This window comes from Antechinus flavipes, chromosome 3 (assembly GCF_016432865.1).
Source record: "Antechinus flavipes isolate AdamAnt ecotype Samford, QLD, Australia chromosome 3, AdamAnt_v2, whole genome shotgun sequence".
Classification (NCBI taxonomy): domain Eukaryota; kingdom Metazoa; phylum Chordata; class Mammalia; order Dasyuromorphia; family Dasyuridae; genus Antechinus; species Antechinus flavipes.
In genome coordinates, this window is record NC_067400.1 from 600,092,536 (window position 1) to 600,200,035 (window position 107,500).

The 107,500-nt window shown below is 47.2% G+C and overlaps 6 protein-coding genes and 1 long non-coding RNA gene across 11 annotated transcripts in view; 3 read left to right on the forward strand and 4 right to left on the reverse strand.

The window, feature by feature from the left end:
- Positions 1–4,953: 4,953 nt before the first annotated feature.
- On the reverse strand, positions 4,954–14,841 carry PHF13 (PHD finger protein 13). Its single transcript, XM_051988672.1, has 4 exons — positions 11,880–14,841; positions 8,582–8,683; positions 6,564–7,098; positions 4,954–5,998 (listed from the first exon to the last, which is right to left on the reverse strand). Exons 1-4 carry the CDS (start codon positions 12,414–12,416, stop codon positions 5,772–5,774), a joined length of 1,401 nt encoding a protein of 466 aa, XP_051844632.1. The 5' UTR covers positions 12,417–14,841; the 3' UTR covers positions 4,954–5,771.
- Positions 14,842–17,182: 2,341 nt separating this feature from the next.
- On the reverse strand, positions 17,183–22,178 carry LOC127555930 (uncharacterized). Its single transcript, XR_007952310.1, has 2 exons — positions 22,040–22,178; positions 17,183–18,012 (listed from the first exon to the last, which is right to left on the reverse strand). It is a non-coding gene; the product is annotated as an uncharacterized LOC127555930 (long non-coding RNA).
- Positions 22,179–22,326: 148 nt separating this feature from the next.
- Positions 22,327–39,226, forward strand: KLHL21 (kelch like family member 21). Its single transcript, XM_051988671.1, has 5 exons — positions 22,327–22,824; positions 23,097–24,167; positions 28,085–28,490; positions 35,941–36,013; positions 36,769–39,226. The coding sequence occupies exons 1-5, from the start codon at positions 22,623–22,625 to the stop codon at positions 37,060–37,062; spliced, it is 2,046 nt and encodes a 681-aa protein (XP_051844631.1). The 5' UTR covers positions 22,327–22,622; the 3' UTR covers positions 37,063–39,226.
- A 9,692-nt stretch (positions 39,227–48,918) lies between these two features.
- On the reverse strand, positions 48,919–58,736 carry ZBTB48 (zinc finger and BTB domain containing 48). Of its 3 annotated transcripts, none has more exons than XM_051988673.1 (12): positions 58,626–58,732; positions 57,690–57,806; positions 54,567–55,238; positions 53,826–54,067; positions 52,500–52,611; positions 51,744–51,836; positions 51,446–51,532; positions 51,077–51,231; positions 49,940–50,076; positions 49,657–49,821; positions 49,341–49,429; positions 48,919–49,266 (listed from the first exon to the last, which is right to left on the reverse strand). In XM_051988673.1, exons 2-12 carry the CDS (start codon positions 57,732–57,734, stop codon positions 48,970–48,972), a joined length of 2,094 nt encoding a protein of 697 aa, XP_051844633.1. In that variant the 5' UTR covers positions 57,735–57,806; positions 58,626–58,732; the 3' UTR covers positions 48,919–48,969. The 3 variants fall into 3 exon arrangements, with proteins under 3 accessions (XP_051844633.1, XP_051844634.1, XP_051844635.1); XM_051988674.1 differs by having other exon boundaries at positions 57,690–57,746; positions 58,626–58,722; XM_051988675.1 differs by lacking the exon at positions 57,690–57,806 and having other exon boundaries at positions 58,626–58,736.
- A 1,120-nt stretch (positions 58,737–59,856) lies between these two features.
- On the reverse strand, positions 59,857–72,937 carry TAS1R1 (taste 1 receptor member 1). Its single transcript, XM_051990848.1, has 8 exons — positions 72,713–72,937; positions 72,317–72,654; positions 69,986–70,111; positions 68,261–68,567; positions 63,776–64,534; positions 63,082–63,294; positions 62,616–62,736; positions 59,857–61,501 (listed from the first exon to the last, which is right to left on the reverse strand). Exons 1-8 carry the CDS (start codon positions 72,935–72,937, stop codon positions 60,570–60,572), a joined length of 3,021 nt encoding a protein of 1,006 aa, XP_051846808.1. The 3' UTR covers positions 59,857–60,569.
- Positions 72,184–97,585, forward strand: NOL9 (nucleolar protein 9). Its single transcript, XM_051988677.1, has 12 exons — positions 72,184–73,499; positions 75,682–75,901; positions 76,523–76,650; positions 82,779–82,917; positions 83,048–83,144; positions 85,117–85,214; positions 87,417–87,578; positions 87,716–88,004; positions 90,823–90,934; positions 92,104–92,281; positions 95,641–95,774; positions 96,196–97,585. Exons 1-12 carry the CDS (start codon positions 72,936–72,938, stop codon positions 96,304–96,306), a joined length of 2,232 nt encoding a protein of 743 aa, XP_051844637.1. The 5' UTR covers positions 72,184–72,935; the 3' UTR covers positions 96,307–97,585.
- Positions 97,586–104,833: 7,248 nt separating this feature from the next.
- The window catches only part of PLEKHG5 (pleckstrin homology and RhoGEF domain containing G5), a 123,562-nt gene continuing 120,895 nt past the window's right edge, over positions 104,834–107,500 (forward strand). For 2 of the 3 annotated variants that reach the window (XM_051988678.1, XM_051988682.1), the window contains exon 1: positions 104,836–105,717. In XM_051988678.1, the coding sequence (XP_051844638.1) occupies positions 105,651–105,717 (67 nt within the window). In that variant the 5' untranslated portion in view covers positions 104,836–105,650. Of the gene's footprint in view, positions 105,718–107,500 lie in introns of all 3 variants that reach the window. The other variant, XM_051988679.1, reaches the window with a different exon arrangement.

The following is a 107,500-nucleotide window of genomic DNA, read 5'->3' on the forward strand; positions in this document are numbered from 1 at the left end:
TGTATAGACACACACATAGTATATATACACACATAATATATACACACACACACACACATACACACAGTATATGTATATGTACACACTTAAAGTATATATATACACACATACAGTATATATAAACACACATAGTATATACACACACATAGTATATGTATATGTACACACTTAAAAGTATGTATATACCCATATACATACATAGTATATATACACACAGTATAAATTTATGAGTATGTGTGTATGTACACACTTAAATTATATATATACATACACATACACACACACATATACATATATACTAGTGTAAATATACATATACATAGTGTGTATATATGAATACAAACACATATACAGTATGTGTGTATATATATACAGACACACAGACACACATATAGCATATGTATACACACCAGTATATATACACATATGTGTTTGTATATGTGTATGCATATATACATAGTACATATGTGTACATACATACAACATATATACACACAAACACATAGTATACATATATAGTATGTATGTACACATATATATGCACACAAATACACATACTACATATACACACAGTATAATTATATGTATGTGTGTATATATGTGTACAAAACATAGTAGATATATGGAAACACACCAGTATATATACACATAGTAGATATGTGTACACACACATACTACACACACACACATACACACACACACACAAACACATATGGTATATATACACACGTATAGTATTGTGTATATGTGTAAATATATATTTATATACACATATACATATATTAGTAAATATATACACACACATAGTGTGTATATACATACATAGTATATATATACACATATACATATATATACACAAACACATAGTATACATATACATACATATAATATGCTAGTATATATGTACACATATATAATATACATATACACACTTAGTATACACACACACACAAATATATATACACACGTAGTATAAATGTATGTGTATCTATGTGTGTGTGTATATGCATACACATATATACACATAGAGACATATAGCTATATACTTACACATAGTATATATGTACACAAATAGCATGTGTATATATACACACATTGTAGTATATATAAACAACACACACATATATATATACACACATAACCACACTATATATACACACACACAAACACATACCCACACATATAATGTATATACACACACACATATATTGTATATATAGTATAGTATATATATACACACTATATATAGTGTATGTGTGTATATATACACATACACACACATATATACACCCATATGCATGTAATATATATACACATACATATGCATATATACACATGGTTATATACACACACATGCATACATATACACACAATATATATATACACACACACATACATGGTAATATATTCAACACATACACATACATATAGTATACATACACTCACATAGTATATATACACACACATATAGAAAAATACACACATATATAATATACACGTTTGCAATATATATACATATATAATATATATCCACATATATAGTATATGCATACACATAGTGTATATACACATACCTACATACACATACACATATATATACACACATACATACACATGGTAATATACATACACACATATCCTATATACACATACATATAGTATATGTACACTCACATAGTACATATACATACGTAGATACATACATTCACACATACATAATGTACACATACACATGTATATAATATATACACACAGTAACAATACACATATATATCCACATAGTATATATCCACAGACATACAATATATATACACACATACATATATACACTCACATAGTATATATAAACACACATATACATGCACACATAGTAATACATAAACACATAGTAACACACACACACATATATACATATATGCAGATATACAATATATATACATATAGTATATATACTCACACAGTATGTAAACACACATATATACACACATAGTGTATACACAAACAGTAATATACACACAAGCATATAACATACACACACATAATATATATATCACACACACACACACACATACACACACACACACACACACACACACACACACACAGACATTCTAGGCTTTTTCATGAAGCTCGTTGCCAGGACTTGAATCAAAGCCTTTCCAGGTTGGTAGAATTAGTCAAAATTTATGGCCTTTGGGCAAAACACCTCCAAGAATCCAGGGGCCTTTCTATAAGAAGTTATCAAAGAAGGATTTTAAGGAGACGATTGAGTAGAGTGAAATTTTAACCAGAATAAGGAGGAGAAACCTGAAACTGTCTGCTTCTCTTGGGATTTGTTTCTGAGAATTTAACTGCGAGGATGCAAAGGATGCTATGGGCACTTTTTGTCCTGTTTAAGATGAAGCCAAAGCTCAATTTTCCATCAAAGAAAGTGAAGATTTAAATGTTTACTATGTACCAGGTACTGTGCTGGGCCCCACAGATAAAGACACAAAGTTTACAGGCTACCAGGGGAAACTTGTATACAATTACTTTCTAGATCAGATGTTCTTAACTTTGTGTGTGTGATGTGGACTTCTTTGGCAGCCTGGAAGAATCTACAACCTTCTCAGAATAAGGTTTTGAAATCATTTCAGAAAACGTTAAATTTCATTTAGAAGTTAGTAAAAATACAGATGTCATTGTTTTCCTCTACAAGTTGATGGACTGCAGAATTCTAGAACAGAGTGAAGTCTTTTGGGCTAGGAAAACCAGTTTTGTTTCCTAGCAATCACTTCCGAATTTTGTGACAAAGCCATTTCACCTCTTTCCATGGCTATAAAGTGAAATGGTTGAACTCGGATGATCTCGAACATTCTGTTCCAGCCAAAATAAATACAAATCTTTTGAAGGAAGAAGCACCAAGGGGTGTGTGTGTGCGTGAAGTCACTAGAGATATCCCAGAAGAGAAAGCATTCGCTTTGGGCCCTGAGAGGGGAGGAACAGGGAACGAGGGAGAGAAAGACAGGACACCCCAGGCGATGCAAGGCCAGGTACAGGACTGCTCATCATCCTAAAATTGTGACCCTGAGTGCGAGTTTTTTCTTCAGTAGGAAACACACACCTGAGACTTAATTTGAACTTCAAAGTATCAATATATTTATTTACAAAATATACAGTTTCACAGAAACAGCTTCTCTATACACATAAACTTTATAATTACACAGAACCATGTAAACGATGTTAAGTGTCTGGCCTGGCCAAAGCCCAAGAGGGGCCCCTAACTTCTGGAGACATCCTTCCCCTTCCCCTCAACTCCCATCAGCCACCTGCCAGGAGCCCCGAGAGGGGGCACACCTAATTTGCATAAAATAAGCCGATTGCAGCTGCCCCAGCTCAATCTAACACAGCAACAAACTCGCCTGGCTTTTCAGACGCCACCCACTGGGATAGGTCTGTGGAGGGAACAGACTCGGAACCCACTGGACAAAAATCACGAGATGAACATTGTAGGCCTTCCCAAGAGACACTTCCAGACAAGAAACCCCCACAAACCCCAGCCCCCAGGGCCGATGGCCGCGGCTCTCTAACTGGGGACCCCAACTTGAGCTACTCAAGGTTTGCTTTTGAGCACTCCTAACACTTTGTGGAATAAAAATGTCAAACAAACAAACGAAAAGAGGATTTTGAAACTTTGGTTATTTCTCTTGGTGCAGAAAGGGGGCAGATCTTTGGCAAATGCCTCTTGAGTGTCTGGTAGATGCCATGCCCTCGTGGAAGCTGGGCGGTTTCAAAATGCACTTTAAAAATCGTAACCTATGATTTAACTTCGCGCCCTTAGGATTCTTCATGTCGAACCAGGTTTCAGGAACTCAATTTCTTCTTTTTTCTGCTCAAATGGTAAAATGAACTTAAAAAAAAAAAAAAAAAAAAAAGCTGGCCGGGCAAGGGTGTGAAAGACACCAGACCTAAAAGGGGCTTGGATTCAACAAAATAGGACAGCTCTTCCTTGAGAAAAGAAAGCTTGATCTCAAGCCCCTACATTAAAAAAAAAAAAAAAAAAACCGCCACTATGAAAGCCCATAGCACCTCTGGGGGAGGTCGGCTGAGCCCATTTTGGGGGGGTGGAAGAAATAAAACTTCTAACTTCAATCCCACTTACCCCTTCCCGCGCTTTCCAAAGAACAACATTCATTCATTTACAAGGGATGAGGAGCTTTTTGCTATTTTTTTAAAAATTTTTTTAAATTTTTTTTTGTTTTTTTGTTGTTTTTTTTTTTTTAAACAAGGCCTTGAACAGCGGCTACATACAGTTATTTGTCAACTTAGTCATTAAGGAGAAAAAAAGTTCAGGTCCTTCTCTTGTTAACCAAGAAGCAGAATCAGCCAGTGGTTCTGCAGTGGGGGTGACCCTGGAGCAAAGCTCCACATCCCCCAGACCTCCCATAGCCAAACACAATCAGGATCTTCCTGCTGTGGATCACATCAGGAGTTTTAAAGCTACAGAGGCTGGGAAGTGGTTAACAACAGGACCTTGCACAAATGCCACAGAATACCTGAGTGCCAGTACTCAATCAACTCTCACCAACTGGAGAAGCCAAGGGCTTCTGAAGTTCTCCCCTTGCTCTGAGGCCGCCCAGAGGCAATCCACCCTGTGTAACAGGCAGACTCCTCAATCTGCCCTTCGGGAAACAGGGATCCCTGGCTTTGCTCAGGACACTTCTCACTAAAATAAGACCACTACTAATCTCCAGTGACAACTGCCTATATCATGGGGAGGGTTGGTACTCTTTGGGGAAGAAATGAGGAGGGGACCAGCCTGCTCCCACTCACTCTAAAGAGAACACCTCCGCTTTGCAGCCCAACATGTCCCAAAGACAAAGGGGAAACCAGGCAGGAAAAATGCCAAACTCAGTTTGGCTGGATCGTGCAAAAAAAAAAAAAAGAAAAGAAAGAAAAAAAAAAAAGAAAAAGAAAAGAAAAAGAAACAAATCTTTAAAAAGGAAAAAAAAAAAAAGAAAAAAAATCTTTTTTTTTTTTTTTTAAACATCGTGCAAAATGGGAACTTGTATCAAGAACTCAGGCCCCCTTCATCTAAAAGACCATCCTGGCTCTGCCCCAACAGAAGCAGCCCTATGCTATTCCTCTCAATCTACCAGGAGAGCAGCTGAGTCCTGCAGGGGGAGTCACTGGCCCGGTCTCCCCAAAGCAAGACAAGAGGAAGCCCCTTGCAACCGACCTAGGGTGACTGGCCCCCCTTCTCAGGCAGAGGCGGCAGGCTGGGGAACTGTTTGCTAAGGAAAGAGCAACGTTAGGCTACCTATACAGACACTTATGGTAAAGACTTATACTCGGGAAGCTTAACACGTATGGCTGTTCACTTATTGAATCCTTGGAAACCAGAGAGATGTCTTCCTCCCTCCGGGGAGGACTGTCCCCATCCCCACCCTCACCCCCCCAGCCCCACCCCTGCGGTCCAAAGTGGGGAAAAGACTCACAACCACCACACACCCTCATTTTGAGCTCAACACAGCGGTGCCGAGTCCGCTCTGGCTGTGGAGCCCGGGGCCCCGGCAGCAGCTTTGGCCAACAAAGATTCTACGTCATCACCGGCTATGTACAGTTTGTATGTACCTCGGACAACCCGTCCTTCTGCTTAGGCACCTCGATGTCAGAAGGGCGAGGATGGCTACATCACGCGCGCTAACAGTTCCGTGCTCGGATTCGGAAAAAGTGACCCCAAAGAACACCGGCCCTTCTAATCCTTGCTTTGAAGTCGTGCCCCGAACCAGTCAGTCCAGAAAGAGCTTCCGGGATCCCATTCGGGAGCGGTTGGAGCGGCGGATGTCAAACTTGGAGTCCCGGCACTTTTGGCAAACAAACACTTCGGGGACGTTGGATTTCCGGATTTTTGCACAGGACAGGTGAATCCAGGTGTGGCACTCGTTACATTCAATCATCGGCCGCCCGGCAAAAGGTTTCATGCAGAAACAGGTGACGAGGTCCCAGGAATCGTCGTCTAGTTAAAAACAGAAATTGGTAAGTAAGGGCGGGGGCAGGATGACAATCTCCCCACCTCCTTTGCTACGGAGACCGAATTCTGCCCCTTGAAGGGGCCCAGACAACTGCTCTTCCCAAGGGAACAAAGCTGTCTCCGGAGCCTGGCAGAGATGGTTCCCGCTTGGCTTAGGGCAGAACAGGACGTGACACCAGCTGTCCTGGCCGAGGTTCATTCTGTTTTCCTTAGAAGAAAGCTCTCTAATTCTCACTCCCCAAGTCTTTCTCTTCCTCACAGGGCATTTTCTTATCAGGCAACCCAGGCCCCGCCCCCTCATTAATAACAGATAGCATCCCCGCTAACATTCACCAAGAATGTTTACCTTTTCTCGCATTTTATCCTCACAACAGCCCTCGCAGGCCTCAGGGGGGAGGACCTTACAGGTCCTCATTTTACAGATAAGGAAACTGAGGCAGTCAGCAGGGAGAGCAGAACCCCCGGCCTGGAGCTCTCTGCCCTGCCTCATTATCTGGGGGCGCTGGTTTCCCCACATGGCCAGGAAGGGCCTTGCTTTGAGGGCACCTACCGGAGTCCACCATGATGTCCTCATCGTTCCCGGTGCTGTCTTCGTCCCGGAACACCACCTGCTTGCCCTGCCGTATGACAGTCCGTTTGCCTTCTGTCTGAATCTCCTTGACCTCCTCCGGGGTGGCCGCCGCACACGAGCCGCTGGAGCGGGTGTCGGAATCCCAGCCCGAGCAGGGGTCGCTGCTGGCCGCGGGGATGTCCTGCAGGTCGGGGCTGGCCGTCCTCGGGGCGTAGGTGTCGGCCGGCTCCAGCTTCAGCAGGCCGCCCATGTACTCCTCCTCCATGGGCACCTCCGCGTCCCTCCGCTTGCGCTTCTTCTTCTTCTTCAGCTTGTCCGTCTTCTTTCTGTCCATGAGGAAGTTGCTGGGCTTGGCTCGCTGCAGAAGGGAGGGCTGCAAGTGGCCAAAGCAGCGGTCGGCGACGGGCAGGGCCACCGAGGAGGGCAGATCCGCAAAGCTGGCGTCCCAGCTGTCGCTGTCGATGGTCCCGGCCGTGCTATTGGCAGGGCTGGGGCTGCTCCTCAGAGGAGGCTCCTGCAAGAGAAGAACCGAGCCTGGCTGAGCCAACCCCTTGCCGGGACCGGGCCGGACCGCTCCCCAAGGCAGGAACTGCTCCCGGGCCCTGAGCCACCCAAACCACCCACGTGTCTCCTTGACAGTGTGTATGTTATGACCCCTACTGATTACGGTCTCAGATGTAAACGGTCCAACCCAGCCTGAAGATGTCTGGGGAGAGGGGCCCCATCCTCAAGGCAGCCCTTGCCACATCCAGACAGCTAGTGTAGGACTTCAGAGCTCTCCTGTTTTCTGTCTTAAAATGGATTCCCTGAAATCTTCCTACTGAATGATTTTTAAGGCCCCCCAGCTCCCCTTATCTTTTTCACCTTATAATATACATAAAACCATTTCTTGTGAATTAAAGATTAATTTTAATTAATTCCATTTTGAAACTTTTCCATTGGCCCCTGAGAGAACTGGAAACATCCTAGAGTTTTATCAGAACCAAAGCTATTTACATAAATGATGACGTGCTAGGGTCAGGAAGACATGAGTTCAAATGTGACTAGCTGTGATTGTGAGCAAGTCACTTAACTCCGCATGCCCTGATTCACTGGAGATGGAAACGGCCAAAAGGAAATGCCATTTCCCCCCCATACGGGGTCACAGAGGAGTCAGAGGTGGCTAAACAACAAAAAGTATCGTCTCCTCGGTTCCCCATCAGTGGAAGCTCCTGGTAGGGAGGACATTTCGCTTTTGCATCTCTGTCCCCAAAGGTATCAATCCTGGGCCTGGAGCAAGCTCCTAACCAAAGTTCGTTAACTGACGAAAGCAGTGACCTGAGCTTTGTGGTTGCTCGAGACCATTCAGGACTGGTCTAAAGAGCAACATCTCAGTGGTACAAACACCTCACTTAGGCTACGGGGAGAAGAAAAGCAGAGAGATGGACTTGGCCCGAACTGTAATCAGACATTTCCAATTCCCTCCCCCCCACCCCACTCCACAGAGTTCTGCTTTTTTAAAGCTCAAGTGGAGAAAGAGTTTGCCCCAAACCCAAAAGGAGCAAGGGAGTGCTTGTGAGGCCATGGAAGAAGTCCCAGGCTGGAGGTATAGCCACTCCCCTCCCACTATGTTATGGTCTTGGACAAGGCCTTCACCTAACTTCCACCTCTGTAACAGGAGGTTGGATGAGACCACCTGAAAGGTGCCTCTAAACATCTGACACTAGGATTGCTTTTGCCAAATTTATAAGTTCCTAGAAACAAAGTGCTACATGTATGTGTACACATATAACGTTATCTATGTGTACAAGCACCTTAAATAGTATTATGTTCTGAAATCCAGCTTAAATAAAGTCCTTTAAATAAAACTTCCTCAGAAGTTTGGGTCCCAGATTTTTAATGGCTAGGACGCACCTTGAGACACTTAAGAGAGGAAAAGGAGAAACTATGGCTAAAAAAAAAACCAAACAACTTTTTTTAGGGAGATTTTTGCAGTAAGGGAAAGGGCTGGAAATTACCTCTGTTGGATAAGGGATGTAACCAGCATATGCCAAAACAAAGGTACAAAACTTGTTGAAATCCTCCACAGTTCGCCTCCTCTTGTAACTGGGGGAGTATTCCTGTTAAGATAAGAATGAAGCACAGTTAGAAACTGAAAACTTGAATTTGGAATAAGCAACTAACCCCTCCAGTCAGCAGAGTTAAGAGAAAAACTTTGATTTTCAAGCAGGCCATCTTTTACTAGTTTGTCAATTAACCCTTCCGCCTCTGATTCCTCATCTACAAAATGGGAATAATGAGCACCGAGGTCCCACTCAAGCCCTGCCTTTGACCCTGACTGACCAGATGGCCTCGGAAACATCTCTCCAGATTCTCCAAAGCTCTAATGTGCTGAGCAGGGGCTATCCTGAATTGGGAGAGGAGTTTCTTCACCTGAGAATTCTCTAACCTGAAGAAGCCAATCAACCTTTATTAAGCACCTACTCTATGCCAGGCACTGTACTAAGTGCTATTTGGTGACTATCCCTACTACATTATTACTTTGTAAAAATCTCATGATAACACAAAGTACATTGTACATCTTGGAAATGTAACACATTTCATATATGTTGTATGTGCATATATGTATGTTTACACTTACACACAGACACATACACACACACAGAATGGTTCCTATTACATTCTGAAATCTCGTCAAACAATCAGGAGAAACCAAGATGAGATCAAGAGAAAATCATGTTTTCAGAAAAAATATCCTACATCTACAATAATTGAAAAATTATCCCGTATCTACAATATACTAGGAGAAACTAGTCAAGATATATTATAGCACTTGCTGCTTGCAACTCTACCTAGAGCATTTAAAATGGGCTGGAGCTCCTGATTTAGTCATTTTCTACTTTAAATCCCTTTCTTTCACTCACTGCAGCAGCAGCTAATGCTCACATTGCTCTTTAGGGACTCAAAAAAGGCAATTTGTGTATCCTTTTGGTTTGTGGAGACTTTCCAGAGCCATCCCCACTTCTCCCGGTCTCCTTGCAGATTTTAAGCCGGGGAAGTAGACTTGTGAGCACAGAACCGTCACCCCTCAATGACTTCAGTGTGTTGGCCCAATGCTTTCCCATCTTGGAAAAGAGGCGTTATTTTTTACCAGGTAAAACCTGCCTTTAGAAGGGGTTCATGCCGCAAAATGCTCCAGGGGTTTGTCCCCCAGTCATCCTCCAAACATCCCCGATTCTGGAAGGGTCATTGCTCTTCCATTGCAAAAGTCGGGGGAGGCAGGGCTCCTGATGGGGGGGGGGGGGGGGCCCTGCCGCGGCTCCAGCTCCTGGGCGGACAGTCTCTGTCCCCAGGACACAAAGCTCCCCCAACCAGCTGGAAGTGCTCGGGCATTTGGGAGGTTTCCCCACAAGTCTCACTTCCCGTCCAATCCTCAGTTTTCCTAAGCATGGGGGGCAGCCCGGGCCATGACCTGCCGGGGGACCGGGGTGCCAGCACTGCCCTCCCCCGAGCGGCTAGAAAAACCAGCCCGGGGCCCGCCCTCAGAACTTGAAGGGGATGCAAAAGCGCTCTCAAGTCGGGGAAAAGGGAAGAAAGTAGGTCAATAAGCTGGGAAAAGTGAGAAGCGCAGGGCCCAAGAGAAGTCAGGCAAAGGTGAAGCTGCCCGGTCAATCAGCCCGGGGGCTCCGGCCCGCAGAAGGGGGCTCCCCCCAAAGGGATTCGCTCGGCAAGGCTCTCCTGCACCTCCCCAAGGTCCCCAGCCTGAGCCGAAGCCGCCCCTCCGCAGGATTTCCCCGCTTCTCCCCGGCTCGGGCTGCTTCCCCAAAGGACGCTAAACCGACTCCTCCCGACGCCCCCAACACGGACTCGAGCAAATTTCTGCCCCTTTTCGCAACCCCTCCCCCCAACGCCCGCAGGCCAAAGCTTGGGAAAGGGGGGGGCAGAAGGAGGGAAGGAGTCTCCAGGCGCGGCCGCGGACTCCGGGCAACTGGGCTTTCCCCCAGCAGCCAGGCTAAGCGCGGGGGTCAGGGAAGCTTCCATGCGGGAGAAGGGGCCACTGAAGCGGGGCGCCAAACAGCCCCAAAGGGGGAGAGCCCAGCGCGGCCTCGTTCCCCTCCCCCACCGCCCCGGCTGGCCCAAGGATCCCGGGACCCGCCCCCGGAGACCGAGGGGCGGGGAGCTGGGGGGGGGGACACCCGGGACTGGGGAGAGGGGGCTGGGAGAATGGGGTTCCGAGGGGCCATACCCGCGGAAGGTGCGGGAAGCCGGACGACGAGGGAACTGAAGACCCAGCGAGCGGGAGGGAGGGCGGGAGAGAAAAGGGATCGGGTCCAGAGAGGGGAGGGGAGCAAGCGATGGAGCCCCGGAGAAGGGGGAGCAAAGGCTGAAGGGAGGGGGCCGGGGCAGGTGATCGAACCTCACCAAGGGGGGAGGGGAGTCGAGAGGCAAAAAGGGATCCAATCCCACGAGTGGAGGGGGAGGGGAGCGGAGAGGAGCTGGAGGGGATCGAGGCCCCCTCCCTCCTTCGGGAGAGGCCCGCGAGTGGCAGGAGGGGATGGGGGGAGTCGCCCTGAGTGGCAGAAGACGATGGGGGGGGGGGGCGGGTTCGCCACGAGTGGCAGGAGGGAATGGGGGGGATTTCGGCATTAGAGACCGGAGAAGACTGAGCAAAGAAGGGAGGGGGGGCCACGAGAGGCAAGACGGAGGGTGGGGGGGGCGACCACGAGGGGGAGGGAAGGGGCCACGAGAGGGAGGAGGGGATCGGGGCGGGGGGGGGTGGGGGGGAGGACGGGGAGAACGCCACGAGATGCAGGAGGGGATCGAGCAGAGAGGAGGGGGCGGTTCGAGAGGCTGGAAGGGATCGAGTCCCGGGAGTGGGTGGGGGGCCCATGAGTGGGAGGTGGCGCAGGAGCCTCCGGAGTGCGGGGCGGGGACGCGATAGAAGCAGGCGATCGACTCCGGGGGTGGGGGAGGGGGGGTGGATCCAGACTCCAAGGGGAGCCCTGGGGTGGGGACCAGCGCGAAAGGTGGTCGCGGGGGATGGGGGGGCAGGAATGGCAGGGGACTGATCACCCCAGCAAAGATGCCGAGCCCTTAAGGGGGGCGGCGGACACCGAGAAGAGGAAGAAAAGAGGAAGGGGGTGGGGACGCGGAGGGCCGGGATGGGGGGGCGCCCGCAGGCAGGCCCCCCGGGTGGGGGCGCGGGTCAAAGGGGGTCGAGCTGAGAGGAAAGGCCGAAGGCAGGGAACGGGGTCCCGAAGGGGCACCGGGCGGGCGGGCCGGGGGCCCATTGCACCCAGCGGCCGCTGCACTCACCTCGGGGTGGAAGGCGGAGGCGCACGAGTCGGCGTCCATGTTCCTCGGGGGCCGGGGGCGGAGGAGGTCCTCGGCGCGACGACGGTAGTGGGGGCTCCGGTTCGGGCCCGGGGTCTCCGGGGTTGGGCTGGGGGGCGATCGGGGGTCCCGCCCTCGGCTGCCGGCGCCCGGCACCGCTGGGTGGGCTCTGGAGGCCGGCGAGGGGGGCGTTGCAGCCCCAGCCGAGACTCTCGGTCGGCGCGGCACGGCGGGCAGGGGCGCTGCGGGTGGGAGGCGGCGGCGGCGAAGAGCGAAGAGCGGAGAGCGGGGAGCGGGAACCGGACCGGCTCCCGACCTGACGCCCAGTTCGGCTCGTGTCTCGGGAGGGCGGGCGGGAGCGCCGCTTGACCTGTCGGGAAATGTAGTCTCGGGGGCGGTGGAGCGGCCGGGGACGGGGGGGAGGGGGGGCAAAAAAGGCCGCGAAGGACTCTGGGAATCGTAGTTCCCGGTCGCGTGGGATCGGCGCACAAAGTCCCGCCAGGAGACTCCAGCCCCCATGAAGCTATGCGGCGATCGGCAGCGGCGGAGGTGGAGGCGGAGGGTCTTGACGAAGGCAGGCGTCTGAGCTGGGGGAGGGGCACTCGGGAGCGGGGGAGGGGCGGGGGCTCGCGCCGCCGACTCGGCCTGTGGGGGAGGGGCGGCGCGCCGCGAGACCCCTCCTCAGAAGCCGGACTCGGGGCGCATTTGCCCCCGAGCGGCTGCGGGACGCCGAGCTTCCCACCTGTGCCTCGGAGGTCAGGGATGGAGGCGGGGTCCCTCCTTTCCCTTTTTCTTTTCTGGGCCCACCTTTTCTCTCCTAGTAGAGCGGAGGTCCCTCTCAGTGATGGGGGGACCGAGTCGCCAAAGGGGGTGTGGTGGGGTGACGGGGTTGTTTGTCCTGCACCTTCGATTTGGGGATAGGGGAGCTTTCTGGGGGGGCGTTCTCGCCTCTCTGTTTCTCCTGCCGATATGCTCCCCAACACACACACCCTTTTGGGGGGGAAGAGGCGGGTCACCCTCTCCTGTAGCCCCCCCTTCGCTTTCTCTCCCCCATCCCTCCTTTTCGAGGGGGACTGAAGCCGTCCTCCCTCTCTTTTCCCCCCACCCGCTTCCCTAGGGTGTGGGTGGGGCTCCGTGTCTCCTCCCCGGGCGGGAGGGCGGGGGTGAGGGGCCGGCGTGCGGGGTGTCGAGCGCCCCGTGGCCTCGCCCTGCCTTGGGTCCCAGTCCTGGTGGGTGCCGTCTGCAGGTTGCCTTCGTCTATCCCCGCATTTCCTGGTGAAGTTGTCTTGTTGTTCATTCCTTTGATTGGCTCTGCTCCTCCTCCTCCTCCTTCTCCTTCTTTCCCCCCTCCCAGCTCATCTATCTCTCGGTCTCCGCTTCTCTGGCCCATCCCCCCCTTCTCTCCCTCTCTCCTTTTCTCCTTTTTCTCTCTCTTTCCTTCTCTTCCTTCATCACTCCTGTCTTTCTCTCCTGTCTCTTTTTCTTTCTTTTTCTTTTTTCCGTTTTCTCTTGCTCATTCTTTCCTTTGCCTCCCTCTCTCCCTCACCCTCCATCACTTTCTTTCTCCCTGGCTTCTCTTTTCTCTCTCTCCTCTGTTCTCCCTCCTTCTTTTCTTTCTCTTTTCTCCTCCCCTCTTTTCTCTGTTTTTCTTTTTCGCTATTTCCCGCTCTCTATCTCTGTGATTCTCTTCTATCTCCCCCCTTCCTTATTTCTCTTTATTTTTTTCTCCTCCCGCCTGTAAAATGTGTTGTTTGTTGTTGTTGTTGTTAAAGACTGTACTTCAGCGTGATATTATTTGAACAACGGTAAAGGCATTTTTTTCCTTCCTTTCTACAAATGTATCTAGCAGTCACTTCATGTGAACTGCTTATTGTTTTTGAGTTTGGGTCCTCTTCCAGGAGGATGTTTACCCAGTTTATATGTAGCCCTTTCTTTAAATCATGTATTTCATTAGTTTAAATTTGTGCTTTGTTCTACTTGCTGATGGAATGATTTTCTGAAAATATTTAAAAATTGCAAAAATTAAGGGTTGAAAGAATTGAATAGCATCTTGTGCTTATTGTTTTGGTAGTTAAACTGATTTTGTCTCCTCTGGTAAGATTCCAGTGTGTACTGTGGAGTATCTCAGGACATTTTACTTAATTTAAAACTGATCTGTCATCTTAGAAATTACTTCTCTTGGGCTTTAGGTTTTAGAATTGGAAGGAATCATAAAGACCATCTTTGATTATTTAGAGGAGAGAAGCAAGGCCAAAGAAATGAAATAACTTGCCTCCAGGATGTAGGCAAGTAAGCCTGCTTGCTTAATATTTTTAGTGATCATTTGAACGAAGATTACAAAACCAGTTTACAGTTTACAAATGGCAAATATGGCTTTGTAGGGGGAAAAAAAAGATTTTGTAACCTCCTGTGGAGAAATAATGTAAAAGAAGTCTGAAGAATCAGAGTAAATGGAATCTATGTTACTAAGAAGAGCCTAGAGGTTAAATTCAGCCTCCAAAGCAGCCTTTTGGAAATACTATGTTTAAACACACACACACACACGTTTAACTGAAGGGTGCAAATGTTTTGAACTAAGAGTGAATGGTGGGGTCCATATTGGCCAAAAAAAAATATATCTTGGGGGTGATAGTTCTCTCTCTCGGAAGCCTGCTACTTTCCTATTATGGACAATGCCTGGTAAGTGATTAATAAATGCGGATGGACTTGGAGTCACAGAGGATAGTTCCAAGTTGTGAGCCCGGGTCCCTTCTCCAGCAGGGGGCCATTCTGGGGAGGGAGGCCATGGGCTGTGATCATGCTCAGTACATAAAGTGAACAAACTTGGGCCTAGCTGATTTGTTCATTTCAGCTGTTGAAACAATGTGTCCAGAAACACTTCACAATTCCCCTCCAGCGAGGGAAGGGGCCCCAAGCCTGGAGGCCAACGGGCCGCATTCATGCCATCCAGGGGCAGGTTTACCAGCTGAAAGCATGGGAAGTAAGCATCTGCAGTGAGCCAGAGCCAAAAGGGGTTCTGCCTGTGTCTGAGAGGGCGAACCCCCGGGAAGGACTTCCTCAGTTCCCCTGTCTTGTTACTTCTGAGGTCTTTTTAGGGCTTTAAACCCATGGTGTTTGCCTCACAGGGTCATTTGAGCAAAGAAACTATAAGTGGAGCAGTTAAGTGCCTCCTATGTGCCAGTTTGGACTGAATGCTGGGCTACAAACACACAACAAGCTGTCTCTGATTTCAAGTATCAGTTACCTTCTGCAGGGGAAGAATATAGCAAATTTTGCCAGAGTAAATACAAGACTATAAAAATAAGTACAGTTATTGAGGAGGGGGCGACCAAAGCCAATTAAAGGAGGCAGTCCCAGAGAGGAGCCTTGAAAGGAGGTAGAGAGTTCCAGAGAAGGTTTTTCAGGCATGGAAGGACAAGCAGGAGAGAGGGGGACTATGAAGAAGCAGGAGATCCCTCAGGCCAGAGCAGGGGATTATGGAAACATTAAGCCCTCCAATATTCTAATACAAAAGGTCCTTTTTTTGTTTCATGGAACTTTTTCAGAGTAATGTTTATAAATACATAAAATGTATATGTATAAAGAAAAAAAAACTTAAATTTCTGGACCCCAATTAAAACTTGCACCACTGTGATCCTGAGGTAAGGGATATGGAGCTAATCCAGCACAGAGAATCACAGTTTTAGGTCTGGAAGAGATCTCTGCGGTCATGCCTTCATTTTCAGCTAATACTAAGTAGAGAAGCTAGTTTGAACCCAAGGCCTCTGACTTTCAACATCCTATTTAGTTTTCATTCCCCTCTTCCTGTAAATCTGCCCTTGGGAATCAGAATCCCAGACAGAGAGCTAGCAATTCAAGCCCACATCCCTATTTTAAAAATGAAGAAACTGAGGCTCAGACAAGTTAAGTTAACCAATCCACAGATTATAAATTTTCAGCAGTTCTCTAGAATCTTACAACTTAGCTACAAGTTAGAAAATTCAATGTTGGTTAGAAAAAGTCACCAGAATGATTATAGAATTGTTTTTGTATTAAGAGTAGTCTTGGCTCATATTTTCATGGTCTTAGCATTTTCTTCATAAATAAGTAGTGCCAAAAATTTGAGGTCCCATTTTCCAAATTAGGAAACCAATGTTTACAGATAATTAGCATAGACATATTCAACAGTCATAAATCTCAGCTTTGTAAAGGCCCTCAGTCTCATGACAGAACAGGCTACCCACTCTGAGGGCAGATTGAGATTGGATGCATGATTATTGAGGGAATGTATTTTGTTTGACTATGCATTTTAAGAAAGACTTGATTTTTTTTTTCCCCTTTCTTTCATGATGGGGGGGAGGGGAGCAGAGTTGGCTGTTCATTTGGGAAAAAAAATTAGGAGGAAAAAAATCTGTGATCAAGTAAGATTTGCAATTGAACATCTAAATCTCTCTCCTCTCACCAAAAAAGGGATCTCAGACTAAGTCCACTCATTCCTGGACAGGTGTTCTCTCTATAATATACCTGATAGTTGATTATTCAGCCTCTGCCTGAAAAGCTCCCAGGATGGGGAACTCATCACTATTCTAGAACAGTTCTCATTACCAAAAGCACTTCCCCTCACTTGGAACTGAAATCTATTTCTTGCCAACTCCTGCTCAAGCTCCCTAGGATTAAAATCCGACTCCCAGTCCTTGCTCTATTTGCCCTTATTAGATTGTGAACCCCTTGAGAGTAAAGCATGCATGTCTTTTCGACTGCTATCCCCGGTGCTTTGCACATAGCCAGTATCTAATGAATGCTTTAGCCTTTATTTCACTCTCCACAACAAAGGCCTGCAACTGCTTTTTAGACATTCAGTATTCTAGTGTTAATTTTGCAAATGAAAAAACTGACCCCCTGGAGGTAATGTCTAGGCCATAAGAGACTACCTGATTTCTTGCAGTGTTTATTATTTAAAGTAAAAGCCACAATAATAATAGTTGGCATTTCATGAAACACTTCAAGCGCAGAACACTGTCTTCTCAACAACCTGTGAAGTTCATTATACCATTGTTATTTCCATGTAAAAGACTGAAAAGCAGGAACTTATCAGGATGTAGTAGATGGAGGGCACCAGGGTCTATGGACACCCCCCTCCCAAGACTGAGAGCTTTTTCTAGAACAGCAGATTTGGACTAAGCTCATGACTTATTAAGGGAAATGACAATTCTAAATTTGGTTCCTATCTCCTGTCAACTTATTTTATTTTATTTTTTTAAATCTTTTTTTATTATAGCTTTTTATTTACAAGATATATGCATGGGTAATTTTTCAGGACCTGTCAATTTATTTTAACAAGGTGCATTACTGGAGGTTAGAATCTTGAGGTTTTTCAAATAGATGAAACCAAATATTTGTTGTTTTTATCTTCCTGTCTTCTTCCCTTCCAGTTCCTCTCTCTCTCTCAGCAATAGCAACAACAACAAAATGATACCTTAGGACTTTGGTCTGGTCGTTCTGTGAGCTCCCTCTGAAATATAAAACTTCTGAATGAACAAACCATCTTTTAAGACATCAGGAATTTTAAAATAGGAATGCAAGGTGTCCTTGGGATTTCATTTTTGTCTTTTTCATCACAGGTGACCTGGTACATATTTTTCATTATCCTTGTCTCTTCTGCAGGCAATTTCTCTGACTTGTTCCTCAAGTATAGCATGTTGCCCCTAGACACAAGCAATGAGAGACTCCCAGTGATTCTGCCCTTAACTGAATAACTTCTGCCATATAACCCCAGATACCATTTCTTGGAGTTTTTTTTTTGTTTTTTTTTTTTTTTTTTGCTGTTTTCATTTAAAAATCTTAACTACCCTCCTTCAATGGTATTTTTTTTTTTGGGGGGGAACTTGTGTGGTGATTGGTTGTCCATTCATTCCAGTTATGTTCTACTCTGTTACCCCATTTGAGCTTTTGTTGGTGAAGATATTGGAGTAGTTTGCCATTTCTTTCTTCAGCTCATTTTACAGATGAGGAAACTGAAGCAAACACAGTGAAGTGACTCCACAGTGAAGTCACATTGCTAGGAAGTGTCTGAGGGCATATTTGAACTCAGGATTTCCATTCTCCATGCCCTCATTCTATCCATTGTGACTCCTAGCTGCCTGGAGGAATGATAAAAGCAAAAAAAAAAAAAAAAAAAAAAAAAAAGTATTGTGAGTATAAACCAACTAAGAATATCAGTTTCTTAATTATGCTATAAAAAAGTATTTGTTTAAATTTTATTATATATCACATCATTTTATCTTCCTAAATCTTGACTGTCTCAGTATATCATTAGAAAATGTAGCTATATACAATTCAGTTCATTAAAGTGCCTCTTAAGGGCCTTCTTTTTTTTTGGCAGTGGATACAGGGCCTGCCCTCAGAAGCTTCCAATTTACTGGTATAAGGGGAGTGACTCATGTACAAATTAGTATCAAATCAGGGCCAATTTGATGGGGCAAAAGACAAGTACAAAGAGTTCCAAGAAAATTTAAGGAGGGAGGGGATGGCTTCACCTGAGTGAAGCATGGTAGGTATTACAAAAAACAGCTGGGCTGGGGATAAAGAGATAAGGGAATATTCCCTAAAGGGAAGAGGGACTGGAGATGGCATATGGAGTTCAGGAAACCTGAATGAATCCAATTTGGCTGAAATGTAATGTGAAGCAAGGCTGGAAAGACAGACTGGACACACCCAAAAAGTTCTGAAGAGGACAAAGGACAATTTTGTACTTGTCTTGTTAAAAAGGATGTACATTTTTAAAAAGTCATCTTGGAGAAGTTCACTTTTTCATATACAGTTCTTCCCTTCATTGTTCTTGTTTTTGGAAATATTTGTGGTGTTACTGTCAAATTCATAATTAAAAATAAGATGTAAAATAAATTGGGGTCATATTTGGCAGGCCTCAAATACCAGCAAGGGTTTTTTTTTTTTAATTTTATCCAGGAAATAATAGAGAGCTCTGGACAGTTGTTGAGAAGGAGTGACATGGTGACAGCTTATAAGTGAATGGAGAATAGACAGGGATAATCTAAATTAATAGATCTGGCAACCACTTGGATATGGAGGTTTTGGAGAGGGGAGAATTGAAGGTTTTGAGCATGGATAATAAAAGAGAGGAAGGCTTTAGTAATTATTTGCTTAGGATAATTTAAAAATTGTTAATAAACTGGTTTTAATGGCCATTACAGTAGTCAGGTGCTCTGACCAGGCAATTACCAGGTGGTCAAAGGTATAAAGGGGGTAGTACAATTCCTGAGGCAAAGCAAAACTCCAAATCTAATAGACATGGAGTCATGTCTTGGGCATGGCCAAACGGGGGAAATCTGTGGCCCACCTGGATTGTTGGAGAAATCCCTGGACCTAGAAGAAGAGCTGAGTTCAAATGCAGCTGTGTGACTCTGGACAAGTTTTTACCACTTTGCCTCAATTTCCTTATCTGAAAAAATGGAGATCATAATAGCATTTACCTTCCAGGGTAGTTGTGAGGATCAGATGACATCCTAAATGTTAAAGTACTTTGTAAACCTTAAAATGCTACATAAACAGCGTTACTATTATTACCATTCCTACTAATGTGTGGTTCTGACCCCATGTTGCTAATAGACTCAATTCTGTCTTTTCAAAGTAATGACCTGATTTTACTACCTCAACCTGTTGTCTTCTCTGTCTAGAACTAAGCTCTACTCCCAATGGAACCATGCACATTTATCATACTTATAATTCTTCCAGACATACTGTTGTAAACAAGTTAGTCATTCCCTTTTTTAAAAAATTACTTTAGGGGAGGCGATTTTTTCTTTTTTATCATTTTGTTTTGTTTCGTTTCTCAGCTGAATTACTTTCCCCAAATCCAAACATCTTATCCATAAATAATCAGCAATTTGGCAGGGTATGCTTCTGTAACTTAACCCCTTAATCACCAGTGACTGTAATTGTCAGCACTCTGAGGCAGGGCAAGAGACAGGATACTACTATACTAGAAGTTTCCAAGATTTAATGGAAGGGGGAATTTTTTGTAACTCCGTGGGAATAGTGCCAAGCTCCAGGAAAGGCCTGTCTTTTTTGTTAGTTTTCTTATTATCATACCCATTATCTTTGGCCTTTGGAGGACTTTAAATCCCCTTATGTTGATTATTGGACATGCTGATCACTTAGTCAGTGGGATGCCAGGATATCTGGAAGGGGAAAGAGTTGACCAACTTACTGATTCTGTGCTTATCAAATGGACCAGCAGAAGAGATAGCATTCACAAGAGTTGCCATAGCACACATAAATTCAAATACGTATTTGAAATTCCAGACACAGCTGATAGGATGAAAGGGTTACAGTTAGACCTATGCTCTCAGCTACCCCCGTTTAATGTGTTTTGATTTCAGTCCCCAGTCTCTTAATGATGTGGACTGTTAGTCATTCAGATTACTCAAGGAAGATGAGCTGTTAAACCATGCATTTCTAATCTAGCATGACTAGTGCTTTCCCCCTAAAAATATCCTACTTCCTGGCTTTCCCTAACGGCTTTTGCAAGTTCTTGGACAGCAAGGCTCCAAGCTGCTGCTGCTGCTGCTGCTGTGAATAGCTGTGAGTAGTCCATCTATGGGCAGCCACAGACTGCAAGCCCCGTATACCTGGCTCCTTTCTTTGTGTCAGTGCTACGGAAAAACTCACACAGGACCTGACAGCAAAATAAATTCTCAGGCCAAGAGATCAGAAAAAGCTTGTTAGATGGAATGAGGCTTATTGTGTCCTGCATTTTAATCAGCAATTAATGCCCACATTTTTCTCCAAATGTTAGTTCAGAAGTTCAGAAGGAGCTGAGAAATGACAAAATGTTAAATAGGTTGGGCCCATCCCATATTTACAAGCTTTTCCAGGGCATGGATTTTTTTCCTGTTTCCCCAGTACATAGGCCAACTAGGTACCTTCAGAAATGTTGACTGACAAATGACAGAATCTGTAAAAATCAAGGGAGTGGACTCAGTGACTTCTGAAAGTTCAGAGAGGATTGGATTTTTTTTTTCCCCTTTGTATCTTCAGCTCCTATCACAGTAGTCCACATGCAACAGGCACTTAATAAATGCTTGTGGATTAACTATCCAAGGGTAGTATAGTATACTTTTTTAAAGTAATGTTTTCAAGTAGAAAATGTGTTATTTGTAGATATAGATCATAGGGCAGTCTAGGCCCCCTTTGAGCTGTTAAGAGGGTAGATCAGCTAAGGGTAAATAGCTTTTCTCCTGGTTTATGGTGAAAGAGTTCACCATGTAACTCATATCTAGGCCCTTTCACTGGCTCACAGGCATAACTTTGGGAAGCTGACCTGTAGGCCTCCTGTTTCACCTCCCTGAAATCAGGATGCACAATTTTTACAGTAGCAAAGTAAAGATTTATCTCAGAGGGGTCAGGTCAAAGAACTAAAGGTTTGGGAACTTGTGTTGAGCAACAGCAGAAACCTTAGAACTCTATGTTGGATATTACAGCAAGAGATTAAATGGGGCAGTTTAGCTTGGGATACTTTAGAGGAGGGGGGTTTGATTTAGAAGATACTTTTTTAATACCTGTAATTGACATATAATGAAATTATATTATTAAAGAGGTTCTGAGTTCAAATCCCCCCTCAGATATTACTTGTGTGACCATAATTAAACTGGACCTGTTTTTCATCTATAAAACAGGATTGTACTAAATGGATACCATGGTCCCTACCAGCTGTAGATTTATGATCCTAATTATAAATAGGGAAGGGGGAGGGGGATCATTCGATTAGAACTCCCACAACTACCTTAGCATGTCTACACCTTTTTGTGTCTTTTTTTCCCCTAGTTCAAATTCTTTATTTTACAAATGCGGTCTGTAAAAATCAAGAAATATGATATAATTTGTCCCAAGTTCCACAGATCACAAGTGACAGAACTGGGCTTTAAATCTAGACCTTTTCTTGTCTTAATCTTAGTTGTTGAGAGGATTGAGCTATCTCTAAAGTGCTTAGAGAAGCTCGCAGTAGGAGCAGTAGAAATGTGTATATCCCTCTTCCTCTTCCTTCCTCCCCGGGGTGGCCCCTAGATTTGCCCGTGGTCATGTAGTCAGAGTTGATTCTAGGGTGTATACGGCTTCCATTCATTACCTCCTTTGCTAGGACACACCTGGTAGTCCCGAGAAGGTGCAAGGAATCACTGCTTTGACGGGCTCCTCCCGGAAGGGCCGGTCTGCTGCCAAATACGCGCCTGGAAGCCGGAGGACCTTTTTCTAACCTGGCTGTTACCCTCCCCCTCACGGCGGCCTTGGAAAATCCCGCGGGCCTCGGGGTCTGTGAAGGGGGGGGAGTGCACTCAAAGACTTCAGACTCTCCCCCTTCCAGTTCTACCTCTACTTCTATGACTAAAGCTCCTCAGTCACGCAGTCAGAAGTTACTCAGGAGGAAGTTGAGTCGTGGGGTGGGGGCGGGGGCGGGGGCCCCGCAGACTCGGAGAGGAGAATGATGGTGCTGGCCCGAGTCTAGGGAAGCCGCGGCCGGCCCAGATCTATGTAGGTGCTTAGCACTTGATTGTGTTTACCGAGGAGTGGTGGGCCTGGCGGGAGGGGGGGAGGGGGAGTACTCCCTGCCGAGGCTGGCAAACGAGGCGTTTAATTCCCCACCGCGTTTGCCCAGGCTTGTGGTTCTCTGAGCTTAGCTTCCCGCGGTACAGTAGGTTCCCTCTTCCCTGCGGGCGGTTGATTTATCGGGGGATGGACCACTGCCCTTGGCACTGTCAGCCCGAGTCGGGGTGGAGGGTGGGGAGGCCTAAGGGAGGAGTCGGCGGGGGAGCCAGTCGAGGGAGGGCTGGTGACTCAGGCGAGAAGAAGACAGCCAGCCGGGGACAGGCCGCACAGTATTCCTGGCTCCTCCGTAAGCTCCGGAGGACGGGAGAGGTTGCATCATTCGGCTCAGGTTACAGCGCAGGACCGGGAGAGGGGGGGCAGGGGTCTCGAGTCCAGCCCGGGAAGGCGGCGGGAGCGTCCCGGAGCGTCCGCGGCCCAGCGGGGAGAGGGTTAAGTGGGCGGGGGCCGCGGGCTGGAAGAGGGACTCTCCGCGGGGCCCTGACGGCCACGTGGGCTGGGCAGCTCGGCCGGGGGAGGGAAAGGAAGCAGGGAAGGTATTTATAGAGGCGGCGGCGGCGGCGCCGGGGCCGAGCCGAGCTGAGCTGAGCGTCTCCCCCACAGACACGGGCATCGGCGCTGTCACCAGCGAGCGGACGAATTTCCAACGAGGTATGGAGAGGCCGGCGCCCTTGGCCGTGCTGCCCTTCTCGGACCCGGCGCACGCCCTGAGTCTGCTCCGAGGGCTGAGCCAGTTGCGTGCCGAGCGCAAGTTCCTGGACGTGACCCTGGAGGCGGCGGGCGGGCGCGACTTCCCTGCGCACCGGGCGGTGCTGGCGGCGGCCAGCCCCTACTTCCGGGCCATGTTCGCGGGCCAGCTACGGGAGAGCCGCGCCGAGCGGGTGCGGCTGCACGGCGTGCCTCCCGACATGCTGCAGCTGCTGCTGGACTTCAGTTACACGGGCCGGGTGGCGGTGAGCGGAGACAACGCGGAGCCGCTGCTGCGCGCCGCCGACCTGCTACAGTTCCCGGCCGTGAAGGAGGCGTGCGGGGCCTTCCTGCAGCAGCAGCTCGACCTGACCAACTGCCTGGACATGCAGGACTTCGCCGAGGCCTTTAGCTGCGCGGGGCTGGCGGGCGCGGCGCAGCGCTTCATCCTGCGCCACGTGGGCGAGCTGGGCGCCGAGCAGCTGGAGCGCTTGCCCCTGGCGCGCCTGCTGCGCTACCTGCGCGACGACGGGCTCTGCGTGCCCAAGGAGGAGGCCGCCTACCAGCTGGCGCTGCGCTGGGTGCGAGCGGACCTGCCGCGCCGCGCCGCGCACTGGCCGCAGCTGCTGGAGGCCGTGCGCCTGCCCTTCGTGCGCCGCTTCTACCTGCTGGCGCACGTGGAGGCCGAGCCGCTCGTGGCGCGCTGCCCGCCCTGCCTGCGCCTGCTGCGCGAGGCCCGCGACTTCCAGGCGGCGCGCTACGACCGCCACGACCGCGGGCCCTGCCCCCGCATGCGCCCGCGCCCCTCCACCGGCCTCGCCGAGATCCTCGTGCTCGTGGGCGGCTGCGACCAGGACTGCGACGAGCTGGTCACCGTGGACTGCTACAACCCGCAGACCGGCCAGTGGCGCTATCTGGCCGAGTTCCCCGACCATCTGGGCGGGGGCTATAGCATCGTGGCGCTGGGCAACGACATTTACGTCACGGGTGAGGATCCCGGGGGAGGGGGAAGGGAGAAGCAGAGCCTTCGGCCACACTCTCTGAAGGGCCGTCGCCCCGCAAACAGAGGTAGACCCGCAAACAGAGGTAGACTGGGTCCTTTGGAGACCTAATGCAAACCCCTCATTTTACAAAACCGAGATCTGATGCGTGCCCAGGCCCTGATTTGTCACGGTTAGAGAATGTGGGGGTGGCCACTCCACGGCACTCCCCTGCCCTTTCCGGGCTCAGATGGAGTTGTCCTGAGGGGTGGAGGGGGTCTGGAGAGCGCCTCATGCGTCCCCTCGGGCCTTTTCTGCCTGGGCCGGTTTCCCGAGGTTAGCTGTCTGGTAAGGCTGAATATCTTTCACTGGGAGAATGGTGCCCCCAAGTCCCAGGCTCTAATTAAGTTGGACTGACACAACTGGGCCACTCTGAGCTCTCCCTCCTCCCACGCCCTGCTAGAACCCCTATTGTTTCCCTAATTAACTTAATAGCCAGACAGAGATGGCCGCCGGCGGGACTGTCACTGGTTCTCCCAGCTCAGCCCGGCCTCTCCTGTTTTGGGCACAGCTTCCCTCCCCCGGGGCTTTCTGCAGGAAATCTTTTTCCAGTGGGCTTGAGTCAGTCATCGCTTATGCATTTGATATATGCTTCCAATCACATGGTGTTTAGGCTGAGGTACCTCTGTGATTGTAAACACAGTCACATGGTATCTGATTTTCTTCCAGTGAACTTGGCTGCCAACCCAAGGCAGTGCAGAGTCACTCTGGGTGGGTCCCGGCCAGCCCCGGCTCTCGGTCCCGCTTCTTTGTCTCCGTAAATCCTGTTTTCCGAAAGCAGGCTCTTTTTTATGAGGCTGTTCCCCGGCAGCTTTATTAGGCAAGCATCCCGTGGGCTGGGTTTGTCTCTGAGATCTCTGCCAGCCTTCCCAGTAACATGGCTGAAACCTAAATGATCCATCCCTGCTTCAGCCATCCTTGGCATCGGGGAACCAGATTATCTGAGGCAAACTGGAGTTCCCCAGCTGTGGTATCTAGAGGACCGGGTTTGGAAATGAGGGACGATGGGAGTTTGCCAGTAGGTTGGCCTCTGGGACAGTTTGATGCCTTAACTTTTCAAAGCACAGTTTGCTTACTGAAAGTCTGATTTTTCTGCTGACCATGCTTATTGATCTGAGAGGTTTTTGAGGTACTTTGGAGTTGTTTGGTTCTCCCCCTTTCCCCCCCATCCCTAGGAGCCCCGGCTTGTCTGCAGTTTGCTTAGTAAGTGGTTAATGACTGTTGCTAGATTGAGAGACTCCTTATTGAAAAGGTGAAGCCGTCCTTGCTCGTAAAGGGCAGAGAGTAGTAGAAGGGAGACTGCACCCTCCGATCCAGGCTTTGTCACTCCCTTGACTGTGACTTTGGAAAAGCCTCTCATTTTCTCTTCAGTTAAAAAAAAAAGTGAGGAGGGAGGGGATTGAATCAGAAAGTGTCTTGGATCTCTTCCAGTTCTGACAGTGTGTGTATTTGTACTTGGTCTGGGAGCTCTAGGAAAAGGACTGGGTGTTCCGAGCAAAGCCCGCCTGTACGCTGGCGGGCTCCTGCTGGAGCTCCCACTCCAAGCTGTAGCCCTGGATGCAGTCGCCCCGAGCACACACGGGTCACGGGCAAGGTCGGCGGCCCTGCTGACCTCGGGCTCTGCCCCTTCCGTCTGTCCTTGGCTGAGATTTGGGAGCGGAGAACTTCCCCGAGAGGTCCAAACAGACCCCACTCCGGCAGCCTCCTTCCCCAATATAACAGCTGAGCCAACTAATCCTCTTTGTTTAGACAACTGGCCCAGGCCTCTCAAGTACAGCTGCCTGGCCGGGATTCCGGAGGAGCAAGAATGCCGACTTCCAGAATGGCTTTTGGAAACCATTCCCATTCAGAGAACAGTGGGCGAGTGTCTGAAGGCTCGACAACTGTTCCCCCTCGGGCTGGGGGCCTGGGCAGTAGCCTTGTGTAGGAAGGTGAGGGGGCCCTTCGCACAAAGAGGCTTTCTGGGACACTCATCCCAGGAACCCAGCTTGGGCAACTTAGTCAGGTGAACAGCTTGTCTCCTCTGATGGGAGGGAGAGTTGCCTGTAAAAAGAGCCTTGAGACTTTGCGGGTGAATCTGTGTAGACCTATTTTTAAAAGTTCTTTTCCGTTCACACTGCCTCTTAAGGTAACGGAGTTGTAGCGGCTTGCTCCCTGCTCATTCCACGGGGGACTGTCTGGCCTGCCTCCTGAATGGGCCTCTTTGAGCTCTTTTTTTGCCTGTGGGGTGGGGGGGATCCACTAGAAGAATCCCCAGCATTCCTGCAGTGCTTGGGAAACAGCCCTGCCATTCCCTCCCCCGAGTCTCGGTATCCCCGTGGGGTAGGTGCTGTAGGCCCTCTGGGAGAGATGGAAATCTGCTGGTGACGGCCGCTGCCTCAGCCCTTCTCGATCCCCAGGCCCCCCAGAGCCCCAGAAGGACCCCGGGTCTCTAGCTCTCCCGGCTGGCACGGGTCCCCAGGTTACAGGTGAGGAAACGGCCTGGGAGAAGTCGGGTGACCCAATCCTCGCTCTCCACTGCCCAGCTGTTAAATTTTGGATTTGGGAATGGACCCCGGCCGCCGCCTTTTAAGCCGCACCTCCCGTCGTACCCCGCTGCCCTGGGCTCCCCAGGGCTGGGCAGACGAGGTGATTGGCTGAATTTTGCCTCTGCTCCTTCCTAGGAGACAGAGCAGTTGGTCTCTCTGGATGGAAAGGAGGGAAGGCTTCCTGCCCCAGAGCTTTGGACTGCTGGCGAGGAGAGCCCGGGAGCTCGTAGAGGAGGGGGTGGTCGGGCGCGCGGACACTGCTTACTGTCTGGTTAGGACGGAGGCCTGGCTTGGAAACCCAGAGAGCTTTCCTTTATTAGGGAGAGGGGGCCAGGCTCTGCTTTCTGGGGCGCTCCCGTGGTGGGCCTCCCTCACCCACTGACAGAACTCATCGGGCAGAGGTGGGCTGGGGCCCGGGGACCTCACGCACTTGGGAATCAGGTGCCGTGTCCACCTGAGTGACCTCGGGCGCTGCCGTCCCTCCGGGGGCCTCCGGCAGGGCCATGGGCCACATGGGCCTCCGGGTCCCGGATTCTGGGACTTCCCTGAGCCTTGGCTTCCTTACGTGTGTCTGAGGCCCCCCAGTCAGTGAGGGAATGACACTGATTCCGCACTTGTTATGAAAGCGCTCCAGCTTTGGGGGCAGGGGCGGGGGCTTCCACCCTCAGAAGCCCCTGCCCCTCCGGCGCTGTGTGGCTCGAGGCGAGTTCCTTTTCCTTCCTGGTCTTCCGAGGTCCCTGACACACCGAGGATCAGAGAGCCCCTTTCCGGGGAAGGGGGGGGGAGGAAGCTGGCCCAGAGCAGCCCCCCTTTCCGGGGGGGAGGGCAGAGGGGGAAGGAGGCCGGCCCAGAGCAGCCCCCCTTTCCGGGGGGGAGGGCAGAGGGGGGAGGAGGCCGGCCCAGAGCAGCCCCCCTTTCCGGGGGGGAGGGCAGAGGGGGGAGGAGGCCGGCCCAGAGCAGCCCCCCTTTCCGGGGGGGAGGGCAGAGGGGGGAGGAGGCCGGCCCAGAGCAGCCCCCCTTTCCAGGGGGGAGGGCAGAGGGGGGAGGAGGCCGGCCCAGAGCAGCCCCCCTTTCCGGGGGAGAAAAAGGGGGAGGAGGCCGGCCCAGAGCAGCCCCCCTTTCCGGGGGGGAGGGCAGAGGGGGGAGGAGGCCGGCCCAGAGCAGCCTCCCGCGGGTTGGACACCGGGGCTGGCTTTGGGGAGGGAGGGCAGGAAGGCTGGAAAGCCTCGGGGGGTGCAGCCTGCTCCCGGGTAAGGTTGCCCCAGAGAGGCGCCGAGGGTCGCCCTGCCTCCCCTCCCGCCGTCCGGCCTCACGGGCCCTCTGTTCTCCCTCCCAGGAGGCTCGGACGGCTCGCGGCTCTACGACTGCGTCTGGAGGTACAACTCGAGCGTGAACGAGTGGACCGAGGTGTCGCCCATGCTGAAGGCCCGCGAGTACCACAGCTCCTCGGTGCTGGACGGGCTGCTGTACGTGGTCGCCTCGGACAGCACGGAGCGCTACGACCACACCAGTGACACCTGGGAGGCGCTGCAGCCCATGCCCTACCCCATGGACAACTGCTCCACCACCGCCTGCCGGGGCAAGCTCTTCGCCATCGGCTCGCTGGCCGGCAAGGAGACCATGGTCATCCAGTGCTACGACCCGGACTCCGACCTCTGGTCCCTGGTCAACTGCGGGCAGCTGCCGCCCTGGTCCTTCGCGCCCAAGACCGTGACCTTGAACGGGCTCATGTACTTTGTGAGGTGAGTCCCGCCTGAGGCCCCGGCCGCCGTCCAGGCCCTCCGGGCCGCCGCTCTGGGGCGGGGGTCTGCAGAGGGTTGGGCCTCTGGGCGGCGGCTGTCCTGGGTCTGAGGGGGCCCGCGGGGCCCAGCCGGACGGGCTTGGTGCCCGAGGGGTGGACTTAGGTCCTGTCCCCTCCCAAGGCACCTTCCATCTGAGGGCACGACAGGGGCGTCGTTGGGCAAACCCTGCAGGTAGGCTACGCATTAATTAGGCACCTCCTGTGTGCCGGGCACTGCGTTGAGTGTGCTTGTAAATAGGCTTTTGTTTGATCCTTGCCCCAATCCTAGGAAGTGGGACCTTTTCCAAGTCTTCATTTCATAGCTGAAACTGAGCAGGCAGTGGTTACGTGACTTGTCCGGAGTCAGAGCCGGTAAGCGTCTGAGGTCGGAGCACTGCTCTGGGGCTCCGTCTCTGCTACTTTGTATGTGGGGACCTTGAGCTCCTTACACTCTCTGGGCCTCAGTTTCTTCATCTGTAAAATGCAGTGATTAGGGAAGAAAACCCAATGTCAGCAAACCCAGCAGAGAGCGAGGAGGCTGTGCTGTGCTCCACCTTGCCTCCCACCGGCGGCTCTCCGTCACGAACGGTCTGAACCAGGCCGTTGCTCATTGCTGTGCACGGTGTTCTCCTGGTTCTGCTCGCTTAGCGTCTGCTCTCGGAAGTCGTCCTTATTAAGCACTTGCTGTGTTGGAGACACTGAGCTGAGCACTTGGAACTAAAACGGGAGCTCGGGGCAGCGGGGGCTCGGGGGGGAGCCCCCGCCCCGCAGTCAGGAGGTCACGCGTTCAAATCCAGCCTCAGACACTTCACGCTTCCGAGCCCAACTGCCTCCCCAGAAAGGGGGTCGGGTCAGCAAGGACGAACAAGTGCCCTCAAGGGGGGAGGGGGCGAGCAAAGGGCGGCCGAAGGGGAGCTCTGAGGCTAGACGCAGGTTCTGTGTCCGGAGGACGTCGGATTCGGCTTTTCTCCGGGCCGGTCTCCGTGATGGTAGCCAGGGAGCCCTGGGTTGAGGCTTTCCTTTATTAAATCAGAGGCAGCGTGTATTAGGCGCCTGCTGTGTGTGAGATGAGGAGCCCAAGCTTCCCTGACAGCGTCCGGGACACCGGTGTCCCCGAGGCTCCCGAGGCCGTCGGCCTGCTCCCTGTGCTCGCTCCAGGTGCGGGGGCTGTGGGTCTTCCCCTTAGGTGTCCGGTCCAGGGCAGAGGGTTCCGGGGAGGAGCCTGCAGCTTGCTGAAGCAGGCCCGGGGCTCTGTGAGCTTCCTTCCTGCAGGGGGCCAGGTGGGAGGGGGCCCTCGTGCTCTCTGAGGTCCTCCCACGAGCTCTCTGGTGGCCGGGGGCAGAGAGGGCTGGGCTTGGAACTGACCCGGTCGTTTACTGGTCGTGTGACCCTGGACCAGACTCCGACCTCTCTGTCTCGGTTTACACATCTGAGAAGTGGGTCTAACAGTGGGCCGAGCCTGGCTGTATTGTGGTGAGGAGCCGTCGGGAGCCTCGTGAAACATTTTTGCGAATCTTCAGGCCCCGCGAGAGTGCCCGCTGCCGTTCCGGCCGTTCGTCGTCAGGGAGCCTCTGCCGCGGCCGTGCCAGATGCGTTCTGGGTGCCGGGAAGGCCTCGGAGGAGCGCGGCGACGAAGCTGCCATCTCCACGGCACTCGGGGTCTGAGACGCGCTCGCGGGGGTCTGGCCTTATGCTTCCCGCCGTCCCGGGGAGGAGCCCTAGGAAGCCGGGGCAGGCTGAGTGACGGGCCTGGGGGCGCTCGGCTGTGACAGTCGGCGCTGGGTTCGTGCTCCGGGCTCCTCGCTCCGGGCTGGCTTGTCGCCACTGCCCCTCCCCCCGCTGCGTCACATGCGGAGAGGGTCGGGAGCGGAGGAGCAGGGCAGGCTTGGGCCGGGGGGCTGCGGGCGCAGGAGGGCCCAGGTTCGGCTTGGCACAGGAGGCAGGGCAGCGCTGGCAGGAGCGGGCACCGTGGGCCCTGCCAGCCAGCCTTCCCGCAGGCACCAGAGGCCAAAACAAAGCTCCATTGTGGCCCTACGGGTTCCCACGTCACTTCCCACACCTCCACCCCTCGTCGGACCCTCCCTCGTGACAGCAGGGCCCCCGTGGGCGGCTCTGCGGGGGGAGGGGCTGCTGCCCTTATCGGCTCCAGCTCCACTTGCCTTTTCCCCTCTCCTCCTTATCGGCTGAGGAGGCGTGTGTTTTGTCTTGGTTGGTTTGGGGGGGGGGTCGGAGTGGGATTAGCAGCAGGTTGTCCCCCTCACCCCTGAGTCTGTGCTGGGACACGCGGGGCCCGTGGAGCGCCCGTGCCCTTGCCCGGTCACTCCTACCCACCTTCACAGCCGCCCTGAGGTAAAGCCGCTGGCCCCCGGCCCCGAGCCCGGCTTCGGGAGGTCTCCTCAAATAGAAAGCCGAGGGGCTATAAATAGGCTTCTCAGAAGGCTCCCGACTTCGGTTACAGCCCCCTTCTGGCTCGGAGGGGCCGCCTGCGAGAATGTTCTGTCCTGCCCTGGCCCCCCGGAGCCCTCGCCGCTGGCTGCCAGGGCGGCTCCCCGGGCTTTGCTGGCCAGAGCCCCGAGCTCTCGCTGACCTGAGGACTTGGATCCCCATTTCTCCCCAGGCCTAGAGAGGAGCCCGAGGAGCCCGGGGCTGGCGGGGGGTCAGACCCCGATGCCGGTCCTGCTGCAGAAGCTTACTAGTGGGTGATCCCGGGCGAGGCCCCCCGAGCCTCGCTCTCGCTGCCCACTGGGGGATCGAGGACACTTGGCAAACCTTGCCCACGGCCGTGTGAGCCCCCCAGACACGGGCTGAGCTGCCGGCGGGTGTCGGAGCCTGAGAGGCTGGAGCCCTGGCCCTCGAGGCAGCGTCTGCTGTGGTGTCCCTCTCTGCAAAATGGGGTTCCTAAGCACCCCCTCTGGGCCTGTGAGGGCCAAGTGAAGGGACGCTTGGGAGGGCTTTGGGACCCTGAAAGCTGTAAATGCGTCCGTCCATCCACACTTATATCCTTTGAGCTAAGGGAGAGAGTAAAGGAAGGGACGTGTTACTCTGTGTTTGCTCTGTTCAGAATCAGACTGGGGGAGGGGCGGGGCGGTGGGCTTCTGGCGTCCCCCACTCCCCTTACAGGCCCTGCCACTCACCTCCACGTGGGGGGAGGGGATACCGGCTCTTGTAACTGCCAGAGCCGAGAAGCTGCCTTCACATTGACTGGGGAGGCTCCCGTCACACCCGTGTCTGGGGGGGGGGGGGCGCTCTCCCAGTCTCCCCCTCCGTGTGTGGACCCTGCGTCCCATGTAAGTGACGTTGTCAGTGATGGAGCGCAGAGCTCGCCTGTGAAGCCTCGAGCCCGAGATGTTAGAGCTGGCGGAGGAGAGAAGGCGGCGTCTCCCGCCTGTGCCCCAGGCCGGCCTCCTGTCCCTGGCAGGGCCGAGGCCGCCCGTGCCCTTCACCTGCCATCCTCGTGACTGGGAAGGGGGGAGGAGTCTGCTGGGCCAGGGCCGGCCGCCGGTGACGGCCCCCAGAGCCCTGCTCCTGCCCCCACATGCAGCCTTGCAGGAGAGGGAGTCGGGGAGGCCTCCTCTTGGCCCCAGCGCTCGGATCCCTGGCTTCCCGGTCCCCCGGACTCTTTGTGCCCCATCTGGGCTTTCTTGGCAGAGACCCGGGAGCGTTTGCCATTTCCTTCTCCAGCTCATCTCACAGAAGCCGAGGCCCCCAGGGGCAGTCACCCAGCGAGGAAGTGTCTGGGCCCGATTTGGACGTGGGAAGCTTCCTGATTCCGGCCTCTGCCCAGAGTTTGATTTTGGGAGAAGAATAATAGAATGGGAGGGTGGGGGAAAGAGCAAGCTTTTATTACGCTGGGCCTCTGCCAGGCAAAAAGCGTCTCCTTGGAAGTCCGGTCTGAGGGGGGCAGTCCCTCGGCAGGGTCCCTGGCAAGTGATGCCTTTCTGTGGTCCCCGCTTGGAGGCGCCTCCCCCCAGGATCGTAGGTTTTTAAGCTAGAAGGACCTGGAGATCATTCAGTCCAACCCACGCATTTTGTAGGGGAGGAGATGGAGGGCTAGGGATGCGCAGAGTCTTGCCTAAGGCCGCCAGGGAGCCCAGGAAGAGGTGGGATTTGCATTCAGGTTCTGTGACTCCCGGGCCCATCGGTATCATGGGCCACGCTCCCTCTCGGTGAGAGCCACTGTCTGGGGTGGTTTGGATCACGAGAAGTTTTCCCTCCATGGAAGTAAGATCTGCCTCTTGTGCCTTTTTATCCCACTTGTAACACAGGAGGCTTGAATTAATTCTTAGTGTTATTCTAGGCCTCTCTCATGTCTCATCGTCCATGGGACCAAAGCTGCTCGTGAATCACTGCACAAAGGCTCGCAGAAAAATAACATGGCATCCCTCACCTAGGCGTGTTCCGCCATCCAGCGGGAGCGCCTGTGTGCGGCCTGCTGCAGGTCCCCGAGGACCACGCGGAGCCCAGCGCCCCCGATTGTCCGTGGGTGCTTTGTTTTCTTCCACACTGTACCACTTCCTAGTGCCTTACAGCAGAGGAAACCGAGGAGGGCTTCCGGGGCACTGAGAGTAAGCGGCTGGTGGGGGTGGGTCACGCTCCTCCTCGGGGGGAAATTCGGCTCTTTTGTATTTCCCTCTCAGAGCAGAGTACTGGGTCTCAATTTGTAGGCACTTAAGTGCTGGACTCCTTGACGAACGCGGGGCAAAGCACTTATTAAGCATTTATTGGGTGCAGAGCACCTTGCTTTTGTTCAGTTGTCTTTAGGATCTGAGTTCTCTGTGAATGAAATCCCAGTGTCCGGACTTGTAAAAGGGAGGATTTGGGGGGGGTCTGAGAAGCTCTTCTGGCTCTAGCCGGAGGCAGTTAATGGCTACAACTCTGGACTGGGGAGACAGGAAGAATCCGAATTCTAACAGTTTTTGTCTTTCCTTTACTTCATCGCGTGGCGCAACGTCCTTGCCTCTGCCTCAGCTTAGACAGGAATTCCTAAGTTTCTTTAAATTCTTGATATGGTCCCACCTCATGGTGCCACATTCTGTACATGCAGGCGCCGGTTCTCTCATTCTCCAGTTAATGGTACTTGCTGTGCTTCCGGCTTTTAGTTCCCACCAAAAGTGCCCTTTGTGCCTATATTGGGGGCGGCGAGGTGGTGCGGCGCGAGAGTGCCAGCCCTGCCGTCAGGAGTCCCAAGTTCAGATCTCGCCTCGTTACTCACTAGCCGGGCAAGTCACTTAACCAAAGGTTGGCCCCAGTCCCTCCTGCGTAAAATGAGCTGGAGAAGGAAATGGCCGACCTCCGGGACCTGCCAAGACAACCCCAAATAGGGTCACGGACTCAGACGGGACTGAACAGCAGCAGCGATAATAACGATTGTTTGCGGGGATGTGGAATCTCTTCCTTTCTCGGAACTTCTTTGGTGAGAGCGCCTGGATCAGGGTCCAGGGAGGGGATGCGGCGTCAGTGGGGGCGTACGCACACACGTGCATGTGCGGCTCCATGTGCATACGTACACTCGTGCGCAAAGAGAAGAGGCAGTGATGAAAAATGACTGCCTTGGGCCCCACGACCGTGAGTTCCCTGAACCTTCCTGAGCCTCAGTTTGCTCACTTGTAAAATGAGAAAAGTTGTAAAAGGAAATCGCTCCTACTTTAGACTGAGGATCTTGAAAGAGAGTGACTTTGTTCTTTGTGTCCTAGGGGTCACAGCCATCAGCCAGGGGGTAAGTCACAAAGAAAGTAATTCAGGCTTAATGTGGGGAAAGACTGACAGGGACGGCTCCCTCCAGGCAGAGGCTGGACAGCCCCTTGCTGAGTATGCTGGGGGGGGGGGGGGGGGGGGCAGGGAGGATAGTCTCTTTGGGTTACAGCTTGAATCAGATTCAGTGGTGGATTGGAGCCAACTTTTTTTTTTTTTTTTTAATTTTCAATAGTATTTTATCTTTCCACATGTCTGTAAAGTTTCCAATGTTCATTTTTGTAAAACTTTGACTTCCTAATTTTTCTCCTTCCCCAAGACAGCCAACAATCTGATATAGGTTAAATACGTGCAAATCTTTTAAACACATTTCCATATTTGTCATGTTGTGCAAGAAAAATCTGACCAAACGGGGGAAAAAACCTGAGAAAGGAAAAAACCAAACGTGGTGGAAATACTCTGCTTTGATCCACATTCAGTCTCCACAGTCCTCTCTAGATGCATTTTCCTTCCCAAAGTGATCGGCTTTTCCCTTGAATCATCACCTTGGGGAGAAGGGCCACGGCCGTCCCATAACCTTGTCCGTGAGCACCATGATCCCCGTCCTGCTCACGTCACTCGGCATCGGGGCGTGGGAGCTTTCCAGGTCTCGAGCCGACCCCCTGAGCTTGTTGGAGCTAAATCTTCAGTGGGAGCGCTTACATCCCAGAGACGGCAGGGCGGGAGCTGGAGACCGGGACACGGTTTGTTGTCCTGTTCATTGTCCAGACGTAAGGATTGGGGAGAAGTGTTAGTGATGCAGAGCCAACGGGAGAGCTCGTTGTGCTTGTTGGCTTTTGTGGCACTTGAGATTAAACATTTTCCATCCCCTACGGTGGCCATCTCCCTTCCCTCTCCCAGCTTCCTGGTGCTCTAGGGTAGACCTTCGATGAGATGTTTAAGGGGGGCATTCTTTATTCCCCATCAGTGCTTCCTTTTTTTTATTCTAGTCACATTGCTCTTGTTTGTACAGAAGCCAAATGATCAAACTTGTCTCTAAATTATTCAATTTAAATTAACTTTAAATTTTAAATTGAATTATAAATATTGTCTATTTTTTTCCTGTCATCAATCTGTATCCCTTATTTAGTCTAGGCTCCCTCCTGCCTTTCATCTTAGAATCCAGCTGGTTGGGGCTGGTTTGGGGCACTCCCTGTAGAGTGTCCAAGGAGCACAGAGTGGGCCCTCAGCAGCTGTCCATTCTGTCTTCTGTCTGACCAGGAATCCCTTCTTCAGCGTCCCTGGCAAACAAGGGGCCTGTCACCGACCCTTTACCCACAAATGCCCCCGCCTCCCATTAGGCCGCTCTGAATGTGCCATTCCCTGTGCCCCCAGAATCAAATGGAGCCCACCGGGCTTTGCTACCCCGCAAGGCCCCAGAGCTCGGTCCTCCAGCTCTTGGAGCTGGTCCCCAGGTGGCTCTCCTTGGAAGCCCTCGGGGCTGGGCGGCCTCTAGGGGCAGCTTCAGGCCTCTGGGGCTGTGTTGGTCACCATGGTAACAGCTGCATCCCTGATCCTGAGGAGGCTGCCCCTCCTCCTCGCCTCGGGCAGTCCAGGACCCGGCTCTTGTAGAGGTGGAACAGTGTGCCCAAGACCAAGGGCGGAGCGCTCAGGGGACTGGGGTCTTCTGGTTATGGAGACTCCCGACCTTGCACTAACCAGCCCCCATTTGTCTCTGACAGAGATGATTCTGCTGAAGTTGATGTGTATGACCCCGTCAAGAACGAATGGGATAAGATCCCGTCTATGAACCAGGTAAACTTGGAGATGGGGTGCCCCGGGCACAAAGCCTGCCCTGTTGTGCCTTTGGGTGGGTGGGGTCTGGGTGTCTGGGGAGTCCAGGTTTTGATGGGGGGGGCATCACGTGCAGAGATCTTAGGCAAGGGTTTTTCTGTGAAAGATACATGTTTGAGAAACCTTCTCAAGCTACCTTTGCTGTTTTTAAAAAGTGAATTTTTATTATTTAATTTTATTTACTTATTATTCTTATTACTTGCCTGGAACTTTTATTTTTACAAAAAGCTTCGTTATCTTTCGTGAATGTCATTTATTTCTGGGAACAACCTCTCCCAGTCTCCAGAAAAATTCACTCATTGAACAAAAATAGTGAATCCTCTGACAGTGTACAGACAACATTCTGCCCTGGCCTCCCTCCTCTCCCTCAGGTTTTCTTAGAGCTCTTTGTCCCTGTGATATTTGATCCTGGATTTTACTCACACAGAGGTCTCAGCCCATAAATTAAGCAGCCAACAAAGTCCAGTCTCTTCATTTTGCACATGAAGAAACTGAGACCCCCAGAGGTCACGGTGCTGGGACCCCAGGAAGCTCTTCCCCACCTCCGGGAGCCTCCCATTGTGTCTCCCCAGGAGGAGGGAAGCTCCTTGACTGATTTGTCTCTTGTCTTTGTATCTGTATTGGGGGGGGGGTCCAGGTGTGCCCTCGGGCCTCCCTGCCTGCAGTGAGTGCTTATTGGGGGCCCGACCTCACCTGGCTTCTCCCCTGCTCTGTAGGTCCACGTGGGAGGCAGCCTGGCGGTCCTGGGGGGCAAGCTCTACGTGTCGGGGGGCTATGACAACACATTTGAGCTCTCGGACGTGGTGGAGGCCTTCGACCCGGAGACGCGGGCCTGGAGCGTGGTGGGGCGCCTCCCGGAGCCCACCTTCTGGCACGGCAGCGTCAGCATCTTCCGCCAGTTCATGCCTCAGACCACATCAAACGGGCACGGCTTCGACCTGGACAATGCCAGTGACTCAAATTGGAACCGGTCCCAGCAGCGCCACCAGAACCTGAACGAGCTCCGTTAGCCCTGGCTGCCCCTGGGCCTCCATGAGGGACATGGTGTGTGTGGGGGGGCAGAGGGAGGACCCCATGATGGATGGAGGGCGTGGCGAGAGCACTGGGACCCCGCTGGGGGCTCCCACCGGACCCGAGCAGAGGCTGCCCAAGCTCCCTTCCCTTTGACGTGGGGGAGAACTCCCCGCCTCCACATACACCGCTGGCTTCTGAGGCCGGATCCTTGTCCTTTGTGCCTCCTCCGTGCTGGGGCTCCTCCCCCCCCGGACCCCTCACCGCAGGCCTCTCCTGGGGCTCCGAGGCTGGCGCTTTCTGCACAGGCTGCCCACACTGAGGAGTCTCTGTGCTGACCTTCAGGACAGTGAAGCTGGGAGCCCCACTCCTTGGATGGGCCAGGGACCCCCAAATTTTGCTCTGTGGTGATTCAGCTCCCGGCGAGTGCGGCCAAAGCTGTTTTGTGAGGTGGACCCTGGGTCCTGGGGGGTAAAAGCATCTTGTAAAGATGCAGCCCACCCACCCTCACTCCCGGGGCACTTGTGTGTGCTCTGCTCAGGGTTAGAATGGAGGAAGACTATAGGATGACTGGGCCTGGGCGGCCCCTTCCCTCTCACTGGGGGAGGAGCCAGGCTCTGGCCCTGGGGGCTCCTCTCTGGGTTTGGGGATGCTCAGAGTGGGGGGCCGCCTGCCTCAACACCCCCTTTTTATGTGGGGATCAGGGATCTCTAAGGCCCTTCCCACCCCACCAAAAGTCTGGATTGACTTTTCCCATTGAATTTATTTCAAGAGCGATGCTCCTGTGGAGAGCAATGTGGGGGAGAGGCCTTGGGGACACAGGGCTGGTCACAGAGCCCGCGGGGCCGGGGTCTCGGTCCCCCTCGGATTCCTGCTGGCTGGGCAGGCCCTTGCTCTCGCGCCTGCTCTAGAACGGAGGGGGGTCTCCTCCCCAGGAGCTCGGATGTTGATGATTTAAAACCCTCTGAAAACCCGAACATTTCCCATGATGTTTTTGCCTTGGTCAGGACCCTATCTTCGCCATGCTACGCCTTGCAGGGAATACTCGTAAGACAATCAGCCCTTGAGGTTAAGATGATTTGTTTAAGTTAAGCTAGATCACCCCAAGTCCTGAGCCTCCTCTGAGGGGCTCAGTCAGCGCTCAGAGGGCAATGCGCTCTGTGTTGTGTCTTGCACTAAGTTAACTGGCCGGTGCCTTTGGGGCCTGCTGCACAGGATCAATAGGGACTGGTCAGGATCCCCGGTGGAGAAGGTCCCTGAGAGGACAGTGACATTGGAGGGGATTTGCCATCTACAGAGCCTTTAGAGAAAGGGGGTGACCTTGTAGGATGGGGGAGGGGGACAAAGATGCTTGATTTAAAATCACAAAGTCCCCAAGTCCCAGCTCTGCCCAAGGGAAAGTCACTTAAAGGCCCCTCTGCCTCCACATTGCTTTTCTGAAGCCCCGTGCAGCTCGAGCCGTGATCCCTGGATGAAAGCAACGCTTCCCCCCAGGAGCCAATGTTCCCCCTCCCCTGTTTCTGGGCTCTCAGCCCCAAATTGGGATACGTCAGTTGCTTTTGGTTTCCTACTCTAAGAAGCATCCTTTTGGGATCTGCCCAAGTCAGCTCAGCTGTCTGAACTGTCCTGGACACCAACAGTCCTGAAAGAACCAGACACGGGAGGATGTGCCCCCTGGATCACCTGTACGAGGGCTTGGCGCCTTAAAACACTGGGCTGTTCCTGCCTTGGGGGGCCCCTCGCCCCCAGGGCCACCTCTCCCCCACCGGCTCTTTGCCCCCCACCCAAGCCCCGGCTGTAGTCACACACTTGAACCCCGAGTTTCCCCGTAACCCCGACCCGCCTCTTTCCCTTCTTGGGATTAGCACTGATGATAAGCTGGTGGTTTGTGCCTGTCGAGTGTCCGTGTGTCCGTGTGTGTGTGTGTGTGTGGTGTCTGTACTGAACTGAACTTGCCTTACAGGACAAACGCCAAATGTCAGACTCTTACAGAGTCTCTATTTATATGGATCCTCTAGACTTGCTCACGGCCGTGTGAGATGCGGAACCAAGAGCCGACGTGGATTTGTGTATTTATTTTGTTTACTGGGTCAGACTTCCATGGCCCGAGTCATGGGTGAGGGATCCATCGCGTACTTTTTTGAAATAAAGACATTTCCTATATGTTCAGACTCCTGGTATTTGTGCTTAATTTTCGCAGTGGAAGTAGAGTTTGGCTAAGGGAGACCCCTGGACAAGGGGGTGAAGGTTGTGGATGAGGGACTTGGAGGATGTCGGCTGCATCTTGGGGACCCTCGGGACTGAGACGTGACAGCTGGAAAGTTAGGAAGGGCTTGTGGTTCTGGGGGACTCGGATCCTGAAGAACAGGAGCCACTGGAATTGGAAGCAGAGAAATGATGGGTCAAACCTGGGCTATGAGCTTGGCAGCCGACGGAGTAGGAGAGGAGAAGGCAAGAGGCGCTCTCAAACCCGCGTGCTTAGTGGTTGGTGGGAACTGTCGCCATTTCAGATTTAGAAATGTTTCCGGGGTCTTTTCTGATCCAAACCATGGGATAGCCGGGTGGGATGAGTAACAGCCGGTCTTTGAAGACCATCACTTCCCTTTGCACTGGACAGACAAGAGGCTGACGTACTCAGGGTATGGGGCCCCTGGCATGAGGGCTTCCATCTGGTTCGGGGCAGCTCATCGCTTTTCCTTTGTTCTCACTTGGGGCTCACGGTAGCCCTATCAGGGTAAACCCGGCAGAGGGCCTAAACCAGGTAACCCACAGGCCTCGAGCCCATCGGGGGTCCCCCGTGGAATGGACCAAGGAGAAGAGTTTGTCCCAGCGCTCACGAGGGCAGCTGAGAGAGGGGCCACGGGGCCCGGTCAGATGCCACAGACCCAAAGGGCATTTCCCACAGCCCAGGCAATCACTGGGCATTCCGACTGGTCCTGCTGCGGGCTCTCGTCCCCCTTCCTCAGGGGCAGACAATCCCTAAGCCCTGGGCCACTGCAGAAACTGGAGTAGACCAACATCTTGCAGCGTGTGGCAAGATCAGGGCAAGGGGGCTGCACGGGCCCAGCAGCAGCAAGATTGTGTGAGGATCAGTTACGTAGCCCTGGCAATTCCCATACACCTGGAACGGAATCCAGAGAGACCAAGTGTTGTTAAATTCTTTCTTCTCTGTAATATAATATTCTCCGGGAGCAGGTTTCTTGGGGGCCTCTGGAGGCAGCCTTAGTTTCAGTTCAGAGTAATAATCACCCCAAATGCAGCCAGGGGTGTTAAAGTCCAAATCCTTCATTGTCACCTTCAAAGTCTTGTCTCCTTCCAAATAGCCCAGTTAACTTTCTTAGAGGCCTATCTCTTTCCTCGGTTCCCAGAGCCCTTGCCGCTAGTCCTTTGCCTCTTCCAGCTTCAGCCTCCAGCTCCCTCCAAATCCAAAGCCTCCAGCCAGCACCAAGGTGGAAGTTGGAATGAATCGGATTCCCCCTCCGAAGGTGGGCTTCCGGGCTTTCGACTTGTGAATCTCCCAAAGTCCATCCCAGTTGAGGCTCCTAGCTTTTATATGCTCTCTAAAGGTGTGAACTCTAATGTGTGAACTCTCTTAAAGGTGTGAACTCTAATGTGTGAACTAAGTACATAAGCATTGTCTCTATCCATTCCAGTGACTTAGCACCTTGTTTCAAGTTCTGGCCCATAACAAAATGCAAAAGAAAACTTTTCACCTTTTCCTTTCACAATATGACAAATACGGAAATTTTTTGTTTAACATGATTTTATATTGGATATCAGATTGTTTGTTGTCTTGGAAAGTGGAGAAGGGAGGGAGGAAAGGAGGAAAAAATTAGAAATCAAAATCTTACAAAAATGAATGTGGAAAACTCTTCATGTGTAATTGAAAAAAGAAAATGCTATTGAGAAAAGATTCATATTTTGAATCCTCTCACATTCTGTCTGCTGTGCACGTGGCAATTTTTTTTCTATTTTGTTCTAAAGTTTTAAATATTTTTTTAAAGTGATACGTGATTTAAATACAAAAGATAGTATTATAAACAAATTAAGGGAGCATGGAATAATTTCTGTCAGATCTATGGATAAAGGAGTTTTTAGATAATATTTTTTTTCTAATTACATTTAAAGACAAATTTTAACATTCATTTACAAATTTTGATTTTCAGGTTTTCTCCCTCCCTCGATTCCCCCCTCCAAAGGAGGAATTTAGGACCAAAGAGATAGAATTATAGGATGTAAAATGGACAATTTTAGTTATAAAAGTTTTAAGACATAATTCCCTTAATATCAGTTTCCTTAAGGAGTTCATCGTCTAATGGAGAAAACAAGCAATTATATACAAAAAAAAAAAAAAAAAGCTATGAACAGTATAAATAGGGAGTCACTAAAATTAAGAGTTATCAGGAAAGTGTACTTATAGAAGATGAGATTTTAGTTTGGACCCTGGTAGTATGAAATTATAACTATGAATGTGAATGGGATGAACTCAGTCATAAAACAAACATAGAATGGATTACAAATTAGAATCAAATAATATGTTGTTTACAAGAAATACATTTGAAAGAGACACAATTTAAATAAAAAAAGGCAAGGGCAGCAATCATGATGTAAAACAGCAAAATATTTAATATTAATATTAAAATTATCATTAATGTTAAAAAGTAGAAACAGGATAACTCTTGCTGAAAGGAACCACAGACAATAACATAATGTCAATTATATATATGCACCAAGTGAAGCAAAATCCAAATTCTTAATGGAAAAATTAAATGAATTAAAGGTAGAAATAGACCTTCCTCTATAGAGTTAAATAAACCTACCATAAAATAAGTAATAAGTCAAGAAAATAGAATCTTAGGAAAGTTAGATATGATAGACCTCTGGAGAAAACTAAATGGGTATAGAAAGGAATATACCCTTAACTCAGCTGTATATGGTACTTTCAAAAAACTGACCACATATTAGGATATAAACACCTCACAAGCAAATGCAGAAATATTAAAAGAACCCTTCTCTAACCACAATGTAATAAAATTACATTTAATAAAGGACCATGGAAACATAGTTTAAAATTCAATTGATTGGAACTATACCCAAAGGGCTATCAAACTGCGCATACCCTTTGATCTAGCAGTGTCTCTACTGGGCCTGTATCCCAAAGAGCTCTTAAAGGAAGGAAAGGGACCCACATGTGCAAAAACATTTGTAGGAGCCCTTTTTTAGTGGCAAGAAACTGGAAACTGAGGTAGATGGTCTGGAGAAACTTACATAGACTTTTGCTGAGTGAAATGAGCAGAATCAGGAGATCATTGCACATGGCAACAAGATTATTTAATGATTAATTCTGACGGACGTGGCTCTCAACAATGAGATGATTCAGGCCAGTTCCAATGGAATTGTGATGGAGAAAGCCATCTACACACATCTCTGTGGGGACTGAATGTGCATTACAACATAGCATTTTCACCTTTGTGGTGGTGTTCTTATTTGCTTGCTTGGTTTTTTCTCCTTCATTCCCCATACTGCCCCATTTTATCTGATTTTTTCTTGTGCAACATGGTAAATGTGGAAATATATTTAGAAGAATTGCACATGTTTAACCTATATTGGAGTACTTGCTGTGTAGGGGAGAGAGGGAAAAAATTATGCAACACAAGATTTTGAAAGGGTGAATGTTGAAAATTATCTTTGCCTGTTATTTTGAAAAATAAAAGGCTATTTAAAAAAGTTAATTGGAAAGTAAACAATGTAATCCTAAAAAATGAATGGAGCAAAGAACAAATCATAAAAATAATCAACAATTTCATTTAAGAAAATAACATTCAGAAATTTGTGAGCTGAATCAAAAGCAGTATTTAGGAGAAATTTTATATCTTCAAATGCACACATTAATAAAAGAAAAAGCAGATCAATGAATTGGACATTCAACTAAAAAGAAAAAACTAAAAAAAAAACAATTTTAAATTTCCATTTAAATACCAAAACATAATCCCGAAAATCAAAAGAGAAATTAATAAAATTGAATGTAAGAAACTGTTAAACTAATAAAACTACAAGCTGGTTTTATGACAAAAAAATTTATGAAAAAAAATTAGATAAGGCATTGGTTAATTTGAGTTTAAAAAGAAAGAAGAAAACCAAATAACCAGTATCAAAAATTAAAAGAGTGAATACTCTACCAAAAAGATGAAACTAAAACAATTATTAGGAGTTATTTTGCCTAATTATATACCAATATAACTAACAATTTAAGTGAAATGGATGAATGTTTATAAAAACTGTCCAGATTAACAGAAAAGGAAACAGAATACTTAAATAATCCTATCTCAGAAAAAAAAAAAATTGAACAAACCATCAGTGAACTACCTAAAAACAAATCCCCAGGACCAGACTTTCAACTGAATTCTATCAAACATTTAGGGAACAATTAATTCCAATACTATAAAAACTATTTGAAAACAAAATAGGTAAATGAGATTTACCAAATTCCTTCTTTGACACAAATATAATTTTGAAAACAAAAACCAAATTTCTTTAATGAATATTGATGCAAATTTTTGAAATAAAATGCTAGAAAGAAGATTACATCAAAAAATCATGACCATATATAACTTATACCAGGAATGTAGGGCTGGTTCAAAATTAGGAAAACTATCAGTATAATTGACCAAATGAATAATAAAAATTACACAATAACTATGTAAATAAATATAAAAAACCTCGAAAAAATACAACATCCAATCCTATTAAAAAAAACAATACAAAGCATAGGAATCAGTGGAACCTTTCTTAAAATGATAAGCAATATCTATCTAAAATCTAAAGCAAACCTTATTTGTAATGGGGAGTAACTTGAAGCCTTCCCAATAAGATCAAGAGTGAAACAAGGATATCCATTATCACCACCATTATTTAATGCTTTACCAGAAATGGTAGCCATAGCAATAAAACAAACAAACAAAAAAACTGAATAAAAATAGACAATGAGGAAACAAAGCTATCACTTAGTGATATCCTCAGAGAATCCCAGAAAATCAACTAAAAAAACTAGATGCAATAATCAGAATTTCAGCAAAGTTGCAGGATATAAAATAAGTCCATATAAACTACCAGCATTCCTAAATACTATCAAAAAAACCCAGTAACAAGAGATAGAAAGAGAAATTCCATTTAAAAATTATAAGACAAGGAGGCAGCTAGGTGGTGCAGTGGATAGAGCACCAGCCCTGAAGTCAGGAGGACCTGAGTTCAAATGTGATCTCAGACACTGTGTGATCCTGGGCAAGTCACTTAACCCCAATTGTCTCAGCAAAAATAATAATAACAATAATAATAAGACAATATAAAATACTTGAGAATCAATTGCCACAATAAACCCAGTAGTTATAAGAACACATTTCACACAAATATAAATCCAAACAATTGGAAAAATATTAATTGCTCAATGAGTAGGCCATGATAAAATAATAAAAATGACAATTCTACCTAAATTAATTTACTTATTTGATATCATAGCAATCAAACTATTAAAGAATTCTTTTATAGAGATAGAAAAAAAGTCATTTGGAAGATCAGAAGGATAACAATATCAAAGGAATGATTGAAAAGAAATGTTGAAGGAAGGTGATCTCAAATTGTATTACAAAGCAATAATCATCAAAACAGTCTGGTGTTGGCTAAGAAACAGAGTGGGAAAAAAAAGAGAGTGGATGATCAGGTTTTAGGTACTGAATTAGGCACACATTTCTTGGCAAAGGTACTGGGATGGTTGGCCATTTTCTTCTCCAGCTCATTTTACAGAGAAGGAAATTGAGGCAAAAAGGGTTAAGTGACCTGCCCAGGGTCACATAGCTAGTAAGTGTATGAGATCAAATTTGAATTCAGGTCTTCCTGACTGCAGGCTGATTACTGACACTATCCACTGTGCTACCTAAGTATAGTAATCTAGTATTTGATAAACCCAAAGATCCAAGCTTTGGGATTAAGAACTCAACATCAGACAAAAATTGCTGGAACAACTAGAAAGCAATCTGGCAGAAACTAGGCATAGGTCAATAGCACACATCATACACCAAGATAACGTTAAAATAAATACATGATTTAGACATAAAGGGTGATATCATAAACAAATTGGGGAACATGGAATAGTTTACCTGTCAGATTTATGGATAAGGAAAGTCTATAACAAAACAAGCTTAGAGAACATCTCAGGATATAGAATGAATAAATTTGATTATTATTATTTGATTATTGATTAAAATTTAAAAGTTTTTGCACAAATAAAACTAATGCAACCAAAATTAGAAGGAAAACAAAAGTAGGGGGAAAATTTCTCTCAGAAAGATTTCATTTCTCAAATATATACATAACTGAGTCAAATTTATAAAAATAATCATTTCCCAATTGTTAAATGGCTATCAAAAGACACCCAGTTTTCAGAATAATAAATCAAAGTTATCAATAATCACATGAAAAAAATCTTTAAATCCTTACTGATCAGAGAAATACAAATTAGAAAACTCTGAGATACCACTTTCACACCTATCATATTGATTAATATGACTCCCAAGAAGAAGAAAATAACAATGTTGGAGGACGCATGGAAAAATTGGGACAGTAATGCACTGTTGGTGGAGTTGTGAACTAATCCAATCATTCTAGAAAATAACAATGCTATCCAAAAGTCTATAAAACCATGCATATCTTTTACCCAGAAATGACACTACTAGATTTGTATTCCAAAAACATCAAAGAAATTGGAAAAAGACTTATTTGGTTTTTGTTTTTTGATTTTTTTAATTAAAGCTTTTTATTTACAAAGCATAGACATGGTAATTTTTCCAACATTGATCCTTGCATAACCTTTTGTTCCAAATTTTCCCCTCTTCCCCCTCGCCCTCTCCCCTGCATAGCAGAAAGTCCAATATATGTTAAATATGTTAAAATACCTGTTTGATCCTATATATGTATACACATTTATACGATCAAGGAAAAAAAAACTCAGAAAGAAAACAAAATGCAAGCAGACAACAAGAGAGAGAGTGAGAAGGCGATGTTGTGATCCACATTCAGTTCCCACAGTTCTCTCTCTGGGTGTAGATGACTCTGCATCACTGAACAAGTGGAACTGGTTTGAATCCTCTCATTGTTGAAGAGAGCCACGTCCGTCAGAACTGATTGTCCTATAACCTTGTTGCCGTGTACAATTTTCTCCTGGTTCTGCCCATTTCACTCAGCATCAGTTCATGTAGGTCTCTCCGAGCCGAAAGAGACTTATTTGTACAGAAGTATTTAGAGTATCTCCTTTTGTGATGGCAAAGAACTGGAAATTGAGGGAATGCTCATCAGCTGGGAAACAGCTGAACAAGCTGTGGTATATAACTGATAGAATATTGATGTGTTATAAGAAATAATGAGCATGATGACATGGGGATTATATGGAGCCTGGAGAGCTTCTGGGGAAAGGCCATATCTACAGTAAGAGCAAATTAACTCAAAAGATGGAAGGGGAGAAGAAGGAAAGGGTAGGCAGGTACCAAGAGCAAAGTGCAGGAGTAGTGCTGTACTAGAAGTATATCTCTCTTTTCCATTCAAATATTGGCAATTTTTATTTTTATTTTTATTTTTTTTGCTGAGGCAATTGGGGTTAAGTGACTTGCCCAGGGTCACACAGCTATGAAAGGTTAAGATTTGAACTCAGGTCCTCCTGACTTCAGAACTGATGCTCTGTCCACAAATATTGGCAATCTTAAACAAGATAAATTCAAAATAACCTCCCTTGCTTGCTCTTAAAGAGAGAAGTAACTCCAAGATTAGACCTATTTATACAAATAGGGAATAGGAAGAAACCCATTTATCTAAGCAAGACAGCAAAAAAGAAATCAGCTGAATAGATTAGAATATACCCAAGAATACGTGAGAGGATAAGCTCTTTAACTGGGAACGAGAAAAGGGCCTGAATTTACCCCAAAGAAATCATCCGGAGGGAGGTGTTCTGAAAATCAGGACCTATTTGAAGAGTCTGCTTCCTTTGTACATCTCCATGTGTATCTTTGAAGAATGGAGAAACTGGAACCAAATTAGCAAGTTCCCAATACATATCAGTAGTGTTGTGCTCCTTATTTATATATATATACATATCAGTAGTGTTGTGCTCCTTATTTATATATATATATATATATATTTTGCTTTTTTTTTCTCGCTGGTGATTTTTCCCTTTTGTTCTAATTCCTCTTTCACAACATGACTAATATGGAAATGTGTTCAACATGATTGCACATGTATAGCCTGTGTAGGATTGCTTGCTTTCTTGGGAAGGAGGAAAGGAGGAGAGAAAAAAATTTGGAAGTCAAAATCTTGCAAAAATCAATGTTGAAAACTGTCTTTACCTGTAATGGGGGAAAAACATATTAAGTGGATAAAAATTTTGTGATCGGTTCTTTGTAAGGGCCTTGTGAAGCCATTATTGACTTAGGGTCTGCCCTTTCATATTGCTGACCACATGATGGGGCTGAGTGTGTAAGAGATGTATGAAAAGCAGTTTAAAAGAATTATCTAAGTATCAGTTACTATTACTACCTGAGACAAATTTTCCCGTTTTGTGGATGGTCAAGTTGAAGTTCAGGGAAGTCTCTCAGCAGTTTGCTGCTGAGGTCCTTTGCCCCTGAAGACCGAGGCAGCACCAAACGGCACCCTAAGATCACAGATTCAGGCAACTGTTCCGAGTCCCACATTTTTTGGATAAGGAAACCGAGGCTCCAAGACTTGGTCAGAGTGGCAGAGTAGTGGTTGGTGATCGCAGCATTCGTCCCAGTGTGGGACTTTGCTCCTCTAATTCATAGAACGATAGGAGGGGGGGGGGGGTTTTGCAATGTATTACCCAAAGTAAGTGCTTTTTTTAAATAGCTTTTTATTTACAAGACATATGCATGGGTAATTTTTCAGCATTGACCCTTGTAAAACCTGTCCCCAAAGTAAATGCTTAAAAAAGTGTAGGAGTTCCAAGGCAACCCCAATAAACTTTGGTTAGAAACTGCCATCTGCATCCAGAAAAAGAACTTAGAGACTGAATGTAAATCAACACACGCTAGGTTCACTTCTTTTTTGTTTTAACTTTCTCCCTTCTCTTCTGCTTTTCACCCCACAATATAAAGAAATGTGTATTAAAAATAAAATTTTTTTTAAAAAAAGGAAAAACCTAGAAACCTTTACCAGCTAATGCCTCAATATTATCAGTGAAGGCCTTGGGATTTAGAGACAGGGAGAGGAGAGCCAGCCTTGGCCAAGGGACACGTGAGGTCCAAGGAAAAGTCCAGGGCCTTGAAAAAAAGACCTGGTTTCAAATTGTGCTTTTGCATAAATACTTGCCACATGACTCAAGCAAATCTTTTGTTGCTTTTTGCTCCTATTTCCTCTTCTGTAACAAGGGTTCGGCCCAGAAGAACCCAAAGGCCCGTTGGGGCCCCTAGCACCCCGAGATCCTGTGAGGGGAGAAGCCTTGCCTGTCAAGGGAGGGGGACCTGGAAGGCAAAAGGTGCGCCCCCCAGGAGCTGAGCACGAGGCGAGTTCTCCAAACAATCACAGTCGCCGCCCTTGCTGGTGGCCGCCTGAGGAAGGGAACCCAAAGGGCACCGCGTGTGGACGGGGGCTGACAGGCCGATCTGCGCCCCCAGCGCCGGCCCCAGTCGGACACAAGGGTCCCTAGGAACGTCCGGGGGCTGCTCTAACTGCGCACCCCGTGCTCCTCCTGAGCTGCTTCGGTTCCGCTGGGCCCCCGCAGCCGAGCCTCCCGGGCCAGCGCCCCCTCCCCCAGCCCCATCAGGCCAGACGGATCCGGGAAGAAGGCAAGCACCGAGTCCAAAGCGACATCTTTATTGGGCAGGGGTGGGGGGCTGCGGGACGGGGGGCTATGTCTCACAGTCCTCGGGGATGGTGGCAGTGATAATGAGGGACTGCTCAATGACGTCGGTGCTAGAGAAGTGCTCCTCGGCGCAGAGTCTCTGGCCGGGGAGCTGGGGAGCCAGTCCTCCCTGCGTCAGGGACTCCACGATCACCTCGGCAGAGCCCATCTCCAGCTCCGGGGGAGGCTGCAGGGCCACCACGACCATCTTCTCGTCCTCGATGACCAGGTTCCGAAGCTTCCTCTGACGGGGATTGTAATTTTCTACCCGGTCGTGGATCTCCATGTGCCGGCGCAGGTGTGCCTGGGGTACAAGCAGGGCTCAGCGGGAGGGCGCCGGCCCGCGGGGCCGCGGCGGGCGCCCCTCCCGAGGCCTACCTGGCGGGTGAATTTGTAGCCACACTCGGTGCACTCGAACTTGCGCACGCCCTTGTGTCTCCGCACGTGCACTCGCAGCTGCTCCACGGCTTGGGGGGCAGGGGGAGAGACAGTCCTTTGTACGGGTCCGGGGGCCAGAGCACCGGGCCAAGCCCTCCCGAGACAGGGCCTGAGGCGGAATCAGCCCCCGACAACTGGGGAGGACCCAGGAGACGGACATTCCCTGCGGCCCGATCCCCCTCCCCCTCCCCCGAGCCCTCGGGCCCCCCCCCTCCCGCGGAGGGTCCCCCTGGAAGGGCCTGAGGGGAGGGGGCACCTTTGAAGGTCTTCCCGCAGATCTGGCAGAAGTGGGGGCGGCCCTCCTGGTGGCGGCTGGCCACGTGTCTCAGCAGCGGCCCCTTCTCCGTGAAGCGCTGCTCGCAGAACTCGCAGCTGAAGGGCCGCTCGCCGGTGTGCGTGCGGTGGTGCTTGTCCAGGCTGGCTGCAACGGGAGCGAGAGCGGGGAGGGAGCGCGGCGCCCGGCCCGGGGGCATGGGGGGGGCAGACCAGGAACCAGGGCCCGAGGCTGGGGGCGGGGCTTCCCTCCCCGCGGGGAGTACCTTGGGTGCGGAAGGTTTTGCCGCAGAGGTGGCACTGGAAGGGCTTCTCCCCCGTGTGGGTGCGCAGGTGCATGTTCAGGTTGGCCTTCTGCGTGAAGGCGTGGCTGCAGAACTCGCAGACGTACGGGCGCTCGTTCCTGGGGAGAGGGCCGGTCCGCTCAGGCCCCGCCCACGTGGGGGTCGGGGCGAGACCGAGCAGGGAGCACAAGCAGGGAGCACGGCTGAGCAAGGCCAGGAACGACCCCCAGGCGGGACCCCGGGGACCCAAGAGGGCACGTCTGCGTGGGCCCGGACGGAGGGGTCAGTCAGGAGACTCAGACCCACGAGGGCTCCCCTGGGGAAGCAGGGGCCTCTGGGCCAGGAGCCGTCACCACAGAGGAACCAAGGGATGACCGCTCAGACTCATTCGCGCCACTGAACAAGCAGTTATTAAGCACCCACTGTGTGCCTGGTCCTGGCCATCCCAAGACAAAACTAAGACCCGCCCTGCTCCCATTGACGGAGGCCAGTCAGAGGGGCAGAGAAAGCCCCGTCTCTGGGGCTGCCTTAGGGCCGGCCCCAAGGGGTCCAGGGCTGGGTGGCCCCATCCCCAGGGCCTCAAGGGCCCCGGCCGCCTCCTATCGGCCTCTTCTTCTCCACAGCCTTCCAATTCAAACCTCAGGGATGGTCGGGAAGTCCCAGGACCCCCTGAAACCCAATCCTGAGAGCAACAAGGCCCAGGGACAGAGGAGGGGCCGCTGGCGGGGGAGGGGGACACTCCCAAGGAAACAGGATGATCCAAAACAAAGCGGACCAATAACAAGCATCTTTTTAAAAAAGGCTTTGGCTTCCATCTGCAGGAGGCTGGAGGCTGCCTCCTTCCCATCTCGGCCAGAGCCCAGGGAACCTCCTGCAGCCATCACCGTAAACAAACCTCCTGGCTTCTGGAGACCTAAGGGGCTGGGAGCCTCCGGGAGCGCCCTGGGACCTCCTGGGAGCCTCCGGGAGCGCCCTGGGACCTCCTGGGAGCCTCCGGGAGCGCCCTGGGACCTCCTGGGAGCCTCCGGGAGCGCCCTGGGACCACGCAGGGAGCCTCTGGGAGCAGAAGGGCCCGCCCAGAATCCTCGGAATGCCAGCCCAAGCAGGGAGGGCCCTTACCTGTGCTTCGCCTTGATGTGCATCTGGAGGCCGTTGCGGCTGGAGGCTCGATGCCCGCACTCCTCGCACACAAAGAGTTTCTCTCCTCGATGCTTGAAGGCTTCATGTAACTGAAGCTCTGTTCGAGACAGGAAGCATTTGGCGCAGGTGGGACACTGCAGGCAAGAGGGGCAGGGAAGTTCACGGCCCGCCCCCACGCCTCATGGCTGGCCCGTGGGCTGGGCCCCCCGCCTCTGCCTACAAATACTTTGCTCCTGGAGGGAAGCCCCCGGTCCAGGGCTGCGGCCTCTGTCTCTGTGCTCCTGGTCTCGTCTCCCCAGAGGGGCCCCACGGGTCCCCGGCCCTGCTCCCCCCACCAGAAGCACTCACCGCGTGGGGCTTGGGGGCCCCGTGCAGCTTGATCATGTGACTCTGCAAGTCCTTTTTCTGCATGAATTGTTGTGAGCAGGACGAGCACTGAAAGAGAGGGTCCGGGGTCAAGGCCGTCTGCTGGGGAAGCCCCAGTCGGACCCACCCTGTGACAGCACCCCGGGCCAGCGTGGCTCCGTGAGGGGCAGTTCTGAGGTAGTGGCTAAGGGAAGGGGGGAGCTGAGCCGCGGAGGCATGGCAGGGACCACAGGGATCAGCGGGGCTTCGAGTCAGGGCCCCACCCTTCCAGCCCCCTGACCTTGTAGGGCATTTCCCCAGTGTGGGAAACCATGTGAACGCGCAGCTCCATCCTCCGCCGGAAAGTCTCCTGACACACAGAGCAAGTAAACACCTGGAAGCAACAAGGGCTGGCATCAGGATATGTGCTCTGGGTCCTGAGGCTGGGGAGCCCGGGCAGTCCTGGCCCTGCTTGAGCTTCAGTTCTAAGCCTCAGCTGCTGTGTGCCTGGGGGCCACCAAGGGGAGGGGGCCATGGGCGATGAGGGAAGCCCTGCCATCTGGCCCCTTGGGAGCCCCTGGAAACAGGAGGATTTGGGGCCACGGGCCAGGACCTCCACCCACAGCACCAACACCTTTCCTTACTGGCAAACCTGCTGGGCCCAAAAGCCACTGAGGTTCCCAGGACAAGCTGTGTGACCAGGAGCAAGTGCTTTAACTCTGACATCCCGGGTTCTAAAGGCCCTCCCGGCTCTGACCTCCCAGGTTCTAAGGGCCCTCCCAGCTCTGACCTCCCGGGTTCTAAGGGCCCTCCCAGCTCTGACCTCCCGGGTTCTAAGGACCCTCCCAGCCCTGACATTCTATGTCCTAAGTTCCCTCCCAGGCTTGACATTCTACTTTGTACAAGTTCTATCCTGGAATTCATTCCTGTTCACACAGGTTGGACGAGGTTACCTTCTGATACACAAAGGTTCTAAGAAAGGCATTTTCTTGGGGGCTTGAGCCACACCAGATAGAGTGGGGGCAGTGGGGCAGGGCCTCGAGCACCCCAGTAATACCTGCTCTGAACGGTTCAGGCAATTCCGTGCTTCATGCTCCAGGAGATTCTCTTTCCTAAAGTAGCATTTCCCACATTTGGGGCATTCAAAAGGCTTCTCCCCCGTGTGTTTCCTGGAAGGAATAGAGCCCAAGAGGGATTTGGGTGCTAGAAAGATTTCCCAGCCTTCACAATGGACCCACTTCCCATCTCCCTCAGCCCTCCCAGAGAGAAAACAAGGAGAGCAGGGGAACTGTGTGCTGGGGCAGCCGGCCAGCGAGAAGGCACCGGGGGCAGGCGAAGACCCCCCAGGATCCCAGGCTCAGGACGCTGGCCGGACGGCCGACTCGCACTCGTGGGGAGAGAGCCAACCCCTCCAACCTGCCCCGTGCCGGGAGGACCGCGGCCCATCCTCGCATGCACAGAGGCAGTGTTTAGCGCCTGACCGGCGGAGCGAGCCTCCTCCCAGGGGCCGAGGGCAGACCTCCGAGCGTGAGCAGCCACGGGGACGCTGACGGAGACTCTGGCCAGCTCCGGCTGCCTCTACCTCTCCGTGGGTCTGCTGCGAGGCTGTCCACAGAGGCGGCTTCACAGCAATGTATTTGGGGCAAGGCCCGACCTTCCGCCAATCTTTCACTCGGGAGACAAGGACGGATTCATTCCTAGTGTCCGAGCCACGCGAAGAGGGGAAGGGAGCCCACAGAGACGACACTAAGCACAGGTTCGTAAACTGTGGCCGCTGAACTTTTAAAATTATGCTGAGAAGTAGACTCCAATAGCATTGCTGTCCTTAGAAATCAATCCTCTGTATTTTTTATTTTATGCATTTAAAACCATCATTCTAAGAAGAGCTCCTTAAGCCTACCAGGTAAGGTCAAAGGGGTCCTTGACACAAAATGGCTTAAGATGCTCTGTCCTAAGAGGAAGAGCCTCGCCAGCTCCCTCCGGGAACACCCCGGAGCCACTTCCCCTTCTGCCAGGGGACACCTCCCTCCCTCTCTTGCCATGTTCAGTGAAGGAATATGAAGGTGAAATGGAGACATTTCCCATTTTTTCTTCTATCACACATGAAGGTTACGTCAGAGTTACTTTGCCACCCTATTTACCCTCCTATTCCTCTCTAGTCCTGGGCACCCGCTTCCTGTGAGGGCAGCCTGGGCCAGAGGGTGTGAGGGCCCGTCTGCCGGTGGCGGGGGCCAGACTCCCTCCGAGACCACGGCAAACAGAAGGGATCATGGGAAGGAAGAAAGGTGGGAGGGACCTTTTCAGAACAGATAAATGGGCTCCCTGCTCTGGGTACAGAAAGGGCAGAGATGGGGAAAGGGAATTAAAAAAAAAGAATCTTTACCTGTTGTGGACTTTTAGATAATATTTGCTGAGGAACTTTTTATGACATGTGGGGCATTCAACCGGCACAGCTGTACCTTTTCTGTTCCCGGGGGGCTCGGTGCCTGGGGGCCCCAGGCTGAGGGCCGGCTCCAGAGCACCAGGCTTTGGGGCTGGGTCGGACTTCCTGGTGGTCCGCACAGTCTCTGTTTCAGAAACGTCACCTCCATCCGCGTCATCCTCGACTTGGACCACCACTTCCCACTAGGGCAGAACAGGCAGGGCAGGGAGGCGACGTCACCAAAGGAGCTCTGCCAGGCCTCTGGCCGGCAACAAGCCGCCCTCTCCCACTCTGAGGGCCTCCTGCCAGCCAGCCCTGGGACCCCAGGGAGGAGCTAGTCCCCACTGCGCCCTGGTGAGGGCGGCACCTGGCCAGGGACAAGCGGCTGGGAGCCCCCACGTCCGGAGGGGTCCGGCCCCCAGAGGCCGGCCATTGGCCCCCCACCTGAGCACAGAGCCCGGCCCCAAGCCCATCTCTCTGTCTGTCTGTGGGAGTCTGTCCCACCTCGTCCTCTGTGAGGGAGGCTCCTTCCACATCCCCCCCAGGATCCTGACCAGGGCCAGGGAAGGCTCATGTCTGGGCTGCCGGCCTTGCCAGGCTGCTCCAACCCCAAGGACTGAAGGGACTCTGCCCCGGGGTCCCCACCAGCTCCCTCCCTCTCCTGTTCCCCGGGGGCACCTCCCCAGCACCCTCGGACAGCACCTCATTACTACCAGCCTGCAGCAGGACCCCTCCTGCCTTCAAGGGTCTCTGGGGGTCTTTAGAGTCTTGAGGGTTCTTGTCCCCAGGACTGGGGGGGGTGCTCGGCTTCAGAGCTTGCTGGAGTCTCTCGTGGGGAGAGGAAGGGCTCTCCCTCTGACTAGGGGGGCCGGGCTTGGCCCCGGGGAGGCTCTGGGGAGAGCAGGGCTGCGGAGCCCCAAGGCCCACGTAGAACGCTCTGGCCACGTCCTCCTCCTCGGAGTCGGGGGGCCGCTTGAGGTGGCCGTTCACGTCCCCGGGCACGGCTGGCTCTCGCCCCCCCCGGTCCCTGAAGCTCTGGCACAGCTCCACGACCTCGGGCACGCGGAGCTCCCTCGCTGCCAGGAGCACCTTCTCCCGGTTCCCCGCCGTGAGGGCCAGGTGGCCGGTGTAGAAGAAGTCCAGCAGCAGGCCGAAGATCTCGGCAAAGCCGGCGGGGAGGCTGACGCTGCCCACGGTGCCGTCCCCATAGAGGCTCTGGAAGAAGTGGCTGCAGCAGGCCAGCACGCTCCAGTGGGCCTTGAAGACCAGGCCGCCCACGTCCAGGGTGGCGTCGCAGTACTGCCCCTTCTCCCGCTGCTTGTTGAGCTCCTGCAGCACCCGGACGCTGTGCTGGACAAAGGAGCCGTCCATCGTCTGCGGAGGGGAGGGGACACGGGGGTCAGGGGCCGGGCATCGGACAGCGGCTGGGTCAGCCCGGGACCGGAAGGGGCTCCTCCAGTCACGGACACCGAGCACCAGAGCCGACATCATCCCCCTCCCCCGGGTCACCCACCCCAGAACCTGAGCCTCTGTCTGCCGGAGACCCTGCCAGGGAGGGAGGGGGGCCTACACCTTCGGGCAGTGCGGCTGGGGGGAGGGGGGGGCAGCTAACAAGAAGCTGCCTGAAGGCAGCCAGGTGGTGCCATGGATGGAGCACTGGCCCTGGAGCCTGGAGGACCGAGTTCAAATGTGGTCTCAGACACATAACACTTCCTGGCTGTGGGAACCTGGACAAGTCTCTTAACCCAATTACCTCAGGGGAAAAAAAGGCAGCATGATTAGGAGAGAATATGGTTGAATGGGGAAAAAAAACTATCAAATTTCTGTCATAAAGATTTTGTATCCAAGATAAAGAAACAATTAACAAACAGATTAATGATTAACAGCTATTCCTCAACAATGGATAAATGGTCAAAGGGTACAAGCAATTTCAAAAGAAGAAGATCTACAAAGTATTCACAAGCACTTGAAAGAATGCTTCATATCACTAATCATAAAAGAAATATAAATGCTGAAGTTTCACCTACACCCTGTAAATGGGCCAAGATGACAAAAGAAAAAAAAATAAACAATGATAATGTTGAATGGGTTGTGGAAGGACAGGCATGTTAACACATCTTGGTGGAGTTGCGAAATAGTGCAACCATTTTAGAAAAAACTTGGACGGAGGCAAATAGTGATTAAAAATTTAAAGTGGTTAATACAATCTCAACAAAGAACCACTTATGCCAGAAAGAATCAAACGTGACTGTAGCAAAATTAGAGATCCAGCAGGAATGGAATGAAGAGCTAAGAGAAGTCATCAGGTGCACAGGTGTTGACATTTATTCATCAGCTAAGTTGATTTCTTTCTCTTCTCTGTCTTAAAAATGTTGTTATATAGAAGAGTTGGAGGAGTGTTGGAAAGAGGTACCAGAGAAAACTATGATGATGTAAAAAAAAGATATCCATAAACATTTATGAATGGGAAAAAGCTCAAGGGTAACTTGGAAGATAGAATATCCCAAATCTACCCCAGTGTGAGTGTTACTTATTTGACATATTTTGGACCTTTTCAACATATTGATCAGTTTTTTTCCCTCTTTTCTTGTCTTTAAAAAAATTGTTACATAAAATGGCTCTCTGGGAGAGGTGAGAGAGATTTTTCACAGAAAATTATAAAAACAGACATATAATAAAACCTTATAAAAAGGGGTAATCTGGTTAGCTGAGCATGGTTAATGAGGCTACAAACAGCTGATGGAAAATTATGGCAAGAGGCACATTTAATATGAATGACAGCTAACAGAACAGGTTAATGGTGAGTCAAGCCAACAGGTGTCAGCCATTCTTCAGTGGGAACATCAACAAAGGCAAGGGATAGTCCCCGTCCTTAAGAAGCTCACCTGGGGAAGATAACGAGCAAACATTTAGGGACAAACAATTTATACAGAATAATTTGGAGACGATCCAGACGGAAAAAGGGACTGGGAAAGAATTCTTATAGAAGATGGAACTTAAAGGAAGTCACAGAAGGCAGAAGGTGGAGGAAAGGAGAGCGAGCATTCCAGGTGTGAGTGACAACCAGTGAAAACGTTCAGGATCAGGAGATGGGAGTGTTGTTTGAGGAAAAGCTGAGGGCAGTATCCTCGGTCAAAGCGATGGGGAGGAGTTAAAGCATAAGAAGACTGAAAAGGCAGAAAGATGGCAGGTTAGGAAAGGCTGATCCTGGAGGTGACAGGAAGATACCGGAAGTTATTGAATATTGGACTGACATTGTCAGATCCACAGTCCGTTTTCACACGAGACTAACTTTTTAGGTGGATTGAGTAGGGACGGACTCGAGGCAGGGAGACTATTCAGCAAATCCATAGGAGCTCATGAGATCCCCAAAGAATCCAGTACAGTGCATGGGGGAGCCAACTACCGGTTACTACATTTTGGAATGGTCTACAAAGCTTCACTGTATTGAAAGCTGTAAAAACCATTCTTAGCCGGAGTGCTGGACAAAAGCAGCAGTTGGGGACGGCTGCAGTCTGCTGACCCTCGGGGAGAGGAGAGGAAGACCAAGGACACAGAGCGGAAGGACGCCCGCCGTTAGTGCCCAGGACCGGAATGAAGACCAGGAGCGGTCTGGGAGGTAGAAGCAGAACCAGAGACGGGAATATCGAGAAGAGTGCGAGCAACAGTGTCAAAGGCTGAGGACAAGAAGGATGGAGACGAGGAGAAGTTCTGCCTTGGGGGGAGAGGTGGGAGAAAGCCCTGGAAGGTCTGGAGGCGGCCAGGGGGCTCAGCTGGGGCGGTGGTCTGGAAAACCCGAGTGCAAATCCAGCCTCAGACACTTACTGGCCGGGTGACCCCGGGCAATCCTGTTTGCCTCTGGTTCCTCATCAGTAAAAGGAGCTGGAGAAAGAAAGTGCAAACTAGTCCAGTGTCTTTGCTGAGAAACCGCCACACAAGGGTCTGAGGAGGGGGAGACATGTTGTAGTCAGCAAAGAAGCAGTTGGTGGAGAGGAAGAATTAGAAGTTACTGGGGCCCATGGGGAGAGGGGACAAGTAATGGGGAAAGTACAACTAACTGGGACAGTTAACGGGGGGCAGGGCCACCAGGACCCCAGGAAGAGGGGAAGCGTTTGTCAGGGGCATAACCATCAAGGAACAGGGCACAACTGTTGGGGAACAGAGGAGGGGGAGGTTAGGGGCACTATTGGGGACAGGAGAGGGGCAGTTTGTGGGAGGAACAATTACTGGGGACCAGGGGAGGAGACAATTAGTAGAGGGCACAACTGTTGGGGAACAAGTGGAGGAGTTATTGAGGTGCAGGGCCCTCCGCGATTCACGGGGACAGAAGCCGAGCTCGTGGGGGACATAACTCCTGGGACACCGGGGAGGGGCAGTTAGTGGGGGGCACCGCTGGCGAGGCTGGGTCAAGGACCATGGCCAGGGGCTGATGGGCAACGGTGAATTCCGTTAACAGGACACGGTAACCGAGGAGTCCGGCCATCAGGGCAGGCCAACAGTTAACGGGGGAAGACTACCAGGGCGGTTAACGAGCGCGGTTAACGCGCAGGGAGGGGCGGGGGCCCGGTTAATGGGGAGCGCGGCTAGCGGGACCCGGTTAACGGGGAGAGGCCGCGAGCCCCAGGGCCGCCGAGCCCCGCCCCCGCCCCGCCGCCGGCCCCTCTGCGCCTCGCGGCCCGGCTGCGCACAGCTCGACGCTCCCTAGGCGGCGCGCCCCCGCGCCTCTCCGCCCCTTCCCGAGAGCGCGCCCCGCCGCCTCACCTTCCCCGGGCCCGGCCCGCTCCGGAGACTCCCCAGTGCCTGCCAAGCTCCCACCGAGGAACTGCCAAAGCCGAGTAGTGCGCAGCCGCACCGAGCAAAGCCTAGCGGCGCCGCCGGACGTGACGTGAGGGCGCACGAGACTGGGGCGGGACGACTCGCGGCTTCGGGGTCGGAACGGAGCTCGTGGCTAGACGCCAATGAGAAGCCCTCAGAGGGTGGGGGTGGAAGGCGGGGGTTGTGGCGACCGGATGTTGCTCGAACCCTCAGCCACTAAGAGAACCTCAGAGGCGGCCAATAGGTTCGCGCGAGGGGAACGCTCCACCTCCCCGCCTCCCGTGTTGCTTAGGCAACGGCAGAGTGTCGAGCTTGGCCCCGCCCCCCAGCCAGGCAGGTCTGGCTCCGTGCGTGCGGCTGCCTGCCGAGGTCTCCGGGTCAGCCCTTGCGCGGCCGGAGGCGGGGCTCCCTAAGAAGCCGAAAGCAGAGGCGGAGTCAAGTTCTTTTTGGCATCCCGAGCTAGGCCGGGAGTGCGGGAGAAGCGGGCTCCGCTCCTCTCCAGCTCGGGGACTGAGAGCTTCACCTCTCCCGTAAAAGTGGGTCGATTTGGACCAGACGACCTCTCCCGGCCTCAGTTTCCTCCCCTGTAAAAATGAGTCAGTTCAGACCAGCTGACCTCTCCTGGCCTTAGTTTCCTTCCCCGTAAAAGTGGGTCGATTTCGACCAATTGACTTCTGGGCCTGTTCCCCGCCCCCCGCAAAACGAACCGATTGGGCCAAAGTCTTTGATCTGGTTCTGAACGGGGGTAGTGGGGGTGAGGAGATACCTTTTCTGATCACCGCCGGCTGGTACCCTTGGTTCCGGCCCCTCGCAGCCAGCTCGGGCCAGTGAGGCCCGGATTCAGATATGCAGTGACCTGTTTTCTCTGGCTTAGCTAAGGCAGTCCTTAGAAGTCACCTAATTGCAACCCCCTCATTTTAGAAGGAAACAGGAAATGAATTTGCCCAAGAGCACACAGGTGGTGAGAGGGAGGGCCAGCTCTTGAACCTGGATCCTGACTCCCAATTCATCTTTCTTTCCACTATCCCACTAGACCTATGAGCCCATAATTCATATTTCATAAAGATTCATACTTTTTTTATTAAGAAATAGGGGTTCTCTGCTACTTAATATGGGGATGACTTCAGATATCTCTTTTCCTTTCTGTGACTTAATTTCCCCATCTGCAAAATGAAGAATTTGGAGTAGGCAAAGTCCTCCTTGGTTTTAGATCCTATTACTTAAAAGGGTAGCATATCAGGAAGAGCACCAGAGTCAGAGAATCAGGCTTTGAGTTCCTATTCCTACCACATAACTGTAACTTTGGGCAAATAACTCTGGGCCTCAGTTTCCTCATTTGTAAAAATGATGGCATACTGGAAGAGCTCATGTATTCCAGTTCTAAGTCCATTTATTAGCCCATTTGTTAACTCAAAGCCAGAGTTCCACCCAAGTGTTCCAAGATCCCTTCCAGCTCTAAATCCTAAAGTGCAGTGGAAGTTGATAGAAAGAAATTTAGGCTTAATGTCTGGCAAAACTTCCAAAGGATTAAAGCTATTTCGAATTTGAACAGATTATCTCTTCAGATAAAGAATTCTTTATTAAAACTGGATGTCTTCAAGTAGAGATTGAAAAAAATGCCTGAGGAGACACTTTGATTAGGTGTGGATTGGATTTTATAGCTCTTGAGCATCAATCTGACGGTGGAGCTGTGCTGAAGAGCTATGATTTGGACTAGCCTCTGAACTTCCAGCTCAGATTCTGTGATTATAACTACCAAAGTTCAGGAGAAAAGAATATGTCGGTAGAGACTTCTCATTTCCTCATCCCATTCCTCTACCCAACCCAGAGTATCCATCCATCCATCCATCCATTCATCCATGCATTCTCTCCCCGCCTAAGCTGCAGCCCTCAGGAGGAGTTGCAGCGCTGTGTGTAATCTTGGATAGAGGCCTGGAAATACTCCGTAGTGTTGAGGTCTGGGCGGCAGAGGATGACATAGCACTTGGGGAGGAAGTAGCCGCTGAAAACACCGCTGAGGCTGCTCATGATGACCAACGCGTTGATGGCTGGCAGGTATTTACCCTGGTAGACACTGAAAGTGGTAACCAGGCCGATCCAGGAAATAAAGTAGAGGAGCAGGCTGAAGGTGATGCATTTGGCCTCGTTGTAGTTCTCGGGCAGATCCTTGCCCAGATAGCTCCAGGTGAAACAGCTGATGGAGAGCAGCCAGGTGTAGAGAATGCTCAGCATATAGCCCGGAGAGCCAGCCCTGGAACACTCCAGCACCACCAGCTCGGGGAACCTGTTATATTCCTTGGTGGGCCAGGGGGTCCAGGCCACCAGCCACGTGATACATATGAGCAGCTGGATAGTCGAACTTGTCGCCACAAAGATGCCGGGTCCATGGTTCTGCACCCAGGAATGATAGAGGGTGGGCTTCTTGGCTGACAACTTGAAGATGAAGACCAGCTGGAAGGAGCGAATGGTTAAGCAAGATAGGAAAACGGCAAAGCCCAGAGCAAAGAGAGATTGCTGTAGCAGGCAGGTGAGTGCTGTGGGCTCCCCAAGGAAGCAGTAGGGGCTGCAGCCGGCACCTGCCAAGGAGCCCAGCATGAGGAAGCACATCCTGCCCCCCGCCGATCTCACCACAGGAGTGTCCAGGTGCCAGGCAAACAGGCTGGCCACCCCTGCCAACAGGAGGAGCAGCAGGGTGTTAGCCCCCATGAGCACCAAGGAGACTGGATGGTGCCAGGGAAGGAACTCAACGGTGCGGTTGAAGCAGGTCTGGCTGCCCTCCGGGGACCATTCATCTTTCTGACATGGCTGGCAAGTGTACTGATCTGGAAGGAAGGAAAAGAATCCTGAGCAGAGACCCCATCATCAAAGCCAAAGACAGCAGGAAAGTTTACATGGAAGGCCTGAGGCCTGGGAGATCCAAGGCCTGCCTCATACCCTGAGGGTTTCCTGTGGAATAGTTTTGGCAGCCAGCAGCTGGGGGTTTAGCTCTCAAGGCTTCCATTATTCAACTTCTATTACTGGCTGTGTGCAAAGCACTGGGCAGATTAGGGGAGAAACGGTAGAAATGGGGTTCTATGCTTGGAATTGTCTCAGCGGGCTCCCAGAGGAGATGAAAGCTCTCGCATGTCCCTTTCTATGACCTTCATAGGGCCACACACACACATATCCTAGAGACCCTTCTACAGTACTTGGGCTATCTGCTGTCCTTGCTACTGAGCTCAGTTATTTTGTGGGCTCCAGTGTATCCCCCTTTTTTCCTCTGAATGGCCAAATTCATTTTTACTACTTCAAAAAGGAAGATGATTTTCTTTTTCCTCTCCAATATTTTCATTAATCGTACCTTTCTGACTTAGGATTCAGTAGTTTCTCTATGTCTGAGTATGTAAGAACAGAAAGGAATATGCAGCAAGAATATTCTGAGAGAAATATACGAAACTCCAACCTAAAACTGGGCACTTTAATCACCAAGATTGCCAGTATATGGTACACAGTTAATAAATGCTTGTTGATTGATTGATCTTGACTATGGTCTACTATATAAATTCTCTTTGAATAGTGTAGATCTGCCAAGATTTTGTCTACTGGGAGGATTCTATTTGTTTCTTGGCAGAGGACAAAAATCTGCCTTTTGCAGGGTAGGTCAGAGAGTACATAACTATGGCCTCCTCAGGGGGTATGTTTCTAGAAGTAGGGCCTTTATGAAGGAATGGGAAAGGAAACCAATTTTAATGAAGTGGGAATGAGATAGAAGCTATAGCTACACACTGAGCCTCTGTTCTACCTTTTCTGATGAGAATAACTGCTTTGCAAACTACATAAATGTCTGTGGTTATTTTAGGTGACATAAAAGCCTGCTAAGATTTGGCTGTGTTGGTTTCTGGGACTGGGGACAGAACTGTGAGGAAGCAGGCAGGCTTCGGGAAGGCGGACACTCACCACTTTGGTTGAGGAAGGTCCCAGCTGTGCAGAGTATACATTCAAAGCAGCAGTGGTGCAGTCCCACTATCCTCCGGGCCGCTCCTGCTTGACACTCCTCAGAGCACACTGATCGAGGCACCTGGATCCAACCAGAGACATCCCACGTTCAGCCTGGAGGAGGCCACAGCCAAAGGATGGGGGTGGGAAGGAGGGACCTTAAAAGGCTCAGGAAGCCAGGCCACAGGGACAGATGTTAGAGCCTCAACGTTCCTGGATAATTCCCTTTCGATTTTCCCAGCAGAGGTAGAGAAGAGTTGTGTCCTCCAACCCCTCACGATCTGGCATGCTGAGAATTTGTAAGTATAGTTCCCTTCCTGACACCCTCCTCCCCCCAGTCACCCTTAAATTCTGGATAGTGACTGCTTTATCAGAGAGTGGACTGGCCACCGGCTGTCCCATTGTGATTTCCAAAGGGGCTCGTTACCTGGTTTTTTTCTTGGTGCCAGAGGATTTTAGTCCCATCTATTTCCAAGCGATCTGGGTACCATGTGGAAGCTCCAATGACTTTGAAGGTCCAATTAGGGCCATTCCAGTCCCATGTAATAATATCATAGCCACTGACCGGATCTCCATATTTATTGAAGGACACAGTATTTCCGTGCAGTATGAAATTCACCTTCTTGATCTCCTCCAGCAGCTGCAATATATAGCAACTATATGTCCCAACCACAGACTGTACAGAGCTTCCCTTAAATACCTGATCTGAACAAAATCAAAGAATTCAAGATAAGAGCTGTCTAAAATGAGGGGAAACAGGGCAGCTGGTGGTGGGGTGGGAGGTAGTGGATAGAGCACTCCCTGGAGTTGGGAGGATCTGGGTTCAAATGTGACTTCAGATGCTTACTAGCCTTGTGGCCCTGGACAAGTCCCTACATCCGACTGCCTCCTTGAGTCCAGGTGCTTTACCCTTCCTAGTGAGCCGGGTTAGGTATAGGGGGCTCCCCTGTTCAGGCTTTTACCCCTGAATTTCACTTTCAGGCAGCCAGGGACATGACAGAGAGGAGGAGAATGAGAAGCTGGGGGGAGAAAGAATTTTCCTAAGGGGATTTGCCTTTGAGTCCCTGAATGATGGGAGAATGAATTTCCAGAACAGTGCTTTGTGGAGGCAAAGCTCTCACCTGCCAAGGATAGATCCTGCCTGTGGCACAGACCCCTGAAGGGCAGCCCAGGAGCTGGTGTAGCCCGCGGGCCACGGCATACACGGCAGTGTAGACGCTGTAGGCTGCATTCATAGAAGAGGAGCTCAGCTCAGAGGTGATATCTGCTGTGAAAGGCAGGTGCTGATTGCAGATGTGATGGTCCCCATTCTGGGCAGGCTCAGCTGCTGACTCTGAGGCCTTCTTGGCCCGGATGTAAGCCTCTTCAAACGCTGTCAAGCCGAGGATCTGCCGCTGCCGGATTGCGACGCCAATCACCGTCCCAATCCTTGAAACGCCGGGCACCTGGGTGATGTAAGTGGAGATGGACCAGGCTTCCGTGCCCAGCCACACTTTGTTGGTCACGTTCCGTAGCACCACGGCCTTAAAGAAGACGTGGGCCAGCCCTTTGTCGCAGAAGACCACCACCACCGTCGTGCCTGAGTTGGTGATGGAGAGCATCATATCCTGCATCACGCCGTCATCAGGTTGGGCTGAAATGGGCACAAAATCCTTATAGGCGATGCAGATTTTCTGTTCGGTGGTCAAGTCCTCCAGCAACTGCAGCCCAAGCCAGCCATAGTCATTATCGCTGCCGATCGCCGAGATCCAGGACCACCCGAACTCCTTCAGCAGCATCACTATCGTGTGAACTTGGTGCTTGTCACTCGGGATGGTGCGCAGGAAGGAGGGGTACTTCCACTTGTCGCTGAACATCATGCTGGTCGCTCCGTAGCTGATCTGTGGGGTGCAGGCCAGTCCGTCAAGGACCAAAGATTAAGCTCTGCGCTAGCTTCCGGGTGCACCGAGACAGAAGTAAAACCTCTCAGATTTACCTTTGAGGTGGAGACTGGGAGGCTTTACATGTGGACACACACACACACACGTGTATACAAAACAGAACTATAAGAAGTTTGGGGAAGGGAGAAATCAGGGAAGGCTGGAAGGCCTCCGAACAGAGGCACAGAGGAGGGAGATGGAGAAGTAGAAGGTTGATTTAATTGTACGGCTGGGTAGATGAAGGGCAGCATTATATAATAGATCTGGAAAAGTAAGTTGAACTGGCTGCAAAGGATTTAAAATGCCAAGCAGAGGAGTTAACATTTGAGCCAAAGGGTAATCAGAAAAAGTGGTAGCTGGAGCATCGGCCTGAGAGGAAGACTTTAGTTTAAATCCTACCTCAGACCTGTGAGCAGTGTGACCCTAAGCCAGTCATTTACCTCTGTGTGCTTTCAGTCCCTTTTTTGTAAAGTGAGACTGACCTCTAAGATCTCCTCTGCTTCTAAATCCGTGATTCATGACCTTCTGAGGTCTATGTTCAGCTCTCTGCTCTAGAAATATCCCTGTAGTGGTTATATTTAGAAAGGGCTGGGCTGGGGAGAGATTTGAGCCAGAGAGAAAAAAGAACAAGTTTGTGGAGTGATTCAGGCCCGCACTAACATGAGTGAGGAGACAGAAGGGAGCATGTGGGACAGTGAAGGCTGTGTGCATTTATGAAGTGCTGGCTATATAACTTATGGCACAGTGCTAAGTATGGGGAGATGACCAAACAGAGAGTCAGCCCCTGATCTGAGGGCATTCACAATTTAATCAAGAAGGCAACATGTTAAGAGTTATGTAGAAACAAGACAGAGACAGGATGAGTTGGAACTAATTGACAGAGAGAAGGCCCTAACATTAAAGAGAATAAGAAAATCCCTCAAAACATCTTCACAGTTAAAGGTTCTGATAAAGGCTTCATTTCCAAAATACATAGAGAACTGACTCAAATTTATAAGAAATAAAGCCATTCTCCAATTGATAAATGGTCAAAGGATATGAACAGACAATTTTCAGAGGATGAAATTGAAACTATTACCACTCATATGAAAGAGTGTTCCAAATCACTATTGATCAGAGGAATGCAAATTAAGACAACTCTGAGATACCACTACACACCTGTCAGATTGGCTAAGATGACAGGAAAAAATAATGATGAATGTTGGAGGGGATGCGGGAAAACTGGGACACTGATGCACTGTTGGTGGAACTGTGAACGAATCCAACCATTCTGGAGAGCAATCTGGAATTATGCCCAAAAAGTTATCAAACTGTGCATACCCTTTGATCCAGCAGTGTTTCTATTGGGCTTATACCCCAAAGAAATACTAAAGAAGGGAAAGGGACCTGTATATGCCAAAATGTTTGTAGCAGCCCTGTTTGTAGTGGCTAAAAACTGGAAATTGAATGGATGCCCATCAATTGGAGAATGGCTGGGTAAATTGTGGTATATGAATGTTATAGAATATTATTGTTCTGTAAGAAATGACCAGCAGGATGAATACAGAGAGGACTGGAGAGACTTACATGAACTGATGCTAAGTGAAATGATCAGAACCAGAAGATCACTTTACACTTCGATAACGATATTGTATGAGGATGTATTCTGATGGAAGTGGATTTCTTTGACAAAGATTCAGTTTCAATTGATAAATGATGGACAGAAGCAGCTACACCCAAAGAAAGAACACTGGGAAACGAATGTGAACTATTTGCATTTTTGTTTTTCTTTCCGAGTTGTTTTTACCTTCTGAATCCAATTCTCCCTGTGCAACAAGAGAACTGCTCAGTTCTGCAAACATATATTGTATCTAGGATATACTGCAACATATCTATCATATATAGGACTGCTTGCCATCTAGGGGAGGGGGTGGAGGGAGGGAGGGGAAAAATCAGAACAGAAGCGAGTGCAAGGGATAATGTTGTAAAAAAATTACCCTGGCATGGATTCTGTCAATATAAAGTTATTATAAAATAAAATAAAATATTAAAAAAAAAAGAAAATCCCTCTTGTAGATGATAGAGTTTTATCTGAGACTTGGAAGAAGCCAGAGAGGGATTGGAGATGGATAGGAGAGAGAGCATTTTAGGGAGAGATTGTCTTGTGGAAGGAACAACAAAGAGATCAGTGTCACTGGGTCCCAGAGTACAAAGGGTAAAAAGACTGGCCAGAAGATGCCCATCAATTGGAGAATGGCTGAATAAATTGTGATATATAAATAATATGGAATATTATTGTTCAGTAAGGAATGACCAGCAGGATGATTTCAGAAAGGCCTGGAGAGACTTACACGAACTGATGCTGAGTGAAATGAGCAGGACCAGGAGATCATTATTTACTTCAACAACAATACTATATGATGACCAATTCTGATGGACGTGGGTCTCTTCAGCAATAAGATGAACCAAATCAGTTCTAATGGAGCAGTAATGAACTGAACCAGCTACACCCAGAGAAAGAACTCTGGGAGATGACTAAGAACCATTACATAGAATTCCCAATCCCTATATTTTTGCCCACCTGCATTTTTTATTTCCTTCACAGGCTAATTGCACAATATTTCAGAGTCCGATTCTTTTTGTACAGCAAAATAATAGTTTGGTCATGTATACTTATTCTGTATTTAATTTATACTCTAATATGTTTAACATGTATTGGTCATCCTGTCATCTAGGGGAGGGGATGGGGGAAAGGAGGGGAAAAATTGGAACAAAAGGTTTGGCAATTGTCAATGCTGTAAAATTACCCATGCATATAACTTGTAAATAAAAAGCTATTAGAATTAAAAACAACAACAACAACAACAACAACAACAAAACAACAAAAAAAGAAGACTGGCCAGGTTAAGAACTCTTAAAAAAAGGGAAAAGATGGGGATGAGTAGGAATACAATAAGTATTGTAGGTCTGGGCCAAGGAAAAAAACATAGAGAAACACTGAAGTTGGGATGGCAGTAGTCTCAAGAGAATTATGAAAACTCAGAAGAGGGAGACATTTGGAAGAAAGATATTCAGAAGGAAAGGGTGATCACTAGTGTCAAATGTTGCAGAGTGGTCAAGAAGGATGAGAACCGAGGAAAAAATCCTTAGCCTTGGCAATTAAGAGATCCACTGGCAGCTTAGAAGAGAGTAGTTTGAGTTGTGAGGAGGTCAACCTTCAGGTCCCAAAGAGTATAGAAAAGAACGAGAGGAAGGAAATAGAGGGGATAAATGTAGGCACCTTTTTTGGAACAGTTTGGTCGAGAAAAAGGGGAGAGAGAGAGGACAATAAAGGAGACATTTTTGAAGATAGGGGAGACTTGGACAGTTTTGCAGGCAGGAGGGAATGAGAAAAAAGTCTGGGAGGCAATTTACTAAAGAAGATGAAATGGATGGGATTTAGGAGGCATGAAGGAGGGTTAGCATGGTCAAAGAGAAAAGCCACTTATTTGACATTTGCCTGTAAAGGAGAGGATAGTTAATGGTATCAAGATGACATGAAATATAAAAGACAAAGAGGAAGTTTGTGTAAACCAGACAAAACCAAAAATCGCCAGTCACTGGCTAAATCCCCAAATGACCCCAAAATAGAGTGGTACACACTAATGGCCCCTATAAATCCTTAACTTAGGGTTGGCCTGGACAGAGATCCAAAAGGTTCCAGCTTACCTGGGGGACCAAGAATGTGCTCAGTAAGGATGCAGACACAGAGGTCAGCTCGGTGTTATCTGGCCCGATCACTGCCACCGCCTTGGGGTAATAGCTGAAGAAGTTTTCAGGAATTCTGATGCGATTGCTGCTCTGCTGAGAGAGAATGCTCAGTGTGGCGTACACATTCGCAGACTTTGAGCATGCATCGTAGAGCTCGTAGCCCAGGGTGATATTGGGAAGCAGAGAGCTGGAGTTGTTGATTTCCTCTATGGCATACCTCATGGCCTGGAAGAGGTGGTAGCCATGTTGATTGAAGCCATTGGACCTATTGGAAAAGCAGATTCAGAGAGAAAAGGTCATCGACAACCCAAGTACCCTCCAGGATGTCTCTTCCAATTACAGTGTGGTCTTGAACCTACAGAATGGAATATCTAACACTTGTATTTTACACTGAGGTTTGCAAGGTGCTGTATGAGATTATCTCATCTGATTCAGGTTTTCATGTTTCCTTGAAGGTTTGTGATATGGATATGCTATTATCCCCATTTTACAGGTTTTCTTACTTGAGGCTCAGGGAGGTCATGTAACTTGCCAGGAAGTGTCTGGGACAGGACTGGAACTTAGTTCTGACTCTAAGGTAAGTCTTCCATTCACAGCACCATCTGCTCTATAATCTTTGGCCTCTCAGCAACTGGCAATAGCAACTCCCTTATTGTGAGAGTGATTAGTCTATTGGAAGCAGAGGTTAGAGAGAAGGCTATAGGAGTCTGGAAGGCCTGATTCCAAGTCTCAGCTCTGACACATGGGATGGTGGGCAAGCCAATGAACCTCTCCTTGCTCTAGACATGTTCTAAAACTTAGTGGAAGAGAAAGTAAGTTAGTAGAGGAAGTTTCCTCATATGGGAGATCCAAAGAGGAATGAGGTCACAAGTCTAGTCACTGCCTGTTATTCTGTTTCTATAAACTTGACTTTTACATCCCTTTGCAGAAAGGTGAATCTGGCCACGTGATGTCAGGAAAAGTTTTCACACTAGTCAGGGGTATGATGGGCTATTTTGGAAGTATAGTCCTTGTCAATGGAGGTCTTTAAGAAGAGAACATTTGTTTAGTAGCCTGGAGTGAGGTTCCTTTTTGGGTATAGTTTGGACTAATTGACTCCCGAGACCCTTCCCACTCTAAAATTCTGAGAGGAGGACGAAAACAAGCATTTTTAAAGCACCTAGTGCTAGGCACTGTGCTAAGCCCTTTACTCTCACAACAACCCTGGCAGGTAGGGGCAATAATCTCCATTTTGCAAATGAGGAACCTGAGACAGATATTAAATAATCTGTCCAAGATCCTACTGAGACATCCTAGTGTCTGAACCGGCATTTGATTTCAGGCTTCTCTTGAGGAGTCTAATTGGGAAAGACAAAAGAGGTGGAGCCTAAAATTCAACAGAGATGCCAGAACAAAATAAGAAAATGATAAGGGCAGAGGGAAAAGAGTAAAAGATAGATGAGGATGGGTGAGCATCCCAAGAAAGGATTCCCCCAGATTCCCAAAAACCTTTCTCAATGGAGATCTTGGCAATAGAGAATGGCGTAAAGGGAAGCTGGTTCAGATGAAGGTCCTAATCCAGCAAAACTCTAGAGACAAGGAATTAGCAAGTTAGCTTCCACCTGAGTAGATTGCACCATGGAAGCCATCAGTGCTTCTCAGTAGATGGCTTCCATGAGGTTGGGGTTCAAATGCCTCACTTACCTCTCACATAGAGTTACCTCAGGTTTGAGTCTGACTTCATCATAGACAGAGTGGATGGGGAACAGTCCTGCGATGATATGGTCACCAGGCATCTTGAAGTCGGAAAGGGCCTTTATTTTTTGAAAGCTGAAGAGGCAGGAAATGAAAAGAGGCAGGGAGACAAAGTGAAATTTAAAAGGGATCATACTGTCCAGATGGAGAATCTCTTTTTTTCCACTTCAGTGTCAGAGGTACTCCCTCTCTGGAAGCTCAGGACTACTGAATGAGGCAGAATCTGGAGCTCTCCCCTCATCCTCCTCAATTTTATGCTTTGGAAAGGGGCGGGTTTTGGATATGATACAAAACCCAACACCAGCAGCTAAAATGTTCGAGTTGGACTTCCTGGCTTGCGGTTCTGCACAGGAACCCAAGGGATGCTCTTGGGGCAAATGAGGGGATGAATAGTCCTTGCCTCAAACAGGTGGCCTCCATTGCTTCTCATTTGACAATTGTGGATTTTAGATCAGGAAGGGTGTGGTAGAGTTTTTGTTGTACCATACTTTTGCTAAACCCTAGGAGGCTGCATTAAAGGAAGCTATTTGTATAATTTAGTTGGGGGGGAGGTCTATCCTACTGTATATTGGCACTAGAGCAACTGATCCTTCCCTGACCAATTTCCCAAGGCAGGTCTTGATTGCTTTGTTCTGCACGTCTTTTTTGCACTTTGTTGGAAATAAGGGAAGGAGTTCGGGGAGACATCTTGGAGTGAGAAGGGCAGTATGTTATCATGGAGATGACAATGAACTTGGAGAAGGGAAGACTTGGGGTCAAATGTCAAAGTCTCTTAAAAAGTCTTTCTCTGTCTCAGTTTTTTCATTTGTAAAAATCAAGGGGTTGATTTTAGCCTTAAAGGTCCCTCACTCAGAGCTTTAAATCCATATTGTCTTCAGTCATTCCCAACTCTTCTTGACCCATTTGGGGTTTTCTTGGCAGAGATACTGGAGTGGTTGGCCATTTCCTTCTTCAGTTTATTTCACAGATGAGGAAACTGAGGCAAACAGGATGAAGTGGCTTGGCCATAGTCACACAGCAAATAAATGACTTGAGGCTGAATTTGAACTGAAGAAGCTTCCCGACTCCAGGGCTCATACCCTGTACACTATGGCGCCCCCTAGTCGCACAATTATATAATTCTTTGAATTATTGAATTCCTCAATCTGTGAACTAATTTTTTAATGTTTTCATAACTATTTCAATATAACTAGTTTCTTTTGTATATTCTGTATATTCTATTTTATGCATTTAAAAGCCTTATTCTAAGAGTCCACAGGCATTATCATTCAGTCAAAGGGATCCATGACCTCCTCAAATGAAGAATCCCTGCCTTCCCCTGTGTTACCCATCCATCACTTTGAATGCATGTTTGAGCACTTTTGGGGAAGCATCTGTGTTAAGTTTGTCTGATTTCAAGATCAGTGTATTATCCACTAAAGCATATGTCTGTCTTTGTATAAATTATCTGTGCATGTGTCATAGTCCCTTACTCTACTGTAGGTTCCGTTATTTCTTACCTAATTTTTATTATCCTCAAATCCAAACTCAGTTCAACCTTGATTCAATGACTAAATCCTACCCATCAATTCTATCTGCAGAACACAGGATCTATTTCTTCTTCTTGACACCTCTTCTTCACTAGGAAGTCTTTGCAGCCTCCTTGACAAGCTGGGTGGGTCCCCTAAATGGTCTTTGGCTCCTTCGGGCCTCAGATATATTGATCTTAGATTGACTGGGAAGTCAGGAAAAGGTGTCAAATTTCCCACCCCACTTTCTACAAAGGAATTCTAGCATGGGGTAATGCTAGGGGAGCAGGGGAGTGGACTTTAGGACATAAAGCTTGATGAACTGGTAGCTGCTACCAAAATTTTTATGGAGACATTTGTTCTTGAAACTCTTTGAAACTCAAATTCTGTTTGTTCTGAGGTATTCAATACATGATGGGAAAACCAGAAGGGCAGAACTGTGCATAAAAGCTCAGATTTATGTAGTACTTCCCCCCCCCCCCTCCCCATCTCATTTGATCCTCATACAAACGTTGGTAGTTAGGGAGAGGGAATTGATGTGAGATTTAGGCACTTGTCCAAAGACCCACAATTTGTGACATAAACTGGACTCCTCTCACCTGAAAAGCTGATTAAAAAATACTCAAACTCTTAGTGGGCAAAGGCAATAAACATTTATTAAGCACCTTCTGTATGCCAAACTTTTCCCTCGTTTGATCCTCACAACAGCTTTGGGAAGCAAGTGCTTTTATTATCCCCATTTACAGATAGAGAAACTGAGGCAGGCATTCACCAAATGCCCTTCTTGTCCAAGGTCAGCGCGCTGCTGGTGGCAGGATTTGCACCTGAGTGTTTCTGGAAGCTCCATCCCGATGCAGTCTTTGGTAGTGGGGTGGGGTGGGCTGGCTGAGGGTCCGCACAAGTTGGGGCCCCGGCTTCGGGGACTTGGGTGGTCAATGTCCGCCCCTGTTCTGACAGGCCCAGTTTCCTCTGGGAGCCTTGGTCTGGGCCTCCAAGCAAACCCAGGCTCGACTCGGGGAGGGCACCGGCAAGGGGAGGGGCGGCAAACACGGGGTCCGTTCCAGTTTTCCATGCTCGCCGCCCCGGGAGTCCCCCGGATTCCTCCTTAGGCTATAAGACAAATGTATGCAAATCAAGGCATGCAAAGGAGCGCCTGCTTTGGTTCCACCGGTTCGGGGGCGGGCGCGACCGCCAGGTGGTAGACCCCTTCCGGAGGCGAGGGAGGGGAGCGAAGGGAGGGCCTGCACTGCGCCAGCGGTCCGCGCGAGGGCGCTCGCGGGTCCCGACGCTTCCGTTCCCATGACGTCCTCGGGCGCGGAGGAGGAAGAAGCCCAGCCAGTTCTCGCGAGAGGCGCCAAGGGAACGGAGCGGCGGGAGCCGGCGGACGCGGCATGGCTGATGTGATGGTCTACAGCAAGGAGTGCACCAGCCGCCTAGGCTGGACGCGCCTCCGCCGGGCCCGTTCCCCGCTGGGCGTGGGCCGCCGGGCGCGGCGGCGGGCCCGCTCCTTAACGGTCGGGAACCAGCGGCGGCTGCGGCTGCGACTTCAGCAGGCCGAGGCGAACGGCGTGGCCTGGCTCGATGATGAGGACGCGGCGGACGCCGTGGTAGTGGGAAGCGAGTGGAGCGCCCGGGACAAGAAGGCGAAGAGGAAGAAGGAGCGGCGGCGGGAGCGCGCCGAGCGGGAGCGCGAGCGCCGGGAGCGCGAGGAACAGTTGCTGGAACGTGAGCTAGAGGAGCGTCAATGGAGGCAGCTGCGGCAGCTGCGCGAGCTACAAACGCAGAGGGAGCGCGATGAGGCCGCGGAGGAGAGCGTGGCTCCCGCCCCCCCGCCGGGGCCGTTGGCGGGCGGCGACTCCGAGGGGCCCGAAGAACCCCCCCGGGCTCCCGGCCCGGGAGAGCCCTTGGTGGTGCGGAGCAAGGGCGGCCTCCTAGTGCTGCTGAGCCACACGCAGGTCAGCCCCGGGGAAACTGAGGCCCGTGGGCCAGTGACTCCGCCCCACTCACGGCGAGTTATGGGGGGGGAGGTGGGTTCTAATTGGCGTGACGGAAACAGCTCCCTGCCCCTGACGTCAGCACCGCCCCTTCTCACGGAAGGGAAACTGACTGGAGAATGGAGACCCTCGGTCTTCCCCTTCCTCTTATCTCCCTCACCACCACCACCCCCTCTCCGCCCCGGGAGGTCGCGCGGGTCTGAGCCACCCTCCTTCCCGGCCCGGGGCGCGTTGTCCGAGCCACGCCCCTTAATTTAGAGATGACCGGTTAAGTGGAGCCGATCTCCGAGTCCCTTCCGGAGCCTGGGCTGCCCGCCCTGGAGGGAAACAGTGTTCTCACCCGTCTGAAATAGAAGAGCTTGACAAAGAAGGGATACAAGTTGTAGCACCACGAGCATTGTGGGAGCCTGAAGCCTGCGTTTGCACGTGGCCTCTGCTACTCGGGGCCTGCGGCTCCACCTCTCCCAGGCTCCGCATCCGAATCAGGGTTGGGTTGCCTGGCCGTGTAAATGGGTGAATCCATGGCCAAGGAGGCCTTCCAAGCTGGGGTCTTCTATGTTTGGGGAATGATTGTTGGCATGGAAAGGGAATGGGCTTAAGTGATGAACCGATCACAGTTTTTAAGTTGGAAGGGATTTTGGCCCGACCACAGCATTTTATAGAAACGAAAGCCAAAGACCCAGATGCTGAGGGATTGGCTTGTTCAAATTTATAGATCATTGCGTGGCGTCTAGAACTATGGGGTTTGGTTCAGACCTCTTGATGTTACACCATGCTGGCTTCCTTTCTGATGCTCAAGTTTCAAATTTATGATCTGAACTCGAAGGCCTACTTTTGACAAGTTTGTTTAGCGTTGGCAAGAGCGGCTCTGCTTTAGCTGGTTGGATTTTTTTTTAAACTAGTGGCTAACGGAACTTCATGTGGATGTCGCTTTTCCCTAGAGGATGAGTATATTGGATGAGTGAGTCTTTTGTTGGTGCCTCTTCACAGTCCCATTGGCCACGGTGAAAGATGTCTTCACTGGCTGTAGAGGCATAACCTGGGAGATTAATGAAATAGGGAGCGCTGTCTTAGAGCAAAGCTTGGTCTACCTACTTTTAAAAGTTTGCATTACTTTCAGTATAACTAATTTCCTTTATAACCCTTTGCATTTTGTGCATTTTGAAAGCAGCCTCTAGGTTTCAACAGATTTCCAAAGGGATCCATGCCACAGAAAAGTGAAGGAACACTATCTTAGAGACTATAACAAGCAGCCCTTCCCTGAAAGGTCAGAGTGGAAAGAACCCCTCATTTAGAGTAAGAAGATTTGGAACCAAAAAACTAGTTTGCCTATCCACCATTTGTGACCTTGGTCTGGGAATGGATGAGTCGGTAAATCAAAAGTTGTTAAACTCTGAACTGAGACTACAAATAGAAAAATCAGGGATCTCCCTGCTCTCAGAGCTTTCCTCTTGTAAAAGAATGTTCAGGGGCTGATGGAAAGTCTGGAAGTGTCTAAGAGCATTAGGGTACAGAGCAGCAAGGCCAAAGACCCATTAAATTAAGATCTGGGCATAGAGGTAGCCCAGGGACCAGGGACCTTATATTTTTTTTCAGGAAACAGAGTTGTTGACTCGCATCTCATTCAAGTCCTGTGAACGATTCAGCAGGTGGGGAAAGGTGATTTCTGGTCCATAGAAAGCCATTAATAAATGCTTGTTGGTGAGCTACTTTTCCTCCTCTTGCCTTCCTGCCCACTGGCCAACCAGAATGGATTCTGGGAAGGCTTGGAGGAGGATACAAGGAAGAGAAAAGGGATGGTTCCCCATGTTAACTTTTTGAGCTTAATTTCTCATCTTTATAATGAGGTGAATAGAGTAGAGGAAGAATTCTTAACCCTAGAGTGGCCTAGAAAAGCTTATTCATCCTTTTTCTGGAGAATTTATAAAATGGAATACTTAGGATTCACAAAGGAAACCTATCCATAAAATTTTTTTTTTAAGTTCACAGACTCTAGATTAAAATGATCCCACGTCCTTATTTTCTTGGTGTTTAGAAATTATGACACGATGGTAAATGAGTTCCTCAGAATTTTGTAATTATTTGATCATTGGTCTCCAGATATGTAAACTTTAATTTTTTTTGTTCTTTTCTTTCCCACTAGACTTTTACCTTCACTGGGAAGTGTCGGATGACCTGTCTTTATGGCCGAGTACAGGTGTTTGGTTTTATCATCAGCCAGGGCCAGCCAGCCTATGACCTTTATTCTCCCCTCACCAACTGTGCCCTGACTATTGAAGCAATTAGGTACGTGGTGCCAGAGAAAAGCCTGAAGGATATGAAACTGGAAGTCCGAGCGTTGATCAAAGATCATCTTTTTTCAGGTAATTAAAAGATCTGGAGAATGATCACTATTCATTCCTCAAATTTGAGATGGGCATTTATATAGATAGATAGGATATTGTTCTGGGCACTGAAGGATCCAGAGTTAAGTAAGATAGAGCCTCTGCCCTCTTGATCCTTAGCATGGAGATGAGAGGCAGAGAGGACACCCGGGTCATAGCTGCAGATATGAGTGATAGGCCCTGTGATATGATAAATGCCTCAAAGTCTGGAACTTGTGTTCAGAGAAGGGAGAGAGCATAGTTGTTGAGGAGGTGGACCAGGGCTCCAGGCCATCATAGGTAAAGGATACCTATGAGGGAATAGGAGATGAGCAGCAAACAGCTTGTAGGCTGGGAAAAGAGATGGCAGTCATACTTGGGAGTCCGAAGGAGCAGACTGGGCTAAGTTGGCAGGGAGGGGTGGATGAATTAAAGAGAAGAGAAGAGTAGAAGGCTGGGCTGAAGGCTCTTGTAATAGTCCATACATTAGGAGATAGGGCAGATGAACTAGTTTTTCTCTCTAAGATGGAGGTGATCAAGTTTGGAAAATGGCACCATAGCAGTTTTCACCATGTGGATGAATTACAACTTCTGAAGTAATTTGCTTTGTTCTTTTTGCAGCTAACGCATTTCATGTGTTGAAACAGTTTTCTCCTATGTGTTCCATTGTTCTTCTCGAAAGTCTGGAGACCCGTGCTATAGACTTCATCCTGAGCTACTCACCTTTTTCTCACCTTTTCTCGGGAAAGGTAGTATCCTTCATACTTTTTGTAGACGTGGCCTGGTAGAGCCAGCCTCGCTCAGAAAGCTCTGTCATCTTCTGAGAGATGCTTATGAGCTGACTCTTGTGAAGAAATAGCTGACTGGACTGATCTCAGTGATTTAGTAGAGTTGGGTGGACAAGACATTGAATGGACAGGCTTTTAGAGGAGTTTGATCACTCTACCTGGCTTTTCTCTCTGTCTTCTTTGCTAGCTCTTCATACTTTAAACTTGGGGGACTCCAGGGCTTGGTCCTGAGCCAATTTACTGCAGACCCCTGTGGCAGTCACTCTAGTGAAAAATTTGAGTCCCTTCTCATAACACTGTTTTTAAATACATGAAGTAAAATATAGAAGATTACAAAGGAAGCCAATGATATCTAGATGTAGTCATCAGAATATTATAGAAACATACCCCAGATGCTCCATGACATCTTGCTTTGTGGTCTCATCAGTTCAGTTGTCATTTCTGTGCTGCTGGCATAGTCTTAGTTTCTCTGAGCTCACCTCACCTGTGGCTTTGGGATGTTTTGAATTAGATTTCCCAACAACATTTCAAACTCAGTACAGAACTCATTTTTTTAAATTTTATTTTGTCTTTTCCCCAGTTTCACATTAAAAATGACTTTTTTTGGGGGGAGAAGTTATAGGTGTACATTCTTCCCTCTCTCCCATATTTCCTTACGGAACTCAGTCTTTTTTTTTTTAATGTGGCATATTTTAAAATAGCTTTTTATTTTCCAAAATAGACTCAAAGATAGTTTTCAGTATTTCACCCTTGACAAATCTTCTGTTCCATTTCTCTTGCCCCTCCTCTCCTAGACAGTAAGTAATCTAACATAGATTAATCACGTGCAGTTCGTCTAAACATTTCTATATTTATCATGCTGCACAAGAAAAATCAGATTAAAAAAAAAAACCAAGCAAACAACAATGGCGACCAAAAGTGAAAATACTATGTTGTGATTCACATTCAGTTCTGACAGTCCTTTCTGGATGCAGATAGCTCTCTTGATCACAAGAGATTACAATATTAGCATTGGCCTGCATCATCTTTCTGTTGAAAAGAGCCATATCCTTCAGAGTTGATCATCGTATAATCTTGTTGCCATGAATAATGTTCTCTTGGTTCTACTCACTGCACTTAGCATCAGTTCACGTAGGTCTCTCCAGGCCTCTTTGAAATCACACTGATTGTTTGTTATAGAGCATTCATATACCATAACTTACTCAGCCATTCTCCAACTGATGGACATCTACTCAGTTTGTAGTTCCTTGTCATTACAAAAAGGGCTGCCACAAACGTTTTTCACATGTGGCTCCTTTACCCTTTTTTAAGATCTCTTTGAGATACAGCCCAGTAGAGATATTGCTGGATCAAAGGATATGCACAGTTTTATAGCCTTTTGGGCATAATTCCAAATTATTCTCCACAATAGTTGGGTCACTTCACCACTCCCACCAGCAATGTTTTAGTGCCCCACTGGTCTCACATCTATTCAACATTTATCATTATCTCTTCCTCTCATCTTAGCCAGTCTGAGGCATGTGGAATAGTACATTCAGAGTTCTCTTAATTTGCATTTCTCTTGAAATCAGTAGTGATTTAGAGCATTTTTTATATGACTAGAAATATTTGTAATTTCTGTACAAAAATTGTTAATATCCTTTAACCATTTATCAGTTGGAGAAAGGCTTGCATTTTAAATTTGAATTAATTCTTTATTCATTTTAGAAATGGAGGCTTTATCAGAGCCCTTGGATGTAAAAATTTTTTCTCAGTTTCCGGCTTCCCTTCTAATTTTGGCTGCATTGGTTTTATTTGTTAAAAACCTTTTTAATTTAATATAATCAAAATTATCCATTTTGCTTTTCATAATATTATCTAGTTCTTTGGTCATAAATTCCTTTCTTCTCCAAAATCTGAGAGTTAAAGGATTCTTTCTCCTGATTCGCTTATAAATATCACACTTTTATATCTTAAATCATGAACCCATTTCGACCTTTTCTTGGTATAGGGTGTTAGGTATTGATCAATGCCTAGTTTCTGCCATATTGTTTTCCAGTTTTCCCACCAATTTTTGTCAAATTGTGGGCAGAACTCATTCTTGTTTTGTTTTTTTTTAAGCTTTTTATTTACAAAATATATGCATGGGTAATTTTTCAACATCAACCCTTGCAAAACCCATTCCAAATTTTCTCCTCCTTTCCCCAATCCTTTCCATGTACATGTTAAATATCCAATATATGTATACATATTTATACAGTTATCTTGCTGCACAAGAAAAATCAGATCTAGAAAGAAAAAAACCTGAGAAGGAAAACAAAAATGCAAGCAAACAATAATAGAAAGAGTGAAAATGTTAATTTGTGATCCACACTCATCTCCCATAGTCCTCACTCTGGATGTAGATGGCTCTCTTCATTACTGAATAATTGGAACTGGTTTAAATCATCTCATTGTTGAGAAGAGCCATGTCCATCAGAATTGATCATCGTATAGTCTTCTTGTTGCTTTGTACAATGATCTCCTGGTTCTGCTCATTTCACTCAGCATCAGTTCATATAAGCCTCTCCAGACCTCTCTGAAATTGTTGGTTGTTTCTTACAGAATGGTAATATTCCATAACATTCATATATAATAACTTATTCAGCCATTTTCCAACTGGTGGGCATCCACTAAGTTTCTAGTTTCTTAAACTACAAAGAGGGCTGCCACAAACATTTTTGCACATACAGGTCCCTTTCCTCCCTTTAAGAACTTCCTGGTTTATAGGCCCAATAGAACCACTGCTGGGTCAAAGGGTATGCGCAGTTTGATAAATCTTTGAGCAAAGTTCCAAACAGCTCTCCAGAATGGTTGGATCCATTCACAGTTCTACCAACAATGTATCAGTGTCCCAGTTTTCCTGCATTCCCTCCAACATTTGTCATTATTTTTTGCTGTTATTTTAGCCAATCTGAGAGGTGTGTATTGGTATCTCAGAGTTGTCTTAATTTGCATTTCTCTAATCAATAGTGATTTGGAACATCTTTTCAATGGTAGCTTCAATTTCTTCATCTGAAAATTGTCTGTTCATATCTTTTATTTATCAATTGGAGAATGGCTTGATTTCTTATAAATTAGAGTCAATTCTCTATATATTTTGGAAATGAGGCCTTTATCAGAACCTTTGAATGTAAACATGTGTTTCCAGTTTATTGCTTCCCTAGCAGAACTTATTTTTGATCCTCCCTTCTTCTGAATCTCCCTCTTGGTACCTGCTGGACCAGCATCCTCATAGTTACTCGGGCTCATGAGTCTGACTCTCACTGCCCAGATCCTTCCTGGTGCAGGCCAGGCCTCATTGCCTGTACCTTCTGGTCGGCCTCAGTCTCTCTCCCCACTCTAATCCATCTTTCACTTGGCGGCCAAAGTAAGGTTTTGAAAGCACAGGAATAAGTCAACCCCAACTCGTGGCTTATCACCTATAGGATAGAATATCCTCAAAAATATCAGCTCTTTTCTGAGCTGGCTCCTTCCCTCCCTAGCCGCCTTGCTATGTGCCAGGTGTTGTACTGAGCACTAGAAGTACAAATGAAAGCCAAAAGGAGCCCAGGCTCTGCCTTCAGGGAGCTTATGTTCCCACTGGAGGAAGGCAAGACATGAAAGGGAGCTGAAAAGCTGAGGAGGGCAATGAAGAAGGAAACCTGGCTAACTTGGGTTTGTCCTTAAATAGAATTTCCAGGCACAGCCGACTGGTCAGGGAAAGGGTGAAAAAGGAGAATAAAGGAGGGAGAGGAAAGAAGCAAGTGGTTTTGAAATGTTAGTGCTTTACAGAGTACAGTTTTTATTCCTGTTCTACAATTGAGGAAACTGGAGCAGGTGGAGGTGATATGTTTTCCCCAGACTTAGCCGGGTAGTAAGTAAGCATATAAGATTGTATGTGAACTCCTGACCCCAGGCCCAGCAATTATTATCAATTACCAATTATTATAATCAATTACCAATTATTATCCACTGCAGTACCTTCTCTCAGGGTAAAAAGGCTCCTGGAGAAAGAAGTTCAGACCTTGGAGGGCTTTTTGCCTGGCTGCCTCTCCTTCCACGTGCCTTGTACACTTTTCTTCCTCATCTCTATCCCCTGCTTTCCTTCAAGATTCAGCTCAAGTTCCACCTTATGAGGGATCTTTTTCTCTGAGATCACAATCATCCATTTATATGTCTTGTATGTAAAATATTTTATGTTGTTTTTTGAGGTCAGCTATTGTTTTTGTCTTCCATTGTGTCCTCGGCACTTCTCACAGTGCAAATAGTTTCTGAGACTGGTTTGTTCATTTCTTCATGGTCCTCTTCTGTAGAAAGCTAGCATTGGTGCCGGGAAGTTTGTACCCCTCCTGGCCCTGGCCAGTCACCTCTTCACTGTCTGCCTCAGCAGAAAGGGAGCTTCTTTATCCAGGGGAGTCACCAGGTCAGGCCCTCCCTTTGGCTTTTTTTTCCTTTTGTTTTCATTACCTCATTTTGTTCCTTCTGGTCCATGTATGTTTGTTCTTTATTTCTCTTTGCTGTCTTCCCAAGTTTTTCATTGACAGTGTAGCTTTTTAGAATCTTCCTCGTTAGTACCTTTGGGTACTTGGTCTCCAGTTAAAAGTTTAATGAGTAAAAAACCAACATCTGTAATGCTAAAGTTCTTGAGTTTTTACAATTCCTGTCCTCAAAGCCTCTGAAGGAGGCCAAGCCTGGCCCTTGATGCTTTCTGTTCTTCCCACTCTTACTGGCTAGCCTGCCTCTCTTCAACTTCCACCTTGACTGTCCTTGGCACCTTATTACTATACTTGTTTTCCCTTCCAGCTTAGCATCTCTGTTCCATCAGAACACTTTTGTCATTGAGGGTCTGTGTCCACTAAACTTTAGCATTTTAATGTTCCCTATGATTCGAATTCATCCTGTAGAAGCCCCTGGCCCACCTTTTCCTTATGGTTCACATCATTCTCTGTGACAACCACGCTAGCACCCCAGACACCCCAGAATCAGCTGGAGGCAAAAGTCCCTAGTCTTTATTCTTGGTCTTAGACACAGGATTGAACAGGATGGAAGCAGAATCTCCGCAACCGCCTTCTGCCTCGTCTACCACCAAAGAGTGACTCTGGCTAGTCTTACTCCACCCCCTAGTCCCTCCTACAATCCTCTGTATACACCGGTCATTGAGCCAGCACCAATAGTGGAAAGAACCATTTTCCAAGCATATGCCCATAGAGTATTGTCCAATCAGTAGTTAACCTCAAGTGCTCAGCTGTCCGGACTTCAGTGCATTGACTCAGTAGTTTCAGCCCTCTATAATTCTCTAGAGAGGATCTCTGCAAAGAACTGTCAGTCATGGAGTATTTGCTCTACCCTGGGTGCTGCTAAGTCCAAATGTAATCAACGAAGCAACCAGTAGCCAAAAGTTTGCATTTTAACAATGAGCTAGATAAGGATGTACAGAATAAATTTAAAGAAAATAACTACATGTAAATACGAAGTAATTGATGGTAGGAGGAAACACTCTCAGGAGCAGAGAGATGGTTGTGCTTGAACTGTAATTTGAAGGAAGAGAAGGAATGATTTTTAGTCATAGAAGGAAGCCAGCAAAGATTGGTAAGTGATAATAAGACAATGTCAGGATGTTGCCTTTGGGAGAATTTTCTATCATCCTTTTAAAATGCACACTTTCATTCTTTCCTCTGGGGGTAACTCTAAAAAGAAGAAATTGTAAGCCAGTGGAGGCTATAATTCATTTATAACAGTGATGCTTAGGAGACCATTGGACAGCCTCTTAAGAGGTTTTTTATCTGAATTCTCTATTTTTGAGGTTTGTGATATATAAAGATACATACCATAGGCATATGTGCATACACATATCTATGTGTTTGTTGTATTTAATTTGAGAAGATTAGGATTCCTAGAAAATGAATTTCACAGTCAGTAGGAACTCAGGCTGAGGTTGAGTAGAACTAGCAAGATGAGGGAGATGTGAGAAAGATGACAAGGAAAAAGCTAAGAAAGGCTGAGAATACAATGAAAAGTTATTTGTTTCTGTGATACTTGGCATTTTGCGTTTCAGACTCTTTTTAAAAGTTGAAATTGTTCATCTTTAGAAACAGGCGGTGTCCTCCTACAATCTGGAGCAGTTAACCATGTCTTCTATCGGCATTAAGAAATGTGAGGAGGAAAGTGGCTTTCACTTGTCTGAGAGTAGCAGTTCAGCCATAGAAGAGTTAATCTCTGCTTGTTGTGGTAAGGAACTGACATACTTTTACTCTCTTCCTAAATTAAAGCTTAATTTTAGGCCACCAGAGACTGGAGAAGACTCCTATGAAAAAGTTTGCCACATTGAAGAATTTGGTGTGTTTTGTTTCCCTTCCAGAGGAATTTGATGGCTGCCCTATCATCTTGGCTTGTGGGCCAAAGTGCATTGGCAAGTCCACCTTTAATAGATACCTGATTAACCAGCTGCTGAACTGGTGAGTGCATTCCTGGGCCTTGATTTGCCACTCTTCCCCCCAGCCGTGCAATTGATCCCAAGTCATCTTACATGCACACTGAATCCCAACCTCTCTCAGTGCAAATGGCTACCACATTTTGCTGAGGATTTAAAGTGCCTCCCCTCGCCCTGCCTTGGAAACAATAGCATTTGAGTATGAGGACTGATACATTTAGGTGATAAGAGTAGGTTTGAGACTGTGAAAGAATGCTGTGTTGAAATCTCTCTCCTTTTTTCCCCCCCAACTCTTAGTCAGATAACCTTAGACATTGCCTAGGGTTCCAATAAAAAGTTGGGACTTCTAAAGTTCCTTTCTTATACTAAATCTATGGTTCTTTGCTACCCTGGTTGTAGGTTAAGGATGATTCTGTCCCACTGTTGGTCTTCCCATCCCCACTAGTCCTTGGAGGCAGAACTCTGTGTTTTATTTTTTCCCCCCAGCTCTTTGGCAGAGTTTCAGTGCGTTTAGGTCCCCTGCCTTTGGCGACTGGCTGCCCTGGTGGAGTATGGATTCCATTCACACCTTTTCTTTCTTGTTGCTTATGCCCTTATACAACCGAAAATCTGTAGGACCCTGTCCTCAGCAGGGAGGGGGCTTCTCTTCAGTCTTAGAGCAGGACTTTTTGGTCCCCCTGTTATGACTGGCCTAATAGGTTTTGCACAAATGCTCATCTAATGAATGGAGACAGCAGGAATAAGTTTAGGGATAATCAGAGCTGCAAAATGATTGTGAGGAAGACTCAAACAATTCTTGGAATAAAAAAAAATTATTTTTTTAAAATAATTTTTGGAATATAGGCTGTGTGATGGGAGGGAGGCAAGGGAGAGTGAACTAGGGCAAGCTGGACTTGATCTGGGAGTGCTCTTGATCTTTAGAAGCATTACCCTCAATTCAGGGTAATTTCAATGGACTTGTGGTAGCCATTTGCACTCAGACAGGTCGGGACTCAGTGTGCATCAAAGCGTAGTGTTTTCACTTTTTTTGGTAATGTTTACTTGCTTGGTTTTTTTCTCTCATTTCCCCCCATTTTGATCTGAGTTTTCTTGTGCAATGTGATAAATGTGGAAATATGTTTAGAAGTTGGTTGGTTGCCCTTCGTTCTCGAAGGAGACTACAAGGACATCACTATGTTATTGTTGAGTTTTCTAGTATGTCTGACTATGACTGGTCAGACCGATCAAGCTTGAAATGCTCTGCCATAAATCTAACACAAATAGTCCACATGAACATTTGGGAGCTTCTCTAACTCTGCACAACTCATGTTTCCTTTGGTCTAATTCAACTCTGCTTTGCTCATAGAGCCAAGCACCTTTTCTGATGAGGGCATGCCATGCTGGGTGGTCCTATGCCAGTATCTCCCATGTCAATCGATTCTAAAGTTCTTAAGAGAAACCTTGAGAGTGTCCTTGTATTGCTTTTTCTGATCACCTAATGAGCACTTGCTCTGTGTGTGTTCTCTATAAAATATTTTTTTTTGTCAAATGTACATTTGGCAGTTGAACTGGTCAACCCAATGGAATTGTGCTTTCTGCAGTAGAGTTGGAATGCCTGGCAGTTTAGTTTAAGAAAGATCCTCAGTGACCACTATCTTATCCTGCCACAGATGATCTTCCTAAGACAATTCAAATGGAAGCGATTTAATTTCCTGGCACTTTGAAATTGAATGTTTTGAAAGATTGGACATGTTTATTAACCTCTATTGGATTGCTTGCTGTGTAGGGGGAGATTGCTTGCTGTGTAGGGGGAGGAGGGAAGTGGGAAGGGAGGGAGAAAAATTTGTAATGCAAGGTTTTGCAAGAGTGAATGTATCACACTACTGCTGCTCTCAAAAGTCAATATTTTGTCTTTGGCATGTAGCACTGAAGAGTTAATATGCTATGTAGAATTAATAAGAATTGCATTGATCCTTTCAAAATGGTGATGATTTTCTTTCTCTTTAATTTTCCCCCAGTATTCCCTGTGTCGACTTTTTGGATTGTGACTTAGGACAGACAGAATTCACTCCTCCTGGTTGTGTTTCTTTGTCTAATGTTACAGACCCTATTTTTGGTATGTATTTAAGTACTCATTTAAAGGCTTTCTTGCCATGACTTCTCTGCTATTACTGTCCCTTCATTTTCATCAAACCATTCAGATGCTTTCATGCTGGGCATCTCCTTGTCCTAGTTCTAGTCATTTCTGTGACCCGATGTACGTCCTGTTTGTCCCATGTTGATCTGTACCTATAGCTTCCTTCAGGGCCTGGCTCAAACTATACCTCCAAAAAGGCTGGCTCTTTACTATCTTTCCCCTCTTCTTTCATAGCATTTAGACAGATATTTTATGTTCTACTGTTTTTGTATGTTCATATGTCATTTTGTTAGAGTCTTGGTTTTTTCAGGGATATGTCTTCAACATTTGGTGTGCACCCAAATCTCTGATCCCAGGTCTATGTGTATGAGAGTTGCTTAATAAATAAAAGTGGAAAGAGTGAATGCAAATTTATTTTGGTTGGGAGTGGAGTTTAAGGTCATGTCCCCAGGAGGTCAGCTAACATGCAGGTGCTCCTGTGCTTTTCACCTATCCTCAGCACACAGGCCTATTCACATGCAGGCGATCGCACAGCACACTCATCCCCATTGCATGCTCACAGACACACTTCCTAGGGGGCCCTTAGAAGCCATCTAGTCCACCCCTTGGGTAGATGGTATCCTAGGAAAGGAGTCATCTGATCTTTGGCAAGAAACCCCATTGCTGTTTTTGGATAGTGTCATTAGATGTTGACCCAGCATAATCGCTGAATTTCTTAACAGGAGCATTGACATAATTACCATTCTTGTCATTACCTCTGCCTTCTTTGAAGAACATTGACAAAGCTAGAGGCTGTGTGGAGGAAAGAAGATTAGAACTAGACCTTCCTTCTAAGCCTAACTGAAGGAATGGGGTCATTATTCTGGAGAAGAGAAGTCTAAAGGGGATGGGATAGCTTCCTAAGTCTTTGAAGGATTGTTGTGGAACAGAGGGTTAGACTTCCTTGTTGTGCTTGGTCCCCAGTGCAGATGTAGGAATACTGGGGAAAAGTGTGTTGCAGATGGCAGTTTATAGTTTAATATGTGGAAAGACATGACAGTGTTGAGAGTTATCTGGAAGCATAATGGGCTTTGTCAGTCACAAGAACTTCCTTGGAGTGCTTCAGGTAGCGGAAGCTGAGTGGCCATTTCTATTAAGAGAGAATTTTTGCGCAGTTATGTTTTGGACTAAAGGGCTTTTGTGATCATGTGGCAGAGTAGAAAGAAGCCTGAATTTTTGAGTTCTGAGGACATTATTTGGTGTCCTAGCCCTGCTGCTGCTTATTTTTGTGATCTTCTACTGATCTGATAAGGTCACTGAGCTCGTCTAGGTTGTGCTTTCTCCATCTGTAAAGTAGGAAGGTTGGCTGAATTAACTCTAAGAGCCTTTCCAGCTTCACATTTATGGGACTACAATATCATGTTCTTTAGTGAACTATTAAATGTGTCATCCTGGCCCGAAAGTGATCCTTAGGGTTCTGTGAGCAGACATCACCTCTGGCAAGTTGCACCAAGCTAGAAAGTCTTCCTGGACAATCTATTGTACTGTGTGTCTCTCATCTGAAGAGGAATGAAACTCACATACTCCACATTATTGTGTGGGCCACCACATGGCAATGCTTTGAGGCTACAGTATATTGAGTCTTGGAGGGGGCTGTGATCTGTGTCAGAGAAGGAACAGCCATCCTCCGAAATGAATAGACTAACAGACAGGAATTGAAAGGGAAATGAAAGGCCAAGACAGGTGTTCCTTTTGCTGCTGTAGCTCAAGGGTTAAATTTTTCCTGCCTATATCTCTGTTATTTTAAAAAAAAAAGAAAGAAAGAAAGAAAGAAAGAAACCACCTTCGTTATCAGTTAACAGTTTTCTGACTAATAGGATGGGTTTTGGTTGTTTTGATTAATTATATGAATTTGTCAACTTGAATAATTATTTATCATCTTTTCTTTAAAAAAAAAAAATCAACCCTACTGTACATAGTCTGTGCCAGTCATGAAGTGTAAGGCGTGTAGTTGTCTGAACATCTTTGAGCACATTGTTAAGGTAAATAGGAAATTATTGTGAGGTGTTTGAAGCTTTCTGCAAAAAACTGATGACTTATATTTCAGGAAAGGGAGTTACAAGTATTCTTTGGGGGAGAATTTAAGACAGTATTTTGTAGCAGAGAGCAAAGCTTTTGTAATCCTTTTTTTCATTTTCTTAGGGTCACCCTTCACTCATCAAAGGAAAACTAGAAAAATGGTCTTTTATGGTGATTCTTCTTGTGAAGATGACTGTAAGAAGTACATTGAGGTTGTGAAGTATGTGTTCAGTGCCTATCAGAGAGAAGTGCCTCTCATCATCAATACAATGGGCTGGGTGAAAGGTAGGTCTGATCACATGTGTCATGTTCTTGCTGCAAAAACTACTATGGAAGTCCACTTTTCTATGTCTGAATCGGAGTTGTATAAAAAACAGCTCTTGCTTTGATTTAATGGAGTTGTTTTGTCCCCTTTCTTCCAGGTGATGGACTTTTGCTCCTCATTGATCTTATTCGAATGCTGGCTCCTACTCACATTGTTCAGTTTAGTTCTGAACATTCCCACGATATGCCCCTGCTTACCCCAGAATACATTGCTGGGATGGCAGGTCTGCAGACAAAAGGCAAGACCAAAGTAAAAAACAAGCATTTGAACTCCACTGAATCTGAGAGTTCAGGAGATCCAGATGAAGGGAGCCAGTCCCACTCACCAGGACACAAACTGCTGCTTATACAGTCTGAATTCGCTGGTGCTGGCGTTGCTCAACTGACGTAAGAAAGATGTGGCATCTCAAGCCTGGGAATTAGGTCTTTTCTGCAGTATTTGAAATTTACTTCTTGAAATGGTGTCAATCCTCCATAGTTACCAAGTTGCCTATTCCACAGTTTTACAAATTTAAGTAGTAGAAGAATTACCTCTTTTTAAAAGTAAATTATTATTGCTATCTTAATTTTATATTCCCTTGGTTTCCCAATAAACTCCCAAACTATCTCCCAGAGAACTATCACTTCTAAGAAGAAAAAACAAGGAAATAACATTTTAGTAAAAACTAACCAGCATCTCTACCAAATCTGCCCTGATAATGTAGTGTTCTACGTTCATGGATTCCCCCTCTGTAAAGGAGGAGGTGTGCCTTTTATCCTTTCTTTGGGGCCAAGCTTGATTATTTTAATTTCACAGGATTTTACATTGTTGAAGTCATTGTCTATGTTTTTTTCTGGTTCTGCTTACTTTGTTTTGTATCAGTTTCTACAAATCTTCCTGTACTTCCTTGTATTCTTCAAATACATTGTTTCTTATAGCACAGTAAGACTCTTTTATAATCAAGTACCACAATTCATTTTATCACTTTCCAGTCAATGGGCATCTACTTTGTTTCTAGCTCTTTGCCCCCTCAAGAAGTTTTGCTATAATTTTTTTTTGCTATATATGGGGCCTTTTTATCATTGATTTCTTTTGGGTAATTGGCAAAACATTGGGATGAAAGGTCAGGACCGTTTTGCTGACTTTTCTAGCATAATTCCATATTGCTTTGGAAGTTAATAGATCGACTCATTCCCCCAATGGTATGCTTGTTATATCCCCTAATATATCGTCCACTATCTTTGCCTAATTGTCTGTGTCAAGTCAATAAGGCTTTAATATGCTGAGGATACAAAAAAAAAGAGGCAAAAGATGGATGCTGCGCTCAAGGAGTTGGTAATTCCATTGGAGGGGAAAAAATATTCAAAGAAATAGGTTCAAATGATATAGGATAACTTAGAGATAATTATAGAGGGAAGAGCGAGGTAAAAGCTCAATTGTATATTTTTCTTAATGAGTGATTTGAAACATCCTTTCATATAGTTGTCAGTTTGCCATTCTTTTGAAGCACTTGGTGATTATTACAGGGCTAGACTTGGTGTGAGGAAGGTTAGAGTTAAAATCCAGCTTCATCTTATTGACTTACTCAGCTATGAGACCCAAGGCAAATCACTTCATCTCTGCCTTCTGTTTTTTTTGAACTGTGAAATGGAACTATTCTAAATGTTTTTCTTCAAATAGCAAACTCTTGTGAGGATCACATGAGATAATATTTATAAAGTACTTAGCACAGTATTTGGCACTTAATAAATGTTTTGATTCAATCCCCTTTCTCTTTTTCTTATAACTTAAAAAAAAATTTCTTTAATTAAAAAAATCTGTTTTCTCCTCCTACTTCCTACTACCTCATTGGAAAAAACCCAGAAAACAAACAAAGCATCCTTGTAACAAACATATACATATACATATGTATACATGTATATTTAGAGAGAGTCAAGCAAAATCAATTCTTGCATTGGTGACAGCCAAAAAATATGTATATCTCAGTCTGCATACTGGTCTGTCAACTTTTGTCAGGAGGTGGATAGCATATTTCTATAAAAGGTCCTTTGGTCATTATATAATTGGAGTTTTTAAGTTTTTCGAAGTTGTCTCTACAGTTATTATTTTGTAGATTATTCTCCTGATTCTGGATCAATTCATCAATTATTTCTAGGTTTCTCTGCAATCATTCCCTTTATCATTTCTTAACTAAAATTCCATCATTTTCATGAATCATAACTTGTTCAGGCATTTGTTAGTTGATAAGCGTCCCCTGTTTGCATTTCTTTGCCATCAAGAAAAAGAACTATTCTAAATGTTTTTCTTCAAATGGGTTCTTTTCCTTTTTATGATCTCTTTGAGTTATAAAACTGTCCCTGGGAACTATACTATTTCATAGTTCCACCAACAGTGAATTAATGTATTAGATTTCCCACAACTCTTACAGCATTTCTCTTTTTGTTTTTTCCCTTCAACTTTGCCAGCCTAATGGGTGTAAGGTGAAAGTTCTCAGGTGCTTTAATTTACTTTAATTATTAGTCTTCTGTAGCATTTCTTCACATGGTAGTAGATAGCTTAGATTTCTTCTCTTGAGAAGTACTTGTTTATATCCTTTATCAAAACTGGATAATAGTTTTTCTTTTTAGAAATTTGAATGAGTTTCCTCTGTATTTTGAAAATTTTTATTAGAGAAGCTTGATGCAAAGATTTTTCTCCTGTATTCCTTTCTAACTTTAGCTATATTTGCACAAAAATTTTTATTTTAATAATCAGTATTGTTCTTTTTTTCTGCTATCCTCTGTATTATTTGTTTGCATGTGAACTCTAAGCCCTATTCATAAGGCTGAATGAAAGGGGATGACTTCCTTTTTTAATTTATTTATGGTATCATTCTTTATGTTTGTCATGTAGCCATGATTTGGAATCTCTTGTGGTATATGGTGTGAGAAGGCTGCTTTTAGGTGCATTAATTTGCTTCCTATAAAAATTAACTTTTTTTCAAAGCCATAACTATCCAAATGCAAAATCCAAAAATATTTGCCCCCTTTGGAACCCTTTGGACTTGTAAAAAAGGATTTTTTATTTTATTTATTTTAAGATTTTTGCCTCTTCTATGATGGGACTGGTTGGAAACCTTAAAAAATAATATACCTCAGAGAAATGTACTCTATATTCGATTATAAAAATATTTTTGTGATAAAATTGTACTGTCTTTGCTTAATTTGTTTCTAATTTATTTTTTAGGCAATGGCATAGCCCGGTTCTTCGTGATATGACCTTGTTAGGTTACCTTTCCCTGCTACAGCCACCACAGGCAAAAGCATTTCTTCCATTACACCATCTAGTCCCCTTTCAGGTAATTTGAGCATTTCTGGGAGAAATGCACAAGGGAATCTATCCAAATGAGGTTCCATTTGGTAGGAGTTTATTACTTGTTGTTAAGCCAAATGAAAATTATCTAAAATACTAGTACCTTCTTTTGGAATTTTGGGTCACCTTATTGAAAAGATGTGCTCTAGGATCTGAATTTAGCCATTGATTTTTATGATATAGCTTTGCCAGGACTATGTTGCAGGCTTTTTCAGATTTGTCTTTGTAGGTTTGGCTCTTTGAGGGGATTCGGGGAAATCTGGAAAGTAGCTTCCTATTGCATATTCTTTTTTATTTTTATTAAAACTTTGGTTTCTAAGGGATGGTTTAATTGGGGAATGATGTATGATGCTAAAACCAAGACTGAAATGCTCACAGCCTTTAAATACATAGATTTTAGGATTAGGGAGAGGGATTTTCTCTTTTTGAAATTTGTGTGAGAAGCTGCTCCAGTCACTTTTTTTTAAAGTCCAGAATGTCCTTAAATCTAACTAGCATATTAAAAAAATAAAATTTCCTTTGGTATCTTAGGGAACCTTAAGAGTTGTAAGATGGGGAACAGCTAGAGGGTGCAGTGGGTAGAACATTGGCCCTGGAATCAGACCTGAGTTCAAATTTGGCCTCAGACATTTAACACTTCCCAGCTGTGTGTGACCCTAGACAAGTCACTTAACCCCAGTTGCCTGGTAAGCCCCTCCCCCCCAAGTTGTAAAATAAGAATGTATTCATTCTTGTTCTGTTCTTCTGATCTCATTGTGTTATTTTAAAAATGAATGAGAGCTGTTTAAAAAAAAAAAAAAGTTTATGTGGATACTACTTGGAGATTTAGCAGTAGTAGATGTTTTCACCAGTACTTTAACTAATTTACAGCACCCTCAGACTGCCATTTTGTCTTTCCTTCTAGGTAAGAAAGACCTTTGCTTCCTGCTGTAGTGCTGGTGTTCACTAACTTTATTAATTCTTTATGTTCCTCAGACTTCAACAACTAAATACTAACCAGAACAGTGGCTAGTGTTTGCAATTAATGTTTACAACAGTTTGCAGTTAATTATATAGCAAAGGGTATTGGGGAAACTTATGAGTAGCCTTTAGGTTGATTAAAAAAATTAAATTGCCATTTCAGGGTGAAACTAACAGAAGGGCTTTATTTTCCAGATCCCTTTTAGTTCTGTTGCTCTCCGGGTTATTCACACTGATGTTGCTCCTACACATACCATGTATACAGTAAATGCCAGCTGGATTGGTCTTTGTAGAATACTAGATGATGTCAAACAGAAAACTGATGGACCAGTTTTTCTTACAGACAATCCAGTCTGTGACTGTTTGGGGTTTGGTAAGTTCACATTACTAAAATGGCCTTGGTTTTGATAAAATAACATGATCTTTTTTGCGTGTAATCAAAGAAAAACCTCTTAATCGAGACTGTACAAGTGGATCCTAAGTCATGTTTAGGGAAAATCATATGTCTTTGGGTCATCAGATGACACTCAAAACCCAGAAAGTAAAGTTCATCATGAGGTGTGCTTGCTTCTCCAACAGGATTTGTTTATATCGCTTCACTGGTAGACAAAAAAAATTGGATCTTTTTTTGATAGTCTTACTAGGTGTGTTGAAGCTAAGTAATTAGGAATTAGTCATTTTAAAATAGATACAGACTCTTCAATAAAAAATTCACAGAATCACAAAATTAAGAGATTTGGAAGACTTCCCAGGTTGCCTAGGCTAATTTGCAAATAGTAGAACTCTATGTCTCCCAGAACATTCTGTCTGTGTTTGAACACCTTTGAGGCAGGCTGCCCCATTTCCTGATAGGGTGATATTCCTTCCCCCATCTTTTGTGTGAGGTCCTCCTTGACACCAGACTTAACGTTTGCTTCTTTGCAGTCTCTGCCTTTTTCTGGTTGTGCTCTGAGTGGCTAAATAGAACAAATTCAGTCCTTCCTCCCCGTGACAACCTTTCAGATGCTTGAAGACTCTTTGCTGCTCCCCTTGAGTCTTCTCTGGTTTAAACCTCCCCAATATTTTAACAGATCCTCATGATGTGGACTTAAGGTACTCACCATCCTATTTAGATGTTCTCCACCCTGTTAGTGTCTTTAAACTTTGATGCCCAAAACTCTTGAGATCAGATAAGGGCCAAGGACATTCCTAGAAGCAGGGCTCCTCCTGCTGATCCCAAGGTCTTCTTCTTTTCTTTGATCTCCATATTGATCCCACTGCTGAGTCACTTTGAGCTTGTAGTCCGTTGAAACTCACAGATTCTTTTAAGTACAGCTTCTGCTCCTGTCTCTGCCATGCTTTATTTATGAGATTAGTGTTTATGCTACTCAAGTGCAAGACTCTACATTTGTGTGTACTGGATCTCATCTTATTATGTTCAGCCTAGTGTTCTAGACTGTCAAGACCCCTTTGGATCCTGGCTGTCATCCACTGTAGCAGCTAACCCTCAGCTCGGTGCTGCTTTGGATGCCCATGTCATCTTTGCCTTTATCCGGGTAATTGATAAATGTGAAACAGCACAAGCCCCAACATAGATCCCTGGGTCCTCCACTGAGGACCTTTTGGCTCATTGAGATGAGTCCAGTCAGCTATCAGTTCTGAATTCTCCTACTTGCATCCTTTCTGATTGATTCATGTTGGCCTTTTCCAGCAAATGTACAAGAAAAGAGATATTTGATCAAAATCTTTGCTAAAACTTAGGTGAGCTAAATCTGTTGCATTCCACTTAACCCCTTGAATAATCCTGAGGAAGTCAGAGTAGTTTGATGACAATTTATATATTTTTTTAAATAATAGCTTTTTATTTTTCAAAATACATGCAAAGATAGCACCCTCACAAAACCTTCTGTTCTATATTTTACTCCCTCCTTTCCCATCTCTACCCACTCTTAGCAGACAATCCAATATAGGTTAAACATGTGTATTTCTTCTACAATTATGCTGCACAAGAAAAATCAGATCAAAAAAGGGAAAAAAAAAACCAAGCAAAAGAAAAAGGTGAAAATAACTATGATGTTGGTCCACATTCAGTCTCCATAGTCCTCTCTATATGCAGATGGCTCTTCCCATCCCAAATCTATAGAATTGGCCTGATCACCTCATTGTTGGAAAGAGCCAAGTCCATCACAGTTGATTATCACATAGTCTTGTTGCTATGTACAATGTTCTCTTGGTTCTACTCACTTCTCTGAGCATCAGTTCATGTAAGTTTCTCTAGGCCTCTCTAAAGTCATCTCTGCTGTTCTTTAAAAAAAAAAATTACTTCCTCATATGTATTTTAATTTTTTTAACCTACATGGTTTTTCTTTACCTGTATATTAACTTTTAAAATATGCATTTCTTATGAATCATTTTGGGAGGGAAAAATCAGAATAAAAGGGAAAAACCATGACAGAGGGGGAGAAAAAAGTGAACATAGCCTGTGTTGACTTACATTCAATCTCCATAATTCTCTCACCGCATGCAAAAGGAGTTTTCTATTCTCAGAGTTTATTGGGATTGTCCTGGATCACTGAACCACTGAGAAGAATCAAGTTTTTCATACTTGATCATTGCACAATGTATTCCTGGTTCTGCTTGTTTTGCTCAGCATCAGTTTGTGTAAATCTTTCCAGGCCTTTATAAAAAAAAAAAAATTGTTCATCATTTTTTATAGAATGATAATATTCCATAACTTTCATTTACCATAACTTATTCAGCCATTTCCCAATTGGTGAGCTTCTATTCACTTTCCAGTTCCTTGCCACCACAAAAAGAGCTGCTACAAGTATTTTTGCACATGTGGGTCCCTTTCCCTCCATTATAATTTCCTTGGGCTACAGAACCAGTAATAGTACTGTTGGATCAAAGGGTATGCACACTTTGATAGTCCTTTGGGCATAGTTCCAAATTGCTCTCCAGAATGGTGGATCACAACTCCACCAACAATGTATTAGTGTCCCACTTTACCCATATCTCCTTCAACATTTATCATTATCTTTTTCTGTCATCTTAGCCAAATCTGAGAGGTGTAAAAACTAGAAATAGCTTTAATTTCTTTGTCTGAAAATTGTTCATATCCATTTATCAGTTGGAGAAAGGTTTGTGTTCTTAAAAATTTGAGTCAATTCTCTATACATTTTGGAAAATGCGACCTTTATTAGAACCTTTGGATGTAAATTTTTTTTCCCTCAGTTTTCTACTTCCCTTCTAATCTTGACTGCATCGGTTTTGTTTGTACAACAATTTTTTTAATTTAACATAGTCAAAGTTATCTATTTTGTATTTTATAATATTTTCTAGCCCTTCTTTGGCCATAAATCCTTCTCCACAGATCTGAGAGTTAGACTATCCCTTGTTCTCCTAATTTGCTTTATGTTTAAACCATGAACCAACTCATTTTGACTGTTTAGTCAAACGGGAATAGGATGTTAGGTGTGTTGGTCACTGCCTGGTTTCTGCCATACTGTTTTCTAATTTTCCCAGCAGTTTTTGTCAAATAGTGAGTTCTTATCCCAGAAGCTAGGATGGTCTTTAACTGTGACACAACTCATTCTTCAGGGTGCTGGCTGACTCTGATGCTCAGGGCCTGTCAGAACCCTTTAATCTGCTCCACAGTATATTCTCAGTCACTAAGGTCACGTGTGCTGTCTTTTGAATTGGTTTTGAATTGGATTATTATCATTATTATTGTTGTTATTTTTTATATTAAAGGAATTATCCGAGGGATCAGCATGGTGAAAAAAATGTACTACATTCTGACTCCTCTGTCTCGTGAAAAGTTAAGGCACGTGAATTGTCTGATGATTGGAAATATCACTGTTCCTCATTGCGTCTTGAAGTACCAGGTACAGTCCATGAAGGAGTTTGCTTATCTATAGCACAGCTCACCTGTTTTCCCCAATTAAACCAGGTGAAAGTGGGGGAGGCATGCTACAGACAATATGAAGAGAAGTGAGGGCGGTGGGAATTCACACAAATTAGAAATGTTATTTTATACTGTTTGGAATGTTGATTCTAAATTTTGTGTTGTAGCTTGTACGGGGTGGGGCTGCCGGGGAAGGCCGCTGCCCAAAGGCCTCAGTATGCGGAGTTCTGTGGCCTTGCCAGCGAGGGGCTCCTTCTCTTGGGGGAGCAGCCAAACATTGGGGAAGATGGCTGCAGGAGACTCATCCCCTCTCCCAAATTCTGCCCTGCAGGGAGGTGGCCATATCCTATATCTTGTGTGCATGCATTTTCATCTTTCCTTTCTGTATCTTTGTGTTTCAGCCCAAGGTTGAGGGGGATATCCCATACGTTACTTCTGAATACAATTTTTCCATTTGGGGATCAGGAAAACTCAGAGTGAGGAAGCTTCTGCAAAGAAGAGAATACCTATAATCGCCAATGAACTTTTCACTGAAGAATTAGCCTGAAGTTCTTGGTTTAATGAGGGAGGGGGATGCAGAGGTGTCCAGTGGAGTGAGGTGAACAATTCTCCAGCCAAAATATTGTTTATAGTTTACAAGTGTTTTTGTATTAAAATATTTTCTGAAAATTCTTCTCAACATGATGTGATCTGAAATGCAAAAGGCATCCCCCAGGCACGGCCACGGAGCCCTGGGGACCGCATGGCCCTAGACTCATGCTTCTCCCCTGGAGAAATTCAGGCTACGGTGGGCCTTTTGACGTCCTGATTTGTGCCTCGTCCGTTTGATGATGACGTTGCAGCTCTTTGATTTATAATGCACTTTAAAATTTTCAGAATACTCTCCTTACTACAACTGAGGAAAATCGTGTCAAGACTATTACCTCTTATTTTATAATTAAGGAAATAGTCTTCAAGAAGGCTAAGCAATTTGTGGAAAGTCTCAGATCTGGCTGGACAGCATCGGAAAAACCAGATCTTCTTTCTTATTCCTTGACCAATATTCTTATCCCATCCTACCTCCTCATACAGTTCCTTATTCAGTGAACTCCTTAATTAAGTTAGGACATTAAATAAGGACCAAAAATAGGAGATTTGAGCCAGTAGAGCAAAGGAGGAGGAAGGATGAGTTGACATCAGACATCAGGAAATCTTGAGGGTCCTATGGCATGAAGATAGAACCCTACCATCTTGTTTACTGTGATGATTCATACATGCTAGCTACTTCTATTGGATCCAGCTGTTCATATTCTGGATTGTTGGAGCGAATACCCCTTCTTAATTATCCTTGACTATATTGTATTTAATTCCTGATGTCTTTAAATATAAATATAAGTAGTTAAAACAGCCATTGTTAAAGATTTTAAGAATCCTTAAGAATGACACATCCTACCCCCATTATAAGCCGCAACTCTACTTTAGTAAATTGATGGTAATCATGTTACAATAAACCAACACCTTGCAAAATAAGCTTTCCAGATTTCGGTAGTAGCTGTGTGACAGACAGAATGTCTTTTGGGCCCATTTTATAGGACCTGTCTGATGTTGTGGTCCATTGTCATTGCCTTGGAGCCCAGGGGCATCCCGTGGAAGACAACAGAATTAGGATTTCCATGGAAGAAATTTGCTCTTGGTGTGGGTTTTTAAAGTCTGTGGTTGATAATGTATAATCTTTGAATAAATGTAATTAATGTTTTTTTCATGTTTTAGCAAAAATAGATGGAATAAATTGCCTCCCAATCTCTTTTTTAATCCTATAGTTTGGTGCTTGTCAGAAACAAGTCCAAATCCTTATAACTTGCTGGTATATATAAATACTCATTTTATAGAATGATCAAATTATTTCATTTAAAAACTATAAAAGTCAACCATAAAATTAATTGAAACAATTCAGCCAAGTTGCAGAATATGAAACAAATCCACAAATCATCAGCGTGCCTGTGTGTATTACTAGCAGAATCCAGTGAGAGTCCCATTGGAAATCACCAGAAGCTATAAAATGTTGGGATGGATAGTACATCTAGTAGCAAAGCGCCAAACTATATATTAATTGCTCATGGGTAGGTCAAACCAGTATAAAAATGATACTCTACCTAAATTAATTTCCTTATTTAGTGCCGGAACAAACGAATATTTTACAGAGCTGGGGGGCGAGGGGAGGGAGAAGCAAACCTTGGGGAGAAACAGAAGGCCAGGAAATCAAAGGGCTTAATGAAAGTGGAAAGGAAGGATACCGCTGTCTGATGGAGGTGACTGAAAGCAGTCATGAAAATGATTCGTTTGGCCAATGAAACAGCTTATGTGCAAACTGTCGTTAATGTTGACCATTCCAAAGACTAGTTCCCAGAGTGAGAGCTTGGTATGTGACAAACTGAGAAACTGGACTGCAGCATGGCATGATGACTTATGTCCTATCCCCAGATACATGGCCTAGATTTAAAGGTCACAGAAATTAGAGGAAAAAATTAGATTTTTGAAAATGTAGATACGGGAAAAATTAGTGAATAAGTGCCAAGGTGGTCACAGAAGATGAACCATTTCAGTTATATAAAATTTAAGATTTTTTGTGCAAACTAAAAATTAGAAAAGTAGGTTTTTCTGGAAAAAAGTCTTATTCAAGATATATATACACACACGTATTGGTTCAGTTGTATAAAATAACTAAGCTAGAAGTTGCTATAATGCACAGAGCATTGGACCTGGAGTCCGGAAGATGAGTTGAAGTCCAACTCCTGACTCATTGTGTGACCTGGATAAGTTACTGCACCTCTGCCTCAGTAAGTTTCCTTACCTGGAAAGTGGGAAAGATAATGGCACCTACTGGATCAAATGAAAAAATATGTGAAATACTTTGAATCTTCACATTATTATGGTTATTTAATATTAAGACCCATTTCCCAATAGAATAATCATATGATGGAAATCTAATTATAATAAAGGCAAAGTAAAGCAATTAAGATCCCACTTCATAGCCTTCTGACTGATGAAGATGAGCAAAGTGACGAATTTTGAAAGGGCTGTCAGGAACAGGCACTTTAGTTCAGTGCTGAGAGCTTTGAATTGGTCCAGCTGTGTCAGAAGCTTACCAGGCTTTATATCTGCCTTTTGACTCGGGTTACCCTTGGTGGGTCTATCCTATAGAGGACCAAAGACAGGAGAAGGACCTATATGTACAAAAAGGGAGCAGTTCTTTTTGTGGTGGCCCCAAATGGGAATCTTGGGAGGTATTCTATTGGGAAATGGCTATACAAATTAAGGTATAGTGATGTAGTGGAATTACTGTGCTGTAAGAAAGAACAAAATGGACAGTTTCAGAAACTGGGGAAACCTTTGAACTGAATAAATTGAGCAGAAGTAGAAACATTTATATGACAACATTGTTGAGAAAATCAATTTGGAAAGACTTCAGGACTGATTGATTCATTGACAAACCCAGAGTCCAGAAGATTGAAGATGGAAGGTGCTACTCACCGTTGTTAAAGAGGGAGTGAACTTGAAGTGCATCTAGTGTAGCCAATGTAAGCATGTGTCTGGCTGGACCAGGCACAGTTAGAATGAAAGATTTTTTTTTAATTCAGTGGAAGGGGCAGAGGGAAGAAAAAATTATAAATGCATGCAAAAATAATTTTTTAAAATAAATTTAGAATTGGGCAGATCACAAAGGTTCATTGAATAAAATAATCGACTGAAAAGGACAAGATAGCACTATTAAGCAAGCTTATTGGAATAAGGATACTATAAATACTTAACACTGGAAGAATTTTAGTTAAGTCTCTGCTCTTTGGGAATACTTAAAAATTCTTTTTTCATGTTTGGCATAATTACTATCAACAAATATGGGTCACTGGATGGTCCTTACTGGACAAAACATCTGCCTGACTTTTCTAACCTATAGTGTGTAAGGTGTCTCTATTAAGTTATATGATTTTTAAAAAACCATCAAGAGTATTGTGTTTACACCCTTGAAACCATCTAAGATGGGTTTGTCTTGATCACTGATGGTGAAGCATCTATATTAGGGCATCAGGAGCTTTCCTTCAAATTTTAACATTTTATTAATTTGCATAAAAATTAATTCCAGGCCTATTCCAGGAGAAATGTTGATAGATAGAAAAGATAATGTGGTATCTAAAGGCCTACCTTTAGAATTAGATCAATCCAGGCTGACACAAACAGCCGTGTGGACAAATCTCAATTCAGTGGCCCCAGGCATCTGGGACTAAAAATTGGAGGGGACTCGCAAGTTGGAATCAATGGAGAGTTTCTTAAATGGATCAAAAATCAAAAAACCCAGTCCTCGAATCAGAAAACCTGAAATTGGGAGCTATGACTTACAGGACTTGGGCAAAACGTGCCCTTTCTGATGCTCGGTTTGTTCAAAATGTGATAGTTGGACCCTGTTAAGATTGTCCCTTGGGGTGCTGGATGCTAGCTCACTGATCCTCTCACTTCCTCAGAAGGGCAACAGCTCATCCTTTGAGAGTGGATTTTTCAGCCTAAAGTTATTTGAATTCAAATCTGGTCGAATGACTTTTTTTTTTTTTTAATAACTTTTTATTGACAGAACCCATGCCAGGGTAATTTTTTACAACATTATCCCTTGCACTCACTTCTGTTCCGATTTTTCCCCTCCCTCCCTCCACCCCCTCCCCCAGATGGCAAGCTCGAATGACTTTTTTTTCTTTATCATTTGTATGCTTATACACTAACTTGGAAGGCAGTAGGAGAAGAACTTTCCAACATGTTTGAAATAGTGGCTGTGTGATACAAAATCAGACCTCGAGGGACAGCACTTCTGTGGATGTATTAGTTCTGATATCCTCGAGGGAAAAAAGGCCATTAGTGTACGGACATAAAAACGGAAATAATATTTTAAGCGTAAGGATTCTGAAATTTCCCAAGCAGAATCCAGTTCGTGGAGAGAGCTTTAGTCCAACTGTAATTTTTAAGTTGATCATATTTCTAGAATCATAACATTCCTTTTACTGAGAAATTTTATCAAACGATCGAGCAATTTTCTTAACCAAACAATCGCACAGCTGCCCATACCTGAATCCTAGCAATCACTGCCCACTGGTCCTCATCGACAGGGGGCCCCATTTATGAAAATGGACAAAACTCACATTTGGTCACTAGAGGGAGCTGAGCCTTGGTGATCTCTAAGCATTTTTCACCTGGCCTCTCGGCTCCTTTACTCGGAGAAGACTTCATTGGAATTTCCAGAGGAGGTTGAAGAACTTGTTTATTGGCCCTAGTGAATGCTTTCAAGTCCTAGGTGTCTCCCAGATCCTCTCCCAGAGAATCTTCGTGGTATTTTGTCAAGAGCCAAAAGGCTGTTCATGTTCTAAATTTCTGGAATTGATTATCAGTGTCAGAAACAAATTCAATGTTCTTTAACTAAGGATGTAGCCGTTCAATGTTCATGTCACTTTGCTAATAAAGGGGAAGGAAAGGATCTTCCTATTGGATAATTCAAACTGGATATCAAGCTGACTGTGTCATAAATTGAATTCATTATCTTTTCCCCCCAAATCTTTCCTTTATCATCATTACTGCCATCTGCCCAGTCACACTGGCTCAAAACCTAGTTATCAATCCCTTTCAGCTCCTCACTTTTTCCGACTCCACCTATAACCATTCTGTTCCCAAGGCCTGCTGATTCTGCCTTCGAAATGTTTCTTGTCTATACCTCCTGTATTCCCACCCTAGAGTAGGCCTTCATGCTAGCTGGGGGTGGGGGGGTGGGGAGGGCGAGTTTGCCTACCTCAAATTTGCCCCGACAGCTCATTCTCCACCCAGCCATGAAATCGATTTTCCTAAAAATGCAGGTCAGGAGATATTGCCACTCCCACCCCCTTCTCCTCTGTTGCCTCTAGGATCAAAAATAAGATCCTTGTTTGAATTTGAAAGTCCTTTGTAACCTAACTCTTTCCTCCCTTTCCAGTTTTCCTACACTTGCATGTATTTTGCAGTCTTCTCAATTTTTCTGGAATAAGAAATTCCAAGTCTGGGCAATTTCACTAAGGATCCCCCATGCTTGGAATGTTCTCTTTCCTTACCTTCATTTCCTGGTTTCTCATTTCACCTTCCTCAAGAATCTTTTCCCACCCTTCCTCCATGTCAGGATCTTCCCTCTGTTGATTATCTTGAATTTATTCTGGATGCAGCTTGTTTGTATGTTGTTTGCATGTTGTCTCCTTTGTTAGACTGTGAGTTCCTTGAGAACGAGAACTTTCTTTTGCCTTTGTATATGTTAGCATAGTACTGGTCACATAATAGACTCTCAATAAGTGCTTGTTAACTTGTCGACTTAAATCTACATTTTCCAAGATTTGTTCTAACCATTTTAGGGTTTGAAACCAGTGTTCCAGTTGCTACTTTGAATGACGTCAATGGATCCATCTGTTTCTTTAAAGAAAAATCTATTTTCTGGATAGATTAGCATAGATCAAAAACTTTCCTTAACTTGTGTACTAGGACAAACCAACTTCACGGAAAATTCTGGGGCCTGAAGATGTACTCTCTGTGACTGACTAGTTGGAGGCAAAGTGTTAAGGCAAGATATACTTATTAAGGATTTATTATGTGCCAGAACATGGGAGGCACAAATACAAGCAACAAGAAAGACAAGCCCTGCCCTCACAGAGCTTACAATCGAATGGGGAAGACAATACACTAAAAGGAGCTGGAAAGATGAAAGGAGAATGAAAGATGGCTGGCCCAGGTCCCAATGGATGATGTGACAGGCTGGGAAGGCAGCAGAGGAGGAGGCCATGGGAGCTAAAGCATCTCCCAGGCAGTTGTGTCACAGTGTCTGGAGCATCAGCAGCAGAGCTGGAAGAAGAAATGGGTGAGAAATAAGGAGGTGGATGGAGCCCAGTTTGAGATGCCTTAGACCAAGGTGACTGAAGTCATTTCGTTACCTGTCATCTCTCCAGCAACATTGGTAACTCTCGGAGACAAAACTGGGGCCTGTACGCTGCAGACTGGAAAGGACCAGTCATCTGGTCTGGCTTTTTAAATTTTGTTTTATTTTCAGTAGAGTGTCTGCACTATGATGTGGCAGTCAAAAAAGTTGGAAGCCTCGCCAGGTGTTGTGCTAAAATTACACAAAAAGAGGCAAAGGACAGTCCCAGCCTGCAGGCAGCTTGTAGTCTAATGAGGGAAACAAGCAAACACAGGTGTATGGGATTAAGGGGAAAAAAGGAAGAGGAAAGGGGCTAGAATTAAGAGGGGTCCGGAAAAGTTTCCTTCGGAAGGTGAGATTTTAGTTGGGATTAAAAGAGACCACTAGGTAGAGGTGAGAAGAGGCATTCCGGTTTGGGGCACAGCCAGAGAAAATGCCCACGAGACAGAGTATCTTGATTTTGGAGCAGACAAAAGGCCAGGACCACAGCATCCTGGTGGGAAGTGAGATGTAAAAAGGTGGAAATATAGGAGAGGGCGAGGTTATGAAGGGCAGTAAAGGCCAAATAAAAGATGGTGGGTTTGTTCCTGGAGGCAACTGGGAGTCCCTGGAGTTTGCTGACTAGCGATGGGACCCACACTTTGAGAAAACCATTTTGGTAGCTGAATGGAAGATGGAATGGAGGGAGGAAAGACAAGGCAGGTGAGCCCATCTAGTCCAGCCATAGGCTTGATGAGGTGATGGCCATGTTGATGGATAGACCTTGGCAACAACAGACTGGGTATGGGGGTGGTGAGAGAGGGAAGAGTTGAGAATGAGATCTAAGCGCAATCCAGGTGACTGGAAGGGTGGGAGTACCCCTACAATAACAGGGAGGGTTTGGGGGAAAGATAATGTTGAATTTAAGACATCTATGACATCCAGTTTGAGATGTCTGTTAGGCAGTCGGAGATATAAGCAAAAGCGGTTGGGTTCGTTATCTACTTTTCAATGCCAAAGTTTATTGCCCTATTTATAGGGAAGTGTGCACCCTAAATTTTTCACGATTCAGGAAATCTGTCATTTTAAAAGCTCTTTACCTCCCTCCCTCAGACTTGGGGATTGTCATTGGAAACCCATTCCAACTGGAACAGAAATGAGTCCTCAGTCCTTAAAAGAAGGCGAATCAAATTTGGGGGCTAAGAGAAGATCCTCGAGATCCAGAGGCCCATTTCATAATTATACACAGGATATAAAGAGAGTGGCAGTGCAGTATAGTGGATAGAGCACTAGATTTGGAGGCTGGAAGAACTGGTTCCCTGGGTGAACCTGGACAGTCCACAGAACTGCTCTGGGCCATGGTTTCCTCCTAAGTAAAAGGCTGAACTGGATGGCCTCTGATTCGATGCCCTTGGGATCTTTTAAATAGATACCGATCCAGAACTAAATTTAGGTTCTAAGAGTCCTCTGCTGGCCTTGGTATCAGTAAAATGAAGGGACTTGGACTTCCTTTTTCTCTTGAGTTCTAAATCTGTTTTAGACTGTTTATGGCCCTGTCCAGTTCCAGGTCTGGGATGCCATTAGTTTTCTGTGAGCCTCAATTTCCTCCTCCGTTAAATGAGGGACCCTTGAGGTCCCTGCCAGCTCTCTTTGAAGCCCATGGTTGGTTTTTATGCTAATTTCCTGATAGACCCTCAGGAAGCCCCATGAGTTACCCATGCCCTGTCCCTCTTGACGGCATGTATGTAGATTGTGCCCTCCAAAGCTTTTTTTTTTTTTTTTTAAATCCTGACTCATTTGAAATCCTGACTCAGACTGAATCTGTGCCTCTAACCCTCCCTTTTAAAGAGTTAAAGCTTTAGCTAATCCAGTCTTAATTCTCCCCATATGGCTGGGCCTGGCAGCAGAGGAAAGAGTTGGCTGACAATTCAAGCCTGAACAGTGGCTAAGATAAATATGGGGGCCATCTGTGCAGCTAGGAAAAAAAAATTCATGTGAAGAACAGACAGACCCTGCTAAGTTAAACATATTTCGAGACTCTGCTGGGGAAAAAAGGAGGGGCCCAGTGGGTTGGGGTAGGGAGGAGGAGGAGGCTCGCGGAGCCGCCAGAAAAGAGGCAAAGTTGGCTGTCTCACAGGCAAGGGGGTCCGTTCCGAAAATTCTGGCAAACTGAATAATCAGACCTGGAGATGGGGAAGGGAGCTAGGGAGACAGTGATGTACCCAGCCGTTCCCACGGCAACCCGCCCCGCCACTGCCGTGATGCTCAGAACGCTGCGGTCTGGGTTTGTATAAAGGGCTGGAAAATCAGCTCGTGCGGGCTGTGAACATTTCTCCCAAGCAGGGGCCGAGCTGGGATCAGGCGGGTCCGGGAAGCTACAACCCTGAAGGACTTCCTCCTGGCTCAAGACAGCCGCTGGCTGGCAGAGGAGGGGCTTGGAGCCGGCTTCTGAGACTAGAGAAAAGGGGGTTTCGCAGTCCTGGGTGCCTGGAGTAGGGGCTTGGTCAGCGTTGGTCAGGAAGGATAGAACGGCAGAGCCAGCCAGCAGCACAGAAAGTGAGCTTCACAGCTTCAGAGACTGGACTGCAAGAGCCGTACCTTAAAATATACGGCACCCAAGGCGGTCCTCAACCCAGTGGGAGACGAAAGCTTCATATTCTTTTGGCACAAAGACAGACCAGCTGGAGAAACCAAGAGCAGGACTGAGTCTGAGAGGGGACCTCCATCAAGCATCCAGACTGCTCCCTGGCAAAGCCGGGCCAGACCGGCCCCAGGCGCCGGTGGGCAGCCAGGTCCGGGATATCGGGGAGCAGCGCTGTCCTGATGCCATCCGGACCGGAGGGCTTTTAGCAGGCGGCATCGGTTGGCCGGCCCCCCAGTCTCGGGGCTCTCCCGGCTAGTGAGCCTTCACTCCCAGCCCCATACAGGAGCATGAGTTCAGTTCTGACAAAATATGGATCTCCACCACGCAGTTGGCTCAATCTTCGCTTGGGAACCAGTGAGTACATTTTTACCTTATTCCCCCTTTGGCCCCAGTTCATACCTAAAATAGGAGGTAGGGCTGGGCAGAAGAGGAGTGTTGGGGAACGGGACTGGGGCTCGCCTTTCTGGATCAGCTGGGGAACAGCCGAGAGCTTTTAGTCACTTGGATAATCTGGAGCCTTTCTCTGCAGTGAGATTAATCTGTAAGGTGCCAGGTTAAGGGCACAGAGACAGAAAACATCCCACCGAGCAAGGGCAAAACAGTCAGGATGATTTCAAGAGCAGGGACGATGCCCTGTTCTAGAAAGGAGGCAGCCGGGTCACAGCTACTTTGTGGGCCCAAGGGGAGCCATCTCTTGGGAAAAGCTCCCAGGGGTCTCCAGGGTCCGTGGCGGCAGGGCACGACTTTGGTGCATCAGAACGTGCAATGGCAGCATGTCCTTGGAAGAACATTCTAGCTGCAGCTGACTCAGAACTTCTGGACTCTCCAGCAGGGAAGCCCGGATTCAATCCCCCATTCTGGTTAGCTCAGTCAGCGTCTGGTGTGTGTGCCGTGGGGGGGACGTCGTGGAAGGCTCAAAAAGCAAACCCAAGAATCGAGAAATGTTTTTTATCCTTTGTTATCCTTCCCGGGCTTTCTTTTCCAAGGACCCCCTCCACTCACAACAAAAGTTAGTTAAGTAGGAAGCAAACAGAACAAAACAGCCCCAAAATCCCACCATTGGCCAGGTCACCATCACGAAATTCTCAACAAGATGGCTGGAATTCGTTTTAACTCACTTTTTACAATAATATGCTCTGAAGCATTTTATGGGGAGGGGGAGAAGAAGGGGATCAGGCTCCATCAGTGACTGACATGCTGGAAGTCACACACACACACGTATGAGGGAGCAGTCTGAAAATTTTCACCTCAAAATGTCTCCCAATCAGTCCTGGGATTATGCCTTTCATCCAAAGGGGGCTGCCCTGAGACAAAATGGCCAAGTGTGCAAGTTTAGCTCCCTGGGGCCTCCACCCCCCTCCTGTTTGTTGCCCGCTCCCCCCACTGGCTTGGACAGCCATTTAGCGCCCACCTCCTAGCCACAGAATTCACGGGGTCCCCACCACTGCCCCTTACCCAGGTCTTGCTTCTTTAGGAAGCTTGCCAGCCTTTCCCGGACCTGTTCTTCCTTTCTTTCCATCCCATTTCTTCTCTGTGTCCCATCCAGGCCCCAAATCTAATCAAGGGAAAGGGAAGGGAATAAGCATCCAAATAATACCTACTCTCTGCCAAGGCTAAGTGCTTTTTACAGCTATTCTCTCATTTGATCCTTCGAGTCCAGGTGTGTGTTATGATCTCCATTTTATAGATGATTAAACTGAGGCAAGAGGGGTTGAATGTCCAGGGTCACACAGCTAGGGGCCAGCTACCCTTCAAATAAGGAAAAGATTTGTGCTGATGATATGAATCCGTTCTATCTGGGCCATGTGGGATCTCTACCAGATGTCAGGATGCCCAGTTTGGAGACTCCTCATTCGGTTCCCATAGCCTGACAGCGGCTTCTGAGGAGCTTCTGTCCAAGGAAGGAGACTCTGGTTTTGTCCCCAGCTGACAGGGGGCTCACTGAGCCCAGACATATGGAGTCTGATGTGCCCTAATTGTCCTTGAGTGTCCTGAGTGGTTCCTGAGGGGTTGATTCCTCTCACCAGATTCCCATCTTGTCACAGGGGTCAGAAGCTTCCCAAGATATCCTGAACTAGTATGTAAAAGGGGGGCCCGGTTCCACTTCCTGGTCCCCTGCCTCAGTGATATACCCTCC

Bases quoted from the DNA above. Each gene is read 5' to 3' on its own strand.
- PHF13 (XM_051988672.1), bottom strand. From the start codon at position 12,416: ATGGGGGCTGGAGTCTCCTGGCGGGACTTTGTGCGCCGATCCCACGCG. The intron at 8,684-11,879 runs GTGAGTGCAGCG...TTATCTTAACAG, and splicing joins CCTCCGCCTTCCACCCCGAG to GAATACTCCCCCAGTTACAA. The intron at 7,099-8,581 runs GTAATTTCCAGC...CTTCTCTTGCAG, and splicing joins ACATCCCTTATCCAACAGAG to GAGCCTCCTCTGAGGAGCAG.
- KLHL21 (XM_051988671.1), top strand. From the start codon at position 22,623: ATGGACCACTGCCCTTGGCACTGTCAGCCCGAGTCGGGGTGGAGGGTG. The intron at 22,825-23,096 runs GTTACAGCGCAG...TCTCCCCCACAG, and splicing joins GGTTGCATCATTCGGCTCAG to ACACGGGCATCGGCGCTGTC. The intron at 28,491-35,940 runs GTGAGTCCCGCC...TGTCTCTGACAG, and splicing joins GGGCTCATGTACTTTGTGAG to AGATGATTCTGCTGAAGTTG.
- TAS1R1 (XM_051990848.1), bottom strand. From the start codon at position 72,937: ATGCCGCGTCCGCCGGCTCCCGCCGCTCCGTTCCCTTGGCGCCTCTCG. The intron at 72,655-72,712 runs GTGGAACCAAAG...TTTGTCTTATAG, and splicing joins TCGCGCCCGCCCCCGAACCG to CCTAAGGAGGAATCCGGGGG. The intron at 62,737-63,081 runs GTAACGAGCCCC...GGTTGGATCCAG, and splicing joins GGCACCAAGAAAAAAACCAG to GTGCCTCGATCAGTGTGCTC.
- NOL9 (XM_051988677.1), top strand. From the start codon at position 72,936: ATGGCTGATGTGATGGTCTACAGCAAGGAGTGCACCAGCCGCCTAGGC. The intron at 75,902-76,522 runs GTAATTAAAAGA...TTCTTTTTGCAG, and splicing joins CAAAGATCATCTTTTTTCAG to CTAACGCATTTCATGTGTTG. The intron at 88,005-90,822 runs GTAAGAAAGATG...TTTATTTTTTAG, and splicing joins GCTGGCGTTGCTCAACTGAC to GCAATGGCATAGCCCGGTTC.
- ZBTB48 (XM_051988673.1), bottom strand. From the start codon at position 57,734: ATGAGGAACCAGAGGCAAACAGGATTGCCCGGGGTCACCCGGCCA. The intron at 51,837-52,499 runs GTATTACTGGGG...TGTTGCTTCCAG, and splicing joins GCCTGAACCGTTCAGAGCAG to GTGTTTACTTGCTCTGTGTG. The intron at 49,430-49,656 runs GTGCCCCCTCCC...CTGCCCCCCAAG, and splicing joins CTGCGGGAAGACCTTCAAAG to CCGTGGAGCAGCTGCGAGTG.